Source organism: Ambystoma mexicanum, chromosome 7q (assembly GCF_040938575.1).
Source record: "Ambystoma mexicanum isolate Mex_15411 chromosome 7q, UKY_AmexF1_1, whole genome shotgun sequence".
In the NCBI taxonomy this organism is placed as follows: domain Eukaryota; kingdom Metazoa; phylum Chordata; class Amphibia; order Caudata; family Ambystomatidae; genus Ambystoma; species Ambystoma mexicanum.
The window spans coordinates 1054598558-1054742736 of record NC_090941.1 but is presented as its reverse complement, the minus strand read 5'-3'; the positions used below and the strand labels follow the sequence as shown (position 1 = coordinate 1054742736).

At 43.1% G+C, this 144179-nt stretch overlaps 2 protein-coding genes across 2 annotated transcripts; both read right to left on the bottom strand.

Moving 5' to 3' along the window:
• Positions 1-7245: 7245 nt before the first annotated feature.
• On the bottom strand, positions 7246-32073 carry LOC138528150 (olfactory receptor 52K1-like). The gene is made up of 3 exons (XM_069639602.1): positions 31831-32073; positions 11273-12202; positions 7246-7308 (listed from the first exon to the last, which is right to left on the bottom strand). The coding sequence occupies exons 1-3, from the start codon at positions 32071-32073 to the stop codon at positions 7246-7248; spliced, it is 1236 nt and encodes a 411-aa protein (XP_069495703.1).
• Positions 32074-35528: 3455 nt separating this feature from the next.
• LOC138528149 (olfactory receptor 52P1-like) lies at positions 35529-112374 on the bottom strand. The gene is made up of 4 exons (XM_069639601.1): positions 112348-112374; positions 95030-95258; positions 83345-84285; positions 35529-35633 (listed from the first exon to the last, which is right to left on the bottom strand). The coding sequence occupies exons 1-4, from the start codon at positions 112372-112374 to the stop codon at positions 35529-35531; spliced, it is 1302 nt and encodes a 433-aa protein (XP_069495702.1).
• Between the last annotated feature and the right edge of the window lie 31805 nt (positions 112375-144179).

The following is a 144179-nucleotide window of genomic DNA, read 5'->3' as shown; positions in this document are numbered from 1 at the left end:
TAGTGTATACTCAAACCTTATTATTTATTTTGAAATACTTAGCTAATTTCTATGCTATGAACCATATTGTAACATTTGTTATATTCCAGCCAAAAAGCTTTCGTGTAAATATTTTAAATGAAATAAGCAATTAAGACAACAAGAACCTATTAACAGAATCCCTTCAAAGGTCAAAGCAGGTATTTGATACTTTAAATTTAAAATTTGTAGGTATTTATTTACCAAGAAAAATGTATTTGAAAAGATTAAGAATGTATCAAGTAAAGTTATGTTTCTTTTACTCCTAAGAGAATCCACATAAAAATTCAGATCGGGTTGTCTAGTGAAAAATATCTATTCAAGTAGCTCCAAGAAAACACTGTGTGGTATATATAGGAATAAGCGACACAGACTGCTTTGCTCATCATGAAAAGTGCATTTAAACTGAGGGAGTACAATTGCCAGAAACTCTAGTAAATGTTTCAAACATGTGTTTTGACAATCAAATTCAGAAATAAGCTCTGAATAGTACTGTCAATGGTCGGGTTCGCTGAGGCCTCAGTCCGGGGACCCGGCCAAAGCACATCTCCACCTTCTTCCACACAAGGACCAGCCCAGAAACTGAGGTCAGGATTTGAAAGCTTTAATCAGAGCTACATCTAGTACTGCCCTATTGTACTACATGCCACAGTGGGCTGACCCCAATCTTAAGGCTTACAACATTTCCATATATATTAGCAATGTGTTTCTAAATGAACAAGGTCATTCTGAGCACATGACCCTGGGGGCTCCTGTACCAGTTTGTTCGTTCACTAGCGTTTAACTGGACAGAGTTGAGCCATTAGCCATGCAATGCACTGTACTTCCAAGGGCACCTGGGAGGGTACCAGTCACCTGAGGCATCATGTAGATACATTCCAGTGTCCCTGTAGTCGGACTGCATGCTGTCTCAGATAGACAGACAGCAGCATAAGAACAGAGTTATGTTATGATCATTTCAGTCAACATTAGAAAAACACAACAACTTGAGTAAAATAATTCTGAAACAGCAGTTTACTTTTATAAAGGAACTGTAAAACCAAGAAATATATGTATTGTTTGTGATATTAACTATAAGGGATGAACATGCAATATTGTACGATTGTGCAATTACATGTACATGTTGTTTTGGCTACTTGTTCAGCCTTGTTTTTTTCTTTTTTGTTTATTTGTTCATTTTAAAATGCATCTGTGCAAAATGTACAAGAACATATTATTTTCTTCTGTGCAGTGTATCGTGTGACCTCTTTATTTCTTCTTCTTGCCTTTACATTCTTCTTACAGTCTCATGTCACACTCTGGGGTTGTAACTTCTTCATTGATTAGTCCTGTTGGCCACCCATTCGCCCTGAACACCTCATTCATCTGAAAATTCATTCATCTGAAAATAATTTCAGAATGTTTTACCTGTGAGAGAGGGGCAGACAGTCTGGTTTAGTTTAAGGCATGGGAATAGGTTCTGCTACATGACTGCTCCAGGGACCAATTGTATAACTGTCTGATGGTTCAGGGGTGACATTCACCTAAGTATTTCCTATGCCAGCTGTTAATTTCTTCTCATTATTTTGAGTTATCTGGAATGTTTGTTTCATTTGTGATCTTCTACACACAATTATAGTAATCAGGTGTTTTGTGTCTAGAGTAACAGGGCCAAAGTTCCCATTTATCTAACATAAATGTTTTTGTACATAATCTTTTTGTAATTGTCTAACCAGTTTATCACAGTTAATGCTTCTTTCTTGAGTTAAACATACTTTTGAGAGAACCAGATCTGTATCTTTAATAACTTGAATGGGGAAGAATACTCTCTCTCTCTCTCCTTTGTTTAGTAGCTAGACTAATTGTGTTATCTGCTGAGTTATCTACTGGTTGATCTAAAGCTGGAGTTCTGCCATTGGTAGCACTTCCATTTGGACGTTTATGGACTCATTGACTCATGGTGCTTCACCCTTCTCAATTCTCATGCTGGACTTCCCCTGCATCTCATACTCGGGGTTGCCCTGAATCATGCCGTACCCATCTTTATCTTGAATCCTGGCCTGCATTGCTGTTCTTTTGCAACATTATGTGTTATTATTGACTTCTGCAACTGTATTCGCTCTCCTCTCTTACTTCTCCACTCTTTTTCTCTGCGTTTACTCTCTGTCTCTCCTCCTCTCCCTTTCTCCCTTCTTCCTCTCCCACCCTTACTTTTTTCAATGCACTTACTCTATCAGAACTTTCATTGGTCCTAGTATGATAGCAAGAATGTTTGTCTCCTCCCCCTTCCCTTACTTGTTTTCTCCCCCCCCACCCTTCCAGCACTATCTGAAATGTCGTCAGGCCTAGTACGATAGTTGCTTGTTTTGTTCCTCTCCTTCCTTCTCCTCCCTTCTCCCTCACCTCTTGTAAATCTGCAGCTCTACCAGAAATGTCATCAGGCCTAGTACGGTAGTTGCTTGTCTGTTCTCAATTCCTTCCCACCCCCTCCCTTTCTTAGTTGTGTCTATCTGAAATGTCGCAAGGCTGAGTACCATAGTTAATTTCACATTCTTATTGCTCATGGCCTATAAGACTGTCATTGTATTTTCCCTTGTTCCCTCCCTTGCCTTGAAGTGCTTTGAAACACATTGTGTATAGGCGCTATATGAATAAACTATCATATCATATCATGTGAGTACATCTAACGTGGAGAACCAATTACTATATGGTGGACAATATATTCTTAAAGGTTCAGTGACAGTCCCTTCAATGTCATCATGTTCTTCCACGGATATGATTGTGATGTCAGGAACTGGAGTATTATAAAAAAAAATAAAACAGTTAAATTGGTCTGGATGCTTTTCAATTAGATGACAAGTACCATACAAACAGATAAAATTGGCACTTATTTTTTAACTCCAGTGGGTGAGTGTGGGTCCAGAAATATTGTCCCTCATTAAAAAAGAGCTGCCCTAGTGATCTGCACATGTCCCAGGATGATTCGACTTTGACTTATGTTGAGTTCTTCTTTGGGAACTCTCTCTCTAATGAAACCTCCTTTCCAATAAAGTTGTGTAGATCCCCAAGGAGGAGTTGATGGTAACTCAATGTTTTTCACCTCTTCCCTTGTTCAAAGTCTGGATTACTTCCCAAGATATCAAGATAGTTTGAAACCATAGTTTGAAACAAGAGCCAATAATTCATTCTCTAACTGAACTCTCCCAGTTGCCAAAAACCTAACATCTTTTGATTCCAAATTACAGAGAAGTCTGAATTAGTGGGTACATTTTAATGTATCTTATTCATGCCTGGAGTTTCATGAACTTGACCTTAGGTTGCCACCATGTGGGTGTCATCTCTGAGTTCAAGTGCAGGTGGGTTGGTCAAAGGCTCTGTACGATTACCAATACATTTCAAAATCACAAACTCTCATCTCCTCATTTTCCAGGTGACTACTTTCGCTTGGAGTGAAACCTCTAGTATATTCTGGAGATTAAAAAAGATTCCCTTTTTCAGTTTTTCTGTCAAATGTATTTTATTTTCTTCTTTTGGGTTTTGTGCCTAGGGGTTTCTTGGTTGATCTCATGTTTTTCCTTGACATTATCTGTTACTCTTCTGTTTAGTTTGATCTTGTTCTTTTTGTGTAGGTAATCGATCTTTGAACGAGAAACCACTTGGCATTATCACCTTAAAGTTTTCTTCTTTCTTAGATATTATTGTCACCTCGTGCTCTTCAATGAACTTAACTTGATTTGTCTCAAGCATTGAATATATATCACTGGTGTCCTCTACCAGTTCCTCTACCAGTTCTTCAGCAAACTCCAGGGTAAATTAAACATACACTAAGGCTTTTTACAACTTTCTTACTAAATCCCCCTTTTTCTCTTCTCTATATTTTTATTTTTATTTGGACAATTTACTTCTGTACATGTCAACTCTGACCTGCTATTTGCGTTTAGGTGTTTATGTGAGCTGTAGAATTGAGTTTTCCTTCTTTGTATCTCATAATTTGACCAATGCTCCAATTGAGAGTTATTTCTCTGCCCTCTTGACTGCAGGTTTGCTTTGGACATTGAGCATGCCTCTGTTTCTCCTCTGGAACATATTTCTCTCTACTTGGATAGTAATTGTGGTAATGTGGATACATTAGTATTGTTTGGCTTCCACTCACTCTGATACTGGGGTCTGTTATCCTGTAGAGGCCTCTGATTATTTTTCTCTAGAGAAGCAATACATGTGTAGGTCTATGAACTAACGTAAGTCTTCAGAGTCTTAGGATATGTTCTTGGCATGCCAGGTAGAGGACTAGTCAGTTTGCTTTGAACAGAGGTATTTCTCACCAACAGTGACTGGCACAGGCATATGTCTGTGGTCCCTTTCTTATTTAAGGTGTGTTCTCTACCTCATAACTTAGTCACTATATATTTTAGAAGGGCGTGGAAGAAAGTAATTTCAAATTGTCTGCTTTCAATATTTGCATGTCCAGAAATTTGGGCAAATGAACATTTGAGTTCTTGAACAGACTCCCCAAGAGATTGACCCTCAACATACGTTAGGTTATCGGTTGCCTTGTGGTCTTCTTGGGGGTTTCTATGTGATATTTTAAAATGACCACCTTTTATGATGAACATTTATAGTGATTAAGGTCTTCCATGTTATGTATTAAATACAGTTTTTGACATGCCTCAGTGTGTTTGTCAAAGTTTAAATGCTCAAACATAAAGTCACACCATTTTATTATAAGGAGACAAAACGCTTTGTATAGCCTTAATATGTTATATTGGGTGTTTCACAACATGTGATTGTGATTTTCTTTGTACTTGCGTCCAATTTCCCTTATTAGAGTCACTATTTAAAATCCCACTCCCTATTTACAAATATATTCTTATGTTCATGATGACTTTAGGAAGATCTCCTCTGTGAATGGTCCTCTCTTTTCTCTTTTCTCCATTGCTCTTCTGGGTTATGGGTTCCACATTTTTTATGTGATTTTGGATAATATTCTGTTTCTACATGTTGCTGATGAAATTCTGGTGTAGGAAGGAGTATCTCCATATGCTTACCTCTTGTTCTCTCAACTCATTTTGATTATTTTGTTCACTTCTTTGCTGTGTGGCAATACTCCTATTTCCTCTCCTGTCCACTCCTGAGATTGGTGCCCCCATCTCTCACTTTAAGGTCTAGATGTGCCTTTGTATCTCACATGGAACTCAGCTCTTCTTGTCTCTGTGGTCGTGTTTGGGAAGGGAAAATGATATATCTGTCACTCTCTATGTCCTTGCTATCACCAGGTGTTTTATATCCAATAGCATTTCTCAGGGATGATCAGGATTGTATAGAGGTAGTCTCAGTTATACAATTAAGTCTTCCTTAACTTCCATGAAATGTATTTGTTCCTGAACATTGCAAAACTCAACATATGTTATTAAATTTCTTTTATTTAAGCATTATGACACGAGTGGCGGGGACATTACCGACTCAGGTAAAGACCCGGGGCCCATAGTTATAGGCCCCGGGGCATTACCTGAGTCGGTAATGCCTCCGCCGCAAGGGTCATATTGCTATTAGTACCCCGGCCCGCAATATCTGCGTGACTGGGGCACTAAAAGCATTTTTTTTCTGTCCTGAAACCCACAAAAAAAAAGAGAAACAACCAAGGAAATGGCTGCCGGGAAAGGGAAAACAGAGTCCATTTTCCCTTTCCATTGGGAGCGGACGCGCTGGGAACACAAAAACATACCTGCATCCCCAGTGAGGGATGAGGGAAGCCACCAGATGTGTGGAGGAGTGGAGCGGGGATGGCCCCGCTCTGAGTCTCCACACGGCTGGAGGCTGCCATTGTCCCCTACCGGGGACGCAGGAGCAAGAAGGTAAGTGTTGGTGGGGGGAGGAGGTTGGAAAGGGAATTTAAAAAAAAAGTTTTACCCGAGCCCCAGGTGGGGGGGCGAAGGCAGCCTCTCAGCCGCGGGGAGGCTCGCCCTCCTCATTGGATGAGGGGCTGCCACGCCCCCGGCGAGGACAAGGTGGTGCGATTCCCAGCCGAGAATTGAAGAATTCTCAGTCGGGTAAGGACCCGGCGAGAGCCAATCAGAATGCTTGTTGTATTCTGCTTGACTCTCGCCGGGTACTAATTAGCATTATTATCCTTTTCAATTGTCTTCTGTTGTTCACATTCGACTAGTTCCTCCCTAGATTTAGTCAGACTGGCCTGAATAGACTAAAAAAACTCATAAACTGGAGGCCGGTAGTTCCTGTGTGTATTGAAAATCATTGTAGAAGGTATCTTTTTGTTGCTGATAAGTATGGATTTCATTCACTGGGCCTCATTACGACCCAGGCGGTAAGTTACCGCCTGGGCCGTGACTTTACCACCATGGCGTAAACTACGTTTACGCCATGGTGGTTGGCGGACTTACCGCCCCATTCCGAGTTTGGCGGGGCGGTAAGTCCCCAATCCCCATTTACCCTTCCCCATTCCCATTTTTGCCCCATAGGGCATAATGGGAGTGGGGAAGGCGTTAATTACGCCACCGTAAATTACGGTGGCGTAATTAACTCCATGGTCCCTTAGCGCCATGGATTTTAACACCTGCTAAAAGCAGGTGTTAAATCCGCCATGGCGCTAAGGGACCTCGTACTCAGGCGGTAAGGGTCGGCGCTGTTTACGGCACCGTAAACCCCTTACCGCCTGAGTTGTAATGAGGCCCACTGTCTTTTAGTTTATAGACTGCTTACTGGCTACACATTCTTTGGTTGTTCCATTTGCAACCCTCCATCAGAAACATTCTTCATTATTTTATTTTTTATTTTTCTCTTAATGTCACATTCTTCTGTCAATGAAGTGAGTTTCTTTATTATGTGGATGGCACTGTCTTTACTGTGGGCTAGCTGTGTTCCCTGATGTTTGATTTAGTAGTATTCTGTTGTAAATTCCAATCCTTTTGGTATGGTTTGCAGCTGTTTCTTGACAATATTTGAGCTGCATTCGTATTCTCACAATGTCATGTAGTAAACACTTGATATCACTTAATGTACTATTAAATTTGCCATGTGCCTCCCAACACAACCACAGAGTGTCATTAATATCCATGATTTCCCTTACAAAGCATTGTTTGCCTTCTCTGCACACACCTTGCACTGCCCCAAAGAGACTGTGTTGTTTCTGTACTGATGCCTAGTTGCTATAAAGGGCCTCTTTCAATTGTTTGATTTCTTGTTCTTTCCGATCTCTAGCTTGTTGAATGAGTGCTAATATTCTGATATCGTTTAAGCAGTCCATGTAATTCTGTTCATCATCGTTTTTCTTTCGGATACGCGGTCTTCCACCATCTTGAGGATGAAAAAGCGATTGGTTGAAAGGTTCAGACGCTTATGTATATCATCAATATTAGTGGAAGTCATACAGCTTCTGCAATTATTGGTGTAATGGATTCTGTTATTCCAATATATTGACTCCTACTTTCAGAGCTCTTTCCCTAAAATTGTTTTCATGACTCAAATCCCTACATCATTCATTGCCCATTCAAAAAATATTGAGACATGGCATGGTCCTGGGCAATTTTTTAACTAACCACTACACCCCGAGACACATTTAGATAAAATATTTGATCACAAACACAAGCAATAATTATTTAAAAAATAATGAATTATGAAATAAGCAATCCAAATTATGTTTCTCATTTCCAATATTTCGCCAGAATATAACATACTTCTAAAATGTCTTATATCTGTTTCATTCGGAAAATAAATAAATAAATAAATAAATAAATAAATAAATAAATGTATTCAGCGTAAGATTATTCAGCTGGAACTATCAAATTTAGCACAACAATGACATTTCAAACATATCTATGACCATGGACACATCAGTGACATAATAACTTTCCCATCTGACAACTAACCTCCATTTGTGTAATGTCTAGATATGTTATTTTCATTTTAAAAATGGATTATTACACAGAGAAATATCCCATATCCAGTACCCCTAACAACTACAATCTCTGCCTCCGATAAGTGGAATGTCTGGTTTCAACCACAATATCCCAAGTAATTGCAGGTACCTTGTCTACAGAGGAAAACACACAACCTGCCTGTTGTTGTTTCAATTTGTTTGCATTCAATGCACGTACAAACATCCATACATATAAAAGCATGCATGAATTATTATTCTAGGCAAAATAATAGAATCCTCTACAATATAAACATGCACTGTCATTTACACTTTGTTTCAAATGGACAAAAATCTTTGTGTGGTATAACATTTGAAACAAAACAGTTCTCTGAAACCATTGAAGTGTTGGCATCAGAGAGAAATATTAGCTTCACATACAGTGTTTTTATTCTAGGAATGATTTAACTCTAAAACATTGGACTCTGTCTATGGCACAGTATTGTAATATAGGTTGGGAATACATAGAAGAAGGTTTTGTGGGGTTGACTTGGTTATATTTATTCTAAAGGCTTTGGTTCTGGAATTCTATTTCTTTTTGGATTGCTTGGACACTAACAACTAACTTCCTCACTATACTCTAGGAATCAATTCCACGCTCTCAGGAGTCCAATATTTTAATTAAGAAATAGATTCAAATAGGACACCTAAAACCTCCTGAGATCCCAGATTGATGAGGAAAATCCCTATAAAGGTGAATCTGTGTAGGGTTTAATTTTTAATTATCAATCTTATAGCACAGGTGCCTTATACTATATGGAGCTTTCAGTGGCCTACAAACAGGGCTCCCCAAAATACTCTTAATTGCTATCTCAGATTTAATTAATTCTTGGGACATATTTCCATGGATTAGTGTTGTGACTTCTGGTTTGTCTTTATAAGGCCCATGACAGATATGGGCAGTGAAGCTCATCATTTCTGTCTGTCCATCTGCTGACAATGCTCCTCTCAAGGCAATCTGGTCCTATTTTGGAAAATGCCTCTTCATTCTGTTCCTTCTCAGAAAGTCCTTCTAAAGGAGAATTTGCATCAGCCACTTCCAGACGGAGCCTCACGCAACTGTTGGGCAGGCGTTCTTCCTCTGCTGATTTCCCAAAGATTTTCCTCTCTTCCTGTGTGTTTGGGTTTCAATACCCATCAAACTCTACCCACGCAGCAACATCTGAAGCTGCAATTTTGGATTGGACACAGCCTCTGATAGGTTCTCTTCACTGAATCACTCACTGTTGAGTTGAACATTCTACTTCCATTGGTCCAATGTATTTGACCATGTCACTAGGGAATGCATTGTCTGTGACTTAGGCCTCCTCTAAGGAAGTATGATAACATTTTATTGGAATATGTATTTCCCTTATAATTCCCTGTATGTAAATGAGAACCTTTTAACATGTAACATTTATAGATTTGCGAGAACATTCTCAATTCAGAATCCTCCTTTATATGTGTCACTACACGTGTAGCAGAGTGACAAAAACATGTGAATTTATTATTTTATTTTCAGGTTTGGCAAACTAACAAAAGAAAGCCCATGGTACCACGATAACATGTCGATCAGCTTCATTAGTAGTTAGGATTCGCAGTAGGATTCACAGATAAATATACTGCATGGAGTAATTTACTTTACTGTGTGTGATCTTTTTGGAATCTGCATGTGTCCTTATTAAAATGAATGTTAATACATGTCCACCCTCTGAGGGAGCAGATGATACTATACTATGCAGTTTCTTTAAATGCACAAGAGTGAGTCTTGGGATAGATTTGTGCATTACTTGGCAAAGATGAGGAATTTGTGAAAACTGTTAATCTACACTGTGCATGTTTAATTTCAAAACCACTGTATTCTAATATGAAAGGTTTAAACATTCAAAATAGTATTTTTTGTAAACCCTTCAGCATTTTGTATCTCGCAATGCAGGGCCTAATCGTTTCCTATTCTCACACTTTGCTACGTTCATCCCAATTCCCACATCTCAGTTTCCAAGTTCTTCTTCTCTCACAATCTTTATTGTACGCATGTGTGTATGTTTCCCAGAAGGCAGTGCCTGAGCTCTCTTTCTCTCACATTGCTGTTTGGATGTTTTGTTACTTTCACTACATTTCTCAGACTGCAGCCTTACGGCTCTATTTCTCTCCCATTGGATGCTTTGGAGCTTTGAGTCAGTTTCCCATACATCAGTGGCAGAGCTCTCGTCCTCACCAAGTCATTTGTGAACTATTTTCACAGCAATTCACACAGACCATAACCTGAGCTTTCCTTTTCTCCTTTTCTCACAGCTTTTAAAGGACTGTCTTGTAATTTATGTATGATTCCCATAATTCCGTGCGGAAACATTTCTGCTGTCATAGTCTATATTGCTCACTTTGGCATTTTGGCTATAACTTCCAGAATGTAGTGCCAGAGCTTTTATTCACCTGCAATCTCTTGCTACACTTCCCAACAGGCAGAGTCTGATCTCCATTTGTGTGTGCCTCGTTGGAGGAAATTAAGCCTCTACTCCCTGCGACCCCCGTCTCTCTCTCCCTCTACCCTCCCACTTTCCATTTCTCACAGTCCCATTTTGCTGACTCTCTTGAGGTGACCTAAAGTTGTGAGTATGAATAAGAAATCCTGAGATCCAATGGGTGACTCTGGTGGAACAGTTGCCTACACCTTGGAATATGCCTCAGTCTTAGGACGTCAATAAGATTCCCAGGGAGAATTGGCTTGGATTTATGGATGTGGTAAATAATAATTAACAAATGCAGAAATCGCTAGATGAATAGTGTGTGCAACGTGCTGAAGGGATATAGCATTGCTTCCAATTTTTAGATTTCAATTTCATGCAGCATAATTGAGCTGATGTCACCACTTTTATGATCGGCTTTGTATGCAGCATAAACTTGCATATCTTGACTTGCTTTCCTTTGTAGGTAATCGCTGTTTCAATGGCTCTTTTTACTCCTCTTGTATTTTTAGGTGGTGGTTGGAGGAAATTGAATGACGTAGTTGACCTCTTAATCATGCCCTGCTTACCTCATGCAAATATTGGCTGTCCATCAACAGTGGGACATAAAAACTGCATTCATCCATCTGGCCACAGAATATGACCCCATGTTCAAGAGGGACATTTTACTGCATTTTACAGTGGTAAATTTTGGGCATGTAGATAGACGGTGTAGAATGAGGGGATGGGTAAAGGTTGAGAGATGGAGCTTCTAGAATGGGGAATGGTGGTGAACTGGCCCCCATAGAAATGCTGCACTAAAATGCTGTACAATTCCCTAGACATTCAGATATCTGACTCATAACGAGGGCCTTAGTCTCAGTTTAAACTTTTGAAATACTTGCCTCATTCCGATACTTACCTCCTTCATTGTAATGCCATAAATAATTGGATTCAATAAAGGAGGTAAGATGAGGTAAAGGTTCACCACAATGACATGTACATAGATCGGTACACTCTTACGTAATCTTGACACTACTACAGAAAAGAAAAACGGTATGTAGCCTGCAGCTAAAATGCAAATATGAGAGCTGCAGGATCTGATGGCTTTCAAGCTGTCTTTCGTGTGCTGAAAGTGTAGAGCAGTCTTGAGAATTAGAATATACGACAGGGCAATGCAGAGTATGTCCATCACTCCTATTAAAGTAGATGCTGCAAGGCCGTACATGCTGTTGGCAGTGGGGTCCGAACAGGAAAGACTGGAGACGGCCATGTTCTCACAGTATGTATGGGAAACATAGCTACCGCAAAATGGCAGCCTCATAGTGATGAACTGAAGTGGTGCACACAGAACAATGGCTCTGGTAACAGAGGCCATAGCTATTTTTGCAATGAGGGAATTTGTCATAATAGCAGAGTACCTCAGCGGGTTGCAAATGGCCACATACCGGTCAAAAGCCATGGCTGACAGAATGGCAGACTCTAATGCGGTAACAGCAGTGACACAGAACATCTGGATTAGACAAGCACTGAAATTAATTTTTCCAGACTTAAACCAGAAGATACTCAGCACTTTCGGTGCAATGCATGAGCTGACAGCCAGATCACAGAGAGCAAGTTGGGAAATGAAAAGGTACATGGGTCTGTGAAGAGAAGGCATTGTTTTAATGGCTAGTATAAGAGCACTGTTTCCCAGCAGTGTGACAATGTAGATGAAGCACAACGGGGGCTCAAACCAGCTGTGGTATGCCTCCAACCCTGGGATGCCGGTCAGGATGAATGATAACAGTGTGAATTCTGTATTGTTGACAGGTGACATCACGAGCGCATCATTTCTGTAAGGTGCTTCTGCCTGGAAACAAAAATAGAATGTTATTTGGAGGTGAACATATAATTTCTGCACCATTCACAGTTTTGTAAGTCTAAGTTTAACTCTGTTAGTGCTATTGTATCAGGTTGGCAAGAAAGAGTTTTCAAAGAGGAGGACTCCAATGCGGAGATCTGAGCATAGAATGTTAATGTCCAGCTTTGGTCCTCTCCCACCTGTTTAGTGACAATTCAGTATTGGAAAGCTTTGTAGCAACCACCATGACACCCTGGAGGTGTGTTCTACATACAGCAGCATGGCTCATCAAAGGACTTCACAAATTCAACCGCACCGCTCTAACGCTCATCAAACTACACTGGCTTCGGGTGTCAGTACATATCATGTTTAAATCTGGCTGTATCATCTTTAAAGCCATTAATCTCAAGTCCCCAAGCTCTAGCTCTGAGAAGATCAGTATCACAGTGTTAAACCATAATCATATATTGCCTCCTTATTGTGAATATTGGCCTAAGCCCATTCGCTTTATGCAGAAAACCACGTTGCAAAGTTCCAATTTTGGGTTAACTTCGCTGCCATTTTAAGACTCATCTGCCATTTTGATTTTGACTCATGTTCCATGTTCTAAAATGGTGGACTGTGTTTTTGACTTACAGTCGAGCCGAACAACCTTTGAGTTTCATTAATGTTTAGGTTGACCGAGAGCCGACTGTTTAACGTATGCAAAGAAACCTTCCGCTTCATACGAACTGCCATTCAAGTGTGTCTGCACTTACAAGCCTCATCCTTGTATAAACACCGAGCTGAACTGCATTGTAGCGACTCTTGGAATAAGGCTTACCGTGGATCAGAGAACCTACAGCATCATTGTAGTTTCATGGACATGTAAACGTATTTAATCCTTTGCATAACATTGTAACATTTGTCATGTGAACTAGGCACAAACTCTAGCCCACAAATTACTAACAACGAGAGAGGCTTGACAATATGCTAAAATGGTATAAATATGTCTGTGTTTAGACGTCCAGCACTCTCACTCCTCACTGTGTCTGCTGGTATATACTGTGAGGTGTTGGGAGCATGTTTGCTATCTGTTTTGCTTTGTAAAAAGTACAGCAATAAAAGATACTTGTATCTTTTCAGCCCGTGTTTGGTGTATTTTATTTGTGGTACTAAGCCTCGATATTTCTTTGGTCCTTCAGCAGGCGGCCTACATTACACCAGAAGATCATGTGCAGACTTAGAATAGTAATCATCATCATAATAATAATAATAATAATAATAATAATAATAATAATAATAATAATAATAATAATAATACTAACAATACTAATAATACATATCAGAGAATTATAGCATCATTCCTTTCCACATGTGCTTGTAATGGATGAGATCACCTTAATTCAAAACTGCACAAATATGTTTATGACCATAAAATGCATTTTTTCCTCTGAGTAATTAATGAACATGAACATTTATGATTGTAACACAAGGACTGTATGGACGCTGTATGACGATACATGAATACATGTATTGGCTGTACAGGACAAGATAAATAGGCTGATGACTATTTAATATACACTTCTTATTTATTCAAATAATATAGAGATGATATTGTGATCTACTGCTTATGACTGTACTGGGGATATCATATAATACCTAAGAGATTAGTGGACTATCCAACTATTTCATGACAAGATCCAGCCCTAACTGTAGGAAAAACCTTTATTGGCATATATGATGATTTACAACAATATGTGATAAAGGGATGTGCACAAATGTGACAGATAATACTTGAATGAATCAAGAAGCATGCTATGAACACATAATAATTCCAGAATATCCAGAAATGTTGCTTCATTGACCTAGATTGATCAAATTATATAAAAAGAAGGAATTCCTTGGACCCCTCACAATATTAACTCTGACATGACCACCTGTTAACATCAATGAAATGGAATCATATTCAACTTGAAAAATATCACACATATTAATACACTAACCAATGTTATCACTGGGCTGATATTGTCATAATTATATGAAATAGGACTTGTAACAAAAAAATACCTACCCATTAGAAATAATTAAAATGACTCACACAACACAAATTTATATTTAAGCTGTATTATCTAAAGAATTACCCGAATAAGTACAAGTGTTCATATTCTAATAAGGACCAGGTTCAGGAAGTTATTATGATGGACCGCCATTTACATTAATTCTTATCTACTCAATGCATTGCAACCCATGGCAAATGACATCACGGCTAACGTATTTAACTGGTTTACAAGATGGCAGTGTTCACAAGAACACATGGAAAGCTGCCATTTCGACTTAAAGGAAAATCAAAGGTCAGTACACCTCAAAGTGATAGAAATCACTGAATACATTTTATGATACAATAACATAGCTAGTCTAATGCAATATATGGAATGATAGTTACAAAGTTTAGATACCTACTCAAGAAAATGATACCTTAATCCAATACATACCAGTGTTTAAATGTTGGTTTTGTCTTGTCTTGTATTGAATAGTAATTCAGTAAATGACAATACAGATAGCTTTGTTCTTATATATACCAATGTTTAAAGGATATTTTATACTGGATGATTATCAGGCAATTAAAATAACCTGAAATAGATGGAAAAGTGAACCTAAAGAAAATATAAAGAGAACAAAAGCCCACTTTACAACTAAAGGGCATCCTTATAAATGTTCTCAGTTGGAATTCTAGGAATTAGTACCAATCTATTCAGAACCTTTCAAATTGGAAGGTAGATTATTATATGCCATTTATTTTCTCAGAGACTGGAATTGATCAAAAAAATAAAGGGAAGAATACAAATTAGAAATAGAATTTCCTGCACAGTGAGTAACCAATCTCTTTGATAAGTTATGACACTATCACTATATTGAACACTTCTATTCTAATGTTAATTTATTATATATGGCATTCTAAGACATTTCATCTATTTTTTCCTTTTGATTCCTTCCCTGTGAACCATCGGATCAACATTGGTCAAGTTTGATGTAGTTGCTAAAAGTTTTGTTCAACTGGGCTTCTCACATAAACATACTTATTATAAGGTGATCAAAGATGCCAAAAAACAGCTGCGTGATGACATTAGGAAAATAAACACATTTTAGAAGGGACAAAGAGACATGCTTCTGAGGAAAAGAAAACTAGGATATAGAAATTGGTTAATCCATCATAGAGCTCAAATGATGCAACACGATGTCAAAGTAATGTCAAAGGCTATTTGCAGTAGAAACACGGTTCAAATTTGGCAACTAATTAACAATAAAAGCACTCTAAAGTTAGCTGTTCAAATTAATGTCAGCAATGAAGGGTGGTGGGTAGAACACTTTGGAAATCAGTTTGCTCCTATTGATGCTATTAAGAAATCCCTTGGAAAAGAAGTTGCTAGTGCATAGTAAGTTACGTTTGACAAAGTCGATATTGAAGTACTAATCAAGAAGTCTAGTACTTTGAGAGCCATTGACCTGGATGGGTTTACTACATTTGCAGTGGGCAGAATTTATTACTAGTCTTTTTGAACAGGTGATAAAGCATGAGAAGTTCCAAGTTTGCAGAAATCGGCAATAATTGTGCCCATATTTAAGAGGGTCATTAGGGCAGACCATAATAATTACTGCCCTATTGCACTTTTGGATTTTCTGGGTACATTGTTTGCTTCATTGACTTTAGGACATCTGAGAAAATGGGTTAACCACGTAGGCCAATTTGATCCTAGACAAACAGGGCTTGTGAAGGGAGTTGGAACTAGTACAAACCTGTTCCTACTAAATGTCATATAATTGAAGGCAATTGTAAATAATACCAACATTTATAAGCCTTCGATAGTATTGACAGATACCTGTTGTGAAAGAAATTATGAGCTTGGAATTGGCCCGGAGTGTTATACTATAAAGGACTGATATTTAACCACCACAGATCAGGTCAGACTAGACTCTAGGGGTTTGTTGTCAAGGGAAATAAGAACTTACCAGGGCTTAATGCAGGGGTGCCCATGTGCCCCTGCCTTATTTCTTTTGTTCCTATTTGACCTTACTAGCTCTTTGGATGTAGCCTCTGCCTTTCCTCCTAAAATCAATGGCACTGACCTGGCTTGGATGTTATTTGCTGATGATTTGGTTCATATTGACCAAACTGCAATAGGTCTTCAGCGAAGACGAAACTCACTGCAGGACTACGTTGTGGGAAATGGTTTAGTGATTAATACAAACAAGACAAGGATATTGACCCTGCAGACCCTGAATGGAAGGCAGAGGGCCTCCTTTAAATGGCCTTTGGGGTTGGATGAGTTAAGGCAGGTGGACTCTATTACCTATTTGGGATCCTGCATAAAAGTGAGTATAAATGATAACCCTCGGGCCATAGAGTTACGAGTAAATGTAAAATGCTTAGCCGCTCACGGTTTGATAATACATAAGAGATATCATCCTCCCTGTTCTGACTTTCTATACATTGAAAGTAGTGTCAAGCCTTAAATATGGGGCAGAGGTCTCTTTAAGTCTTCCCTGGCAAATGTGGGTCACATTCGAGAGAGCTTTTTGGAGGAGAGTTTTACTGACACCAAAAGGAGTCACAATATTGACTATAAGATATGTACTTGGTTTACTATAAATGTACGCAGTGGTAATTTGCATGTCTCTTCCTCCCGTTTCGAATGGCCAAGGTTGTAATGACCAAGGTTTCTCCCCTCTTTGAGCTATTGAGGAAAGTTGAGGGAAAGGGCAGCTTTGGCCAATATAGCATGGAAATGGAAATGTATGACATTTTAGATAATTTGGAACCCACAATAGAGTTGTTGGAGATGACTCCAGTTGTAGTAAAATGTAAGCTTTGGCACCTGGATTGGATATAAACCAAATAGGCAAGGCTCACCTACAAGCTGTTCTCACAGCTAAATAATGAAGTAAGAGCTTGCAATGTGGTACCCAAATATCTACTTATATTTCCTAGCACCCACTACCATCATCAATTTATGACATTTCCATTCAAACTTATATCCAACAAGGATACCGCTCTAAAGAAAATGGAACGAGACTCCAGTTGTAGGTTCTGCTAAAAACAGGGTCTGGTGGAAACATTAAAGCACATTTTGTTGTATTGCCCCTGTTGTACGGCTATAAGAACACATGACTTGTGAAAATGTATTACAGCGAGGAATTCTCTTAATGCAGAGGAATGGTGGTAGATGTTTTTATCGGGGGTAACTTTTTTATGATTTTTGCTTTGATAAGATTTTTAAATTAAGTCTTTTGTAAAGCCGATTAATGGAAAGCATTTTTAACTGTGTATGATACTGATCATTTGTGAACAGTTTTTCTTAAATGAAGCTAAAGATTTTAGTGAGAGGAGATAATTATTATTGTTTTTTATTTGTTTTAATTAAATAATTGTTATCATTGGTGTTGTAATCGAAATAGGGAGGATGACATTGAACAATACAATTATTGTGTATGTATTTGGGATGGAAAAGGTGAAATGTTTGCAATAAACCAAGTATAATAAAATAAATAAATACATAAAATAAAATATTTCACAATGAGTAGGCAGTAATGATTATTTTGGAGTATTTGTATGGGCATTTTTAAATAAGACAACATAACGCCCCCTTCCCTTTCCTCTTAGCCTTCTCCCCCTCCAACCCCTGGGCAGTGTCCTGATACCATTTATCCACAGCACAGATACACACTGATTGTTCTTATTTACATAATATTCAATATTCTCAAGTTATGAGAAAACCATTGCTGTACAAAGCCACCTTTAAGAACGCCCAAGACCATTGCCCAGTCTCGTTGGAATCTCACATATTCCCCTTGCAAATTATACGTCATCCAATCCATTGCCATAAACCCCCACAATTTAAATAACCAGTGCCTTATCGTTGGTGGTCGTTTTTGTTTCCAGCCACTCGCTATGACCAGCCATGCCACTATCACCATTAACATAAAAGCTTTGCTATGTATCTTAGTTGGCAGACGGATCTCCGGATCAAACAAACCACACATCCATTCCCTAAGTGTCAAATTCACATCAGGGATTACCATCGTCTTTATCTGGGTCGTGACCTCCTCCCAAAATGTTCCCAAGCTTGGGCGGTTCCACCGGATGTGTCTCCAATCCCCTTTCTTACCACACCCCCTTCAGAATATCTCTGTAGTTGATGGATGCATTTTATACAATCTCTCGGGGGTATAGTGCCATTGGACCATGATATTATACCACGCTTCCCTGGCTTCGATCAACCTTGTAAGTTTAGAAATGTTTGCCCATAGATGTTTCCAGTGATCCCTTGGAAGATCCATCCTGAAGGTCTTCTCTCACTTGTGCATATATCCCCAGACCTGTCCCAATTCCCTTTCCATCAATATTGAGTATAACGTTGACACCGTTATCGATTTCCCGTATGTGTGGTGATATATGTTTCAAACGTTGTGAGCCCTCTCTCTGCTGCTGTTTTACCCCCTAAACTGGCTTTCCAATATCTTAACTGATAGCACTCCAGACTATCCTTCTCTGAGAGACCTACAAACTATTTACATTCCTCAAATGTGGAGATATTCGCTCCCTGCATCACATCTCCCACTTTCCGCCATTGTCTGAACGCTCCCTGTACCATCACTGGACGGAATTGCCGATTCCAAAATAATGGGGTAAACGGGGATGGACCCGTAGGTAGGTTTCCCTTTTCTAATAACTGTTCCCATATATCTCATATCACTGCCGGTACTTGGCTAATCTGTCTGTTTGGGAGCCTGCCTTGTCTATGTAGCCAGAGGACCCCTTCTAATGGTCATTCCGCCATCGCCCTATCCATCCTTACCCAGTGTTTCAAGATATCTCCCATAAACCATTCACAGAGTACACGTAATTGTGCTGCCTCTTAATATTTTACAAAATTCGGTGCAACTCTCGGGGTTTAATGTCGCCAAAGAAATCTGAAAAACACTTTATTCAGTGCCATAAAGAATGAACGTGGAACCGGTATTGGAAGAGCCTGGAACGTGTAAAGTAGTCTCGGGAGAGTCACCATATTAATAGTAGCTACCCTTCCTAACCATGAAATTCAAACCGGGGTCCAATTCCCCATATCTTCCTTTACCTTTTGTAGCACTTGTGGATAATTGCTATTGAACATCTGCAAAACCGCCTTAGTTATATTAACCCTAAAGTACTTGATGGAGCTGTCTTCCATAACAAACGGAGAATATGAAAGTAAAGCCTCCTTTTGTGTTGTAGAGAGGCAGAATTCTAGGAGCTCTGATTTCCCTATGTTAATCTTAAAGGTCACCACTCGCTCTATATCTGTCAATTCCAGCAGCAGTGCAGGTATTGATAGTTTGGGGTGTATTAATGTTACTAACATATCGTCTGAAAAGGCCACAACCTTATGTTCATCCCGTCCAAAAGGGAGGCCCTGTATCGCCAACCTCAATCAATGTTTGTGCAAGAAAGGCTCCAAATATATTGCATATAGAAGGGACGATAGTGGGCATCCCTGCCTTGTTCCCCAGCCAATTTCTATGTTACGTGACACTTGTTTATTAACCGAAAGACGTATTTTAGGGATCTCGGTATTTGCCCGTACCATCCGTATAAACGTAGTCCCCATTCTCATCTGCTCCATAGCAGCAAGTAAAAAAGGCCACTCCACCCTATCAAACACCTTTACGGCATCCAGTGACACAAACATTGAAAACATTGGGAATCCTTTAGTATTAGCTTACTCTATTACATGGAGCACCCTCCTAATATTATCAAAGTTCTGTCTCCCCATGATGATGATCAGCATTTATCAAGTCCGAAAGGAGAGGTGCTAATCTCGCTGCCAGAATGCCCGTATACAGTTTTGCATCAATGTTCATCAAATCGATGGGTCTATAAGAACTGCATTTCGTCAGGTCTTTACCTGGTTTCCCAAACACCACTACTTTCGCCTCTGTCATGGTCAGTGTTACCCCCCCACTTGCCACTACCTCATTAAACAACTCTACCAACCTTGGAACCATTGCCTAGCGTATTATTTATAGAAAGCAGCCAGCAACCAGTCCGGTCCCGCGCTTTATTTAGTGGCAATGCCCTTTTTTCTGCCTCCACTTCCTCCTCCCTAATATAGCCATCTAACTTTTCCTGCTCGACAGCTGGTATCCTTGGCAAAGATATATATAAAAAGTAGTGATGTATCTCCCAAGGATCAGGGTGGTTTGACACGTATAGTAATTTGTAAAACTGAGCAAAAGTCTCAGTTTTGCTACCAATTTGGTTGTGATTGATCCATCGGGCTGCCCAATCTTCTGGATCGTTATAGCTGCTACTGATCCCTTCAACTGGTGAGCCAACAGCTTATCTGCTTTGTTGGCTCGCACATAATACCTCTGTTTGGTCATCAACAGGTATCTCTCTGCCCTACGGGTCGGCAACACATTTATTTGGCTATGTAGTTCCTTTAACCTTTTTTTAAAGGGTCCACGTTCTACGTTTCACTATAGCATTTTGAGTGTCTTACAATTGAGCTTCAAGGCCCCCTTCCATTCTCACCCTCTGTTTCTCCTGCTGGGCTCGAAATGCAATAAGTTCTTTCCTCACATTACTGCCTTAAAGCCGTCCCAGGTTCCTTCTGGCGAGGCGGTTTGGTTGCCATAAACAGAAAAATATCCATCAATCTTGTCCCTTATCACCTCTACCGCCGTTCCATCACTCAGCAGTTCAACTGGAAACGTCCAGACCCACAACCCTATAAGTGGCCCCATATCTGTCACTAGTAAAGGGGCATGATCAGATAATGATATAGAGCCCAGACCTATTTTCCTTACCTCCCCGATTAAGCTTACCCACGCATAATCAATTCTTGACAGGGATTGGTATATGAGAAAAGCATGTGTATCCACTTTCATCTCCTCTCTTAGTCTGCCATACATCTCGTAGTGTTCGATTTTCAAATCTTTCCTTCAACGCCTGTGTGGGTAGTGCTGTTCCAGGCCCCAAACCCCCACTTCTATCTATAGTAGGGTCCCACACCAAATTAAAATCAGCTGTGAATATTATTTCACCTGCTACAAAGCCCTCCAACCTTGCTTCTACCTCTCATAAGAACCCAACCTGTCCTGTGTTAGGCGCATATACCGTTGCCAAGGTGATTTGTCTATATTCCAATTGCACTAATAGAAATATGTATCTCCCCTACATGCCCACCAGAGACTGCACAATCGTAGCCCTGAGTGTATGTTTGAGTCCTATCAGGACCCCTGAGGTTTTCCCCGCTGCATTGGATTTAACAATTCAGGACAAAGGCCGCAATTTCAAAACCGATTTATCTACCTTCTTAGTATGTGTCTCCTGTAACATGATGACATCCCCAGTCTCCTTTTTCATTAAAGCTTCCACCTTTTTTTTAATCCCCTGAGATTATAAAATACTATTTTGAATGCAAAACATAATTCTACTGTTCAATGCCATAATTGTATTGTTCCGCAGCCTCTGGCAGTAACCATTTCCTCACATCCTCTGCCCCCCAAACACCCCCCCATCTCCCAACCAAACCACCCCCAACAAACCCTTTCAATACCAGGCCGAAGACCCTATGATACCCTCGGGGACCCACCCCAAAGCTTTGGCCTAGAAAATTACCTGAGGTGAACCCCTCTGGGAAGTATCAAACAAGTCCCTTAGATTCCAAGACATCCTCCACCAGTCCACTGCTAGTGGCAGATGAAACCAATAACTAACAACCCAATTGTCTATCTACCACCCTACGCTCCCCCTTCCGCTCGACCCCTTGTGCTCTCCCCAACGGACATTTCAATTTTGCCACTCTGCCGCCCCTCTTCTCCTGCACCATAGACCAGTCCCATTGTCGCATCCCCGTTGGGAGGAGGGCCTTGTTCGTCTCTCTCCATGCCCTTCTTCATCCTCCAAGTTCAATAGTGCCAGACCTTTCGCACATGAATTATTTCAATGCTGTACGCCCTCCAGAGTAAAAAGCAACCCAAATGGAAATGTCCACTTATATGGAATCTGTTTTGTAATCAAAGCGCATGTCACTGGGACCATATCTCTTCGCTTTTGCAGTGTTAATACCGCCAAGTCCTCGAACAACTGCAGCTTTGCCCCATTCATTGAGATATTCCCATCTGTTCTTGCTGCATGCAGAATGTTCTCTTTTAAGCCATATGATGTTATGGCAACCACAACATCTCTTGGTCTAGCACCGGTTCCATTCTCCTTGGTCCCACTCTATGCACTTGGTGTTAGGGAGAATTCTCATTTCTGTGCTAATTCCCTTCAACCTTAGAGGACTCTGCTCTTTTGCTGGTTTTAGGACTTTTTAATTTTCACCTGGAGTGAGCGAGATCTTTTTCACACTGTATCATATGTTTTAACTTGATTTGGATTATGTGTTTTCACTGTTTTTGGAGTCTGACAAACTCCAGAGGCAACTACGTTTTGTATAGTGACGCACAGCACCTTCAGTACAGTGCCACTGAGAAATCCTTTAGATTTCTCATAAGGTTTAAATACCTTTTCTTTTGTGAACTGTAGTTCCCAAAATTAGTAAAGTGAAATTGACTTTACTTACCTTTTCTCTTTGTAGGTCCAGCACACACCATCCTACGTGGAGTGATGGGGGGTTCGCTAGTAGGGAGTTCCTTATACAACATTCTCATGTAACATTTTTATGTTACTCTCACTACTTTAAATGACTGGTGGCAGTGGTTTTATTTTTCCTACCATTGTGCTTTTCTACCGCAGGCTGAACCCTCAGATGCAGTACAGCATCCATGTGTACCATGTTGTCAAAATGGCCCTTTGTCTTTTTTTTTGCACTTTTCTATTTGTGAAGTCTTTCTTGGGTTTTACTCTGTGCGTTGAGACAGATTTGAGCCCTTTGTGTGTCTTTCCTTTGGCGGGCTACAGCCCTAAAGCCTGCCTCTGGCGCAAGTGTGTCTGGAAGGGCACGATGTGAGGGAGGTAACCGAAACTTTTCTGTCCTTTGTCTCGAGGAATGCCTGAATGCAACCAGTCCTGATTGGCTGGCTGGCTGTCACCCTGCTGTTTGATTGACAGCCTAGGTGGTGCATGAATGGGAGAAACCTGCTTAAAAGGTGAGGGTTTGGAACTAGAGGCAGAGTCAGCCACTGGGAGAAACACCCAACGATGAAACCATGAACGAAGCTTGCTGCATCCTCCTGGGCCTTTGAATTTTCCAGTGAAGCCATGCTGCTGTGCTGAAACTCCTTTTTCATTTCGACAGAGAAGCTCTGGACGGAACAGCTTCTCCCCTTGGGTTAGTGGGACCAACTAGCCCTAAGACAAGCTCCACTGGACCATCGTTTCTGACTGGCTGTACTTCTTCGTTGCTGCAAGAACCGAATACCAGCGGTCGAGTAATCCATAGTTGAGCATATAATCGTAAATTTCTATATATTTACAATGTTACATAATTTGCCTTTTTAAAGAACGCTTATTTAAATATGTATGTTAATTAAATAAATAACTATGCATAACAGACACCTTGTGTGTAAGTGTTACTTGGCTACTTGTATTTATGGATTTCATTTGTACAGCTCCACAGCTCACATTTAACTCCTCTTGAGATAGGCCTGGCTGCTCAGTCACACAACCCACTTGTGTAGTACAGACTGATACCAAAAGGTGGGTTACCTAATACCAAGCTGATAAGGGTTATGTAGTCTCACACAGTGTGACTGCTTTAATTATTACCTAACAATCAGCCAGACAGGAGGGGTCGGCAGAAGGCTTTTTGAGGAGAGGGCACACAAAGGAGTGCTTGAGGAGTAACAGAAAGGTTCCAATGGCAAAGGAGTGATTGAAGAAATCAGCCAATGTTGGAGCAAGGAGACCATGTTGTCCTTGATTATTCTGGAGGAGCAGGGGAGCACCTGTTTGGTTGAGACTTTCATAGAGCGTACTTGTCTAGAGACCTCATCAGGTGTTGTGGGAGAGAAAGAGGCAAGTAGGTGGGAAAGGGAGAGAGGGGCCAAGGGAGGCATGAGAGTGGGTTAGGTCAATGGGAGTGGTGTAGAGGAGTGTGGGGACAGGATGTCCTGAGTTTTAGTAATGAGGTTAGAGGCCAGTGCAGTGCAGAGGGCCAGGGAAGGCAGAGGGAAAATGGAGACTGCAGTCAGATTCATGTTCTTAGTGGCCCCAGAGATGTGGGCTTGCCTTGGATAGATGTAGGCCCTCTTCTTTGATCTGATGGAATATCTGTATTGTCTCTGGAGCAGGCAGCATGCCAGTTTGTCAGAGGATGTGCACAAAGTCTGCCACTTCCGCTCGAAGCCCGCCAATGTCACTAATTAATGATATCATCAGTGATGTCATCAGTGATGTCATAAGTGATGACATCATCGTGGTCGTTTGCACTGCAAAAGAGGGTGCATAGTGGACTTACTCAAAATGTGAGTACTGAATTCCAGGGGTCGCATTGCGTTAAGTCCTTTTTGTTGCTCAAGCACGCATCCCAAACCACTTGATGGAATTGGACTAGGTATGAAAAAAAATGGGCACAAAGTGTTGATTAGATTTTTTGGGGGGGGGTATGGGTTTATTGCATCTAGTCGTTTTTTAAAATATTTGACAGAAAAGGGGATGTCCCCTTCTCTCAAAATTATAGCAATATTTCCCATGGTGCTTTGCAGCAGAGTGGATTTTCAGAAATAGAAACCTGCCATTTTGTTTTGTTCACTGTGAAAGATAGCCACAGTTATAACAGGAAATAACAGTGGCTAGCCAAAGACCAAAGTGAACAAAAAGCCATTTGAAGGGGGGGGAAGCATGGAATGATGTCAGAGTAGATGTGGGGAGGGGGAAAGAGGACATAATGTGAAATTGTGAAGTCTAGGATGCCAGGACAATGGGCCTCATTACACGGACGGCGGTAAGGGTTTACCGGTACCGGTAAGGGCACTGGTACCAGTAAACCCTTACTGCCTTCCTACGAGGTCCCTTTGCGGGTAGGTTCTTTAACGCCTGCTGTTTAACAGGCGTTGAAAAACAACCCGCAAAGGGATCAGGGTGCTAATCACGGTACCGCAATTTGCAGCCCCGTAATTAGCGCCTTCTCCATTCCCATTATGCCCTATGGGGCAAAAATGGGAATGGGGAAGGGCAATGTTGGAAGGGGGAATTACCGCCTTGCCAACCTTGGAATAGGGCGGTAATTCCCCTTTCCACCAAGGCGGTGCCGGTATAGGACCTTGGTCCTCCGCCTACCGTGTAATGAGGCCCAATGTAAGATTGACACAAAATAATTGTCAATATCCACAGCTAGGGTAGGAAATGTGAATAACTGAGGCTACAGAAGGAATTCCCAATAACTGAATAACCACAGCTATACAGGCCATAAGAAGCCGTAAAAAAAGGTTGAAAAGTCATTTGAAGGGTGGGAAGCATGAAATGACATCAGACTAGAGGTAGGGAGGGTGGACGCGGAAACCATGTGTAACTGGGATATTTAGAACACAAGAAATAATGAGATTGCCAAGAAGAGATTATCAATAACCGTGGCTATAGAATGAATTTAAAGCAACTGAATAACCGCAGCTATATGCATCCTACATATCTATAATCACGTTAATCCATTAATAAAAAGTTGGGAAAAGTCTTTGGGGGGGGGCAGTTGAAATGACATCAGGCTAGAGGTGTGGAGGTGGAAACAGTACACTATGTGTAATTGTGGAGTCTAGAATGCAAGAAAAAAGAGATTGATTTATAGGAATTCTCCAATAACCTCTCTAAATAATCTCATTCTGACCACAGCTATTCTATACACTTATAATACCAAATACACAAAATGTAAGTGCATCACATAAAACATCACTATACAGGAAGAGGATCATAAGACGTCATAAGGAGGGAGGGAGAGTGAATATGTGTGTTTGGAGGGACACTAGGTGTTCAAACACTGAAAATGGCACCATCTCAATTTTCATCAAATAACCGTGATTATGAAAAAGGAGCACGTTAGTGCATTTTGGTGCATTTCCATAACCGTGGTTATCGGAACATAATTATAAAGAAAGGGCTCTCTACTGACACATAGGAACTCATTACAAGTTTCCCATAACAATGCTGGTGATTCTGCCAATCCTGTAGCACCGTTGCTGGCTACCAGCATGGCGGAATCACTAGCAAATTACAACTCTGCGGGCGCACGCAGCTAGCTTATCCATAAACGGTCACACTGGCATAATAGTAATAGCCAAAACAATTAGAAATGACAGTGCTACCATATTAAAAAGTGCAGGTAACAGCAGATCTGTCTCCATGATGACAGAATAACTGGCACCAGTAACACCAGTACTGGGAACAGCATCATTGCAGGGACTGGAAGTTGTCTGGTGGGCATTTTGGAAAGACCAATCCAATTTAAAATATCCACACCCGGAAACACTGCCATGATGTGAGTGGAGGCACGTGATAATGTCATATGAAGAGATTGCAAACCTTACTGAACTACAAGCAACAACACTCGGCTTTACTGCAGATGAAGAAAATGAATCCTAGGCTTGATCAAAGAAACATCCTTGACCATATTAACCCTCAAAAAAGGATCAAACAGTTAGAGTATACCATCCGGAGGTTAATCAGTAGAAAACTACACGTGGTGACTTAAGGCAGATACTACAAAGCTCAAAGAATGCTACGCCGACTTCTCATTGCACTCAGACCAACATTGTGCAAGATTGTGCAAGGAAAATAAAGAGTTTGTTAGGAAGTGGGAACACATATTGAATACATGCTCATTTTATTTAATATTGCTAAACATTAAAGTGCTTTCCGTGAACCTAACAATATTGCAAATTAAATTGATGAACTAACAGTTGAAATCACAGCATTAAATGATGCCGAAACTTTCACAGACATCCTAGCCAATATCAACAAATGGCTAGAGGGATACACAGCAGATCTGGAATTAAGGAGGATACACATGTACCGTCGGAGGCATACGACTATTTGAATGATGAGGTTTATAAATGGGCGGATGAATATCAACCACAACCCACATGACCTAGCAATCCCTCTTCAGACAACAGCAGTTCTGACAATGACTCCACCAGAGGAGAAACAACTACAGCACGCTCAGAACAAAAGGCAGGACCATCAGGTGTAGCGATAGCCTCTTTGAACAAAGAGAGAGCTTGAAATATCCCACAGAAAGATTTGTTAGGAGCAAGACAAAAGGGAAGAGAACCCTGAGGGGGAAGAGGAAAAGGACAGGGAATGACGACTAGGTTCCAGGCACATCAGACCTAGTAGTCAATCTGTCACACCGGACGCTAACCGTGCAAGAAAATCGCACACTGCAAAAAGGACTTAAATTTGTACCAAACTACTGTACCAAACTAGTTAACATCAAAGTTGAGCTACATAAATTGGTACGTAAACTGAAATAATTTAAGGTTTTCTTTGAGGAACTTCCGACTCAAGACAAAACAGACAATACACGCTGAATTTGTCAATTTCAAACTCCTGAGTACATTTGTAGCACCGATCAACGTACCTGCTATCAATGTACCTGCTATAGATATATTTGAAAAGATGGCACTGGCAGACCTCAACAAGGTCCACTTTGGTAGACCATGGAACAATAACTTGAGCCGAGGTGAACTATCAATTATCAAAACACTGTACACAGACACAAGCATTACTATTAGACCTGCTCGTAAAGGAGGAGCCCTGTTCTTATTGAACATGGAGGCCTATAGACAAGAATGTAAAAGACAATTGGATGATCATACAGTATATGCTAGAATCGATCACAAGCCTTTCAGCAACATTGTAAACAATCTGGACAAACTATTGACTAGAGCAGAAGAAATGGGATTTATCACACAGAAAGCGAAAGTATACTTACAAACAAAACAACCACAGATTCCCCAGTTTTACCATCTTCCTAAGATACATAAGAGCTTCATCAACCGACCCGGAAGACTGATTGTCGATGCTACAGGAGGAAAATTGCATCCATTAGGTACATATATCGATAACTTTTTGCAACCGATTATCCAAAAGACTACCACTAAAGTCAAGGATAGCACCCACTTCTTGAATATTCTCGAACACATCACTTTGACCAAAGATGACATTCTTTTTACCTTTGATGTCAGCAGCCTCTGTACGAGTATACCACACAACCTGGGACAGGAGACCATTGAATGGCTATTACTCTAAGAAGAAGATATCGGAGCATAATGACATTATTAGCATTCATTGCAACCAGCTCATACTTCCAATATGCAGATGATTGTTATCTACAAACCTCCGGGACAGCAATGGGTGCCACCATAGACTTGCATATGCATATTGCTTTATGCACCAATTTGAGAACCCTGCATGGAAAGACAAAATCAAAATATGGGTCAGGTATATTGATGATATTTTTTGAATCTGGCATGGGGATAAAGAGACACTCACACAGTTCCTCACAGACATTAATGGTATAAAACAGAGAATTCAGTTTACGACTGAAATAGGAGATCTCGGCATCCACTATCTGGACGTTAACATGAATGTGGGGAATCTGCAGATCAGCACATCATTGTATACCAAATCGACAGCTAGGAATACAACTGGACAAACGTTAAGGTTAAAAAAGGATCATCAGTGATCCAGAGGAGTGTAAGGTTGAACTGGGCAAACTAAGGAGGAAGCTTCAAGAGAGAGAGGGTATCTGGATGAAGATTTGCAGACAGCAATGGAGAAAGTGCATACACAGTCACGTGAAGACCTTCTACAGACCAAGGCTAAACCACCAGCACCCACAGTAGTATATGTTTCACGTTTTTCCACCCAAAGCGCACAAATCCAAAAATACATTACTAAGCATTGATCATTCTGACTAGTGACAATCTAATGAAGGAACTATTCACAACTAACCAGTCTTCGCTTACCAAAGAAGCAGCAATTTGAGAGATCTATTGATCAGTACAAGAGACACAAAAAGAAACACCATCAAGACCAACAGGCAACGAACTTTCCTGTGCTTGAACTGCAGCAACTGCCACATATAATTAAAGGGAACACAGTTTCACATCCCAGTACAGGGGACAAATCTAACTGAGAGACGTTGCTACCTGCAACAGGGAAAATGCTGTATACTGTATCAAGTGCCCATATGGCCTATGTTATGTTGGCGAAACGGCGAGGAAAGTCAGGATTCATATGAAGGAACATAAATCTTGTATAAGGAATAAAAACCCACATCATCAGTAGCAAGACATCTTACTGAACAGAATCACAATGCTGCACAACTAACATTTCAAGTGCTGGAGATAATAAGCAAGGACAGCATCAAGACACAAAGAAAAAAATACAGTAACGTGAAGCATTCTGGACCAGTTGAATAGTATGGGTACCCCATGGTATGAATGGGGAGTGGAACCTCAACTGCTTTCTGTAACTACTTTCTAGAGTGGATACCCACAGCTTCGACTTTAGTCACTTAACGGACCTGCGATTTATGAGATACCACCACTACACATCACAAGATTACTAACGATGGAAGACACTCCTGATGCATGGGGTTGGTGGTGCATGTGCCATGGGAGTGAAATTTTATCTCAACACATTTTAAATACTTATGGTAGATGTTTTTCTAAACATTTTTTTCTCACTGTCTTTTTTTGACTCTTCTGATGCTAATGTCTATGAACTACAAAAATCATGCACACTGTATATTCAGTGTAGTTTATGTATACATGAGAGGGTATACACTAGACATGCCACACCTAATCAGTTGTGACACACAAACAGAAACACTAGTATGAGTGCAGACTAAGTGGACCATCAGAGTATGAGAAGACAGAGGACACCATGAATGTCATAGGTCAAGTCAGATTCCTCTGACATGACACTCCCAATTAGGGGATAGAATAATGACAGACTCATCCATGAGAACATAAACATGATCGCACAACACTATCATGATAGTGCTCGAGTTCACATAATTATCATTTTTCATTTTTATTATTACTCATTTTTTTTAAATCACAATTGTATCACAATATGCGGCATGACTGCTATTGGTTTTACATAACTGAGCCTGTCTCACATAGCAGAACTTGCTTTATTGTAGTCAGGACATACGAAAAATGAGAAATAACATCAAACTATCTCAAGATGGCCGCCGCTGTGACAGCCTTACGGCCATCTTGTCAGGCAAAGCTATGGTTACCATGGCAACATAGCCGTCCAAGCAAAGACAGGCACAACAGCTCTGGCTTTTGCTGTTGCTGCCGTGCATCTCACCACGCTGATTGAGTAGAACGGTAAGGGCTGCCCACCACGGATGACAATCGTGGCGTTCTACATTTTTCCAACAAGTATTGTAATTTGTATACGTTGTTTCGCAGATCACGCTGCACGAAGCAGTCAATCGCGGGCATTATTCACTGTCCTACACTGGTCAGTAGACAGCCTAATCAGGGCCCACCACGCTTCATACTTACTAGCACACGCTCTTAGCAGTGATACACCAACAATATCTGTGAATCAAGTATCATGATGTTACCGTTAAGATGAATTGCACTGTCACCTTTAATATAGTACCAGGGCACGGGTGACCGCACAGATTTTCACACTATTAAGAGACCCAGGTGGAGGCAGATTAATCACTTGTGCAGTTCTTTTACTCAATAACTAAAACAATAGGGTGGAACTATCTTGGCCAATAACTGTCAACCACACGATTTCGATTTTCTACAATTTGATATTACTTTAGTTCACAAAATTCTATTGATTGTGCTATGAATATTGAATGGAGAACGCTAAATTGATTTTTTAAAAATCTTGTTCATGTTATCTCTTGTCACATATGTTCTTCCTGTTATCTCTTGTCCTATATGTTTTTTGTGACTGTGTGTCTTGTACCAGGTTGTGGGCGACCTGCCAATGTAACGTGAATATGCAATAATGGATCGGTGATTGGTTTTTTGTCATTATGATGGTATTGACTGATTGACTTCTTTGATTGTACATTACAAGTATTATTTCTTACAAGCTAGGGCATGAGGCCCCGATGAAGGACCAATGGTCCGAAATGCATAAGCCTCATCCCGCTCTTTGCTACAAATTTTAGAACCATTTTCTCGTTAACTCTATTGGATTAAATATTAACTATCTGTCGCAACATTGGATGATCTAATTTTCATTTTTACCACATAACCATAGATTAAACTACACAAATTCTGGAAACAGATTAACCCTTGGTGGGCATTAGGGTGTGCGGCCAAACCAATGGCTAATAAGACTTGGTCTCTTCCTCCCGCATTACTGAACCGTTAGCACATCCCCAATGTACACACAACAACAAGCCAGCATGCCAAGAGTCCAACCAAATTGGACAGACCCCATACATGCATGCATGCACGCACGCACGCATCAATGCACAATCCCCCCACACATCTTGACCAGGCCAGGGAACATGCAATGTTCAAATCGTTTAATGCAAGTGCATCAATGTCATACACAGGCATCTAACTGATATGTTTTCTCACCCTAACAGGCTCATCCACTGACAGCAACAGTGACAGTTCGTCTGCAGACCATGCAAGACCCAGTCAGGCTGCCCAACAGCCCACACGTGCCACATCCATAGCTATACCTGCTCCACAGGTCCAGGCCGCTGCCCAGGAACAGCAGCCATAACCTCAGGGCCAACCAGCTGGCCAGGAAAAGCAGCCACCACCTCAAGGCCAGGAACAGCAGCCACTACCTCAAGGCCAGATGGCTGCCCAGGTGCAGTAGTCCATACCCCTAGCCTAGCCAGCTCCCCAAGCCCTCCCAGCTGCCCAGGAAGAGCAGCCTGCTCCACAGTTCCAGGCAGTGTGACCACATTTTCAGCCATCTAGAGGGCCCATCTGCAGGCCCCCATATCCCAAGGTACCACCTCCAATGAGGATAAGGCAGTAGATGGTGGGCCAGATACAGATGACACTCCACAGTGCTTCACATATCCCTCTCCCACCTTCAGTCCCTCCACCCTCCACAGCCCACCACGACCACCAATGCTGACCATCAGAGAGATGGATAAGTGCATTCACCAGATGGAGGCCCGACATGAGGAGATGGTTGGTGAGGTCCAGCTAATTCATGGGGAAATACAGTTGACTGTCCAGCACTGTGCCTTTGCCCTGGTCCGTCAGTGGCACTATCCCTGTGGGCAAACCAGGAGAGAATGGGTGCTCAGGGATTAGAGCACACCTCTAGCACAACCACCCCTGTGAGCTCGGTTCAGAGCAGCCCTAGGTGCCGCTCACAAAGACACACAGTTACGCCTGCCTGTGGCAAGGTTCCTTCTAAGAGAAGGCACAGGCAGTGACACTATGGACTCAGACAAGTGGAACTTCATTGTTTTGTTGTGTGGGGAGTGGCTGGTGGGTGTGTGGGGAGGGTGTTTGATCAGTAGTTTGGAGAGCTATTCAATAAGTTAATCTAGTTGCTTTCAACAATGTGTGGACAGTCAGTATTCGTGTGTACAAATTTTATTGAGTGAGCACATCCAATACAGTGACATATCATGGGTGGTGAACGATGAGGGTGTTTTAGAAGAAGTTGTCTATGATTTCTTGTTGGACAAAACGCCTGTCCCTGGCATCCATGTGCACGTGCCTATGCTTGGCTGGTGCTGCGTCATCAGCATCATCACCATAATCATCTCTGCCCTCTGGTGGTGGCATGTCCAATTCTGGGGCAGGGGTATGTTTCGTCGAAAGCAGATGTTATGCAACATTGCACAGACCAGGACTATATGCCCATCTTCTCTGATCTGCACATAAGTGCACCCTTTGACCGGTTTAGGCATCTAAAAGGTGCCTTTAGGATTTCAAACATCTGCTCAATGGTTGTCCTTGTTTGCACATGGGCACAATTGTATGCCATGCCCTCTGGTAACTGTGGATCCCTCAATGGGGTCATTAGCCAGGGCTCTAGTGGATATCCAGAATCACCTGGGGGTGCAAGGTGAGCCATGACATTCATGTGGCAGGACTGACATTGTAATGGCACATGATTCTATACCATGATACTCCATGCATCCGGTACCATGGCAAATATGTGAGTCATGCACTGTGAGCCACCCTGCAATGGCAATTGTGTTTCATCTGTACCGAGATGTGTTGTACTCCCTGGGGTGCATTGATGCGGGTGGGACTGCACTAGCCACCAACAGGCCCTGCCTGCATATCTCCATGGTGTGGTGTGGTAATCACTATGTTACCACCCGACAGTGTCAGTACATGCTACATGACGCCCACACTGCAGTCTGGACATATACTGACATGAATCAATGCAGCATGAGAGCTCACATACTCAGTAGGCACAGTATACACATTACTTCTTTGTCATCAAAATAGCTGGCAACAGCACTCCATGGACATGTTGTCAATCTCCCATCCTATCTCACTGGACTTGCACCCCTGTGCTTGTTGGATAGCAGTCACAATTTTCCAGTGACATTCACACAAGTGGCAATTGTGCACTGGATGGAGCAGTTTGATATTTGTATTGAATGTGTAAATGCATGGCAGGAGGCTCATGGCTTTGGTGTTGCCTGTGACTGAGGGTTCTGCACAGTCAGTGGATACATGCGCCTTGCTAGGACATGCTTTCATTGGCCTGGGTGGGACATTGAACTGCGGGTATAGATTTGTTGGAGTGGCAGTGTTGCACTCTGGTACCAGCATTGTGTTGCCGGTTTACTTCCTCAGGTTTCATGCATGTACTTGACACTGATTGACACAGCAAGAATCTGTTGTTACACCCGTGCTTCGTGAATTGACTTTTGGGCGTGCACTGGTTGTACCCTCGTATGCATGGTGGTTGTGGGTCTTGCATTTGTGTCATGCCCTCCCCCTTTGGCCTGTGAACCAGGCCGCAATGTGTGTGTACTTATCCATGTACTCACCCAACATCCAGGTCCTTTGTCCGCTTTGACATTTCATCTATGCTGGCAGGGTGCTGTTCCGTAGGACCGTAGATTCATGGGTTGACCCTGGGAACCGGGCGCTGCAGTGCGTAATGGTGAGGTCTGCTTCATAGGTCATCTGAACATTGAGGGAATGGTACTGCCTGCGGTTCCTGTACTTCTCCTCTGTGGCGTGTGAGGGCACCAATTCAACATGTGTGCAGTCCAAAGCTCTGAGCATGTGCGGCATGCCTGCAAGCATGTAGATGCGGGCCTTGGTGGCATTTACCTGTACCAGGGTGGTTGGGAGGGTGATGTGCTGACCCACATGGTGCAGGAGGGCCTCCAGTACCTGCACCAGCACTCTGGTCCACAATGCTGGCATGTGTCAGGCATGATTTTTCGGTATCACTACATATTATGCCAACCAGAAATATTGCTGTATATTTGGTCGCCTGGAAAGTCCATAGGTGATATTTTTTGGGGGATCATTTTTGGGTTTTTTGGAAGCGGGTGTTGTGGGGGTGTCCCCCGCTCCTTTCAAAATAATGCAAGGGCTGCAGGGGTGTCCCCCGCAGGTTCCATGCCTTAAAAGCACCGCAAAAATAAGGCGCTATTTTTGTATGGCAATATTTTTGCGGGGATATTAACACATGAAACCGATTTTTCCAGTAGTAGAAGTATTTTATCTGCTGGTAGTACTGGAAAAACCATGTTCTTAATCGGACAATGGTTTCATAGTGCCGGTGTTCTGGCAGTTGTCTGGGGGATGCCAGTTCTTCCAATGTCTGTGTCTCCATCATTGATAGTAGAGGGTGTGGCGTTGCCGGAGTTACCAGCATATTCACTCGGTATTGGCCGATCCTGTAACAGTGCTGGTACACAGTGCTACCGACATGTTATTACCAGACCGGTAATGAGGGCCATGCTGTACCAAATGGATCATAAAAGGGTTGTGGAACCATTTAAACAGTCTGTGGGCCTCATTTTTTAAGCTTACCGGCACCCTTGTTTCCAGACCGCCACAGTAAGAGTTTGCCTGCAGTGGCCATTGTACCCGGTAGGCAGGACCACCAGCATTGTACCCGGTAGGGTTAGACATGCTGGGTGCAACGGCCCCTGCAGGCAGACTTTTCATGGAAGCACCAGCACCGTTAGCAGTGGTGCTGGTGCTTCCGTCTCCCCACTCCCGTGGAGTCCTATAGGACTCCACGGGAGTGGGGAGTTACCAAATCTGCCGCCTGAATTCCCACAATGTCCGTAATGTCCCGGCAGCACCGGGAAGTCAGGCGGCGGATTCAGTGTTTCCAGGTCAGCGGCAACCCACCAGTGGCACCGGCGGGTTACCGCCAACCTCAAAATGAGGCCCAAGTGTGTTGTTATTTTTTCTATTTTTATCACTTGAAGGGTGGTTCTAAAAGAATCATTTGCAGGGTGAAAGGGGATACGAAGTATGGGGTTCTGCTCTTGAAAAAGCTCTTCGTAGCACTAGACACAACTGTCTACAAGTAAGATAAAAAAGCAATGAGAGAATCATACATGTTTCTTGTTGGCATGGTAGAATAACCATGGTTATCCCAGAGGCCACGTTGGGCATAATCACATTTATGTGGTGGGCATGGCTATATAACGCGGTTACAGAAAGATCATAAAAATACTCAAACTATACCATTTTTAATGTTTTCACAGTGTTAACAGGGCTGAAATAAATGTAGCGTAGCATATGGTTGTTGTACTAATAAATGCTTTTTAAGTGTTGTCTTAAAACTGCCATGTAGGCACGGTTAGCGCACATGCGGCTGTGCAGGTGCGATTATACCCACGGTTATTTGGTCAGTCAATGGCCATTGAATGATTTTGACATGCATTTGTAACCTCAGCTATACAACAGCATTATAACTCTGCTTACAATACCGGCCAATAGGGATTTGCCTTTTATCGTCACAATTATGGGCTGTGGAAACCGAACAATGTACATGGCTAATAGTGAAAGAAATCATTTTTTATACCATTCCAATGACTTGGATATGTTTGATTGTGATGTGTCAGGTGATAAATGTGATTGTTCAGAATATTGTGGAGGAAAATATAATTTTTTAAATGGAACAAAAGGTGATGTGGAATGTAAAGGTGACATATATAAAAATAATTGGCTAACTACATTTTTTTTTTGGGGGGGGTTTACAACATCACTGTAGAGTATATGAAAAAAGAGGTAAGTGGTCAAGCTGTAGACAGATATTTTTGACTGGAAGCACAGGATATTCTATTTTTGGGGAAAAGAAAATGAATAAACCATCCAAGGGCCATCCAAGGGCTATGTTGCAAGTTTTTTTTTTTTAATTCTATGAAGGTATGTAGTAGTGGAATCGGAAAAGTAGAGAGGTTCTTGCAATAAAAGTACATTTTTTGGTATAATTTTGAAACAAAAATACAATTTTAAGAGGCAACTGTAGAAGGTATTTAAGCATATTTAAAATGTAATGTGTGTTGTGCAAATTTGTTTTTTAAAACCGTAGAATAGTAGAAAAAAATCATTGCTTTTTAAATGTATTTATGTGTGTGTGTGTGTGTGTGTGTGTGATAGGTAGTCTTTAAAAGGACTATTATTCAGTACAATGATTGTACTTTTGCAACCAAGTTGGATTGCTGATTTAATGTTGTCAAGGAAGAGAGCTTGTCCTTGATCAGTTAGATGTTCTTCATCATGTCTATAAAGATTAAACGTGATGTTGTTGTTGGATATCCAGATATGTGTGTGATCTCTCATGAAAGCAGAAACTACTTCATTCACATTTTTCCAAGATTTCTCTATTCTGGAATTGCATCTGGTGGTCCACTTCCATTTTTGTCACTGAGTTATGTTGGAAGAAATTAAGGTGGTGTGAGGAAAAAGTTCCCTGGGTTTATCCAAATCTTCTTTTATAATCAAAGACAGAGACATGCCTCATACATTCCCCAAATCATTGCCTCCACAATGAATGAGAATGACATCTGACAGTTCTGTGCTTCTCAGATGCAACAATTTAGGAACATTTTATCACTGCTGCATTCATCACAATCCAAACCATTTAATTCTAAAATAAGGTAAACCCAGGGTGATGTCAATATGTTTCCATTCACCCTTCCGCCTCCAAGACTGGCCACTAGTGCAGATTGAGCCCTAGGCCCGTTGGTGTTTCCACAAGGATGTAGAACCTCGTTTTGCAGCATCTATGCAACTTCTGCCCACCATCGTGGTAAGTTTGCTTCCACTGTTGTACCGTGGCTAGTGTGCCGGGGGCTGGTTTCGCAGCGGGTCAAAGTCAGATGGGTTCTTAAGTATGAGTTAGGGGAAGTGCCAAGTCTTATGAGCTTTTCAGAATGTCATGTATTCTTGCATGTGTCAAATGACAGGGGGCGGAGAGTTCCAGATTGTTGACACGTGGTTTGGGAAGTCTGACCGCCAGACCTGGCTGACTAAGAGGGGGGCCACAAGGAGGAGGGCAGTGCTTGACCTCAGGTTGTGGGTAGGAAGACAGGGCGTAATCTTCCCATGTAGTAATTTGGGCCGGTCGTGTGCACGGCTCAGTGAGTAATGCACAAGATTTTGAAGGTGGCTCGTCGTCCAATCAGGAGCCAGTGCAGTTTGTGGAGTACATGTGTGATGTGGTCCCTTCAGCCGAGGGCAAGGAGGAGCCTGGCTGTTCTGGATTCTTTGGAGTGTGTACAGTTGGTAGGCTCGTGCACCCAGGTATAGGGAGTTTGCATAGTCAAGTCGAGACATGACAATGGAGATAATTGCTTTCAGTCTGTGAGGGTAGGTATGAAGGAAAATAAATGGAAGTTTATCTGGTATCTAATTACTCTGCTATAAATGAATGAACATTACAGAACCACCTCACCATGTCAGCACTATCCATTTAGGGATTCTGGATTGTGCCTTCTGTGAAGGCCAGATTATTTTACTGACAGCTGGATGGCAGTTTCTCTGAGACCTTATACTGATCAAAACTGAAGCCACAATTCTCTTGTGTGATGTGTACAGGCGATCAATGTGTACTGATTTACTAATTCAGCCAAATGCAGTCAGACACTGTTCTCTGAACTATGTATGCAATCTGTCATTTCTGTGCTAATTAGGTAAAATGGAGTCTGCCATCGCTGTGCTAAATGGATTTCATGGACGACGGAACTTATTTGCATATTCTTCATAATGAAAAATAGCACTTCTTTGCTAAATGTAATTGTGTACTGATATAAACAAGGCACGCTACTATTTGCGCCCAAACTTTTTCAAAGCATTTTACAAATGTAGGAAATGGGAAAGAGGAAAAAGGAGTTACACGATTTGACCAAGATCACACATCTGTCGTTGTGTGATGATGGATGCCAAGAGTAGCATTGGAATTTGGACGAATTCCGAAATGTGACAGTGATTGCACCCAATAAAGGCATTTGTTTTTTTTTAAATCAGATATCGAGTTGGGAGTCGACCCGACTGACAATTGCTTTGGTAAAACTGTTATCCAGTGCTGGGGTGTTGAGAATGATAGTGTTGGTCACTTTCTTTTAAAGTGGTAGTAGCCCCCTGGTTCAGCATTGACTAGAGAGCCCGTTGAGTACCAGAAACATTGGATTGTAGCATAATTGCGGCGCCTTCTAGCTCATCAATAAACAAGACATTCTAATCCGAGTATAAATGATCGAGATTGTATTTGATTCATGTGATGCCAACTGCAAACTGTTATTTTAATTTGAAATGCTTAGCATAGATGTTTAAGATGACTGCTTTGTTGTACTTGGGTAAGGTTACCAAATAACAAACAATAAGACAATACAAACTAAAATGTGGGCTTCAAAGTGTACAATATTAGCAACTAGAAGGAGATTCAACGCTACCGAGCACATTATGTAGACAGAGGCCATAAGTCACCATTCAGAAAACACTTGATGGCCACTGTGTTTTTATCACAACTTGAATGAACACAACATAGAGGCGCCACATCCAAAGCACGTATGCTTCTAATCACCAAATACACACTAAAACATTCTTGGGGAATAACGCTGTCTTAATGCAGGCAACTGTGACAAGTTGACGTCTGCCCTGCAGGAGTGCAAGGATGAGTAGAGCCTAAGGCACCCACTCAGCCCTCACATGTCACAAACCAAGAGTCAATACAATCATAAAGTCAAACGAGGTGCAGTTAAGAGATATACCTCCTTCACCTTTTGTGGTAAATTGGGCACAGGGGAGCCTATGCTCTCAATATCAGGGACATCATTTTACCAAAATGTTAGGTGTAGCGGTAGTGACATCACACTATCCTTGACCTCTGATGACATCACAATATGTGATGTCATTTGACCCCACCCCCAAGTGACATCGTGGCAAGTGATGGCACACAACCTTTCACCCCTTGACAAAACTGGAAGTGGTATCATTTTTAGTCAGTACACTATGAAAAATAAGGTTATGATATCACTGTAATTCGATATACATTTCATAGATATACCATTACTACTAACCTCGCTCATCAAACCTAAGACAAAATGTATTGTCCTTTGTGATTTGAATCTCGGATTCAATGACAGACTAGACCACGAAGCAGAAGCCCTACATAATGTTCCTAAAGGTATGCTGCTCACACAACTTGTGAACGTGCCCACCCACATTAAAGGGAGAACATTGGACTGGGTACTATCTCTTAATACCCCAGTCTCCATAGAAACGATTACCCCACTACATTGGACAGATCACCATAGCATTACATTTACTATTGTGTGTAATGAACTGGAAACACCTAAGCCCATCACATTAAATTCCTATGGAACTAAGAATATTCACAAACTCTCAGCTGAAAACCTGAACCCAATTGTAAAAAACACCCTCACAGATAAACTGATTACCAACGAGAACCCATGTTCCCTGCCAGATACTTATCGTAGCTGTCTCACAAACACAATAGATATCTTAGCACCCTGTGTCCCTAAAATCAGAGGATCTGATTAAAAAAAAAACTCTTTCTGGTTTAATGAGGAAATAGTATCATTCAGGCGGACCAAACGCTCACTTGAACACCTCTACAACAAATCTCATTCTCCCGAGGCAGCTGACACCTTCAACTCTGCAAACAAAATGTATAAAGCATCTATCATTGCACACAAAGCAAACACGCTTAATACCAGGATTAGTAATGCTTCTTGTGACTCAAAATAACTATTCCCTATCCTCAAAGAGCTGGAAAACCCCATCCCAATTATCAATCCTGTTCAACATAGCAAAGAATGGTGCACTACCATCCAAGATGCCCTGGCCAACAAAATCAAACTATTACTAAATAAATTCACCACTAAAAGAACAATATTAGCGGAAAACAACATACCATGATGGACTCAACCATGAATTCCATAGTATGTAACACCCCTACCTTCCATTTCTCATCAGTCTCCCAAGAAGCAGTGCTTAACACTATAAGTAAATTGAAAGCATCAAACTGTAAAGGGGATATCTTCCCTGCCCATTTAGTTAAACTATGTACCCCCACTCTTACCCCTATCATCACTAACTTTGTTAATGCATCGTTCAATTCTAACTTAGTCCCAGCAAGTATTAAATAAGCCTGGGGAAATGCCACTATTAAAAAAACCTATGCTAGACCCCTTAATTCCAACCAACTATAGGCCCATAACTACGGTCCCATTCCTTCTCAAAATGATTGATAAAATAGCATATAACCAAATACAATCCTATCTCGAACAGAATAAACTCCTTGGAGCTAGACAATCTGGGTTCAGGCCCAACCATAGTACAGAAACTGCGCTTACTGACGTGAGAATTCAAATAGACACCATAAAAGACTCAGGAAAAATGGCCATATTAATGTTGTTAGACCTATCGGCAGCGTTCGACCTCATAGACCATGACGAACTTTGCGAGACATTAGCTAAAGACTTCAGTTTCTCTAATAATGCCACTCTCTGGATCAAATAATTTCTAACTGAACGTACATCCAGAGTCGCCATTGGAAAAGATGAAGCAGGCCCCATTGCTGTCCCCATTGGAGTACCCCAAGGATCATGCCTCTCCCCCACCCTTGACAACCCATATACTAAACTTCTATTTTCAGCACTAGACGATATGGGTGTCATCTACACAAATTTTGCAGCTGACACCCAGATCCGTATTCCCATTATTGGAAACTACGCCCAAGATACCCAGACCATTAACAAAATATATGCCATCATTCAAAATTGGATGGCAATAAACAGCCTCTGTCACAATGATGAGAAGACAGAGGTTCTCATTGTAGGATCCCAATCCAGAATAGGCTCACTCCATCCAAATTACACGGATATCAATATCGACGGCGACATGATACCAGTTCTCAAGCAAGTTAAAAGCACTGGTGTCTATCTAGATGCCAATCTCATCATGATAAAAAAACACATCTCAGCCCTCTCATCTTCCACAGCTTTCACAGCTAAACTCATTGCTCAAAGCCGTCAATTCCTTACTCCCTCCAATTGTATAACGTTAGCTAGAGCACTGATATTAACTAAGCTTGACTATTGTAACGTGCTATTACTACGAACCTCCAGTACCCATATAAGTAAACTACAACTGCTACAGAATAAAGCCCTTAGAGTGGCACTAGGTATAAAGAAATCAGACTGCATCTCTAACATCAGGCGAGGAAACCATTGGTTGCCCATCAAAGCCAGGATCATTTTCAAAACTCTATGTACTGTACATAAATGCCTCACTAACAAAATGGCCCTATTAGAAATTCTGGGCTATAAAAGCACCAAAGCAGGAGGGAGTAGTTTCAGAGTCCTCGCCCCTACCTTATGGAACTCCCTTCCACTCAGAATTAAACATGAGGAAACCATTGTGAGATTCAAAAAATGGTTCAACCAATACTGATGGACTAAGATATCCTGTCTGTACCTAGTAAATATAGGCCCACACTATATCTACGAACAATGCAGGACCTCCTATAAGCTCTCTTTTCTTGCTAATTTATGTAACTATTTCGTTTTCAGAGCCACTTGGCCAAATGTCATTTTACCTGTTTCATTGTAATATTTTATAGGTAAATATTAAGCTCTCTGTAACCTTGCTGTGATATCTAAGGGTCTGGGCATGTAACAAATGAAATAAATAAAACAAATAAAATAAATAATCCAAAAGTGTATCACCATATGTAGCATTAATATGACTGTGTGTATATGCCCATTTTAAGAAATGACTGGGAATGTGAGCAGTATATAGACAACTGATCAGGGCGACCCCGGTTGTACAAAAAGACTCACACAATTGGAACACTATTTATAACATCAACTATTATTGTGCACAAATATTCATAAACAGTCAACACGTCTGTGTTTCGGCCTATAGCAGTTCATATAGCTATTGATAACAATGGCCTTCATCAGGACCGGGAATTGTGACCCGCACTCTTCACAACACTTCCTTGTGGTGTGGCTTGTGCGTCAATATTGTCACACGGCATATCGCAAAAAGGCCACGCTTTTGGTTGCAGCCACGTTATCCTTATGGAATGTGTATTCTAAGACTTCAGGTTTCCTATTTGTGTGCCAAAGGTGAATTTGTACTTGCACTTGTAGTCTTAATTGTGTGTGGTGTTCCCAAATGGTACTGCATATGATTCTGCCTAACAGACTTGAGGTGTCCTATTTGTGCCCCAATTTTGTGATCTGTTAAATCATGTGGGTTTGGTGGCAGAAGGGTCCTCTCTTGTCTGTAAGATTAATTAGCGGGTTTTGGGAGCACAGAGCGCAGCACCACTGCACAGGATCAATGTATAGCATGTTTTTTTTTTTAAGTGCAGCGCCACTGCATGGATTTGGTACATTGATATAATGTGGTACAGCAAGACATGTGTTATTGAGCATTTGTATGCAGCGCCACTGCATGGGTTTAATGCAATTGCTTCAAGCTGTGTGTTGCCAGTGCAACATATGGATATGTAAATGAAGACAGCCTACACAGATTAAAAACGAACCATTTTCTCATTTAAAAGCGCATTTTATTTTTCATATTCAAAATGCACACCATTTTTTCTTTTCATCTGAAATGCCTATGTTGCAAGAGACACATTTGAAGATTAATGAACTAATATAATTAACCCTATTAACATGATTCTACATTCTTAATAATATAATGTGTTCTCCACTGCAAAATGAGGCAGGCTGAAACTCATTTCAGACTGTGTGCAGATTTATTTTTTCTCTCTTCTGGTTTTTCTGTGCTGCTTTGTCCATAGTAGTTCCAGGAAACAAGGATTCGAATAGCAGGGAAGTCGTTTTGTTACAGTTGCTTACTGTAAAACATTTCTATTGTGTGCAGAGGGTGGATAGGGCATGATAGAATTTTATTGGTTAGGATCCTTTGGTAGGCGGTAACCAGAGCTTTCTTGTATAATCTCGGGGAAGAAGCTGGGGAGAGGACATCTTGACACAGCTCGGAGAAGGACTGGGTTGATAGCTGGGGATGCCTGAATCCTAAAGCAGATTCAACTTGGTTGCAGAGACTGGGATTTCCAGTCAACAAGTCCCAGTTTGAGTGACAGCAAATGCTTGTCCTTGCTGGGTGAACACATCCAGAAGGCGGCCAGCCGAAGAATTTCACATGCTGAACAGATTAGGTAATTATACATTGCAAAGTACGGGGGCAGAGTGTGTGAATGCAAAACTATTCAGTCAGTGTAGAAGAAAGAATTCAAGTGTCTTATCAACAGGTTTAATGTTGCAAATTAGACTATTCTCGCCGCTCACAGATAATGTTGTTACTGTGCTATTTCATTTATTTCTGTAAAAAGGGTGAGATTGTGTTTAAATGCAACTTTTATAATACACAAAAATATCTGAAAGCAGACGGGTAGTGTGTTTTATTTTCTCCTTCCTTTGTGCATTTACCAATACAGTGCTGATGATGTGGGGAGATGTTTAGACAGTGCAATTGTCATTTTTAAGGTAGCTAAAAATAAGACTTGGCTGCCGCTGTGTGCACAATTTCATTCAGTATGAGCAATTATAACTAACTGTGTGTGTTATAGCCGGCTGCCGGAGGTCTATGAGTTGGCAGTAAGAGAGGCCCTGGACATAACTCACCAAACGTAAATAAGTTGGTGATAAATACCACATGTTAGCTCGCTGTTGTAAATAATTCAGTGAGAAATTGCCCATGGTGGCACACTAAAAATGAAAATGTGGTGTTCCTGAAATGCAAGCCTGAGGTCTCTCTAGTGATCACACGAACAACCTAAACAAAAATAAGGGATTCTGTATATTGGGGCCACAAATAAAACAAAGGAATTATGCTCACCAAAAATACCACCGACCACGCATACCAACCACGCATGTCTGTGTACTGAAATAATGCATATCCACTGTATTATTATTATACGTAACCCAATCTGAATACAAGGGGTGATTGTTGCTAAATTATTTTTCGGCGGTAAGAAAATACCGCCAGGCCCCAAATCTACACAAAATACCCAACATGTCCCTGGACATGCGTTTGGTAGTCCTGTGTACTTCTAAGTCAAGATGTTCCTCTCTCCTACTCTGTGTCTATGGAACAGGAGAGGGAAACATCTTGACTACCCAACAGTACACAGGACTGCCAAGCGCATGTCCAGAGAATTCTCCCTGACACAGTCTTAGAATACACAGTCCAATTTTAACGACAATTCATCAAAGCAACTCGCCTACATGGTCCGCTGTTTGGCAGTGATGATATGGTCAGTGTGCATTTGCAGGAGACTGCTGTGAGTTGTTTTCTGGATGGTGAAAAACGGCATCACTTGAGGGCAAGCACATCAAAATCGGGTGGTGGATGAAATCTGGCCCAAAAGAAATAAGTTTATATATGTGATGGAGAGTCCAACTTTAGATATGCCAAGGACTTTTAAAAGGACATTTTTAAATGTTCAAATAATTAAATTGCCAAATCTTTGAAGCAGAAAATAAAACTAAGCAATCATGTGTAGTGAAAGCCACATAAATATTTGATTTATCAGCTCTGTTGCATGCATCAGTGATCGGGTAGAACAATGGCCTTTGGAAGTTTTAAAAACCTTGTTGGGAGGAGTCTGGAAAACATGCATTCATAGACATTTTACTATTTATTCCAGTGTAAATTCGATTTGACCTAAATGGATGGACATTCAACGCAATGTCATGCCTTTGATACCCATGATTTATAACAATAATAATAATTTAGCATCTATATAGCGCTACAAACCCTCAGGTATCTGAGCGCTGCTTATTATTAACCACGGTCTGTGGTGCTCATTTATCGACCTCGGAAGGATGAAAGGCTGACTTTGGCCTTGCAGAGATTCGAACCTGTGTCAACAGGCTCTGCACAGATGTCAAAGCGCTCTACTCGCTGTGCTAACGGACCATCTTTACATTAAATTAGTCCCACGTCAGAGGCGGTGGGACAGCTCTGTGGCTAGATGTGACTTTAAAAGCATCTTCGTTTTTCTCTGGCAACTATACCCCAATGTAAGGTATTATGGGCCTGATTCATGGAATGTTTAGCATGGTGCAAAGTGACTTTGCACCGCCAACAAACCCCCTGATTCACAGAGCGGTGCAAAGTGTATGTTTGCAGTGCAATGTGAGTAGACACCGACTTTGCACTTCAAAAATACACTTTGCACCACTCTATGAATCAGGGTGTTTGTTGGCAGTGCATGGTCACTTTGCTCAGGCCCTAAATGTACCCTAAACCCCACTTATTATTTTCAAGTTGTTATTTATCGTCCTCGACATTGAAAAATTAACTTCGCTAATTGCCCACTCGAAGCTGCGTTACCCTTATCCCTTATGGAACCCAACTGCCCTTAATTCACCTATCTGGACTCAGTCTTGATTTTAATGATTACATAAATCTAATGGAAGCCCACATGAAAGATTCATCTACTAATCTTGGTCTCAAATGTATGATAACAGAGGCCCCTGCAATAGGGACTGTTCCCTTAATTGGATAATCACTTGCACTATTTCTATTGATCATACCCTGCAAAACCTAATTTGGTCTGAGCAGCTATAGTTCTTAAAGTGCCTAGGCCAGCTTCCTCTCTGTTGCAGCAAAAGATGAAAACATATGGATATCTTATAGAAATGAACGTTGGCTTACACCGAACCACTTGGCAGTACAGTTAATCAATCTTATAGAGTCATTATCAGTTCTGGATCCTATTGTTACCACTTCTCACCATTGCTTGTCTAACATCATAGAAGCTATTGCTCTTCTACAACTAAGCCTGTTAACCCCGTCATAAACACCCATACACTCTCTATTCATTCATGCACATACACACGCACACTGTACTGGTCGCTCCCTCTCTCGCTCTCTATCTCTCACAAGCACACCCCTTAACATCTATGCATCCATTCCTCTGCAAATATCTTCAACATGTATCCACCCATGCCCTCACACACAAACGCAACCACCCTCACACAAGGTCAATCACCCACACACAAAGCCACCCTAATTCCACACGCTCATAATCTCACCAATCCAGAAATCCATCTTTCTTCAGAAAACCCAATTCACACAACACACACACACTCACCCATCCACAAACATACCATCACAGTTACCATTCTATGTATTTACTAACCCTTTCACACAAACACAGTCACACATCTGTTGTAACTTAAGCCTGTCCTGGTCTTGTGCTGTAAAACGTGCTGTGCACATGCAAACACCACTTGATGCCTGTTAGGGAGAAATCTCATTCTATGGCTAATTTCCCTTACTTATAGAGTCCCCCAGCAGCTTTGCTGGATATGAACGGTTTCTTTTTTTTTCCTGCTAAGAGTGTGACCCTTTTTCCCCAGTCTTAGGTATATTTGCTACGTTGTTCTAGGCTATTTATTGTGTTTAATGTCTATGGGGTTTATCTCACCCTCAAGGGAACCATCTTTATACACATGTGTTACACAGCACCTTCAGTGCAGTGCCACAGGGGTGTTGTAGCGACCCCCAAACATAGACTCCATACCCTGGGACTGACTACTGTCTCCCAGGGCATGTAAAGTCCCCATTTACTTTATTAGTCAATTTTTATGACTAAACCAGTACAACCCATCTTACTATGGAGGTACTGGGAAGGGTTAATAGTTTTTCCCTGGTGTTCATTTTCGAGAGGGTACTGTACAGTCCCTCTCTCAAATGTTTCTGTCTGGTGGCAGTGGTTACTACTGAAAACATTCAACTGCAAATATTTCCTTACGGGATTTTCCCATTGCTCGAGGCTACCACTTTTTCTGACAGCCTCTAACATACCGCCGGTTTATTTTATTATTAACTTTACTCCGGTAGGTTTTATTTGCCAGAACTTTAATAAAAATTCTTTCTTCTGTCTTTCTCTAAACTCCTAACCCAGGTCTCGAATCCTTTGTTCGTCCTTTGGCGGGCTTCTGCCAAGAAGCCCTCCTTTCGGCGCCACTGAGTCTGCGGTGGGTCCATTGTGTGGGAGGGGGAGTAGGACCCCTGGCCAGGGTTGCCGCAGCAACCCATGCCGCACTGTAACCTAATAGGCTGGTGGGTCTCCCGCCAAGATTACCACTCCACTGTGTGAGTGACAGCTAGGCTGTATGAATGGGGATCTTTTTGCATAAAAGCAGGGTCCCGAGGACTGGAAGAGCCAGACGTCACCACTGGAACCGAGGAACCAAAGAGGAGAGAAGCCAAAGACATCTGCAATGACTGAACCACCGGTGAAGCCCTGCTGCAGCGTCTCACCACTTTTCTCCACACGACGAGAGGAGCTCTTCATCTGAAAGAGCCTTCTTCCCTTGAGCTGGTGGGGCCAACCAGCTTGCCAATCGCCTTCTTGGACCTGCCCTGGTCGAATCACCAGTGCCCAGCACTTGGAGGCCGGATAGCCAGGCAGCCATCCACCCGGACCGTGATTTAAAGGAGCGTACCTTTTATTCATTGGGCAGCACCGCGGCTGGTTTCATCCCTGGGTAGTGCAGTCACTTGAACCTTCCTCCACGACGAGAGTCCCTCTTCCTCTGCTGGATCACCCGAACTGCAGGAACTACCAGGAACAACCGCCACCACAGGAGCCTCTTCTTCATTTTAAGGTACTTTGTTCCGCTAGGCCTCCCTTTTCGTGTGGTAGCGCTAAAGGTGTTTTAAATCCTTTAGCTACCTGTTGGGTTGGCTGCCCCTTTCATCTAACATTGAATTTCACCTTCTGCACCCACCTTTTCGAATCGTTAACCAAAGACGTTGACTGCAGCTACAAGAACATTTTGCTCCTGGGCCCTTGCCCTGTACCATTGACTCTGGCTTCAGAGCAGCCAGAGGCACGGAAACTGCTCTCCTGAACACCTGTGAAGACCTGCTCACTAATCTTGACTCTAGCCTTCCTTCTGTCCTCATGCTCCTGGATCTTTCCTCTGCTTTCGATGCAGTCAATCATGCCATCCTGATCAAATGTCTCCATGAAAACCTGGGCATCAGGCCCCTGCATGGTAGACCTCTTTCCTCCTGGACCATCCCTCTCAGGTCCACTGGGGTCCTTTCTCTCCACCACCTCTCCCTTCACATGTGGTGTTCCCTAGGGCTCCAACCTCTCACTCTGGCTTTTCAATGTCTATGTGGCCCCTTTGGCCCACCTCATCTCCACCTACTCCTCCAACTTTCAGTGTTATGCGGATGACACTCAGGTCTCCTTCAGGCTCACCTTTGCCTCCTCTTATCTCTCGCTCATTCCTGATTGTCTATCCGCGATTCAGGAATGATGTGCCTCCAAAGATCTCTTCCTCAATGTCAGCAAGCCGGAGATCCTATTCATTGGCACACCCTGCTCCCACTTTCCCTCTTTCACTCTGGCCGCCATCCTTGGGCCCTCTCCCTGCGCCTTACTGTGAGGCAAAAAACGTTGGGGGTCATCTTTGACTCCACTCTCTCCTTCTCTCCTCACATCACAGACCTTTTGAAGAAGTGTCACTATCTGCTGCACGTCCTCAGAGGTATTCTTCCTTTTCCCACTTTCCCCCAGAAGATCAACATCTCCAGAGTCCTGTTTCTCCCTAGGCTGGACTACTGCAACAGCCTTTTGTCAACCTGCCTTCCTCTACTCTCTGCACTTCGCAACTAATCCAGAACAGGACTGCAAGACTTGTCCTTGGTCTCAAGCCCAGCGATCGTATCTCTACAGCCCCGATATTTTTCCACTACCTCCCGTTGGCTGCAAGGATGAAGTTCAAGACACTCTCCATTGTCCACACGGTTTTTTGGGGCTGAGTCCCAGACAACATCCAACTCTCTCTTCCTTAACATCTTCCTTCTCTAGCCATTCACTCAGCTACCTATAACTTTCTGATGGTCAGATGCTTCTCCAGGCAGAGAGTGGGAGGGAGATTTCTCTTCTCTGCAGGGGCCTCCCTCTGGCATGGCCTCCCTGCCCCTCTCGAACTCATGCAGGACCACCTCAGTATCCGGAATTAGCTCAAGACCTTCTTTTTTGCTTCTGCTCTCTCTCCTTCTCCAGCTTGCTGACCCACGTGTCTGCTGCGCTGATGGGTACCCTCAGAACTCTATGGGAACCAGACTTCCCTATGAACTGCAAGCACCTGCACTGCCTCCGCGCTTCTGCGTAGTTATAGGTTGTTTCTGTAATACAACAGTCCCCTTCCTCCTTACACTACCCTGAGCTGGCTTCCCCAGCTGCACTTACTCAGAGCAATGCTGCCCTGACCACACTTAAGTCCACACAGGCCCATACCAAGTAGCTGCAATGCAGACACACGCCCGTCCATCCATTCATCCATTCATCTATTAAACCAACCACATATGCAGCATTCATAGCTCACATCCACTAAAACAGCAACAAACACATTCAACCATAAACTCCCCTATTCAACCCTCAAACCAAGCACATTCGCATGTGAATGCTTGTTTTTCTAATTGTGGTTTCTATTTTAATTATGCCTACGGTGCTTTATAATATTAAAAATAGGACACAGGTTTGTACTTTCTTAATTTTACTGAGATTTATAATCCTTTAATAGCTATAGGTGTTTATACTGTATGCGTCAATAATTATCTATTAAACACATTTTTAGAAAACATGAAATTGTTGCTATCCTTTTTTTGTAAATGACTAGGATTTTCAAGGCACTTGGCGGCAAAAGATATATGGGCCCCCACTAATTTGCATAACTAGTGACATCAGATATATCACAGAATGAGTCTTTGGTAGGCGCATGTATCATGGGAAGTTAAATTAGGTACATGTTGCCATAAGTAAGGTAGTAGACAAATACACTGTGACGACCAGTATATGAGTTGTCAATATTAATATTTACCTATGTGGCAATATCAGGAGTGAGGCATTTATTTTTTGAAGTAGCAGAAAAGTGAATACTTAGTACAAACTTCAGATTTTGGCAGATAAGGCATAGAGTGATAAAATGATTTACCCAAGCACTCACTTTGGTTTAGTGAAGAAGCCTGGGTTTGAGAGCAGTCTGCTTTCAGGAACTTGAGCACATCTCTTCCCAGATGTAATTGATGGAAATACTGTTTGCAGAAGGTCTTTTTGAAAGTGTGGTTTGAAAACACTATCTGTGGAAGGCATTGCAAAAATATGGTGATTGTGTTTTGCTAACTGAAACAAACTGCTGTTTCACGATTGTTTTTATTTTTATTGTGTGTATATATGGGCAATACTATCGCCTGGATTTTATTATGTGTATATATGGGCAATGCTATTGCCTGGATTTTATTATGTGTATATATGGGCAATGCTATTGCCTGGATTTTATTATGTGTATATATGAGCAATGCTATCGCCTGGATTTTATTATGTGTATATATGAGCAATGCTATTGCCTGGATTTTATTGTGTGTATATATGGGCAATGCTATTGCCTGGATTTTATTGTGTGTATATATGGGCAATGCTATTGCCTGGATTTTATTATGTGTATATATGGGCAATGCTATTGCCTGGATTTTATTGTGTGTATATATGGGCAATGCTATTGCCTGGATTTTATTATGTGTATATATGGGGAATACTATCGCCTGGATGCCTAGGGGCATAGTGCCCTTTACACATGTAAACATAAATACATAAAAGATACATATTGTCCAAATTAGCAATATGCTTTTATTTCAGAAACTACAGATAAGGATTATTTTGACTGCCAAAAAAACAAAAAGCAAATAATAACTATGTTTATCAAGTTTTGCTCATTACAAAATGAGATGGGGAACCTCATTAATGTAATAAATGTACCACCCGAGCCTTGATTGGACAGGGTGCGCAGGCCAAAACTGTATGTCGCTGTAGAAACACAATGGACTCTTTGAAACAACATTTCTTGATGTATATGCGCCTTACAAATGCACAACAAATAAATAAATACATAGAATAGCAGAAAACTGCAAAGGCAACTGATCGGGTTAGGAGACTGTTGATGAGACGTTTTGATCTTCCTGCAAATCATTTTTCCTCTTTTCCATTCCTGCGGCAACATGTGCTGTAAAATCTTGTGTTTTGACACGGGGATGAGTATGGCTCCCTCGCTTCACTGAGTGTAGAAACATTTGCCCCCAATAACCACCAATAGCGAATATCATTACCTGGCACCAAAGAATATACACACAGTAAATACAGTGAATGATACCGATTTAGTTCATTTGACCATTTTACCATACAAAGCTGCCTTTTCCCTCTATCTCTCACTCTTTCATATTTCTGGCCCTCTTCATCTGTCCCTCACCTCAAATGATCACATTCTCCAACTATGCCTCAATATGTTTCCCTCTCTATCCGTGTCCCTCTGCAACTCTCTCTCCCTCTGTCCATATGTCTAACTGTCTGTCTCTCTACGTGAGATTATCATTGTTTCACTCTGTTCATAGTTGCTGCCCTCTTCCTGTGTGTCCTGCTCTATTTTACTCTACGGGCTTAATTATGAGTATGACGGTCTGGAAAAAGGGGCCAGTAACACTGTGTAACAGCACCTTTTCTGCCCTTGCCTACACTGAGTCTGGTAGGAGCAGTGAACTACCGGAAGGCCCGACCTGCCGGTAGTTCAGGGCTCTAGTGACAGATAATTTACTGAAGCAGCAACACCATTAAAAGCAGTGCCTGTGATTCAGCGGTTATCATCCCATGGAGTCCTATGTACTCCATGGGATTGACTTACCTTTACTTACCAGTACTTACAGGGATATCAGACAGCAGAAACAGTAAGCCGAGGTTTCCGGTAAGCTGCTGGTTGCACCGGTGGCTTACTGGCAACCTTGTAATGACCCCCTTTGTCTCTTTGTATTCTCTCGCTTTCTATTTTGTCTCTATATTTGCTTTGTTAGTGTCTGTCACTTTTATTATGTTTTTCCCTTCTCTTCCTAGTTACTTCCACCCTCCTGTTCTCTCGTTCTCTGTCTCTCTCTGTTTGTCTCTCTATCTCTCTCTAGACAGGCATATGTCACTTGAGTGTAACCCTGTCCATTCTAAACATTAGCTGTGGGTATTATGCTTCACAGAAAGTCTACGGGAAAGCATTGAGAAAGCCTAATCTCAGCGCTCTTTATTCATAGAAGGTGTGAAGTAGGAGTGTGTGCCATTTGTTAGGTTAGCAAACAATGGCTCTAAGAGGCAACAATTCCATGGCTCTCCTTTTATTATGCAGTGTTCTAAGCAAGAGAATACAACTTCACAAAAGGCTGTAAGAGCTATGCATACATTCAGCAGCATCTAGGCTAGCTTTAATCCAATGATCTGTGGACCTTTACCTTTAAAATACAGCATCTCATACCACTTCTTGGAATCATCTTAAATCATCCTTTGGATGCCAATCCTGAAAGAAGATTTTGTTTGGCCTTGCTGGGAGAGCAGTCCTTTCCAAAGTCCTCCAGTTATGAGGTGAAGGCAGGTAGTTCAAGGCAGAGGCAAGCCCGGTCGCCTAACCATCCACAGGGAGCAAAGGGAGTGAATTCATGCTACGGAAATCAGATCTGCATGCCTACCAGCCAAGCTGTTGCCCAGGACCTCACTATGCTGCAGGCCCCCTGATGGTGTGTGCCAGCCTCCACCGTGTTTGGTCTTAGAAATGTGCTCAACCTGGACATTGAGACTCTGGAGTGGAACTCACAGCCATTGCAAGCCAAAACAGCCAAGATCCTTGTTGTTGACGTCGGCCCGCTGCGAGCCGTGATTCGAGCATGTTTTACTTATAATCTCTTGCTTTCGTTCTCTCTGTGTGGATCCCTCACTCTTCTCTGAATCTCTCCTGAACAAATGCTGTCGGTATGTCCCTCACTCTTCCCTGTAAAGCTCCCTCCAGTCCCCACTTTCTCTCTCTTTTGTTTCCTTTTTATGCTTTGGTTTCCACTTATAAGGCTGCCCTTTCCCTCTATTCCTCACTCTCATATTTCTGCATCTCTTCATCTGTCCCTCCCCTCAAATGCTCACATTCTCCATATATGTCTCAATGTGTTTCCCTCGCTATCCGTCTCCCTCTGCACCTCTCTCTCCCTCTGTCCATTTGTCTGTCTGGCTATCTAATTGTGATCCCCATTGTTTCACTCTGTTCATATTTGTTTCCCTCTTCTTGTGTGTCCTGCTCTACTGTTCTCACTCTATCTCTGTATGTAACTCTCTCCCCATTTCTATTTTCTCACTATAAATGTGCTTTGTCAGTGTCTGCCAATTTCCATTGTTTTGTCGCTTCCTAGTTACTTCCACCTTTTTGTTTGTTCTCTCTCTCTCTCTCTCTCTCTCTCTCTCTCTCTCTCTTTCTCTCTCTCTCTCTCTCTCTCTCTCTCTCTCTCTCCAGACATATATAACCCTGTCCATTCTAAACATCATCTCTGAAGATTATTTTAGCAGAAAGTCTACACAAAATCATTCAGAAAGCCTAGACCCATCCTTCTTCATTCATAGAAGGTGTGACGTGGGGTGTGGGGGGAATAAGGGGGGGTGGGTGCGTTGATTAGGTTAGCCAACACTTGATCTGGCAGATAATTGAGTGTTGGAGGGAAGAGAAAGAAGTTTCACAAAAGGCTGTAAGAGCTTTGCTTGCATTCGGCAACATCTAATACAGTGTTCAGATCTTGCTCACTGCCATAGCTGGGTTCCGATACTGACTTTCAGATGGGAGAAGCCCCAGTCCTCTGTCTTGACACAAATATGTCATTTAAAGCACTGCGGACATGATACACTTTTGGTAATTGGAACAACAACAACCCACCTTCGTAATGCACAGAAACCACAACTGCAATCGATCTCCAGAACCTCCGTTGCACCGCAGTGTTACCTGCAAATGAGGAGCCTGGGATATTTATACTGGACATTAGCACACGGCCACAGGGTCCTTGACCTGCCTGGCTAGCCCCAGGGAGCACCTGGCCTGCAGAAGCTCATTAGCATCCACAGCATGTGCCCCACCTCCCCTGAGTATGCAATTTGCGATTTCCGTGTTAATCACAGCAAACACCTTGTTCACTGCAGGGGGGGGGGTTTGACTTGCCATACTTGCCCTAGGAGTCTCTGGAGCTTGAACAGTTTCCATGATTAAAGAGACCAGTGTTACAGTAGAAGCATGCACATGCATCACTCCCATACAAGCAGCCAAAGAACAGGAAGTGATAGGCAGCCAATGTATGGGTGGCAGTTGACAGCACAAATCAAGAAAATGATACCGAGACAGTGAGCGTGCGCAGTCCACTCTCTATGCCCGTTCCCAAAGCAGGCCACACATTTCCCTGCATCCAGGGAGGGTGTCAGAGCGGGTCAACCTTTTCAAATGAAAGGGGCCTCGAGTCTCAAGGAGGGAGCAGCAACTGCCCCCATGCTGCCAGTCATCAGCCTTGTAACATGACACTATATTAACTTCTCTATTTTCAAAACGGTTGGAGACCTCAAGCAATCTAAAACGAAGCCTTTCTTAATACTCAGTACCCATTTTGTGTATAATTATAATGCCCATGTCAAAATCGGGTGTTGCATCAAAAGGCAATAGTAAAATGCAGGGCTAAATTGACTATTTTTTTTAGCACAGGTGTGCGTGTTCTCTTACGGATCAGGTTACACACTACAAGAAAGAAGAGAAAACGCAATAATTATTCTAAATACTTCAGGTAAAAAGGGCAGGTGCAACACTCAACCCCTAACCCCACCCACTTTATCACTACTGAGTTTTATTTCATCTGATTCAATATTAATCGCACCAAGTTTATGTGTTGGCCAAAATGTAAACACTGTTCAAGTTAGGGTTCCAACATCCCTGCAAATGAAATCCCCAATTGGTCGCTATTGGAGGCTTTTTCAAGGTGACCATTTTCTCTGTGTGTCAATGATCATTTGTATGAGAGGGCCTTAGCCTTCACTTTACACGCTCTATTGATCTGCTTGGGCTGTTCAAACCAGTGACTAGCAGTCATTGACATAAGTGTTGCTTTAAGATGCCTAATCCACCAGATGTTAATAACACAGGTACATGACATAATATCTAGAATGATGTCTTTGGGCAAGGTAGCATGTGGGTTCAGTGTGATGATGATTTGTATTTATGTATTTGTTTATTTACTTATTTATTTGGTACCTAAGTGATCTAGGCACTTTCACTCAAGGATATGGTTACATACAGTGCCAGCATCTTACAATTATATGGTTACAGACCAAGCAGATATAGTACCTGGAGAAGTGCATAAAATACGCACTTGGGAGCACTGGCCTCTTGCTACAGGGGACAACATCTGGTGCATAAAATACATGCTTAGGAAAGTTCACCTCTTGTTACGGGGAACTGCATCAGGGTACATATAAAGAGCAAATCAGGTGTATAATACATACTTAAGAAAGTTCACCTCTTGTTACGGGGAACTGCATTAGGGTACATATAAAGAGCAAATCAGGTATATACTACATACTTAGGAAAGTTCACCTCTTGTTACGGGGAACTGCATTGGGGTACATATAAAGAGAAAATCAGTTAGGAAAGTTCACCTCTTGTTACGGGGAACTGCATTGGGGTACATATAAAGAGCAAATCAGGTGTATAATACATACTTAGGAAAGTTCACCTCTTGTTACGGGGAACTGCATTGGGGTACATATAAAGAGAAAATCAGGTGTATAATACATACTTAGGAAAGTTCACCTCTTGTTACGGGGAACTGCATTGGGGTACATATAAAGAGCAAATCAGGTGTACAATACATACTTAGGAAAGTTCACCTCTTGTTACGGGGAACTGCATTAGGATATATACAAAGAGCAAATGAGGTTTATAATACATACTTAGGAAAGTTCACCTCTTGTTACGGGGAACTGCATTGGGATACATATAAAGAGAAAATCAGGTGTATAATACATACTTAGGAAAGTTCACCTCTTGTTACGGGGAACTGCATTGGGGTACATATAAGAGCAAATGAGGTGTATAATACATACTTAGGAAAGTTCACCTCTTGTTACGGGGAACTGCATTGGGGTACATATAAAGAGCAAATCAGGTTTATAATACATACTTAGGAAAGTTCACCTCTTGTTACGGGGAACTGCATTGGGGTACATATAAAGAGCAAATCAGGTGTATAATACATACTTAGGAAAGTTCACCTCTTCTTACAGGGAACTGCATTACGGTACATACAAAGAACAAATGAGGTGTATAATACATACTTAGGAAAGTTCACCTCTTGTTACGGGGAACTGCATCAGGGTACATATAAGGAGCAAATCAGGTGTGTATAATACACATTTAGTTCACCTCTTGTTACGGGGAACTGCATCGGGGTAAGTATGAGTTGCAAGGAATACATAATAAAGAGAGCTCGCCTCTTGACATGGGGAACTAAATCAACGTACATATAAAAAGACATAGCATCAGAGAACAGTAATGTGGCAAATGACATGATGTGGCTCGGCTATGAAAGTCGGGTAGTGTAAGGATATTTGGCGTGTTACAGCACAGAGTACAGCACTACTGCACAGGTAGCAATTTTCTTTTTGATGCAGCACCACCACATGGGTGTGGTGCATTGCTATATGTGTTGCCAGAGTAACATGGACATATAAGTAAAGACAGGCTATTCAGTCAAAAACGATTTTTACATATAAGATGCAAATCTATTTTTACAGTTAAAAGCACACATGTGCACATTCAAAAATGCACACTATTTTTCACCTGAAATGCCTATGTTGCAAGAGACACATTTGAAAATTAATAACTAACCTTATTAATAGCTAACCTGACTAATAAAACTTCATTTAACATAACCCACTAATAAAAATGTGTCTCCACTGCAGAATTAGGCCTACTCTGAAAGTGAACTTTTAAACGCACATTCATTTTTTTCTCTGCTGCCCTGTCCACATAACTACAGGAAGCAAAGAGCTCGAAGGAACAGGAAATCAGTTTGTTACAATTTTTACTGTAGAAATGAGCCATTGTGTAGTGAGGGAGGAGATGACATGATTGATTCTGATTGGAGCAGCGTCATAGCAAGTATCATGCTAGAGGCTGTGATTAGAGTTTTGCTGGGGAAGCTTGAGGAGAGGGGGAGGACAATCGAGATCTTGCAGAGCTGGGAGAAGGACCTGTTTCCTGGCTGAAGCATTCCTGCTGCAAAAGCTGAGAATTCCAGGCAATAACCCCGGTTTGAGAACGGCAGAAGCTTGTTTTCACTGGGGTTAATCTTCAAGGGAGCCAAATTCAGAAAGAGAATAGCCGGAGAAAACTCATGCTGAACAGATATGGTAATTACAGAAGTGTGGGAGCTGTGCGAAAGTGTGGGAAACTGTTCAGTCAGTGTATTCGAGGGAGTCCCAGTCCCTTATCAGCATATTTAATGTTACCAATTGAATATATTCTCGCAGTTCTCTCTTCATTTTATCACAAATAATGTTGTACCATTTCATTTATTTCTGTAAAAAAGGGTTAAACTGTGTTTAAAGGAAATTTCTATAATACAAAAATATCTGAAAACAGATAGCTAGTGTGTATTATTTCTCTCTTTCATTTTGCATGGGAAAAGGTTTAAACGTGGGTAGATTTTTAAACAGTGCAATTGTCATTTTAAAACAGATGTGTGCATGATTCTATTCAGTATGGACAGTTGTGAGTGACTGTTTGTAGCATAGCCTGTTGGAGGTACATGAGCCAACGGGAAGAGAGACTCTCTGGACATAGTTCCATACCGTATATAAGGTAGTGGAAATTACCACAAAAATACCACAATAGCCCATGGTGGCACACAACACTAACACTGAAAATGTGGTATCCCTAAAATGTAGGCCTGAGGTCTCTCTAGTGATCAAGAACAATCTAGATAAAAAACAAGGGATGTTGGATATTGGGGCCACAAATAAACCAACCACGCAAATTATTGCGCACATTATCTAAATAGGTCTGAATTCTGAAATAATGCAATGTATTATTGTTATGTGTGATCCAATATGAATACAGAGAGTGATTATTGCTAAAGGTATTTTGGCGGTAAGAAAATACCGCAAAGCCCCAAATATCCACAAAATACCCAAAAGGAGGCAGAGTGACGGTAGGTATATAAGTAGACAATGGCAGTATACTATAACTTGAGTACCATGTAGCATGGGGCGATAAAGTTTAAGATTAGGGCAAACAGTAAATATGACAAGCTCAAACTGCAATAGGCAGGTAAGCGAACCGGGGCAATGGTAGAGCAATTGGTTGTACAGAGTGAAAAGTTTCGGCAATGGGGGGGGGTCGAGCAATTGGTCAAAGCTCAACAGCATGGTTGACTATGAGATTAATCGCCACCTGAATAAACCAGTGTGGAAAGAGATAGCCAATGGGTCAGGAAGTAAAAGTCTTGATATGTAAAAAGGTCTCGGGAGATGGGGGGCTATATTACATAATGGAAATCAGAGTAGCTGAGATATGACACACAATGACAGGCAATGCAGGGTACGATACATGTTGGCATATCGACCAGCGTTAGTTGAGTGTTGGAGGAATGTTCAGTGCTTCCAGTGTATCCGAACAGATCCAAACGACTGCTTTGACGGCGGCAGATAGCGGGCATCTCGGTGGTCCCAGGACAAAGCGAGGTGTGAGAGGAACTCACGGGGAATCAGGAGGGAACTGGGTGAAAACCCTCACAGGAGAGTTATGTATACAGCAGGCAAGTAGTAGCAGAATGAGATACCCAGAGTATAGACTGGGTTTGGAGTATGTACGCCTCTTACCTTGGGGGAAGCATAAGCGCCATAATGCGAGTGCAGGAAGGCGAACGATCACCATCGGGTAAGACGAGGCAATTCCAGGTAAGGACAGGGAAAGACAGGACCCTTATACACGGCCCTTAGCCAAAGGCCCGACTTCACCTCCCGGCTCTGTGATCTTTACCCATTACCAGTATGGATTACTTTGCTACATTTATTTTTAATTTCATGCAGGACATGAACCCTGCATAATCATTCAATAGTTTTTCCAAGGCTCTAGGAGTCCATGTAAGGAGCACAACATCATCAGCATATGCCAATCAAGGCAGACTTCTTGTCCCCATCCGCATAACATCAGGGATAGACAACTCCAAAAATGTTTGCATTCGTTTATATACAAGTTGACCAAAATAGGTGCCAGGATGTATCCCTGACATAGGCACCTCAATTTAGTTATTGCTTTATGTATTTATTGCTTGTTAGGAGCTTATACAGCAAGTACATTCTGTTTCAAAGTGCCCTCAGGGTAATATGGAGGGAACATGGGAATGAGACACATTACAAGACATAGAAATATTAAATACAGTGGAGGGGAACAAAAGGAGGAACCCACTATGCCTTGCAAATATTCAGAACGTGCAAGTGCAGTAAGGAGGGGGAATTATGGGTAGGTGCAGGGCTGCCCGTGGGTGAGCAGCAGATGATATGATATATGATATGGCATTTATAATGCGTCTATACACAAGTGTTTCAAGGCGCAACGAGGCAAGGGAGGGGGAACAGAGGGAAGACACGGACAACGGTCTTACTAGGCCAGGTGACAGTGAGATCGCACAAGTGCAGGAGAGGCGGGAAAGGGAAAGTGTGGGGGGATAGGAGGGGCAGTGCAAAACATAGGAATAACAGTAAAGAATAAATAAAATAAATAAAGCTATAGGTAAGTGCAGGGGTAAGTGCAGACATCAAGTGTCAGCAGCTGGGGGACTGTAGGGATACAGAAAGAGCATCGAAGTGCAGGGGTTGCCCGGGAGGCAGTGCAGGTGTGCAGCTGGCGGGGATGGAATCTGGGCCCCAAGTGCAAGGTATGGTAAGTGCGAGCCTCCAGGACAGAGGGTGTGCCTAGGCAAGTGCTGAGGATGGACAGAAGCTGGGGGCATTTCAGTGTGGGAGGTCAGGGCCCCGAAGGATGAATAAGGGCCCTGGACACCAATCAAGCAACTTTGACGTTAATAGAGGAGAAAAGGGGGAAGTAGGAGGTAATAAGGAAAGTCTTGAGGAGCTTCCAGAATTTAAGAAAGTCCTGCTCAAGATGCAGAGTGAGGGGGAGGCTGTTCAATAGAAGGGAGCCCGGTGAGGAAAGCAATCAACCTCCTGCCTTCTGTTTAGCGAAACGTTTTAAACACAACAAGCTGGTGTCTGAGGAATGCAGAGGTCTAGAGGGAGAAGATTTAGTCAGGGAGAGTTACATATAGCGTGGTCCCCGGTCCCGGATGGCCTTGTGGATGATACAGAGGGATTTGAATTCAATCTGTGATGCAACCGGGAGCCAGTGAAGACTTTTTAGGGTAGGGGAGATGCAGTACTTGGCCTTTAGGACAAGGAAAAGTCTTGCTACCCTATTCTGGATTAGCTGGAGGAGTGGCAGAGAGGAAGAAGGAAAATTCAGGAGGAGGCTATTGCAATAACCAAGACTTGAGAGAACCAAGGCTTGGGTAACATTGAGCTTCTGGGGAAAGGTGGGAACAGGTAGAATTCCTTTGAGAAGGAAGAGCTGGAATATGGACTTCTTGGCAATGTCCTAAGTGTGAGTGAAGAAGGAGAGAGAGGAGTCGAAGACAACACCAAGGTTTCTGGCTTCAGGTGAAGGAGCAGGGGGAGAGCCCATGTAGGAAGGCCGGAGTGAAGGGAAGAAAGCGGAGACAGGAGTCGCAGTAGGAAAGATCTCCGTTTTGCTGGCATTGAGGACGAGGTCATGCGAACTGGACCAGGCCTGTATGTCAGATAGGCAGTCCCAAATGGCATTGTGCACTTCCTTACAGGCTCATATTTCAATACACATTCTGTTTCAGAATGTAGTAAGATTGTAGGCTTCAAAAGATGTTCATGTCTAAGTGGACAAACCATAGCAATTCTCACTGCACCATATCAACAGATGGGTCCAAATCCATTAAAGCTAAGTATATACTAACTTCTTTAACCATTGTGTATTTTCTGTTCATCATCTGAAAATGCAATGTCTGGTTCATTGTACAAAACCCTTCTCTGAACCCCAACTCTATATACCCAAAGTATTACACAATGCCACCTAGTCCAATAAGTGATCTCCAATCATACTTTCCAAAATCTTAGAGGAAGTGTCCAAAAGTGAGATTGCGACATACGATTTAGGGGGAATAAATGGTTCTGTGAAATTGGTTAAAAAATGTACATTGACTAGGGGCCCATAGGTCAATATTGGACTCATATAGGTCAAATAGTATCAAATCTGGGCCTGGAGACAAAATAGGTATTTTTCAAAGTGATCGCCTTACTGACATGTGAGTAAAGAAAAATGAAAAAATGTACCCCCATCTGGCCTATACAATTTTGAAGTTTCCCCTTGTCCTCGAATATTAAAAAGAAGTCATTCTTCTCCACCACCTCCACAAGATCCTCCTTAGCTTCTTGTGCCAATTCTTGCTACCTTTTTAAAGATACCACTTCCTAATCACTATTTCTAGGCAGCAACCTTAGGGCTTTCCAGAGATGTTTCCTTGATTCTTAACATTCCTAAACAAAACAATCCGTTGCCCGATGTAGCCCCCTGAAACAGACCCTTCTTTGTCACCCTTAGGGAGATGATCCAAGTAATTTCCAAGAAAAAGGAAATTTGACAGACTTCCATCTTTTAAGCAGTCCCACATATAGAGTAAGGCCACCGAAGGAAAGTCCCTGAACGCTCACACCAGAGAGAAAACAACCCACTAGGGAAGAAAGCCCCAAGTTGATCTTGTAAGGATAAGAAGTTTTAATCTCACATGCAGATGAGAGCAACAGAAAAGAACTCTGCTGCTAAGAACATTCTGCCGAAAAGTAGTACAAGCAGAATCTTATAAAGAAAAACATTGTCATAAATGAAATGATACATATAGCAAAATCCTGTGCAGCTGGTTGGTGGGCACCTATACATGATCCGCCTGCTCCATAAGAGATGCCAGGCCATTGGTTCCAGCCCAATCCGTCTGTCTTCCATCACGTGGATGCTTCAGTGATCATCTTCTTCTAACGACGAAGGTCAAAGAACAAATTAAATGCACTTCTGACATAATGCAGTTTTATCACTATACTGTGCACCTCACAGGCATCAAGACAGGCTCAAAGGAAGTTCTGGGACACTTTAACCTTCACAGACCCATTTCACTCACTCCCTTCCGTGCCATCCTGCTCCAAGGTCTCCACCCTCATTTTGAACAATAATGTATCCCACCCAGCACCTCACAATAAAAATCACACAATTGTTGCTTCAATGATGTGCCATCTCTGTCCTCTTTGAACATTTCAGGACTTGTTTCTTTGGGATGGGTGGTCAAAGGGCAGCTGGTGCCATGGAATTCAGGAGTCTTAAGGTTTAGTCAGTTATATGGGCTGTAACTCCTGGTTGCCTGGGGATGAGCCCGGAAATGATTTGGCCAGTGTGAGATAACATGCTCACGAGGCACCGGTCTGTGATCACTGCCTTGTAGGGCACATTCCTCTTGAGTAAAAAACACATCTTTGCCAAACTGTTAGAAGAATGAATAGGCGTTGTCGCTGACTCCCAGCATGACACAGCCCTCTCCATGCTCCACTCTGCTATATCTGATACTCTTGATATCCTTGCCCCCGTCATGAGAATCCGCCTGAATCCCAAAGCCAAATGTAACTCCTGGTATGACTCGGATCTCGTCACCCTAAAACGCAAGTGCAGGGTGGCAGAGAAGAAATGGCGTGCTTCATGTTCATCCTCTAACAAACTGGCCTGCCGCCTGCTCCAAAGGCAATACCGTCTCTCCATTCTCACCAAGAAGAGAGCCCTTATCCAAGCCCGCATCTCTGCGGCATCTAACAACTCGGCCGAACTCTTTAAAATCTGTAAGGAGCTTGCTAACCCTGCTGCAGTTTCTACCTCTTCTGTCCCCTCCCAGGTCCTCTGCACTGCACTGGGCTCTCACTTCATCTCTAAAACTCAGAACATCCTGTCCTCACTCTCCTCCTATTACCTCCCTCCCTCTCTTCCCGGCTCTTCCTCTAGCCCTTCTGCAGCCACCCCTCCTCCCTCCTTCTCTGCCTTTCCCCTTTTTTCTGCTGACGAGGTTTCCAGACAAGTCCGATCTATGAAAGTCTCGTCTAAACAGGTTCACCCCTGTTCCTCCAAAACTATCAAGGACCACATCGACTCCCTGGCTCCTGCCCTGACTGACTTTTACAACCACTCCTTCGCCTCTGGAGTCTTCCCACCCCCCTTAAGCACTCCCTTGTGTACCCCCTTCTTAAGAAACCCTCTTCCAACCCCTCCTGCCCAGCTAACTATCGCCCAATCTCCATCACTCCCTTCCTGGGCAAGCTCCTGGAGAAACTGGCCATCTCCCAGCTTAACCTCCATGCTGAATCTGTTGGTAGTCTTCATGACCATCAATCTGGCTTCAGAGCTGCCAGAAGCACGGAAACTGCTCTCCTGAACATCTGTGAGGACCTGCTCTTGAACCTCGACTCCAACACTCCGTGTGTGCTCATTCTGCTCGATCTCTCTTCTGCCTTTGACACTGTCAACCATGCCATCCTGCTCAACCGTCTCCGTGTCAACCTGGGTATCACTGGTCAGGCTCTGGCGTGGCTGACCTCTTTCCTTTCCAATCGACCCTCCCAGGTCCAACTGGGGTCCTTCCTCTCTGACATCTTTTTCTCCACCTGTGGTGTCCCCCAGGGATCTAATCTCTCTCCCTGGCTGTTCAACCAGTATCTGGCACTCCTTGCCCACCGCATCGCCGCTCTCTGCCCCAACTTTCAGTGCTATGCAGACGATACCCAGCTCATTTTCAGGCTACCCTCGGCCTCCTCCTCTCCTTCCCTCATCTCTGACTGTCTGTCTGCTATCCAGGAATGGTGTGCCGCCAATGACCTCTGCCTTAATGCCAGTATGACTGAGATTCTACTCATCGGCTCACCCACTCCCTCCTTCCCTGCAGCTCTCTGGCCAGCCTCTCTTGGCCCTCTTCCTGCTCCTACATGCAAGGCAAAAAACCTCGGGGTCATCTTCAACTCCACACTCTCCTTCTCTCCTCATATATCGGATCGTCTCCAAGAAGTCACACTACCAGCTGCACCTCCTCAGAGGTAATCTTCCCTTCCTCTCCTTCCCCCAGAAGCTCAGTGTCTCCCGAGCCCTGGTTCTCTCGAAGCTGGACTACTGTAACAGCCTCTATCTTAATCTGCCTGCCTCCACTCTCCGCCCTCTGCAACTCATCCAGACAGAACTGCAAGACTTGTCCTTGGCCTCAAGCCCAGGGACCGTATCTCTCCAGGACTGAAATCTCTACACTGGCTCCCAGTGGCTGCGAGGATTAGGTTCAAAACCCTCTGCATTGTCCACAAGGCCTTCTGGGGCCTGGGGCCTAAATACCTTCAACTCTCTCTTCTTAAATATCTTCCTTCCCGAGCCCTTCGCTCATCTGTCTCCAACTCCCTCAGGGTCAGCCGCTTCTCGAAGCAACAAGCAGGGGGTAGATCTCTCTCCGCGGCAGGGGCCTCCCTCTGGAACAGCCTTCCTGCCTCCCTGAAACTTGAGGAGAACCATCTCCGGTGCCGGAAGCACATCAAAACCTTCCTCTTTGCTTCTGCTTTCTCTCTCCCTTTCCCCTGCTAAATTCTTCACTGAAACTGCACTGAATCTGCAACTGCGCCACTCTCACCGACCTCGGTCCTAGGCCCAGCCCTCTCCACTTGCACTGCCTCCCTGGCAACCCCTGCACTGCGGGACTGTCTCTGTATCCCTACAGCCCCCCCTTCCCAGCACTTGCCTGCACTTACCTTGTACTTGCCACCAGCTGGCCCTATTTATTTATTTTATTCTACTTACCTTGTACTGCACTTCCCCCCTCCCCTTCCCCTTGCACTTTTTCCCTTCCCCCTACCCCTGCACTTGCACGATCTAAATGACACCTGGCCTAGTACGATCGTTGTCTGTCTTCCCCTTGTTCCCCCCTCCCTGCCTCGTCGCGCCTTGAAACACTTGTGTATAGGCGCGTTACAAATGCCATATCATATCATATCATATCATTCACAATATAAATCAAATGTTAAAAACATTTTAGAACACAATGATGACAGACAACAAAAATAACCATAAGGTTATGTGAAAAAAGCCACGTCAAATGTGTAAAGTAGCGCAAAACGTGCAAACCAGTGCTGACCAGGATTAGTATCAAAAGGACTTTAGTGCAATACACTATAACCTCCAATATGTACTAATATCCTTCTAAATACGACTCTTTTATAGGGGGAACGCAGTCACTGTTCCAACAGAATATTAATCAAAATACACAGATATTGTTTGCCACACATCTCTTTCGAACTTCATTGCTGAATAAGACACGCATCCCTCTTTAAAAAGTTGGATTGGTGTAACCACCTCAACCCCATGCTAATTTCTATGGCTATTGAAACATATTGTAACATTTGTTATGTTTCAGCCAAAATGCTATCATGTAATTACTTTAAAGAAATAACCAACTAAGACAACAAGAACCTCTTAGCAGAATCCATTCAGTGGTCAAAACAGGTATTTGATACTTGAAATGTAAATCTTGTCGGCATTTATTTACCAAGAAAAATACAACTTAACATATTAAGAATGTATGAAGAAAAGGTATGTTAGTTTTATTCATAAGAGAGTACATTCAGATCAGATTGTCTATTCAAGTATCTCCAAGAGAATACTATGTATTATAAATAGGAGTAAGCAACACCAACGGCAACACCATCTGCATTTCTCATTATGAAAAGTGCATCTTAATCTGAGATACTAAGATTGCCAGAAACACTAGAAAATGTTCCAAAATATGTTTGGCAAACATTTAGAAATAAGGTCTGAATATTACTGTCAATGATTGGGTACGCTGAATCCTCAGTCCGGGGACCAGACCAAAGCACACCTGCACAAGGACCACCACAGCCTCTGATGTCAGGATTTGAAAGCTTTAATCAGCGCTTCATCTAGTACTGCCCTATTGTACAACATGTCTCAGTGGGCTGACCCAGTCCGAGGCTTACAACATGTCCATATATATTAACATTGTGTTTCTGAACGAACAAAGGAATTCTTAGCAAATGACCCCGTAGGGTTGTGTAACAGGTTCTTCCTTCACTGGTGTATAACTGGACAGAGTTCAGCCATTAGCCATGGGCTGCAGTGTACTTCCAAGGGCACCTGGTAGGGTACCAGTCACCTGAGGCATCATGAAGATACATTCCACTGTCCATGTAGTCAGACTGCACACTGTGTCACCTCAACAGATAGACAGACAGCAGCATAAGAACAGAGTTATGTTATGATCATTTCAGTCAACAAGAACAAAAACACAACTTGAGCAGAATCGTTCTGAAACAGTCCAGTTTATTCCTTTTAAAAAAAAAAAAAATGAAAGGACAATAAATATATGTATTCAATTTACAAGTTGTTTGAGGCTACTTGTTTAGCCTTGGTTTATTCAAGTTTGTTTATTTATTCATTCTAAAGAGTGTCTGTGCAAAATGGACTGGATCGTATCCGTCTCGCCTGTGCAGTGTATCTTAGCTTCTCTTTATTTCTCCTTGCCTTTAAGTTCTCCTTAACGTCTCATGTCACACTCCTGGGTTGCAGCATCATCATTTGATTTGTCCTGGGTTTCCACCCATTCCTCCTGTATAGCTCATTCATCTTCATCATTCATCTCACTGCCCTCTGGCATTTAACTCAAGCTGCCGGGACGTTACCACCCGTTCCAGCCCTTGCAATTGGTGTTAATTCCATTTTATTATTTCGTGTTATATGGAGGGACCCTCCATCCACATAAACTATAAGCATTCCATAACAAGTGTTTTCTCGCTACAACTTGGGAGGCGAAGCCAGATAGAGATACGTATTAACTTGGTAGCATCTGATCTGTAAGGTTGTCTTGGACAGACATAATTTAAGACGTGATCCTTGAATTAGATTTATTTCCAGTCCATATTTGTTCATGCTGCAAATACTGCATAGAAGGGCGGGGGATAGCAACTACAACGTGTAGGTCAACAGATGGTAGTTTGTCAATGTCCTTTCACTTGTCAGGAGGAATTTTTCACATTTCGACAGATGATAATGTCTTACTTGCTTATGAACATACCTTATTAAACTGGTGATGCTCATGATACAAGACTGCAGTTTACAAGTGTTACAAAATACTGTTTCAAGTAAAACATGTTTTAATGTGATAAGCCAAGCTGGGATCTAGGAGAGACCTCTTTTCATTTGTTTGGCAGCCTCTGTTTGAGAGTCTCCCATATCGACTTCGCTCCTGCCTTTAATAGATGGATAAGGGCTGAGGGATCTCTGTGTAGTTCTCTATGAATTATTGACTTTAATTAGTCAATACTAAGAGCTTTCATGCCTCACATATATTTGCAGGGTTGTTCAACTTCAGTAAAGTCACAATCTGAAGGATTAATTCCTTCAGCTGTGATTTAACTAGTGCAGATGGATGTAGTCCATGTGTGGGAAAATATTATTCAATACAGGTTTCTCCATTAAATAAGGTTTGTCCTTTTCCGATATATATTTGCAAAGTATATTTTCAGGTACTTCTAGGAATAGTGGATTTGTCTTTGTTTGGAACTTCAGCAGCATAAGGTAGAAATTATGCTGATTCACATGCAGTCTCAATATCTTAGAACTTGGGCGTCCTCCAATTCTGGATCAGAGTAACAAGGCCAAATTCCCATGCATACCACATTACATGTGGGAATTCTCTCATTATTTTGTAATTGTCTAACCAGTTTGTCACTGATAAAGCTTCTTTCTTGAGTTAAACATACTTTTGAGAGAACCAAATCCTTCCCTCTTTTAATTTGAATGGGGAAGAATATGAACTTGCTTTCTTTTTTTAGTAGCTATGCTAATCATTTTATCTCCTAAGTTATCTACTGGTTGACCTAAATCTTTGCTGTGCCGGAGTTATGCCATTGATAGCACTTCAATGTGTTTCCATCTACAGTGGAGAGACACTTATTATAGGTTGGATGATTTATATTTAACGGTTTGGTGACAGTCTCTTCACTGTCATCATGTTCCTTCACAGATATGATTCTGATTTCAGGAACTGGATATTAAGAAAATAAATGTTCATTTGGTCTGGATGCTTTTCAGTTAGATGACAAGTGCAATTCAAACTGACATAATTGGCAAGTGTGGTTACCTGAATCACATATTTATCAAAGGTGAAATACATTGAAGAATATTCTCCTCCATTAAAAAAAGAGCTGCCCTGATGATCTGCAAACGTCACAGGATGATTCAATGTTGACTTATTTTGAGTTATTGTTTGGTAACTCTCTCTACTGAAACCTCCTTTCCATCATAGTTGTGCAGGTCCCCAAAGAGGGGTTGATGGTAACCTCTTCCATGGTTCAAACTCTGGATTACTTCTCGAGATGAAAGGATAAAATAAAACCATGTATCTACGAGAGACAATAATTCACACTGTCACCGAACTTGGATAGTTGGTAAAACCTAACATCTTTTGATTCCAAATTACAGAGAATGTCTGAATTAGTGGACACATTTGAATGTATCGTACTCATGTCTGATGTTTCATGAACTTGACCTTAGGCCGCCACTGTGTGGGTGTCACCTCTGAGTACAAGTTCGGGTGGGTTGGTCAAGGGATCTGTAGGATTAAGAGTACATTTCAAAATCACAAACAGAACAGGGTCTTCTATCTCCTCATTTTCCAGGTGACTGCTTTCGCTTGGAGTGTATCCTCTACAAATATCCAAAGGTGAAGAAAGATCCACTTTTTCAGTTTTTCTATCAAATGTATTTTCTTTTCTTCTTTTGAGTCTTGTAGTCTACGGGTTTCTTGGTTTATCTAATTATTTGCCTTTATATTGTCTGTTACTCTTCTGTTTAGTTTGATTTGTTATTCTTTTGGAATAGGTAAATCATCTGTGACAGTGGAACCCCTTGGCGTTATCACCATCAAGTTTTCTTCTTTCTTCAATGTTATTGTCACGTTTTGCTCTTCACTTAACTTATCTTTCTTGTATTTACTTGATTTTGTCTCAAGGATTTAATAGATATCACTAGTGTCCTCTACCAGTTTGTCAGCAAACTCAATGTTTTTTTTTCCCCATGAAGTGTAAAATGAACTTCCTCTAAGGCTTCTCAGAACTTTCACCTCTAAATCCCCCATTTTCTCCTCTCCATAGGCATTATTATTTGGACTATTTACTTCTGTGCATGTCAACTCTGACCTGTGAGTTGACTTTGGGCAGTGTTTCTGGCAGCAGTAGAATTACGAGTTCCTTTTGCGGATCTCATCATTTGACCAATGATTCAACTGAGAGATTTCTCTCTGCCCTCTGTACTGTAGTTTTGCTTTGGGCATTGAGCATGCCCCGGTTTCTCCTCTGGAACATATTTCTCTCTACTTGGATAGAAATTCTGGTAATTTGGATAACTGAGTATCACTTGGCTTCCATTCACTCTGATACTGGGATCTGTTATCCTGTAGAGGTTTGGAAAGCTATCTTGGTTAACCTAGTCCTGGGGTTTTCTTACCCATCTCTAGAGAAACAATAAGTTTGTAGGTCTATGGACTAATGCAAGTCTCTTAGGATCTGTGCTTGGCATGCCAGATAGAGGACTAGTCAGTTTGCTTTGAACAGAGGTATTCCTCACCTCAGCTACCCTAACAGGTACTGTGAAAGGCATCTATTGGGGTTCCTTTCTTATTTCAGGTGCATTCTGTACATCATAGATCCTTGAACATGGATGATAATCCTCTCTAAATATCTTGAGTCATCACAATTGGGGACTATCTCAGTCACTATATATTTTAGAATGGCGTGGAATAAAGTAATTTCAAACTCTCTGCTTTCAATATTCACATGTCTTGAAATGTGGGCAAATGTACATTTGAGTTCTTGAGAAAAGTATCCAAGAGATTGTTAGGCGGAAACCTGTGCAGTTCCCTCTGGGACCACTGCAAAAGATTTAGGGCTACAGGTGTTTGGCAGTAAACCCACTTGGTAGCAGTCTTTACCACACAGATTCACTTGGTAGCTGTGGCTGAGCAGTCAGACTTCCCTCAAGAAGAGTTAGGCAGTCTGTGGAGTATACAATATAGGGCAATTCTACACAGTAAGACAAGCAAACACGCAACAAGGCTTCGGTGTAAAGATATAAAGGTATTTATTTATAACGACACATCTATAGAAAACACGCTGGCACTAACACGGCAAAACAACTTCAATCACAATACTATACGAAGAAACAGATCAATCCCCCTAACAATAGTTCGACAAGTCTAGGTTTACCGGCATCACTTATTTGCAGACAGAGGTGTATGCTTTAACCTAGATGGCACTCTAGTATTCGTTAGGTAGGGAGAGAAAAAGTAAGACAGGTTATGAAGTCAACTCGGTACCATTACTTTACGGACAAATGCAAGGCAAGTAAGGCAGGGTCTACTGTAGATCACAAAGTTCAGAGGCCAGGCCCACTCGAAGAGAGGCAAGGCGATATGTCCCAAAAGTGTCTCAGTGGAAATGCGCTTCGAGTCTTTATCGCAAAGTGTTATGGAAAGTTTGGAACCAGTTCAGAACCACACGTTAAAGAAAGCTTGGAGGCGACCCAATGGAAAGGCGAGGATTAAGACACCTCACTCGATCCGGCAGAAAGGGAAGCCAGGTGGAAAAAGTACCTTGTTTGTGGAGAGAGAGATCCGGCGGGGGCAGTTGTTCCTGGTGGTGGATGCACGTCAGGTCTTTTCCAAGAGTAGAGATGATCTCGTCGTCGAAGAAAAGTGAAGTCCGGTGCACCACCAGGGAAGAGACCAGCCGCGTGTTAAGATGAGAATCACGGGAATGCTGCGTACCTGTATTTCTGGATGGTCTCGACGGGGCAGCCAGACTGACGAGAAGACTTGGTAACACAAGCAACCAGCCCTTCCTCCACCCTGAATGGGAACTGGGTGGAAGATGGACCGATTCCCACTGCCACAACCAGGTTCCAGAGATGGCAGTTCTGCACAGCGTTGACAGAAGAAGTGGTTGGAGGGAATCCTTGAAGAGGAGTTAAGAGTCCCAAGGTGTGGGAGGCCACACCCGTAGCTGGCAATGGGTGCCGAGGAGTTGAGAGTCCAAAGGTGTGGGAGGCCACACTTGTAGCAGGCAATGGGTGCTGAGGAGTAGAGAGTCCAAAGGTGTGGGAGGCCACACCCGTAGCTGGCAATGGGTGCTGAGAAGTAGAGAGTCCAAAGGTGTGGGAGGCCACTCCCGTAGCTGGCAATGGGTGCTGAGAACTAGAATCAACGGTGTGGGAGGCCGCATCCGTAGCAAGCAGTGGGTGCTGAGGAGTAGAGTCCAATGGTGTGGGAGGCCACACCCGTAGCAGGCAGTGGGTGTGGAGGAGTAGAGTCCAATGGTGTGGAAGGCCACACCCGTAGCAGGCAATGGAAGCTGAGAGGTTGTGAATCCAAAATGGCTCAGGAGAAAACTTAGGAAGTTGGGCAGGCCAAAGGAGGGAGAAAGGATGCAGGCAGAGAACCAAGGCAGACAAGAAGGAGGACCAGGAGGAATGAAGCAGGACCAGAGAATAATGCCAGGAAGGACCCAGGCAACAGGAGGGAAGACCGGCAACGGAGAAGGTAAGGTCTAGAGGAACAAGGGACAAGGTAAGCACTAACTAGTAGCGCGGGAGCAGGCGAGGACACGATCCAGAACAGAACGCGTTGAGACGCGATCTGCTCCCGACCGCGTCTCTCCCTTTATGGGCCGCCGGCGCCTGCGAGGCCTGGAGCGCAAGCCTGATGGTTGCCAGGCGCCGGCGGCCCCAGAATGAGGCTTGAGCAGCAAGCTGCTCCACGCCTCGGCTGCCGCCCCCACGGCGCATGCGCGGAACCGTAATCGCGGTTCCCGACGCAAGCGCCGCGGAGCTGGCACCCCTGTCCCTGGAGCTCTTCCCCCGGTGCCTCCTCAAATGCGGAAACGCGGGTAGAGGCGCCAGGGAGGGGGAGCGCGAACAGTGAACCCCGGTCTCCTGGTAAGCGTGACACCGCGGAGTGCTCTGTCACAAGGCACCACCTTTTTGGTCGCGGTACAGGGGTAGTGGCTATCCGGTTGCTGAGGTGCCCTGCACGGGCAATCGACCACTGCTTCCTGGAGCGAAGAAAAAAAAGCAAAGGGGACTGGTTGTTCCCACCAGTCAGGGGAAGGGACTCTCCGGCAGGGAGATCTCCTCTGTCGTCGGGAAGTGGTGAGTCGGTTCCGCAGGGCTCCACTGGAGGTGTCGTCGTGCAGGTCAGCTCGGCGTTACCCTCGTCGGATTCTTAGGTCCTGTGGCGACTTCTGAAGATCCAGTCCCAAAAGCCCTGCTTTTATGCAGAAAACCCCCATTCATTCAGCCTAGCTGTCAATCAAAACACGCTAAGTAGTGAGCGGGGAGGCTCACCACTTGGGCCAATCACACCAGAGTGCCACCGGAGTTGGCAAGGCAACTCGGTCCAGGGTGCCTAAACCCCCTCCCACACCCCTGTGGTAACCCAGACAGAATGGCACCACTTTGGAGGGTCTCTGTACAGAAGCCCGCCAAAAGTGGAACAAAGGGCTCAACCTTTGGTTTAGGAGTCACAGAGGCGAACACAGACGCCATTTTAAAAACCGAGTTCTGGCAGAAAATACCATCCGGTAAACTTATTTAAGATAAGTAAACTTTTGGTATGTTAGAGATTAACGAGGAAAAGTATCAATCTCCAACAATGGGAAGAATCCCATAGGGTTATGTTCGGGGTCGAACATAACAAGTAGGTTCCTCTGCCACCAGCCAAAACTCGATGAGGGGGGATGGGACAGTGCCCCCTCGAGTAACAGACCTAGGAGTAATTGAATTACCCCTACTAGCACGTCCACAATAAGATGGTGTGTACTAGTTCTGTTAGTAAATTTAGGTCTAGTAAAGCCAATGGTGACTTTACATGCCCGGGGAGACAGTAGTCAGTCCCCGGGTATGGAGTCTATGGTGGAGGTCCTCTAGGACACCCAGTGTTACGGCACGTAGGGTGCGGTGTAACACACATAGCAAAACATATGAGACCCTATGGAGTAAAAGACCCCATAGCCCATAGAACACATTGACATTCAAAGGAATTACACACATTCATGTCCAAGAGTGGGAGGAAAAGAGTCCCACTCTTGGCAGGATGGAAAAAAACAAACTCCAGAAATCCAGCAAAGCCGCTTGGGGACTCACTAGGTTAGGAAATTCAGCCTAAACAGAGAATTCTCCCAAACAGAGATTGATCCTCAACACACGTTAGGCTATTGCTTGCCTTGTGTTCTTCATGGGGGTTTCTATGTGTTGAAAGTAGTTTAAGATGACCACCTTTTATGATTAACATTTATAGTGATTAAGGTCTTCCATGTTATGTATTAAATATAGTTTTTGACATTTTTCAGTCTGCTTGTTAAAGTTTAAATGCTCCCAAACAGAACATTTTGCACATTTATTATAAGGAGATAAAATGCTTTTAATGGCCTTAATATGTTTTATTGGGTCTTTTAGAAAATGTGATTGTGATTTTCTTTGTACATGAGTCCAATTTCCCTTATCAGAGTCAAAGTCATTACTTCAAATCCAACTCCTTATTTACATATCTGCTCTTCCGTTCATGATGACTGTAGAAATATTTCCTTCCTTGAACAGTACAAGAGGTCCTCTCTTTTCAGTTTTTTCCATTGTTCTTCTTCTTCTGGGTTGTGGACTCCACATCTTTTAAGAAATGTTGGATAATATTGTGTTTCTACGTGTTGCAGCTCAAATTCAGGATTTGCCCATTTAACAGTGTGCTCTGAGCTTCATCCCTGGTGTAAGAAGGGGTCTCTCCAAATTATTATTAATATTTTTTTTATAACATGCTTAATACCCGAGTTCGGTTTCTAAGCACAGATGTGGGATTTGAGCCTCTGTTGCAATGCATGGTCTTGCTTTTAAGACCAGCACGTTGCCCTTGTGCTATCCTTTTTCTCTCAATTAATTTTGATTCATTTCTTCACTGATTCACTGATTTCCTCTACTGTCTACTCATGACATTCTAAGTAGACTGGTGCCCCCATCTCTCACCTGAAGGTCTAGATATGCCTCTGTATCTGAGATGGAACTCAGCTTTTCTTGTCTCCCTGGGTATGTTTGGGAAGGGAAAATGTGATGTGTCATTCTCTGTGTCCTCGCCATGACCAGGTGTTCTAGATCCAATAGCATTTCTCAGGGATGATCAGGACAGTAGAGAGATAGTCTCAGGAATACAGTTATTGTATAGTAGTTCAACATAAACTGAACATAAACAATTAAGTATTCCTTCTTCCATGAAATGTATTTGTCTCTGAACTTTACAAAACTCAACATATATTATTTAATGTCTTGCCTTAATCTAGCATTATTATCCTTTTCAATTGTTGTTTGTTGTTCACATTCTACTAGTTGATCCCTAGATTCAGTCAGACTAGCTTGAATAGACTCAGAGGTCCACATTCCGAGTTGGGTGCAAAGGGATTACCGGCACCGGTAAGGAAACCGGTGCCGGTAAACCCTTTGTGCCCTATTCTGAGGTCCCTTAGCGGGTCCCTCCTTTAATGCCTGGTCTGACCAGGTGTTATGGACGGGACCCATTAAGGGACTTCAGAGCTAATAACGGTACCGCAAATTGCGGTACCGTTATTAGCTACTTCCCTATTCCCATTGAGCCCAACGGGGCATAAAAGGAGAATGGGGAATGGATTTTTCAGTGGGGACTTACCGGTCCCGCAAAGGTCAGACTACACTGGTAAGTCCCCATTGAACCAAGTCGGAGTCGGTACCGGTATGCGAGGTAGTCTTGGCTCAAATAGCAACATGACTACCACCATACTCGGAATGAGGCCCAAACACTTTAAATCTGGAGGCCAGTAATTCATGTGTGAATTGTAAATCATTGCATAAGGAATCATTTTCTTGCTGACAAGCATGGATTTCATTCACTAGGCCTCATCAGGAGTCTGGCGGTATCCTGGCAATAATACCACCTGGATACTCCCAGCACAAATAGCGTTACTACTACTCGGTCCAGTGCTATTAGCACCGGATCACAAGTAGCTTTAAAGTGGTAAATTCCCATTCCTCATTGGGTCTACTGGGGTTGGGGCGCTATTACTGCCGGCGGTAAATATGTCAGTGGTATCAGCACCAAATACAGGTGATAAGGGGACATTTCTGGAGGTAAAACTTACTGCCTGACTCATGATTGTGTCAACCCTTAAATGTGGCGGTAATAGCATTACTGACACATTTAAGATCTAAGGCCCAACCCAGTTTATAGACTGCCAACTAGCTAACATCCTCTTTGATTGTTCCGTTTGCAAAACTCTATATGTTATTAGTTTTTCTGATGTTTCTCTCAATGTCACATTATCTTCTTCTCTTTTCACTAGCTCTTGTATATAGGTTGTGCCATCATCATGCTGTGTGTCAGGGCTGGGCAGGTTAGCAGCATTTTATGTGGCAAGCTAATGTCCCACAGTCATCCTGACCCTGTAAATCCCTTGCTAAAAACCTACATGCGGTACATAAGGAGGCTTTTCCACCCTTACTGCAGGCAGAGCATGCAGGGACAGAGAACCATCAAGAGACTACACTACCCAGCAGGCCGTGTGCTCCACATGCCTGCCGGGAGGAAAAGACCCACACGAGAGCCGCGCCCAACAAACTGCGCATGCGCAATCCACGCCCATGCGCTCGCACTTGCTATTCAGGCTTGTGAGAGGAACGGACGTTATATTCCACGAGAGGAGAGAAAGACTTAACTCAGTTTCGGGGGCATGATTATGAGACGGCTGAGGCTGTAGTGCATGCAGACATAGTTACTTGGCGGTAGAGACCGCAACGCATGGCAGAACATTAACCCGCATGCTGGGTGCATTGTTGGGGTGACTGAGTGTTAGGACGCTCAAACAACATTCCGGGTGAAGCAACCCGACACATACAGTTTCCGATCACTTAACAGAGGTTTTGCAGAAAGCACGTGTGTTGAGCCACGGGTGAAAGCAACCCGACTTGCACACATCATTGGTTCACGATTGCCTGTTGTTTGGGGTACAAGCATAGTGCAAGAACGCTAGGTTTAGCCCAGCTCCCGCTCATTGTTGTTTTGGTATTTTCCAGCTGAGCTCGTCACAGAACATTAGGGGACTTCCGTGCAGCACTTAAGGAGAACACAACCACGAGCCGCAGCTAAGTGCCTTTCTGGTTCAATTTACAAGGTGTACAGTGTAATGTCATAAGGTGGTATGTAAACACACATGGTACTATGTAATGACACAAGGTGCTATGTAAATGCGTATGTTATCACAATCCTTTATAACTGCATGAAGGTAATGCAGTGAGGAATGTAAGGTCCATGCTAACTCTGCCCTGGTGAAGCAGGCTGTGGTTAGAGCTCCAAGAAAAAGCTCATAAGGCATGGTCCCAAGCTCCACAACAAAGTCTTCAATCTGCTGGGTAAAGGTGTGAATGTGTATGGTATGCAAGGGCGGAGAACAGTGGATGAGGCGGCAGGAGCTGAGGAGCATCTTTTCCCTACTTCCCCTTCCCCATCCATAACCTCTCCCTAATCCTTTTCCCGGTGATCATACAACCCTCTACCCATCCACTCCACAGACCCTAACCCTCTTTCCCTGGCGGGTCGCGGTAACCTGTTGTTCTTACCAGGTCCAGGTGCCAAGACCTTACGGGGAGGCAGGTGTTCCTGCTACCACTGCGCCAGACAAGATTGAACACATATTGACACTGTGCCTGTTCTTCTGTCAATTGAAAGGTGAGTTTATTTTGTGATGTCTTGATCTTGGGCTGGCTGGGTTACCTGGTGTTTGATTATGTTTGTATTCTGTTGTAACCACTCAAGCACAGCTTGCAAATTCACATCCTTTATGATGTGTTTTGCAGCTGTTTCTTGACGTTCTTTGAGCTGCATTTGAATTCTCACAATGACTTCTAGTTAACAATTGATCACTTAATTAATTCTTAAATTTGTCATGTGCCTGCCAACACATCCAATGAGTGTCATTAATACACATGATTTCCCTTTCTAACTTGTGTTTGGCTTCTCTGCACACCCCGTGTACTGACACAAAGAGATTGTTGTTTTTGTTCTGACGCCTAGTTACTTCCTCGTTTCCCTTTCAGCTACTCAGTCTTCCACCATCGTGAGGTGGAAAAAGAGATCAGTTTAAAGGTTCACAAGCTTATGCATATCATCTTTAATAGTGGAGTTCATACAGCTTCTGCAATTACTAGTCTAGTGGATTCTGTCCTTCCAAAATATTGACTCCTACTTTCAGAGCTCTTTTCCTACATTTGTGTTTTCATGACTCAAACCCCTACATTATTCAGTGGCCAATCAAAAAATATTGAGACAGGGCATAGTCCTGGGCCATTTCTAAATGAACCACTACGTCCTGAGACATTTACAGACTAAATATTGTATCACAAACCACAAACAATAATTACTTATCAATATTTATTAATCAAACAAATCATCATAATTATATTTCTCACTTACAAAATGATACCAGAATATACAACAGTTCCAAAATTGCTTATATCTGTCTCCTTACAAAACAAAACGTTATTCTGCACACAAACTATCAAATTCAGCACACCAATAACATTTCAAACATATCTGTGACCATGGACACAAGTTGTACTGCGAAATGCATCTATGTGTTGACATCAGTGAGATTATAACTTTCAAACAAGGCAACTAGCCTCCATTTTTGTAATGTCTAGAGAATGTATTTTCATTTTAATAATTGATTATTTTACAGAGAAATTTCCTTGATCCAATAGCCCTCACAATAACAATCCTGCCTCTTATAAGTGGCATGTCTGTTTTTTACTCTAAATGTACACTTTTATTTAAAATAATCAAATAAGAAACTGAAGGTGGTCCCATAACATTCAATCCTGTGGATGTCAACCAGAATATCCCACATAATTACTGACGAAATGAGCCTCATTAGGACCCTGGAAGTGACGGTATGAACTGTGCTGGTAAGGCACCGGCACCGTTCATACCGTCCCGCCGCATTACGAGTTCTGCTCGTGGGTTCCTGACAGCCTGCCAGGTCATACCTGGTGGGCTGTGCGGCACCCGCGAGTATAACTCGGAATGTCGCTGGCACCGTTATCAACGGTGCCAGCGCATCCATGCTCCCCACCCCTATTCTGCCCTATGGTGCAGAATGGCGATCGGGAGCTTGGTATTACCGCCACCCGCAAATGGGCAATTACTGGCCCATACTTCTCATAATGGGCCGGTTATTGCCCAATTGCGGCAGGCGGTGCCGGTAGCTAGCATGGCGGTAGCCATGTCTGCCATACAGGCATGGCTACCGCCATGCTCGTAATGAGGCCCATTGTCTACAGAAATAAACACACAACCTGCCCGATATTGTTTTAATTTTTTTTACATTCAAAGTACATACCAGCATGCATAAAGATAAAAGCATATTCATTATTATTCCAGGCAAAATTAGATAATCCTTTACAATATAAACATGCAAATGGGCATTTATCATTTACACTTTGATTCAAACAGGCAAAATCTTTGTGTGGCATAACATTTGGAACAAAACCGTTCACTGAAACCTTTGCCAAGTGTTGGCATCAGAGAGAAATATTAGCCTCACATATGAAGTTCGTATTGTTGGACTGATTCATCTCTAAAACATTGGACACTGTCTATGGCACAGTATTGTAATCTAGCTTGGGAATACATACAAGAATGTTTTGTGGGGTTGACTTGGTTACATTTATTCTAAAGGCTTTGGCTCTGGAATTCTATTTCTTTTTGGATTGCTTGGACACTAACAACTAACTTCCTCACTATTCTCTAAGAATCAATTCCACGCTCCACGCAGTCCAATATTTCCATTAAGGAATAGATTCAAATAGCATTATTGACTATGGCAAACAACAATAACAAATGATTATCCTTTCTTGTGGGACACCTAAATCCTCCCGAGATCACAAATTGATGAGGAAAATCCTTATTAAGGTGAATCTACCTTGAGTTTAATTTGTAATCATATCAATCTTAAAGCACAGGTGCATCATACTATATTCCCCAAAATACTCTTAATTGCTATCTCAGATTTAATTAATTCTTGGGACATATTTCCATGGATTATTGTAGTGACTTCTGGTTTGTTGTTATAAGGCATTTGACAGATAGGGGCATCAACCAGCTCTAGGCAAATATGCCAGGCAAGCTCCTTCTTTCAGTCTGTACATCTGCTGCCAATATTCGTCTCAAGACAATCTGGTTCTATTTTGGAAAATCCATGTTCATTCAGTTCCTTCTGAGAAAGTCATTCTAAAGGAGAATTTGCACCAGCCACTTCCAGTCGGAGCCTCACTCAATGGCTGGGCAGGCTTCCTTTGCTGATTTCCCAAAGATTGTCCTCTCTTCCTGTGTGTTTGGGTTTGAATACCCATCAAACTCTCCCCATGCAGCATCACTTGAAACTTGCAATTTTGGATTGGACACAGCCTCTGATAGGTTATCTTCACTGAATCACCCCCTGTTTAGTTCAACTTTTTACTTCCATTTGTCAAATGTATTTTACCATGTCATTAGGTGATGTATTAGCTGTGAGTTAGCCCTCCTCTAAGCAGTTATGATTACATTGGATTGAAATATGTATTTCCCCTCATAATTCCCTGCATGTACCTGTGCCCATTTTAATCATTAAATATTCAGATGTGCAAGAACATTCTGGGTTCAGAAACCTCCTTTGTATGTGTGCCACTACATGCATAAGGGAGTGACAAAAATATGTGAATTTATTCTTAATTTTCAGGGTGGGTAAAACTACTAAAAGAAGAGTCCATGATACCACGATAACAGGTTGATCAGCTTTATGAGTTGGCAGGATTCACAGATGAATATACTGCATAGTAATTACTTTACCACATGTGATTCTTTTTTTAAATCTGCATGTATCCTTATTAAGATGTATTTTAACAGGTATCACTACATATTATCCCCACCAAAAATATTGCTGTATATATGGTCGTCTGGAATGGCCATAGGTGATATTTTTGGGGGGGATAATATTGGGGGTTTTTGGGAGCAGGGGTTGCGGGGTCCCCTGCTCCTTTAAAAATAATTACGGGGGTCACAGGATGTCCCTCACAGGTTCCATGCCTTAATATTGCCGCAAAAATTAGGCAATATTTTAATATGTTTGAATGGCGATATCTTTGCGGGGATATTAACACATGGAACCTTTTAATACATGTCCAGACTCATTGTGTAAGGTAGCAGATATACCAGTATGATGCAGAATTTTTAAATTCACAAGAGTGAATATTGGGATAGTTTTGTGCATTACTTGATAAAGCTGGGGAGATGGTAGAGTGAGGCATTTTTGAAAGCTGTTCATCTGCACTGTACACGTTTAATTTCAAAACCATTGTATTCTATGATGAAAGGTTTAGGCTTTAGACTCGGTCTGTTTCATAAAGTTTTTGTAAACCCTTCTGCGGCCTTCGCATTGCCGAAGCTGAACCATCAGAAGCTTATGTACTATTCGGTACAAGTGCAGGTTTTTTCACCGAAATAGTCCTTGATTTTCTGCCCTGCAATGGGGGTGAAAAGAGCAGTTTGTTTTGAAATATGTTTTTTTCAGTGAAATGTTAGGCTTCATGGTTTTATATACGGCCCCTTGAGTTCACCTATATCCTCTAACATAGCTTACAGATGTACCATTAAGAAGTGTTGATTGTGTCAATATCTTTGGTGGGGTCTTACCCTTAGGTGTTTTATGAACCTGCTCATCAATAAACATATCACAGGCAGTGCCTTCCTCTCCTTGTGCACCAGATCCTGCCAACGTAGAATTCTCATCTCCTAGATTATGAGTTAATGCTGCCACTATTCGGTCTTCTTGATGGCCAATACTTAGTTCCTTATCCATTCCATTGTCAATTACGTTAACATGTATGTACCCATCCGCCCCTGAAAGGTCCAGGGATTGAGAAGTAGGTGTATCTTCCTCTGATTAAAGGATGGTTACAGACCGGCTAGAACAGGCCTCTCCTGCATTATGAATTTGGGCTATAATTATGCATTCTTCTTTACAGTTAAAACATGGGTCTTCTGCAGCCTGCAACTCGACCAAGGCACTCACATTCACTAATCATTCAGTGGCCACGAGAGGATTAGATGTAGACTCAGTAACCTCTACAGTTTTCCTGAGCTCTACAGAATCATTATTGATCAGTTGATTGTTAATCCCCTTTTGTGTCTTTTTAAGATGGAAGGGGAACAGCTCAGATAGGGAAAAAAGCATAGAAACAATATCCTATCTATAAGAATACAATCACTCAATTTCCCAATTTCAATAAATGTGTAGAAAAAACTAAAAGAGATATTAAAAAGTCATACAATTCCAAAAAAGACACAGGTTCACACAAATTCATGAATTCTAAAAAGTTCAAAATAGAAAAATGGTAAGATCCCTTAGCAAACATGTATATCAGCCCTCGATTATTTAGGCAGTGTTAAACACAGGCGCGCAGAGGAGCTCACAAAGAAGTGTCCCACAATCACTCCTCTAGCAGCCTGCCAACAAGATATGAATAACTTGAGAGCTGTTCACACAAGTACGTAGGTTCTAAACATACAAGACATAAAATCCAACTCCTTATTTAATATGGAGTAAAACAAATAAGTATTAATTAAACCTGGACGTAAGGTGGAGCTCAAAGGAAATGTGCCGCAGTCACTCCTCCAGCAATTTACCAAACGTGCAGAGTCATAAAATCAGTAGCACATAATCAGTTAAATGATATCACAAATGATGCAGTGGAGCTCAAAGGAGAGCTCCCACAGTCACACCCCCTCTGAAATCACAAGTAAACAAGGACTGAAAATAGTTGCCCTCAGCGGTCGGTCGCGGTTGAGGCAGCAAGCGAGAAATAAATATGCTACTCCTCCTCCATGTGTAAAGTGGATCAGCATCAAAGAAAAGTCTGGCATTTGCACCGACAATTAAATTGAATTGGATAATGTCCACACGTTACTTGTAAGACTGGCTGTGCACGCTCACCACCCGCGAACCACTGCAATCCACTTTTCAACATTGCTTCCAATTTTTTATTTCAATTTCCAAGGCAGCAAAATTGAGCTGATGTCACCCCTTTGATGCTTGGTTTTGCTTGCAGCATAAACTTGCATATCTCGGATTCCTTTATTTTAGACTTGCAGGTAACTGCAGCCTCAATGGCTCTTTTCACTGCTCTTGTGTTTTTAGGTGGTGTTTGGAGGAATTTGACTGACGTATTTGACCTCTTAATCATACCCTGCTTACCTCATGCACATATTGCCAGGCTCATGAACAAGTGGACCATAAAAATGGCATCCATCCATCTGGCCACAGAATATGACCCACTTTTCAAGAGGGACATTTTACTGCATTTGACTGTGGTAAATGCTGGGCAGGTAGATGAACGGGTGTACAATGGAGGAAGGGGTAATGGTTGAGGGATGGAGCTTCTAGAACTGGGTATTGTGGACTGGCCCCCATAGAAATGCTGCAGTAAAATGCTATAAAATGCCCTAGAAAACCAGAGCCAAGAAAACAAGTAAGTACCTTCTGACTTATAATGAGGGCCTTAGTCTCAGTTTAAACTTTTGAAATACTTGCCTCATTCCCATTCTTACCTCCTTCATTGTCATGCCATAAATAATAGGATTCAATAAAGGAGGTAAAATGAGGTAAAGGTTCACCACAATGACATGAACATAGATCGGTAAACTCTTACGTAATCTTGACACTACTACAGAAAAGAAAAATGGAATGTAGGATGCAGCTATAATGCAGATATGGGCGCTGCAGGTGCTGATGGCTTTCACACTGTCTTTCGTGTGCTGAAAGTGTAGAACCGTCTTGAGAATTAGAATATACGACAGGGCAATGCAGAGTATGTCCATCGCACCTATTAAAGTAGACGCTGCAAGGCCGTACATACTGTTGGCAGTGGGGTCTGAACAGGAAAGACCTGAGACGGCCATGTTCTCACAGTATGTATGGGAAACATGGCTACTGCAAAATGGCAGCCTCGTAGTGATGAACTGAAGTGGCGCACACAGGACAATGGCTCTGGTAACAGAGGCCACAGCTATTTTTGCAATGAGGGAATTTGTCATAATAGCAGAGTACCTCAGCGGGTTGCAAATGGCTGCATACCGGTCAAAAGCCATGGCTGACAGAATGGCAGACTCTAATGCGGTAACAGCTGTGACACAGAACATCTGGATTAGACAAGCAGTGAAATTAATTTCTCCAGATTTAAACCAGAAGATACTCAGCATTTTGGGTACAATGCATGAGCTGGCAGCCAGATCACAGAGGGCAAGTTGGGAAATGAAAAGGTACATGGGTCTGTGAAGAGAAGGCGTCGTTTTAATGGCCAGTATAAGAACACTGTTTCCCAGCAGTGTGACATTGTAGATGAAGCACAACGGGGGCGCAAACCAGATGTGGTATGCCTCCAACCCTGGGATGCCGGTCAGGATGAACGATAACGGTGTGATTTCTGTATTGTTGACAGGTGACATCACAAGTGCATCATTCCTGTAAGGTGCTGCTGCTCTTTCACTGCCTGGAAACAAAAATAGAATGTTATTTGGAGGTGAACATATAATAAGTAGCACCATTCACAGTTTTGTAAGTCTAAGTTTAACTCGGTTAGTGCTATACTATCAAGTTGGCAGGAGAAGAGTTTTCAAAAAGGAGGACACCAATGGAGATCTGAGCGTTAATTAATTAATAGAGCATTTCTCACGTGAAAACTCGTTTTGGTATTCATTTATACAGTATACTATCAATGATGTCACAGGTCTCTGAGTCACTTTATTATTCAATCACAATGAGCAGATATGAGCTGCAGTGCAACCCCAAATACGTCGACACTGTGGGGAACAGCCGTGGGTGCTGACAGCAGTTGTGTGGAACCCCCAGTGTCACAGGAGTGCTCGAAAATATTTGGGCCCTGGCACTTATTCTTTTTACAAATTAAGCACTGCGGCAAGCCATTCATCACAGCAAACAACTTCAGATCTGCTGTCCAAGCTTTGGTCCATTCCCACCTGTTTAGTGGCATCGGAAAGCTTTCCAGAAACCACCCTAACACCATGGAGATGTGTCCTACTTGATGCAGCATAACTCATTAAAGGACTTCACAAATTCAACCACTCCACTCTGACCCTCAACAATCCTGCTACACATCTATAAAGCCATTGCCCTCAAGTCCCCAAGCTACATATCTGATTAGCTAAGGATCACAAGAGGCCTACATTACACCAGAAGATCATGGGCAGACTTAGAATCCACTGGTGCTGGAAGGAATGAACCAGGAGACAGGACTTCTCTGTCTGTGCCTACAGACCCTGTCTCCCCATCAACACCAGACTCATCCCCTCTTGTCAGGAAGTAGCGCAAGATCCTACTCTTCACTTTATGATAACTTAAGACTGGCTGATCTGCATCATTCTGTTTTCTCTGCAGATCGCGTTCTGCCAAATTTCCCACCCTCCCCTTCCTCTGCTGTTAGCTCCCCACTCTCTTGTGCTAATCCCATGTGATCTGCTTCCCTCACCATTTACTTCCCCCTATGACTTGTAAAGTGAGCTGTTGCTCCTCGAGGTCTGTGCTCAATACATACTCGAAGAGCAAAAGTATTAATGGTAAGAATAATATTAATAAATATCAACAATTTTAACATTATTTCTTTTCACATATGCTTATAATGGATTAGATCACCATAATTCAAAACTGCACATATATGTTTAATATCTAGTTCTAAATGAATCAGTTAATTCATACAAAATACCTTTAACCATACCCCTTTCCAGCCTTCACATATGCACCTTTAACAATGTGTTCATCAATTAATTCAATCACATAACATTCATTTAAATCATTACAAATAAAGTAAAAAGAGGAGATGTAAAAGACATATACAATTATTAAAACAATCAGTTAAAGCAATGAGATCATGTTAATCAATAGCAACATTCAAATATGTTGTAAAACCCACTATAAAATAAAACAAATTCCATCCTTACGTACCCAAACTCGACAATCCCAGTAAAACATATTGTTAACGAAGCATCACTTTTTTTATTTAAACATCTAAATTTATGTCAACTATACATATTGTCCAAAGTGGTCAATAATACAATCCACACTTTACACCCAGGTTATCCAAAGAAGAATACCATCACCCATACAACCTAAACGGAAATGGTCGCTTCACCCCTCTAATGGTCCACAGTACGTTGTGCAATTAATGTGCCTATATCGGGAAGTAACGAAGTAGGGCAGAGATTCCATCGGAGATTCAATTTTACACAGGTACAGAAATATGGTACTTCATACTATTCAACATAACTTTTCAAATAAGTAGAATGCTCACATCCGATGACAGCAGGTAAAAATGTAAAGCCAAGGATATAGTAATTGTATCTTAATGTCAGCATTGCACAGTTATATCACATATGTTACACTGCTGACAGGCACACCTCCAATTGAAGAGAGTCCAGAAAGCCTATACAAGCTAATAACATTGCAGTGGTTCTTCCTGACAGACAACACTGCCACATGGTCTGGTTATCTCCAGCAGAAAACAATTCATCATATTTTCAAGCTATCCCATTGTTTCCCTTCAGTCGTCTCACAGAGCGTTACAACACAGTATAATGTTTGCTGATATTGTTTCTCTTTACAAAATCGACAACTTCCGTTATCTTGGGCCAATAGCCCATATCGGTTCAATACCTCCTTAGACAGCGTAGGATTTCAGCGAAAGTGTAGAAACCTTTTTCTTACCTGAAGGTCTGGATATATTGATAGGTAAGGCACTAAGATTCCGACCTCTTGTGATCCGCATTCAGGTGGCTTAAGGATCTATAGGAGTGCATTGTGTCTACAGTAATGAACAATCATGTTGGTATAACAACCGTTTCACTTTGCTTGGGTTGGTGACAAGCTTCAAAATTGATGACCAACCATTGCAAGCAGTGCCAAACAGTAAGATGAGAAGTTATTGCTAAAGCTGTCCTCCTTCATGTCCTGAATAGTGTAAGTATTTCCAGCACGCTCTGACCTTTAAGGAAAGACTTTCAGGCTTGTGCCGGATGGCAGAAATTGGCACCTGAAGGGTCTTTGTCTACATTGTTCCCTCAATGATAGGTAAGTAAGCTAGAACCCAAGCATCCATAAATGCCATCCCATCAAGAAGTTTGGGAATTATCTTACCCTCAACGAATCTTAATACAGGGAGCAATGCCTATTTACCATCTTTCGTGGCAATTGGTTTAACAAGGTGTCAAATGTGTTCTTGTCTGCTCTTTAGTCATCTGTTTTAATGGTTTAATTTGTATGGGAAAGCGCAAGTAAGTGAAATGGTCAACCAACTCAATAAAGATCTCCATCTAAACTTCATGTTACGTTTCTCAATGTACAATGCGTAACCTTCATTTTCGATGGATTCACTTGGAGAATGTGAGTAAAAAGCAGTAATCAAGCTCTGGAGGCTTGTTTGGGTGTAATCAAACAAAATAAAATTATACTCCAGCCAAGTTACTTTTAAGTTACCCATTTGTGGGCTGGCCAAAGCTGCAGGGAGAAGGTGGTCACCTATATCAGACATCAGACATGTAGAAGTTAAATAGGCAGGGTTTTAAAATGCAAGACTTGTGTTTCAAGTATATTCAATTGTTTGAACAATCATACAGGCCAATTATGACCCGTAGCAGCCCATCTGGATCCCCCCATCTGTGCAATATAGCCCGCAGAAGAGATCTGTCGACTGCATTCAATGTGGCCGACAGGTCAATGCTAGCCAAAAATAAGGAGTCATATCTGGCCATCTAAACCTGACTCATTGTGTCTACTTTCAAGCCTTCTTCTGCTTACACACATCCCATGTCTATGGCTTCATAAGTATTCATTGGTAATCCAAACTGCATTCTAGCTACATAAATGCATAGAATGCAATAACACATACTACAAGTGAATTCCATTTTAAATGTGAGTTCCAACAAAGTAGTCAATGTATATGTTTGTAGTCAATGTATATGTTTGTAGTCAATGTATATGTTTCATCTTGCACAGTTCGTAAGACTTCATAAGGACCAAGTTTCAAGTGTCACATGTATTATGCGCATCACTGAATAAACAACTCCTTTGGCCAATGGACAATAATCAAGATGCCCAATGATGTTATCAGGAAAAGCAATCTAAGTATATGTTATTACAACTAGGTCAAAGATACACATGTAGTAGCAACTATCTTACAAGACATCAATTATGTAAAGTTAAAATGCATAACTCAGATCATCCTTCCTCATAAATGTCCTTTCTTACCTGGCATTCCCCCCAATTGCCAAAGCTAAATACAAACATATAACACAATATGTTTAACCCTAGCCCCTCCCGTTTTCTGAGAGAGGCCATAAAGAGCCACCTCAAGTACCACAAGCCTATAGCACTAACCAAATGCATAAGGTCTGGAGAAAATGCATCCATCAATTACAAGTAAGTAATCAAGGTTTTGCATCATTATCATTTCCTTTCTTACTCCAGTTGCTACTTGCATGAGGATACAGCAAGAAGTATGTATTTGTTTCTGTCAGTTTAAATCAAATAAAGCACACCAAACCGTTTTTCTAAAAACACTGACTAAATGCAAACAAAACGCCACAAAACAATGTTATTAACTAGCAGCAATGAAGACAATATGATTGACCAGAAACACCAAGAAACCCCCACCTTCCGCCCCAGGTGAAAGTGGGTACTAAAACCTACCGGCATGCAGTATTGACCACTACTGAACATGCAGAAGGGAGACACTCCTTTCTGCCACAGAACAAAGAAGTCTGGGCTCGGGCGTATGACACCTGAAATATCTAGGGAAGCAACACTAATGACAAGTAGTGGCCAAAGTCAATAGGTTATAGCAGGTTTAAGTGTGTGTGTTTGTGTGTGCATTAAAGTGCATAGGTGGGTGTTTTAGTGCACATTGGATGAATTTGAAGCTAGGATCAGTGTGTGTGTCCATGTTTGTGTTTTTTGGGTCTATCATCTTTGCATGTGTGGTTGTATGCATGCAATATACATGGTTGCAATGTTTTATGCACACCTGTATTCATTTTCTTCGCTTTCTCCTACAAAACCCTTGCTAACTGCAATTCAAGTGAACCTGTGAAAAGGACCTCCTTGTATTCCTCTCAACCTGTTTATCCTACTAATAATGCGAGGCCAAAGGTCAGTGGAGAATATATAAAGTCAAGGGTGATTAACAGTTTTTGAAAGGTGGTCAAGGTTTTGGTGGATGAAATGCATAATTAAATCTATTGGACTCTTGTTCTTGTTTGTGTCTGACAATGAGTGCAGAGAGGGTGGCAAACTGCACATGAAGAGGACCTGAGCATTTTGCAAATATCCCTCACAAACTGCATCAGAGTTCGCACAGCAGCAGGAGAAATCTGGCAGCAGCATTGTCTTTTTGTTTGTGGCATAAATACTGATATGCAAATGGATATTTCTCCTCTGTTGGGGGTGCAGTGAGCTAAAACGTGGTTCTAGACTTTCCTTAGTGGAAGAAGTTCCATAGAGCAGGGTATTTGGCCCATGTTCGTTATCAGTAGATGGGCTCCCACACTCCTTTTCTGATAGTGTTTGTTTTGTTTGCAAAGAACGTTTTCTTAAACTTCATTTAATAAAGAAATGATGTCCAGATATTAAAAAATAGGGCCTGATTAATTTCTGCATGAATGCTTGTGATGAGCTGGCACAGGAGCCAGTTAGGATATGGTGCTAAGCAGTCTTATGCTATTATCTAGGATAGAAATGGTGAATTACTATGACTTGGGGAAATCAACTAGTTTCTTGGTCGGACAATTTCTTCAACTTGCAGCACAAGTCCAAGTGGCTTAATGCAGCATTCAGCTAGCTGCTCCTACACTGGTAGACATTTTGCTTCCTCCAGTTCCCTCGCTGACAGTGAAAGGTCTTGTAAGTTAACTATTTATTCTGTTTCGAGCAAGTCCACCTTAACTATGAACCCCCTGTTGTGCAGCGTATGACCACAATGATGACATTACAGATGAGTTCACAAATTGCATCACTGATGACATCACTGGTGAAATCACTACTCACAGCATGCATTACATCACTGATGAGATCAATAATTACATCACATGTCACATTGTTGATTAAATAAGTTAGAATATTTGTGTGGACCTCTTTTGATACACATTCTATTTAATTACACTTAACAATAATGATATGGAACACTATACTGATAGAGAAGTATATAAACACAGTTGGAACATTCATTTGTAGTACTTATCAATTTATAAACTTTAAAATAAAAATATGTAACATACAAATGTTTTGAATTTCATATATTAGTAAACAATTGCAACTTCATTGTAGGGAAAGAACGTGTTTCTGATCAACCTATTCCAGGTATTTCAAACATAATATAATACATATAATAAGGATATTTATATGTATATGTAGTAAAACAATTATAAGAATAGATAGAAGTAGAAGCACGTTTAATAGTAAGTGTTATGAAAATAGTTAATGTTCAAATTTAAATGTACTATTCTCCTTACTGTAATGACATTACATTAACACATTATTTTCTAAATTACAATTTAAAAAAAAGATCACATATAAAAGTAAGTACATGCCTGTGTGCATTGTGATAATATAGAATTTAAGAATGTTATAGAAAAGAAGTAAAGATTAGAATGCAAATATTTAATTATAGACATAGAAATGATATTGGTAATATTTTCAGTAATTTCTTTTGAAAATAAATTAAGAATTTGTATTCCAATATAACAGATTACCTTCCAAAGTACGTAAATGCTTACTTACTATTCTTCTTTGTAATAACATCTGTATGTACTTACAATTGTATACCGCACATTACTTTTATGGAACCAAGGGCAGAATATATTGTACTGTGCAAGTATGAAATATGTACATATATGTTATGTTAAAAAACAGAGTTGTCATATTTCTAAATGTAATTAATCAACAGTGACATCAGTGATGATATGTATGATGTCATTACTGATATCATCAATTATGTCATATGCAATGTCATCATTGTAGTCATATACTGTTTAACAGAGGGTGCATAGTTATGGTGGACTTTGCTCGAAACATGATTACTGAATTTCAGGGGTTTCATTGCATTAAGTCTAATTTTTGCTCAAGCACACAGCCCAATCTGCTGGATGGAATTGGACCAGGTATGAAAAAACTAGGGCACAAAGCGCTGACTCGATTTCTGGGGGCGGTCTGGGCTTATTGGCGGGGAGGGGGGAAGAGGTCATCACGTGAAATTGTGAAGTCTAGGACGCAGAAAATAATAAGATTGCCACAAAGAAATTGTCAATAACTATGGCTATGGTAGAAAATGGGAATAACTGTGGCTATGGAAGGATTTCCCAATAACCGAATAACCACGGCTATACAGGCCAGGTAATACTGTAGCTAGGCGTAAATAAAAAAGTTTGAAAAAGTAATTTGGAGGGTGGAAAGCATGAATTGACATAAGGATAGAGGTATGGAGGAGGGGCAAGGACACCATGTGCAATTGGGGAGTTTAGAACGCAAGAAATAATGAGATTGCCATGAGGAAAGTGTCAATAACCGTGCCTGTAGAATGCATTTAAAGCAATGGAATAACAGCTGCCATATGCGACCTACCCATCTATAGTCACGTTTAGCAATAAATAAAAAGTTGGGAAACGTGTTTTGGAGGGGAGGGGAGAGTTGAAATGACATCAGGCTAGAGGTGTGGAGAAGGAAGCGTACACTATGTGTAATTGTGGATTCTAGGAAACAGCAAATAAAGAGATTACTATGAAGGAATTCTCCGATAACAGCGACTATAATCTCATTTAAACCGTGGCTATCCACCCACAATGCCAAATATGAAAAATGTAAGTGCACTCACTATACATGAACAGCTGAGGGCATCATATGGTGGGAGGCATAGTGGATATGTACGTGGGGAGGGTCAGTAGGTGTATTGTGGGGTAAATGAAGTGCTCAAATACTGACAAGGTCACCTTCTCAATTTTGTCAAATAAGTGAGGTTATGAAAAAGGAGCACCTCAGTGCACTTTGGTGCATTTCGATAACCGCAGAACTTGATATTGTAAAATGGCAACTGTTCACTCGTCTAGGGTGGCACATCCTGTGGGAATCCTATTGCAGCAAACAAGACTCTGAATCATGCATTCGCTTAGGTTCACCGCTGGCTGAATGACAACAAGTTGGGTCGCTGATGGTACTGCCGTTGTTGCCCCGTGACAGGAAGGTGCTGCAACTGTGGCCCTGCCAAACGGTGCTGCAGGTGACGTGGCCAGTGTTGATGCTGCTATAGTTGAGGAGGTGGGTGCAGCACTGGTGTGACATTGTGCCACTAGAGGTCCATGGGTCTATACCTTCTGCCTGTAGTGTGCCTGCTACCACCAAATCCCAGGGTATCCTCATGAAATGTTGTATTAGCACTGAGGTGCTAAGGCTTTGGGATGGGGCATTGGACAGCCCCTATTGCAGGACTTTCTCAACAGAAAGTACACCAGACCCACCCCAGCTCCATCAGGAGCACTGCTCCAGAACCAGTAAAAGAACCTCCAGCTATCAGAGGCCATTATAATGCTGCTTCTCTGCATATGGTGAGTTGAGGCATTGGCGACCCAGACAACATTTTTGGTTTGTTCAGTGATGATAACTTCCTCAATGTTGTCGCTGCTGTCAATATTGTGTCCAGACATGGTGGTATAAGTCGGACTGGAAGGAAAATGTATAAAGTAATGAAAAAAAACAAAAAGACCATGCCACGTAAAAAAGAAATAGTTTTAAAAAAAGAAAGCAAAAAGCTAAAATAAAGACGTTCCAATACTTGCACCAGACAAGACAAGGGAGAGAGCTTTAGGAGTAATGGAAGGTTAAAAAGAATAGGAACAATGGGTTTTGCTCTTGAAAAATCTCTTATTAGCAGTAGACACAACTGTCTTCAAGTAAGACAAAACAACAATGAAAGAATCAAACAAGTTTCCTGTGGGGGCGGTGGAATAACCACAGTTATCTCAGAGAACCAATCAGAAGCCACGTTGGGCATCATCGTATTTACGTTGTAGACATGTCTACATAACAACGTTACAGAAAGAAGAAATCATAGAAAAAATACCTGAAATTGTAGGATTGTGACTGTTTTCACAGTGTTAACAGAGCTGAAATTAATGATTGTTGTCTAGCATATGGCTGTTGTACTAAAAAATGCCTTTTTTAAGTTTTGTCTCAAATTGGCCATGTAGCCTTGGTAAAACCACTGCTACTGAAGCAAGCCCACCCAGATAGCCACGGTTATCGCATATAAAGCTGTGCAGACACGGTTATACCTGTGTTTTTTGGGTCAGCCAATGGCCCTTGTGTGATTTTGGCATGCCTTTGTAACTGAAGCCATACAACATCATTATATACATTCCGTTTCAAAGAGGGAGGGAACATGGGATTGCAGTACAAGATAGAGTGGGGGAAGGGACGGCCGAACCTTCTATGCCTTGTCAGTATTCAGAACGTGCACGTTCAGCAAAGAAGAAGGCAGGGGTAGGTGCTGGGGTGTCGGTGCTCGAGGGAGAGCCACAGAAGAAGTGCAAGGTATGATAAGTGCTATGCGGGCAGGAGCCACGTTGGGTGGAAAAGTGGGAGTCTAGAGTGCAGAGGGTGTGCCGAGGCAAGTGCTGTAGTTAGACAGAAGCTGGGGGGATTGGTTGTGAGTGGTCACGGGCCCAGAGGATGCATAAGGGTCCAAGAAACTGATCACAGCAACTGCGAGATTAGCAGATGAGGGAAGAAGGGAAGGAGGAGGTAAAGAGGAAAGCCTTGAGGTGCTTTCAGAACTAAAGAAGGTCCTGCTCAAGATGCAGAGGGAAGGGGAGGCTGTTACAAAGGAGGGATCAAGCTGAGGAACACAAACAACCTCCTGCTCTCTGTTTAGCGAAACGCTTTACACACAGGGAGTTGGTGCCAGAGGAACGTAAAGGTCTAGAAGGAGACTATTTTGTAAGAGAGAATTGCAGATAGTGTGGTCCCTGGCCCCAGATAGCCTTGTGGATGAATCAGAGGGATTTGAATTTGATCTGTGCAGCAACCGGGAGCCAGTGGAGAGTTTTTAGGGCAGGAGAGATGGGGTACATGGGGTTAAGGTCAAGGATACATCTTGCTGCTCTATTCTGGATTAGCTGAAGGGGTTGCATAGTGGAATAAGGTAGATTGAGGAGGACACTTTTGCGATAGTGAAGCCTAGAGAGAACCAGGGCTCGGGAAACATTGTGCTTCTTGGGGAAAGTGAGAAAAGGGGGAAGTGTGACCCTTCCTTGCTGATCACCCTAGAGTTCCCCCAGTAAAACTAATCTCCTGTCGTTATATATCCTACCCTAAACCAACACATATCAATCCATCCCCTCTCGCTCTGAAGTGCCAGACCCAACAACTGTTAATTCCCCCCCCAGCAAGTCACCTGGGGGGCAAGACCCCCACACCCTTCACCTCTCCAATGATCTGAGGCGGGGTCATGTTTGTTTGTTTGTTTGTTTTATTAATTTGTATAGCGCTCCAGACCCGTAGGTAGAAGAGCACTTAAGGAAGCGGTTACAGGCATGAGATAAACATTTACATGGTACAGCAATTTACATAGATCACAAGGTATAGGCAGCAGTTACATACAATTTAGGAAAGGTGGCGCCCTTAGGGAGGTGAAGGTCTTCGAGGTGAGGGTAAAGGCTATTCTTTGTTCAGTAACCAGTCAATAACCTATTTCCTAAATATTGGAAAGGACTCAATAGTTTTAATGTTGAATGGAATGGTGTTCCAAAGTTGGGAGGCAAGCACTGTGAAACTAGCGCCACCTGCTCTTTTTAGGGCAAATCTAGGCACTGACAGGCATAGGGAGTTGGAAGATCTGGTGGTTCTGGCGGCGGTTTTTAAGGTAAATTTATTGGTGAGGTACGGTGGGGCTAAGTGGTTAAGGGACTTTTCAGTGAAGCAGATAGTTTTGAGGTCAATTTTTTGCTGTATCGACAGCCATTTACACGCTTTCCTGGTTGTGGAGATGTGCTCTCGCTTAGAGATGTTAAGGGCTGCGCCTAGGGCATTGTTTTGGAGAACCTGGAGTTTGTTGATTATGGATTGGTTGGCTCCTAGGTACAGGCTATTGCAGTAGTCCAGTTTGGACTGAATGAGGGCTCTGGCAAAAGTGAGGCAACTGTTGGGGGATAGGAAGGGTCTGCTATCCCTGATAAGCTTACCCGTGTAGGCAGTGGCTGAGGCGGTTGCGTTGATTTGTTTAGAGAGGTTGGTATTGGCGTCTAGGTGGAAGCCTAGGGTTTTCACACTCTTAACAATGGGGATCGTATTACCATCTATGATAATGTTATTGTAGCAAGGACTGAGTTTTGACAGGTTGTTGGGGGAGCCGACTAGAAGAAGCTCTGTCTTCTCATCGTTCAGGCACAGACCGTGGGTGGCCATCCAAGCCTGAATGATGGAGAAGATTTTGTTAATCCGGGTGACGTCCGCATTGTAGTTGCCTGAGATGGTGAGGAGGATCTGGGTGTCATCTGCATAATTCGTGTAGGTGACACCCAGATGGTCCAATTTGACGAATAGCGGCTTTGTACATATATTATACAAAGTGGGGGAGACACAGGAGCCTTATGGAACTCTGCAAGTGATGGGGATAGGGTCCGCTGCTGCTTTTGTGGAGAAGACACGCATGGTTCTGTTCGACAGGAAGGATTGTATCCATGAGGAGGCAGAGGAGGAGAAGTGGGCTGCGCTAGGGAGGTGGCTGCAGAGGATTTCGTGGTCGACTAAATCGAAAGCTGTTGAGAGGTCTAAGAGAAGAAGGATTGTGGCATTACCTTTGTCTTTGATTTCATCAATCTGGCTTTTGAGGTCAACCAGAGCGGTTTCTGTTCCATGTTGAGGTCTGAAGCCAGATTGACGTAAGCCTAGCAGTTGGTTCGATTCTAGGTACTTCTGAATCTGGATGTAGGCGACTCTGTCCAGAATTTTCAGCAGGAAAGGGACAGTGGTGATGGGTCTATACTTAGTCGGTATGGCTGGGTCTAGTGATTGTTTTTTTTAATAGAGGGAGGACCCAGGATTGTTTTAGGTTGCTGGGTACAAAGTTATTAGTGAATGAGAGGTTAATTAGCTTGGTGATAAAAGGGGAGAGGTCTCTGGCTGCATCTTTTATTATCTGGGCAGGACAGCTCTCCCCTTTGCAGTTAGATGGTTTTAGGGAGGTGATGATTTTTTAGACTTCTAATATAGTTGCTTTTTTGAAGGAGAAGGCTATATTATCTTTGATAGGAGTTGATGAGCTAAGAATTGGGTTGGTGGTCTTGATGTTATGTTAATAAGTGTGTAAAATTTATAGGCCTCTCTTAATACCAAAGTTATAGTTTATGGGTCATTATTTACTGTATGTCCTGTGATAGCATGTAGATTAGTTAGACAGTACCATCCGCCTCTCCCGGAACTGACCTGACCTTCACCTCGCACGGACCAGCCCAGCTGAAACATGTGATGTCAACTAAACCGTCAAGCTGCCAGCCAACCCCAAGGAGTCCCTATAGTACTATAGTACATTTCAAGGGACATCCGCACCATTCCCACACCAATCCAAATGTAACTTGTAGACTGTATGGAAAACATCATGTATGACACTGTAACCCTTCAAAATGTATTGTATCTGTATTGTTTGCCAGAGCGATCTCAAGGCAGCGGAGTCCCCTGGATGCTGAATTTTATATAAAGCCTTTGTTGTCTCTTACAACCAATCTCCTGGTCTCATTCCCTACTGGGATGCGTCCTTTATTCTGAGTTTCTAATTGCAATGTGGGGCGTGACCACCTTCACCAGCCACTAGATTCTTGGGTGCACCCAAGAGTCTGCCCACTGGTTGCAAGTACTGCAATAGTATGTATACAGAAGTGGACAGGGCCTCTACCTGCTGGCTTTTATGTGTGGGTTGTGGGCACTGGCCAGATTCTTGGGTGCATGGCTGTATTATGCTGTGATGGTTGTGGCCTGCCCTAGACTCTTGGGTGCATGAGAGTCTGCCCACTGGTTGCAAGAACTGTAATAGTGTGTGTGTGGGTTGTGGTCACCAGCCAGATTCTTGGGTGCACGGCTGTATTATGCTGTGGTGGTTGTGGCCAGCCATTAGACTCTTGGGTGCATGGCCGGAGGCTATGAACCCAAGAGTCTGACGACTGTTTGGAAGTATTACAATAGTATGTGTACAGAAGTGGGCAGGGCCTCTGGTGTGGGGATTGTGGGCATGGCCAGATTCTTGGGTGCATGGCTGTATTATGCTGTGATAGTTGTGGACTGCACCTAGCCTCTTGGGTGCATGAGAGTCTGCCCACTGGTTGCAAGAAGTTCTTTGCCTGTGTCATGTTGGAGAATGTGATTTAAATACTCCAGTTCTAAAGCAGGACTGTTTGCATAGTACAGTCTCTGGATGAGATGTCGTAAAGTCGAATGGTCTGTTGCTAACATTGTGATGTGGTGTAAGGTGCTTCTGCAAGTTCTGCAAGCAGGCCTGTAAATGCAGGCGAATGAATGTCCTTGCAGTTCTGTGTATTCGCGCGTTGGACAGTAGTCCATGGTTTGCAACATTTTCATTCTCATTTTCCCTTTCTCTTTCATATATTGATTGAGGAATTGCTGTAAAGATTTGAAGGATTGTTTTTGTATGTTACACATTCAGGTGCAGGGCCATTTGCAGATGGGACAGATTGCTTCAGTGGAATGGAGAGTTGATTGTAAGTTTGTTGGGGATATTCTTTCAATGAGCAGTTCTTCTGCCATAATGGTGTTCTCTACCATTTCATACTCTTGGCCACTGCTATGCATGGCAATTGTGTTTCTCCCTCCTGTTTGTATGCCTCTTCATTGAAATATGGCTCTGTGCTGGTTGTGTGTGTCCACTCACCTGCACACATGTTTGCAAAGGTTTCTACATTGATATTGTGCATGTTGTGAAGTACTTTTTGTAGTTTCTTAATTAATTTTGTTAGCGGTTTCATTCTGTTTAAAATTAATATAAACAATTTTGTTTTGAGCAGCATTGTACTGTCTATGAGAGCTTTCAGCATCAGTTTCTATGGTAGTTTTAAGGGTTGAGTGTGATTTCTCTGCTGTTTTTATAAGGTTCTGAAGGACTTCATGGTGGAATATTTTTTGTAAAATTAATATTTTGGAATGTTTACCTGTGGCTAAGTTAAAACTGGTAGATGCACTGCTAGCATTGCTGGTAGTTGTATTCTTCCTAATACATGTCTTCTTAGTTTTTCATTTTGAAAGAGGGGTCACACTTTTTTTCCTGTTATCTGATTCAGATGTGCTTAGTGACTGTATTAGCTGTTTTTTTAACATTTTGTACAAAATCTGCTAGAGGCGGGTGACTATTTTGCATGCTTTTAGTTTTATCTGCTCTATTTCTCCGTTGTTTTCTATGGAGTTGCTTTTTGGTAGGCATTCTCTTGTGTCTGTTAGAGAAAAAAGGAAAGTGTGGTTTTTTTAAAGTAGTGCACTGTATTTGTGTGCACTGTGCATGAGTGTCTGAATATGAAGGTAGGCATTAATAGAGGGGTGTGTGATTGTGCAATGGGCCCGTTACTTCTGGTTGGGAATGTGTTTGGCTGGAATCGGTGTGTGTTGATGTGTGAAAGGTTTGCTTCAGTGTGTATGTCAGTGTACTGTGCATGAATAGGTAAGACAATAACAATGTTTTCACAAAACGTGTGGGTGTTACCATACTGGTGTTCAGATGAGAATACACAGAGTGGACCTTCTGAGGTGCAATGAGTAAGAGTGAAGCAAATGCTGTTGGGCTGGATATAATTTAGTAGGCTACAATACAACAACCCTACACTGTCTGAGTAACAGGAAGAATACTATTACAGTACTCCACTTACTTTGTTGGATGTGAAGAGCAGGTTTCTTAGGGGTTTTATCTTCCAGTAGAGACATTCTTCACTGCAATTGCAAAAGAAGGAAGTTAGTGGGTGTTAATGGCACAACAATTGCACTAGGAAAACACATTAATTTAAATTGTAGGAGGATTTGTTTAAAGGAAGAGTTAGTATGTGTGTGTGATTGTAAAGAACCTTATAGGAATGGGGACTTGGGAGCATCAGCATTGCTGCTATGGGGGCCAATGGTGCAGTGATAAGTATGACCTATGGGGCTGCACTTTTCCAAGTGTGTGAGTTGTCATTGCACTACTTGCATTGGAAATGGAGTAGTGCAACTTTTAGTAGGGTCAGATGCTTGCTACAGGAGTGCAGAAATCCTTTCCTGTTGCTTTCATTTATTTATCCATATTTATAGATAGCACTGTTGCCAATGTACACATGCATGTGTTTGCTTTCCTTCCAATGGTGCATTTTGTTAATGGTGCAATGTATGTTCTTGCCATGCTTTGGTAACATACAAGCAGTCTCATTTCTGTGTGCATTCTGGGCATTTTACACCTGGTCTGTAAGTGGGAGAAGTAGTTATAAAAGTAACAGAAGCAAAGAAGAAAATAACAGTTTGCACATTAGAATGGGTAATATGGGCACACATGCATGTGGTGGTAATATATTGAAGTTTAACATAGGATCTGGCGCTTGAACTTGCTGTGCAAATGTTCCCAATGTGGTCGTCTTTTTTTTTATCAAAGAAATCACTACTAAAATTGAAATATGTGTTTTGGAACTGTTATGCAAGTGGGCATTAAAAGAAAACTTTGAAAGCACACAGCATTTAAGTAACTGCCACTTGATGTCAGGAGATGGGACACATGAGAGTATGATTATTAAGTGGTTATGCAGGGTAAGTGGCAGGCACCCTGTTCACACGCATTTGTAAAAGAGTTGCAAATGTACTCTACAAAATATTTGCATACCTGTAGTTTGTGTTGATGGATGTAGATATCGATTAATCTGGAACTAGAAGTCTTGGAGAGTTGTACAGTAGTTTCAGATGCAGGTGCTTTGGAAGAACAGGAGACCTGTACTCTGAGTGTTGTACAGTACACCTGAAGTGTTGAACTGAGTTTACAGAGTTAGATGCAGAGTTCTTGGCTGTGATTGGTGGATGGGTGTGTGACTGCTTAACTGTAGTGAATGAGGGAGTGCTGCAAAGAGTGAAGTGGAAAGGGAAGAAGGGCTTCCCCTGTGTTACGGAGTCCGTGGACACCGCAGTAGTTCACGGACAGGGTGTACCACATCCAGGGCTTCTCAGCCTGCCTGCCATGAAATGGGACTGTGGGGATTAGCCAATCAGGTGTTCAGGTTGTACTTTACAGGCAGAGAGGGTAAAACCTTTTTATTGCTGTGTTGGTTGTGTAGTGAAGATGACTGGTGGTTGAGAGATGCACAGATTTCCTGTATAGATAGTGGGAGATTGCTTTGTATGTGACCTGGAGAGGTATGCGGAGGGAAGAGAAATTTCTGATGATCTTGGTTTTCCAGGCCTGCACTCTTTGTTGTACAGTGTGGCTGACAGTAGTTTGCAAGGAGTGCTTGCACTTTACAGAGACATGGCTAGTTTTGGTATTATATGATATGATATGATAGTTTATTTATATAGCACCTAAACACAATGGGCCTCATTACACATTAGGTGGTAAGGGTTTACCGGTACCGGTAAGGGCACTGGTACCGGTAAACCCTTACCGCCTTACAATGAGTTCCATTTGCGGGACCCGACCTTAACGGCTGGTTTTACCAGCCATTAAAGTAGGGTGCCGCAAAGGGACCTTGGTGCTAATTACGGTACCGCAATTTGCGGTACCGTAATTAGCGCCTTCCCCATTCCCATTATGCCCTATGGGGGCAAAAATGGGAATGGGGAAGTGCCTTGGTGAATGGGGAATTACCGCCCCCGCTCACCTTGGAGTAGGGCGGTAATTCCGCCATCCACCAAGGCGGACACGGTAAAATACCAGCGGCAACCACCTACCGTGTCATGAGGCCCAATGTGTTTCAAAGTGCTTCAAGGCAAGGGTGGGGAACAAGGGAAAAGAGAATGACATTCTTACAGGCCATGAACATCAAGGATGTGAAATTAACTATCGTAATCGGCCTGATGACATTTCAGATAGTGCAAGAGCTAAGACATAGATAAGGAAGGACGGGGGAGAGTGGGAAGGAAATGGAAACAGACAGGCAACTACCATACTAGGCCTGATGACATTTCTGGTAGAGCCGGAGAAAAACAAAAGGTGAGGGAGAGGGGTGCAGAAAGGGAGGGGAGGAACAAAACAAGCAACTATTGTACTAGGCCTGACAACATTTCAGATAGTGCTGGTTGGGGGGTGGGTGGACAGTAAGGGGAGGTGGGAGGAAACAGACAAGGTTGCTATCGTACTAGGACCAGGGACAATTCTGATAGAGTAAGTGCATAGAAGAAAGTAATGGGAGGAGGGGAGGGGACAGGAGAAGGGAGAGGAGGGGAGAACAGAGAGTAAGCTGTCAAAAACAGTGGAGAAGCAAGAGGGCAGAGCAAATACAATTGCAGAAGTCAGTAGTAACACATCATGTTGCATGCCATTACATTTCGTAGCACCAACATTTTTTGCAGAGAATCCATCTTACTAATGCTGGCAATCAACATACTTTGCAGCCCTTTTTGCACATATAGTATGCACTTTATAGTAGGTGTTGCTTACTTTTTCTCAAAATGTTGAAAAAACCTTCCACAATCATAAAAAAGTCTCTTTTCAGAGCCACCACTTCCTCCCACAAAAGAGTGCAATGGTTTACCACCACCTACATGTTTTGGAGGTCTGCGGACTTGCGCGCTGTCCGTGCACTTTGCTGACAGCGCAGGGGCCTGCACCATTTCTTTGGTACTTCTATTTTTAAACTGGGAAAGGTGGCTCTGAAAAGAGTCTGCATCGCAGTACATACACAGTACAGTGACCTTAGAAAGGTAAGGGTCCACTGTGGTGCATAAGGCCTGCAAGGCCAGCTCAGGGATCCGCTGCCCCACAGGAGTGTCCCTTGTGGTGACAAGAGCAGATGCAGGGGGTGCAATAGAGGAACTCAACCTGCTACCTTGTTCGAACCAGATGACCCCCCGAACTGCTGCCTTGTGGATCGACCTCAGGTGTCGCCGCCTGGAGGTGGTCCCGTAGCTGTACAGCCCAGGCTTGCCATGACTGAGTACCATGCACTCAGTGCAGCAAACCTTGGCTACACGCACCTTAGGTACCCCCCAACAGTAGTAAAAAGCCTCCACACCCAAGACTCACGTTAGAAGCTGGTAGTGGGGACTTCCACTTCCTCATTCTCTTCCTCTTTTTGTTCCCCCTCTGCATCACCACGCCTTTTCCCCTCCCCAGGCCCTCCAGAATATTGTGATGGTGGTGGTGGGGGCGGCGCTGAGGAGTCAGCAGCAGCAGAAGTAGCAATGGATGCCATTATTGAGGAAATGAGCAATTCAACAAACTAGGTAACCATTCAAGCAGCAATCTGGATCTGTGCTCTATCCATGGTATCCAAAAACAGAATGAATAGAAAAAGTGGGGTGTGGCCATTTATAGGGGATTCAGGGGAGCGCGCTGCAAACAGTCACGCATACGCTTCAAACCCCAAGCTGAGCTCAAAAAGTTGATAAAAGTCTCGAGATCGACTAGTGTATGGTCTGGGACATCTGCAAGGGTGAAGTATCAAATCAAAACACTGTTTATTGGGCAGCAAATACTTTTTTACTATTCGAGGGCCTGGACCGTGTTTGCGAATAGTGACAGACACGCAGCGCAGTTGCCGTCACATGGTAACACCGCGAACGTCCGCGAATGGGACGGTTGTCCGTAGGACACCTAGGTGCACGCGCACACTGAATCAAGCGCAATAGGTGTCCTACGGATAGGGTTGGGCTCCCTGAACTAATTAAAAGTCTGACACACACTTCTGAACAGTGTTCGTAGGACATAGGGGACGAGATACGCATGTGTGTGTACGTATGTGATAGGTAGTCCTTAAAAGGACTGTTTCTCATTCATTCATTGTACTTTTTAAACAAAGTTGGATTTCTGATTTATTGTTATTCACTAAGAGTTATTTTGCTTGATCAGTTAGATGTACTCCATCATGTCTATAAATATTAGAAATGTAAAACTTGATTTTGTTGGATATCCAGATATATGTGTGATCTCTCATGAAAGCAGAGACTACTGTATTCACATTTCTGTAAACCGTCTCTATTTTCGAACTACATGGGGTGGTCCACTTCCATTTTTGCAACTGAGTTATGTAGGGAAAAATGAAGATGGTGTGAGGTAAACGTTGCATGAGTTTTTCCGAATCTTATATTCAGAGACAGAGATTTGCCTTGTACAGTCACCAAATTATTGCCTCCTCAATTAATGAGTATGACAGCTGGCTACTCTGTGCTTCTCAGACTCAACAATTTAGGAAACATCTAGCACTGCCGCATTCCTCGTAATCCAAACCATTTAATTCTAAAAAAAGGTAAACCCAGGTTGATGTCAATATGTAGGTTTCTACAAAAGAACATTAACCAAAACAACCAGTAGTCTCCTACCAAACCACACAGTTTTTGCACTCTGTCACTGTTTTCTTGAAAATGCGAAAATGCTGGGTTATGTGTGTTTGAAGTAGTACTTGCTGTGGAGCATGGATGATGTCAGAATTTCTCTGTTTGCAATTGGTAGGTTTGATTGTTTTCATTGGGTTCTCGTGTGTGATAGGTTGAAATAAAAATGTGTTGGCCATTTTGGTAGTTTGGGAAGTTCAGTCCTCTTTCATTGCCATACAGCTTTTTAAATGTTTAATAGTCACCATTTTGTATTGAAATCTCATTTTGAATGCAGAAAGTGTTCTGTGTTGATGGTGTATGCTTGGCTCATGTGAAGGTCAATGGGTCTGTTGGATCTTTTGGAGGAGTAGACAGTGAGTGTTATGTCTTACAGCCTGATTCATGGAATTATTTGCGTGAAAAGCACAGATTTGCGCCCCTTTCTGCCCGAAAATCCCCATACTTCAAACAGGGATTTTCGGGCAGAAAGGCGCACAAATCTGTGTTTTTCACGCAAATAATTCCATGAATCAGGCTGTTTGTTTTTTGATTAGTTACATATTTCAAAAGTTTCCTTAATTAAGTTGGGTGAAAGGACCATACATTAGCTTACACTATTTGGGGATTGTTTCTGAGAAAGGTTGTACTGTGCAGTATGTGTGCTTCTACAAAGAGTCTTTCTGTACTAATGTATATGGTCAGTAATGATGTGAAATTAGACTCAGAAGTGCATTTGCCATGATTAAAGATAAATGAAACCTGGTGTAAATGGAAAAACGTGTTGTATGTTAGTGCTAGGTTACTATCATCAGCACACTTTCTCTCTTCACTTATAACTCGAGCAGCATTGAAAACAATTACAACCATATAAAAATTGCAAAATAAAAAAAATACACTTCACACATAAAGGCCCTCATTATGAGAATGACGGTCTGGGAGGTACGGTACTGGTAAGCATGCCGGTACTGTACTTCCTGGACCGCCATACTACGGGCTCTGCTCGCGGGAACTGTTTCACCAGCCACGTTTTTCCTGGCGGGTGTAACGGCACTCGCGAGCAGAGCACGTCGGATTCACCGGCAAATGCAGAGTTGTGCCGGTGTATCCGACGTCCTCATCCCCATTCAGCCCTATGGGGAAGAATGGGGATGAGGAGGCCCTTGATTCCGCAACCGAAAATGGGCAAGTACCAGGTCTGCCTAACTCGGCATGACCCGGTTCTTGCCCATTCACAGGCGGCGGAAAAAATGCAACTCTGGAGGTAGCCGTGCCGTTTTTAACAGCGGCACGGCTACCGCCAGAGTTGTAATGAGGCCCATAGTCTTTTTGTGTGCAGTCCATTTTTGATATGTCAACTATACCACGTAACCTACACATCTTCATACAGAAGCCAAATGCACCTACTAACACCACTTGCATAGTGATGTTGGGCACCCGAAGCTGCAAAAAGTACAAACTTCCTAAGAACATTTCAAGGGAAATCCGCACCATCATCACTGACCACTTTTGCCCACAGGAGAGAGTTCAGAGTTGCTGAGTGCCGAGGAAGGTCAGGCTGCGTGTTTCCGAATGATCTAACAGAAATACTAGTGTACTAGTCCTAACTGGATTTCTCCTAGTATACTTGCATGGAGTGTTGCAGTAGCGACCATACTAAGGCAGGGAGACAAAGAAAAGGAAGCAGACAGGGCAAGCAAACTTACTAGACCTAGTTCATTCAGGTCATGCATGCATACAGCCAGAGGTGCGAGGATGGGGCAAGGGGAACAAGTGCGTCCACTTCACAAGAGCCCGGGGTTAAGTGCAGCAAGGTTTCTGCACTCATGGAATTTATGCAGAAAGTGCAGTAATGTTGAATATAGTGCAGTGGCCCGGAGGCAAGTGTAAACGACTGGCAGGGGAGCCTGGGACCTGTAAGGCCCTGGAGGTGAACCAGACAACCAGTCAGCAGAGACTGACAGAGTTTGGGAGAGAAGGAGGAAGGAGGCAGGAGAGAAAAGAAAGTAGGTTAGCAGGGGAGAGGGAGAGAGAAGGAGGAGAGAAGAGGACGGTCTTGAGGAGCTTCAGGAACTTAAGGGTCTTAAAACAGAGAGAGGCAGAGAGGCTGTTCCAGAGGTAGGCACCTGCAGAGGATAAAGATCTACCCCCATATCCCTTCTTGGAAAAATGACTCAGCCTCAAAGAGTTGGAAGAGGATGAGCGGAAGGTTCTAGAGGCAGAGTATTTAGGAAGAAAGCATTTTAGATAGTGTGGGCCCCGGAGCCCAGAAAGCCCTGTGGACTATGCAGAGGGTCTTAATCTTGATACATGCAACCACGGGGAACCAGTGGAGGGATTTCAGCACTGGAGAGGTGCGGTCCCTGAGCTTGAGGCCAAGGATAAGTCTTGCAGTTCGGTTCTGGATGAGTTGTAGAGGACAGAGAGTAGAAGCAGGAAGATTGAGAAAGAGGCTGTTACAATAGTACAGCCTAGAGAGAACCAGGGCTCTGGAGATGTTGAGCCTCTGCAGGAAGGTGAGAAAGGATAGAATACAACTGAGGAGGTACAGCTGATAATGGGATGTTTTAGAGATGTTCGAGATGTGAGAAGAGGAGAGAGTGGAGTTGAAAATGACCCCTAGATTTTTTGCCTCAATATTAGGTGAGGGCGCAGGGTCAAGAGAGGCCAGTCAGAGTGAAAGTGTAAAAGTGGGAGCTGGGGTCTCAATGAGGACGATCTCTGCCTTACTTGCATTCGGGCAAATATCGTTAGCAGAACACCAAGACTGGATTGCACGACAGACAATCAGGGATGAGCGAGGAGGAGAAGGGGGCCGAGGGTAGACTGAAAGAGAGCTGTGTGTCATTCGCATAACACTGAAAGTTAGAGGTAAAGGTAGAGATTGTGTGGGCCAAGGGGGTCATGTAGATATTGAATAACCAGGGGGATAGGTTAGATCCCTGGGGGGGCACCACAAGTAAAGAGGATGATAGAGGAGAGGAAGGACCCAAGTTCCACCTGGGAAGGATGGTCAGAGACAAAGGAGGCGGGCCACGCCAGGGCCAGATCTCTGATGCCCAGGGTATCATGGAGATGGGAGATCAGGATGTTGTGGCTTATTGTATCGAAAGCAGAAGAGAGGCCCAGAAGAATGAGTGCAGAAGGAGAGTTGGAGTCAAGATTTGAGAGAAGGTCTTCACCGGTGATCAGAAGAGCAGTTTCTGTGCCTCTGGATTCTCTAAAGCCAGACTGATGGTTGTGGAGACAGCCAAATATTCAGTATGGAAGGTAAGATGGGTGAAAGCTACCTTCTGCAGTAGTTTGCCCAGGAAAGGAGTGATGGAGATTTGGTGATAGTTTGCCGGAATCGTCGGGACGACATAGGGTTTTTTGAGCAGAGGGTGCACAACAAAGTGCTTGAGAGGAGTGGGGAAAACTCCAGTGGTGAAAGAGAGGTTGCAGAGGTCAGCCAAGGATGGAGCGAGAGAGTCAATATTGTCCTTGATGGTTTTGGAGGGGGAGGAGTTAACCTGTTTGGAGGAGGCTTTCATAGACTGGACTTGTCTAGAGCCCTCATCAGGCGTGACAAGGGAGAGGGAGGAGAGAAGAAGAGGGGAAGGGAAAGGGGCGCCCGATGGGGGCCCAAGAGATGTTGGTGCAGGAGGGGGTGCAGAAGAGAGAGAAGACAAGATGTCCTGTGTTCGGTAGTGAAGTGTGCAGCCAGTGCTGAGCAAAGGGCCTGGGCGTCTGCCGTTGAGGATGCGACTGCAGTAGAGTTGGCCAGTTCCTTGCAGACTTTGAAACATTCAGCCATGTTGTTAGATGCCATGGAGAATCAGGCTTGAATATAGACTATTTTTTGGTGCAGATGCAGAGCCTATATTGCCTTTGAAGAAGGCTGCAGGCCAGTTTGTCAGAGGGTACACCTGAAGATCCCCAAGTCTGCGATATTCCCGAAACCTGACAGTAAAGTAACCTATGCACCCATCTTCACAGGACTTCTACAGTCAGAGAAATCAACAACCATAGGAGAGCACTGCGAAAAGTACAACTGATGCACTTCAAAAAGGCTTTGGATCCATTTTATCCTTGGACTCAGCATCCCAGTGGCTCCTTCTTCTAAAGGGGGTCAATCATTGGAGGGAATCGACGAGCCAAGGCACCAAAGGCACAGTGACGAGGAACACAATCTTCTAGCCTCAGAAGTCGTCCAGTGGTCCCAGATTTGTCTTGAATCTTGTTCTCCTGTGGCGTCTCAGGTACTCTGGGGTGGTTGAACCTTTTTAAAGAAAGCAAAAGGTTATTGAACATTATTGGACTGGGCAGTAAAAGACAATGGCCCTCATTACGACCCTGGCGGAAATCGCGGTGCTAAAAGCACCGCGGAGCACGGCGGAAAGCTGCCGATAGCGCCATGGAGGTAGGCGGATTTTCCGCCCCATGCCGACCTTGGCGGGGCGGTAAATCCCCATTCCCCATTTTACCCTTCCCCATTCCCATTTTTGCCCCATAGGGTATAATGGGAGTGGGGAAGGCGTTAATTGCGCCACCGCAAAATACGGTGGCGTAATTAACATCAAGGTCCCGTAGCGCCATGGATTTCTCCGCCCGGAAAAACCAGGCGGAAAGCGTTCCATGGCGCTACGGGAACTCGTAGTAGGGCGGACGGGTCCGCCGCGATTAACGCTGGCGTAAACCCACTCCGCCAGGGTCGTAATGAGGGCCAATATAAGTTACTCCCTATCTTTTCTCTTACAGGTTGCCCATGTGGGGGGAGTCTTACTCAGAATTATCTATCTAAGCTAGAGAAAGTATCCTGCGACTGTTCACAACTAACCTGCCTTTCTTCCCTATTCTATGCTGTGCTTTTCTATGCTGTTACACCTGAAATTAATAATTCACACGCCTATTTGAAACTGTCTGCACTTAGTGCATCTATTAATGGATTTAAGTCATGTGTGGTACCACATAGAATGTATTTATTTACTATTCTTTGAATAAGTATTCCAAGCACAAGGTGCTATTATTTATATGTTTATATATTCCTGAACCCTTATTTTATATAAAGAAGCTGTGTTATCACCTAACATAGTGTGTGGACATTCCTTTGTGGGGGAAACACTGTACTTAGGAACCAGCCTGCATCACCTTGTGAAAGCTTAAGCCTGGCTGCTTATCCATTGCTCCCAAACTGAGAGCCTTGCTGGGGTGCTCTGTGCCTTTACCCTACCATATAGAGGGCAGAAGTACAGATACCCCCTCCAATCTTTACAGTTGGAATGTTAGAGATGTAACAGAATCCAATGATGTGAAGGGTTCCACCAGGGACAGTTGAAGGGACTTGCAGTATGGGAGCCAACTGGAATGGATGTTAACCCACTGCTCTCCTGTTCCCCTGTTTATGCTTAAGTGTAACTTAATAAAAGACGTTTCCTTTTGTACCCTTCATCTCACTCCTCATCATTGCCGGCTGCCTGACTTACCTGATGATAGCGGTGACTTCACGCACCAATATCAAATACATTTTTCACTTACTGTAAGAAAGTGAATTTTCAACACTGTGCTATTCTTTTGCTCATACACTTCAAACGGGAACTCGATTTCTAAATGTTTCTGAAAATAAGGTCTTGCAACAGGTAACACCAAAGAATTAAGTCTATGGGCCTCATCATGAGTTGGGCAGTGTCCCGACTGTAGTACGCCGGCATACCGCCCAACGCTAATAGCACTACCGCAACTCGGTTCGGCACAATTTGCACCGGATCACAAGTTGCAGGGGGGCAGGGAGGGTCATAAATCCCCATTCCCCATTGAGTTCATAGGACCCAATGGGGTTGTGGAGCGCTATATTTTTGCCGGTGGTAATAGTGGCAAAAACAGCAGAAAACAGCCTGAACATTGTCATTTTCACCCGTCCAGCAAAAAGCTGGATGTAAAAATGCCATTTTCCACCCAACTCCTGATTTGGCGAGCCCTTAAGTGCAGCAGTAATACCATTACCACTGCATTTAAGGGCTCAGGACAAACACATGATGAGGCATTAGAAGGGAACATTAACAAAATCCTTGCCACTTTATAGGAACTAAAACATATTATTATAGAAGACATTCTGAGTTTATATGTATGCTCTGAAACCTGGTCCTCCAACTTGGTTTATGATTTTAAATTGGGCTGAGTGTGGCTGGGATGATCTTGCAGAGTGGATTCGAGAAAGTAATCCAACTAAATAAGGTACAGTCACATGACGCCAGCAGAGATGTATACCATGGACCATGTTGGTATATCTAGATTTTTTCATCACCGATTTTTAGCAATGTTAATCTTTATATATGTAGTAAAGAAAATGGTCCACTGTGGAAACATTACTTTTGGAGGACAGAGTATCAAGCATGTGGAGTTCCACATATACAAAAGCTAATGTGGATCAAAGATGCTCCATAGTTTGGTAAAGATAGTGATAGCGGTGTAATGCAATTTATTGAAAAGTGTGTTACTTGTTCAATCCCTACTTAGCATGTCAATGCTTATATATGGAACAAGGCAGAAATGTTTCAAATGATGGAAAGTACTGCCAAGGAAAATTTTAAAGTATAGATAACTACTACACTAAATGCAGATTTGGATTCCTACCCTTGTGTAACACTTACCTGCCAGGGACTTGTGGTGGGCAGCTAGGCTTGTTTTGTCTTCTTGGTGCACAGAGCCAGCTGGGGTTGCATGATGGCCGCCTCGCAGTCTCGTGCCAGGACAGGCCAGCCTAAATAGGTGTGTGATAACCTAATGCCCCATTAGGTCCCTTATAAGGTATTTTACCCATAGCCTGGTCCTGCCACCTGTTTTGCCCCACTGGGGTAATGGCAACCTGTTTCTCCAGTTGGTCAAACAAATAGAGTTTTTCTATCTATTGAACACTATGTAAATGGTAAGTAGCCTCAGCATACATATCATTTAAAAAGATATATGGAATGCCCATATGTAAATGATTACAATTGTGTCATTGCTCAGCCATGCAATGCTCATACTGATGTACAGTATATTGCTGATAACACAACTGCTGTTGCTTGCTATTTTATGGCATACTTGACAACAACTGAAAAGAGCAATCAGCTGAAATGCAGGCTGACTTATCAGCAGACAAAAGTCTTAGTCAGAAACAACTGAGCTTTGGTATCAAAATGCTCTCACACAGAGACTGTGTAAGCTATGAAGTTGTAGATCGATTGACTAGTTTGCCTCTGTATGGGCATAACATCAACGTATTTTGGCTAAGTCTTGGTTGGGCAATTAGTAGAAAACAGATACTAAAGATTATTGCTGAAATTGAACAGTTAGCTTAAAGAGTATCTGATAAAACAGACATTTTTAAAACCAAAGTAATTGATACCTATTATCCAAATAGGTCTTTACATTTAGAAAACCTTTGCTTGTATGAAGTAGTCAAATGTTACTCGTATTGAAATGTGGAAGCAAACAATGACATATTACTATTTAAAGTACATGAATGTACTGGTTGCATGGCTATACTTGACAAGTTAACTCTCATCAACCACATGAAACTTTCCTGCCAAATTGTGGAGAAAAAGGAATTAATTTATTTTTACCTTTTGCAGTTGTTCTTGCCATGGCGTGCAGAGACAGATCTGCTTGGACGTTTAGAAACTTTTGAACAGTAATTTGTTGAAAATAAAATATGTATCATGTCCCCAATGTTTGAACAACACCTAAAATTATTGCAAAAAGAAATGTGCCAAGAACAACTTTTGGCAGCTGAATTGACAAAAGAGACTCCTGAAGGCAGTCAAGAATCTGCTGAAAATAGTGAAAATGCGTTAGATCCAATTATTCAAACACATGTTGAGCTTGACATGGAAGAAGTGGAGAGTGCAATGGACTAATAAAAATGTCAGAGAAAAGGAAATGTGTGACAAAATCAAAGATAGGTTCTTACATGGTCTTAAACGAGGTACACATGAATGTTCCTGTGTCCACTACAACCCTTTATTGATATATGTTAGTGGACAGGCTACTACAGGAACACCTTTTCTAATGTATGCATTTAGAGCAATGATACTACACCTGGCCTATTGCTCTTATCCTATATTGTGACTGCACCCATAGGTGAAACCACATTCAATATATGTGGTGTTACTTTACTTCGGTTATTAATTCTACCAGTGGAGCATGGCAATGAACTGGAATATCAAAAACGTGCATCAAAGAAGTAGGGAGAGCTCTGGGAAAACTAAATACCATGATTGTGTATTGAGTGAGTATGGTGTCTAACGTGATGTTAGCTTCCATGATCTTGTGAATGCAAGAGGTCTTGAAAACTCATTATGATGTTTTGTTTAGAGGCAACCATCTCCTTGTTTATGGAGATTCGTTACAGTTAACTCTTGTGAAATGTCAAACAGTGTTCAAGATTCTTCAATCAAAAGATAGTCTAAAAAGTATTTTTAAAAGTATAGGTAGCATTGGTAATGTGAACCTTTGGAGTTATTTTGAATACAATGAGCTTACCATTAATATGAGGCAGACTGCATATTTTAAGTATGCACACATGTTCAAAAAACATTTGTATAGGTTTGCTTGAGGGCGATAAGAAAACAGTCTTAAAAGGTAGACTGATTTCTCACATGTTTCATGCAGGTTGCACTGGACCTGATGTCATGTTGAATCTCCAAGAAAAGAACAATATTTGTGTTGTTCTGAGGTATAGACTTTGTTTGTGTCTTGAGACTAATATGTATACAGAAAGAACTTTTTATGTGAGAAGGATGCAATGTATTTTTTCAATTTCAGAATCTTTTAGTTGAGATTAAAATCATGAAATTCCTTAATAGTCACGTCTAATTCATCCACTTTCTTCTTAAAGGCATCCTGAATCATTTGAATTTTCAATGAGTCCAATTTCTTTTTGCGCATAAGTTTAATGGACACTTATTTGGCTGTATTGCTGATAAGGATTAGACAGTCACTGTACACTTTTTGGAAATAAAGCTCCAGTCTTTCCTTAATTGTATCTGATTGTTACACTCACCTGGTCTCTGCGGAGGCATTCGGGCATGGTTGCAGCCCTCCCTGAACTTGATTAACTCTTCAGGCCTCTCCCTCATTAGAAAAGCTGTGAGCAGTGGTACGTGGTGATACTGCTCCTGAGTGGAGATAAGAGTGTGTGAGTGTGCCAATCTGTGATGGTTGTACCTCTCGAACCCTTCTCCCCAAAGTACGGTTTCTGTGAGCATACACCGGCCCATAAAGCTCACCTGTGAATTATGGAAGATAAGCTCTCCATCCTGCTACTTCTGGCAGGGGTGCGTCGAATGGGATCTAGTTCCTTCACTGATCCCTGATAAGGATTAGTCCAGTCCAGCCGCAACTATGCTTCTCCTCATGATTGGTAAATCTTTCTCGAGCTCTTGTGATTCTGTTCGTTCTGTTCAATGTCTTCATATGTTGCTCCTATTTATGCCCGCAATAATGCCTCCCTTCTGTTTTCTACCCTTAGATGGAAATGCAGCCTCAATGCAGCTGTGAGACGCGGACGGATGGAAGATGGCTGCTATCGCAATGCTCGACAGCAGGTAAGTGATGGTTTAAGGAAAAGCGCGAAGTATGGTGAAGCGCAACCTTAAACTGACTGTTTTTTCGATGTCTAACCTTGTCTTCTGTTTTTCCTTACAGGCGCTGCTGTCGACGATGGAGCATGTAGTGCTGCGGTGCCAAGATGAAGATTTCGGCGTTCCAGAAAGTGTTAAGATGAATACTCAGTTCACCGAAGAGATTCAAAGGTAAGTCTGACCTCAGGCAACGGTGAGCGTTATGCTGCTTGAAAGAGCAGAATAACTTGAAGCGTCTGTCTTGAGGATCGGGGCAACTTATAAGCTGTGATTGTGGGCACGCTAATTAGGGCCGGCTTACCCGCCACACCCTGCCACTCCTAGAGAGTGAGCATGTGCAAAGGCAATCGATTAGCTACCACACCCAAGAATACACTTGGTGCTGCTTAATAGATGGAATGTTCAAGGTTAATGAATCTTTAATGGATGGAATGTTCAAGGTTAATGCATCTGAAGTGCTATGTCCATAATAAAAGCTTTTTGGTATTAAATGGAGGTTCTTGTTTACTTTTGTTCATGAGCCTGGTGCCAAAGGCGCCAGGACAGTGTCCACCCAGGTCTCCTGTGCATGCGACCCCTGCATGCCTCTGCCCCTGACTTCATGACCATGACACTGATCAAGTAATTATATCGGGTTCTATGTGGATGATCAATCCATTTGGTGCCATGTGGGATCTAAGGAATTCAGTCATAATTGCTCTGTGTCTTTCGGCCCAAATCAGTTTCTTTCTCAGTCCCTCTACCTCATTCCATTCATTTGGGGCTTGATCTCCGGCTAGTCTAGGGGTGTCACCGATCAACCCGATAGTCGATGTGCTAGCTAAAATGCCTTCAACCAATTCTTCAGCAATTGCTAGAACATTTAATTCCGCCATATCAGAGATTTGTCTTGAATCACGTCTATTCACACAGGCTTAAAAAGGACCCCCAACTGATTTATTCAAATATTGATGTCTCTAAGTGTACCCACACAGTGGAGTGGTTGTTAGCAACAGTTGTATATTTGAGTTACCTGGGACTCAGAAATAGAGCTGCACTGGTCCAACTGCACTGGTCCAACTGATGCCGGAATAACTTGGCTAAGGTCCACAGCGTGTCATGCTGTCAGAAGGAGCAAACAACAACCATGGGTACCTAGTTGTATGCACTGTGTGGTCTGTCAATTGCACTTATTATAACACCCAAATGGGTCAGACCCATCTACACAACATTCAAATATTACAAAGACTTGGTACTCTCTTCACTCATGTATCGGACCAGGACTGCCAGTCCCAGAAGGAGGTATTTGACCAACAGAAAGGGACAGCACACACCTCTTTCTGTCCCTGCACCCACACCCCTATTCCTAGGAGATGCTGGTGCGTTGCTTATCTATGAAAAGATATACTACGAAGGTTAAGCGGCCCTGTTGTTCAAGGAGATCACACCAAGAAATTAACATGTCCTGGTCCGTACCAGAAAAAGTCACAGATAACTAAACGTTCAAGGTGTTATACAATGTAACTGGCTAAGCCCCAAAATCAAGGCCAAAGAACAGACAAAACATTTTTTTTAAGTGAAGTAACCACATGTGTGAATGTCTCAGGACTGATTACGACAATTGTATTCCTCCTTGATCATTTCACACTTAAAAAAAAAGAAAATTGTACCACCAACGGGGTATTAGATTGAGTGCACAGTTTTCACATGAAGACACAACAAAGGGAGAGAACACTTTCACTCCAAAGAAACAGCCTGGTTAAGGTTATTTAGCAGCTGGTTCCACAGACTGTAAATGTCAACCAGTTTCAATGGCCTATCCACATAGTGCCCATCTTCATCAGGACAGTTTTCTAGGCTATTAGTGTTAAATTATCAGTAGGGTCAAGTTCAGCCAAATTAATTAAATACCAGTATGCTTGCATGCTGCCGTATTCACTGGTATGGAATAGTCAAAAGTGCTTAGGCTACAACTAAAACAATGTTAAAACAACACCTTTCAGTGTCTGTGTAAATCAAGTCTTTAGGACACACTAATAAAATCATGTTTTTAACGCCAACACAGCGTACTTACAATGGGCAACTGTTGCCGGAACTCATTTCCACGTAGGGTACAGAGATTCTGCCTGAGACAATAGAAACAACAACGAAGGTTCACCATCATATCCTGATTAGGATCAACCAAACGGAGCAAAGCACTGGAAAAAAACTCATACTGCTTAGTTACACAATTATAGTAGACCACCACAGGAGAGGTGCATGCCCACGCGTGGTGCAATTAGCAGGAAACTTCTGCCTATTCCTAACATACCAGGCACAGTGATACTAAACACTAAACCACTGTTTCTATGTGAGGTGGGTTGACAATAGGTAAACAATCCTATGCGATGTGCGCAGGCTCGTAGATATGGCAAAGCCTATCACGGGGTGTAAACTTACAAACATGGAATAAACGCGCGGCTTAAGAGTGGAAGGCAGAAAAGATGTGGCAAGAGAACGGGTATACAAGCTCACCGTGGCACTCAAGACGACTGATTCTCAAGCTCTGCCGGATTTCCAGGCATTTGACTATTACAACTAGAGAACAGACTATGTGCCAGAGCGACAGCCATCTTGGTATGGTACAATAGTTAGCACCCCACGTTTCTGGGCGTTTTTCTAATGGAACTGGGTGCCACGCCTAGCGTCAGAGCGGGGCCATCTAGATATGGAGGCATTGTGTGTATCTGTATAGATAGCATGGTCCAGATGGTTAATTCCATGTCCTTCCAACACCAGATGGCCACCTGTCCCATCTGGCCCAGCAGGAGTTGCGATACATTCTGATCTGTTAGTGATTCACTGCCAGGGTTTGCCAGCAGATGCTGTTGTTTAGGCCAGTGCGATCTGACATTAGTCTGAAAATCCACTGCTGTTCTCTATTGAGGAGGAGTTTAAATCAAACACACCATATACAGTAATAATGAACTAGAAAACAATGTAAACACCCATACCTGTAAAACAAATTCACAATATGGAAAGATGGAATATATGCAGCACTCTGGGTAATGAGGCATGGGGAGAAAAGGTAATTAAAAGACCACAATACTCAAAAAGGATATTTCTTAGGCCTGCAAAAGGGTTTAGATCACCTATACAATCTCTAGGGCCCAAAGAGGTACCAGCAGGGCAGGTAACAGTCAGTAATACCTTTTCAAATGTCTTGGTTGTTCGATGGCTTCGAACCCGGCTTCTAGGGTGTCATTCATGGGTTCTCATTGGTTTAAGGATGTGGCAGTCTGGATGGTCCAGTGGCAAACTGGCACCAAATCAGCGTGAAACGGAAGGTAGCTGCAGTCACAAAGCGTCTACTCGAGTGGTGCGGATTGGGTGGTCACCAAGTTTGGCTGGGGCTCGAAGTTATAACTACGATGAACAGGTGAGTCAATATGATGCAGAGGCTCAGAGGTCACTGTTCATGGAATACCAGGTTCAGGTCGTTCTATTTACAGGAGCGGCAGGGGTTGAAAAAGCTAGGGCATCGAACAGTGACTCGAGCAAGGCAATGCAGTACTTTAATGGTTCGTGCTGAGACAACAACATACTCATTGGTGAATGGAGTCGAATAGCAAACAGCATTTCTGAGAACAACTATTACTAAGGGCATGCTTTTCAGCTGATCAGCATCAAAAACACTGGGATCTTGGCTGTTTGGGCTTTGGGAAGCTGTGAGTCCCACTCCTGATTCTCAAGGGCCAGGGTTAGTCTTTTATCTTGGGCTCCCAATCAAAGTTCAGACTGGCACACACCTTCAGGGATACTGCAACACGGTGAGGTTCTAGGCAACATGGTGGCTGGCAGAGATGAAGGTCTTGGTGCAGCAGCAGGATTTGCCCCCAATGGACCCTGTAGATGATTATGCGACAGGGATTGCCACTGTCTTGCAACACCCTCTAACATCTCCCAACTGGAGGACTTTGGAAAGGACTGTTCTCTCAGCAGGGTCTATTGAAACCTTCTTCCATGGTTGGATTCCAGAGATGATTCAAAGAAGCGGAGGGAAACAGCTTATTTTAAAGGTAAACATCTGAAAGGTGATTGGACTAGAGCTAGCCTGCCTTAGTGGTCCAATCCCTGTTCTTGAAAGAAGTTGATTTTGCCTTTCTGACCTCACACCAAAAGTGCTTTGCTCCAGATGAAGTGGAAGGGACTGGAAGCAGAAAGAGAGGCAGGAGAAACAAGATAGTGGAATTCTTCGTCCACAGTACAGAGCCCGACTGTCTCCTCTATAACCACGCCCTTGCCTTCTCACTAGGAAAAAAGGCTATTAAAATTCAGCACCTGGTGTGAGGCTACTCCATTTGAATGGGTGTTCTTCTTTGATGCGTGAGCCCAGGACTATTTCCGTTTGTGTGGTTGTCTCTGGCAGAGGGTGTTACTAGCCCTCACAAAGAGATCACAGAAACAACATGGTTATTCAGGTTCCTGTCCTGTCATATGGCATGCTCAGCCTGCCTGGCCAGAATACACATCACCTTCTAAGGGTGAGCTTGGCTCACAGGAGGAGACACATCTGTGATATCAAACTGGATGTGGCTGCAACAATCATAAGTAGTGCCATGCTCCATGCCTTAACTCAGGCATACATTAGCCCTAGAGTTTACTCTGCCATCCGCCTGGGCTACTTATGATCATCATAGTTTTGGTACAGGGGTGCACATTGTAAACAGAGGCCCTGTGCTGCAGAACCTTGGTTGACATTGCAGCTGTCAAATCGACAGCTGTGACCCTTGAACCTGCTCTGTGCCACTGGTGTAGCAGGTGCTGCAAATGGGGACATTAATGCAGCAGCACAAAGATACACACTATGCATTTGACATGGAGGTTATGAAAGAGGAATCTGATCAGCAGATTACCCTTTCAGGGAAGGAATTACCTGCTTCATTTCATTATTTAATACAAATAAAAATAAAAAAAATGCCAGGGCTGTCACACCCTTGCCAGATGGCAGTTCATCACAGCAACTCACCTACATGATTCCTCTGGGTCTGCTGTTTGGCAGTGATGATGTGGCCAGTGTGCATCTGCAGGAGACTCCTGGGAGTTGTAGCCCGGGTGGTGAAGAACTGCAGCATTTGAGGACAAGCAGTTGAAAATCGTGTGGTGGAGGAAATCTGCCCCAACAAAAATCACACATTTATATAAGTAATCGCTGTCCAATTTTAGATATGCCAAGGACTTTTAAAAGGACATTTTTAGATGTTCAAATAATTGAGTCACAAAATCTCTGAAGCAGAATATACAACTAAACTATTGTGTGTATTTAAAGCCAGCTAAACATTTATTTTCTCAGCTTCCCTAATCGGGTGATAATAGCCTGTGGTAAATTGGGTGGAGTCTGAAAAACATGCATGTAGGGGCATTTCGCTATTTCTTCAAGTCTTGGGTGGATAGCTCAGTGGCAACACACTCTCCTTGGAAGCAAAACAACGCAGAACAACAAAGGTGTGTCTGAGCTTAGAAACTTCTGGGTATTAAGTATTAAGCATGTTATAAATAACCAATTTTAGAATAATTTCGATTTTACCTAAGGGGGCAGGTTTGGCAATTTTGTTACAACATTTAAATGGCCATTCTGTGCCCAGTCATGCCATGACATCAATGATTTCATACTGGGACCACACATCTCTGAAACCTGTCAGTCAATGACGTGTCCAGCTCATTCATTACTACCAACCTCCCTGAAGAGTTTACCATCTTTAGATTACATAGATCCCCCGGCAGAGGTGGTGGAAGAGCTGTGGTGGCTAGATGTGTCTTTGGTAACTATTTCCCCATGTTGTTTGTTCAAGATCAGAAGGCTGCAGAGAAACGCAACCATGGCCTTCCTATTGCTAATTGATTCCCTTCCCCTTGGTTAATGCAGAGGCATATCCCTGCTTTTCCAATTTTATGAGTTATTCTTGCTGTGTGTGAGAGTTCTCTGACTTGCCCACAGCCAGGAAGCATGCCCAGCATTAATGCATGTCTGCCGCCTACAAGGGATCTGCAGAGTCATTCAGTTGTGCCAATGAGGCGGTGGCCAGGAGTAGAAAATGCAGAGGGTGATCCACCATTCACCCACACCCCAGCTACAGGTGTGACACGATACAATAGGTGGCCCCTCTTGTAGAAAGCTATCTGCCTGCCCGAGCCGAGGGTGTGAATGAAATGACAACACAAAACATGGCCTATGTCTACAAACTAGCCAGCTGATGAGTAACACGTCGACTGGCTCTTCCATTTTATGATGTGTACTTGCCCTCTGAACCCCCTCAGGCCCCAACTGATATAGTATCAGTGGGACACACACCCACACAGGGCCAAGTAGCTGCAATGCAGACACACACCCTTCCATCCTTGGTCGATAGTTCTGCTAAATGGAAGCCCTGATAGGTAGTTCTACTAAAATATTCCCAGATGTTTGGGATTAGCAAAGAATATGTGCTAGAGCGGTCCTGGTATATAGTTCATCTCATGGTTTTCCAGATATGTGGGAGTAGCATCCAAGGGCATTTCCTGGACTAATAGTGTAGTGCATATTTGCAGGGCAATGATACATTTCATAAGTGCTATTAGTGCTTGGGTTGGTAATTCTGCTAAATAGATTCACTGATGGGTGTGAATAGCAAAATAAATGCTAGACGGCCCCCCGGTATCTGTTCTGCTCTTTGATTTCCGATAAGCAGTATTAGCAGGCATGTGCCGTCTAGGACTGATAGCATAGTGCATAATTACATGAATTTGATCAAGCTCATGAGTGCAATTAGTGCTAGGGTTGCGAGTCTAGCACAGTTATTCCAGATTATTGGCGATAGATAACTCTAGGCCTCAGAGCGTACGGTATTCCTGCGGATTAAGGTAGTGAATAATTGGTACATGGGTGCCACTACTATTCGGGTTTCAAGTCTGGGGCAAAGGCTCCAGGTAATGGAGGGAAGATATCGTCTGGCATGAGAGTCTATGAAAGGGTTCGTATTGAGTGGGGTATCATGCCAATTTAGTGCTCAGGGTGGTAAGTCGAGTGATTCACAGCATTCCCTTATGTGTTTTTAGATGAAGAGCCAGGTTTCGAGTGCCTTCTGGAAAGCCTTGCAGTATTCAGTGTCTAATGCAGGGAGGCAGTGAGTTCCACAACTTTGGCACCAGGGTTGAGTAGGTGGACCCTACTATCCTGGCCGAATTGGAGGTGGGGACTACTATAAGGAGGGTAGTGCTTGAATTTATGGTGCGAGTTGCGTGGTAAAGCATAATCTTTTCTTGTAGGAATTTGGGGCCTGCGTTGTGCACTGCTCATTGGGTAATGCATAGGAATTTGAAGGGGGCCCTTGGTCCAATTGGGAGCCAGTGTAGGGTGCAGATGGCAGGTGAGATCTGGTCCATAAATCCTAATGCATAAGAAACCATAATTACTCATCATATAAAGCATATATAACAACATACACAAGAAAACATTATTTAGTGAACTATAATCCGAAGCAATACAATGTGTTAAGTTCTTGTTTAAGATTTCAACTCGCCTACGTCTTGGGAAATATCCACTCTCAGATGTCTAATGCAGCTTCTACTATAACCAGAGATTCGACCGAGAAAATGGTGGCCCAAAACTGGTCAGTGCAAATACTCTCAAGTGTATAGTAGAATTGACCATAACCCTTTATATAATATTCATTATAGCATAAGCAATTAGCACGTATGTGTCTACTTGTCTCCACCGCCCCTTGCAAAACCGACAAAGTCTTTGCTGACTTGGTATTTTGGCCCATGCGCCAGTGTACTCTGAAACCGGGTGCAGATTCAGAAGGTGGCATAATATAAATCGTCTCAAGACCATACTACAGATTTTGGTTAAGTAACTATGTAGCTGCAGGGGGCAAAATCCCTACCTGGTATAGTATGAGAAGCATATGATATGATCTGATAGGTTATTTATAATGCACTTAATACCCACAGGTTTCTAAGCGCGGATCCGGGGATCGAACCTGAGATGTTCCCGGTCGTCTTGCTTCCAAGGCGAGCACGTTGCCACTGAGCTATCCTCCCGAGACATATCTTTGCCGATAGTATATCTATTGACCCTGCACAGTCCCAGTTTACTGATTTGATTTGTAACTTATGTTTCCAAAGCCCTACATATCACTAAAGTGTAACCCAATGGTGCCCACATGAGTTTGGACCGTATTAACAAAAATTTGTGTGATAGGTTTTGCCAATCCCACAGCACTGGTGTTCTGCAGAGTGAGCCAATATGGTGCCGTAGTGGCACCTGCTTGAAGAATCTTTGCGAAACGTTTACAGCAAACCATCTTCAGCAGGGAGGTCACCCCAGCTCCAACCTAAGGGTTTCTACCAGACCCAATAAGGAGAGCCCAAGGAGAGATCTTAGTAGCTTGCCCCCAAAGTTACTTAACCATCCTCCTGCACTGTTGATAAAACATTTAATCACTTGCCAATTACATATGGCTTTAAGAGATATGTAGGTCTTGTAGTGTAAGGAGGTAGGTGCACACAGGAAGGGCATTCCCAGATACAAATATTGGTCTACAATGTGAAGCCTAGCGCCCCCCCATGTGCCAACAGAAGGTGGAGGAATGTGCCTTCTTCCATGTATCTGCATGATCTTAGTTTTGCTCTGATTAACTCTGAGCCCGTTCCCTGTCGCCTACTGGTGAAGGGCATCCGTAGAGCACTGGAGCCCCAGAGGGATCTGGAGCGGCAGAACTGTATTATCTGCATATGGTATCCAAGCAGTACTGACTCCTCCTCTGCTCGGTGGAAAGTTACGGCACTTGTTGAGGGTGGCATCCATATCAGCCACACAAAGGTTAAATAAGAGGGGGCCTGAGTTATTTATTTGTTGCCATTGGTGCAGTCATAGTACTGTACTGAGAAGGTCTGACCATAGCAGAGGTGTCGGTGTACAGTAGCTTGATGTAGAATAGCAAGTGTGAATTAATGCCCCAAAGTTCTAGTTTTTCCCAAAGTAGGGCATGTGATACACAGCCAGAAGCTGCTGAATAGTCTATAAAACAAAGATGTAGACCACCATCACCACCGCAGTCAACGTCAGCAGACAATGGTTGAAGAGCATTCATGAAATAGACTGTGTAGAATCCCCTTCTGAACCCAAGTTGTTGAGGCTTAAGTAACTTCTCATTCTCGGCCCAGCGACCGAGAAGCTGCAATTATATGGTTGAGACAATCTTGCTGCTCGAATCCAGCATAGCTAATAGCCGAAAAAATGATCTGTTGAACCCATTTTTAGAAACACAGAAATTGATGCTATCCATTTTTTGTAACTGATCGGGTTACGAGGAGCCTAAACCAATAGTGTTCTAAAATGATCTAGCTAGGATTTGGTGCAGTGGGCTCTATAGCTGGCTGTAAGATTCTGGGTCCCCCACAGATGACTCTGACCTCAGGTGAAGTTCCAGCAACTTCTTTAATTAAGTTCCAGTACATTGTGATAATAATATAAGGTCAAGTACATCTGGGTTCAGGGCAACATAAACCTGCCTCCTCCCAGGTAGCCTTACATCTCTCAACTGACCGACCTAGAACCCTTCATCATACATCAACATTCTCACAACCCAGATTCTGTGGCACTTACTTAGCATTCCGCTCCTTCTGCACAAGCAATAAAGAAACCTAATCACTACACTGGCCTTGTTATGACCTCTTTATTTTTTAAAGTATCCATTATATATTTCAGTGTCCATTTGTGTCCCTTTTTAAATGCTGGAGGAGCAGAGACATTCATTGCTAACCATAAAGCATTCTGTAACCTGTACAATACCTTTGGGTGCTTATAACGTTTTAATGTCTATTATGTTCAAGGAATACACATACTTTTCATACATTTTTGCATAGAAAAAAGACACATTTTTGTCAACAGACATGCTATTAGTTGCTCACTGATGAGGACCTGCATTCTTTGCCCACATCACAGTTTCCCTGATGCATAAATCCTTTGCGGACACCCCTCCCCTCTTTCCCGTATAGATTCTGGAGTGCCATGCGTCACATTTGGGTAGAATTGTGAAGATTAGCGAAGGTGGTCTCTGATCAAGGCATGCTACCCTGGGAAGTGAAGTATGCTAGGAAGGTCAAGCAATTCCTGAACTCCTCAGACATATGCTCCAGCATAACCCACAATTGTGCCTCCTTAAAATACAAGACAGGGTCTAGTACCCAAACCCACTTGCCCTTTCGGTAGACAGAGAACATTCTGTGCAATCCTCACCTTCCCCTTCCCCCAGACGAACCTGAAAAATATGTTCTCCACCTCTTTAAGGAAGCCCTCAGGGGTCTGGGGGGGTAACCAGAATTATCTGCAAGAGGAAAAGCAGTCATGGGAGCACATTCATTTTGACCACAGTCACCCTCTCGGTCCATGACAGCATCAGGTCTTTCCTCACTTCATAAATTATGTGTTCATAGTTCAGCAGATGCAAATTTGGCAAGATTAGAAGGTAAAATGACCCCCAAATAGGTAATCACACTCACCACTGTCTGAAGCTCCTCCTGGGCACCTCTGCCCTCATTCCCCTACAACCTCTCCAACCCGTTTCCCAGTGGGAGAAGAAAGGACTTAGAATAATTGATTTTCAATCCTGCCCATCTCCCATAGTCTCTTAACACCCCAACAATATTTCCAGAGTAATTCCCCCATCCATCAGGTAGCACAATACATTGTCCACAAACATTGACACCTTGAGCACAACTCCATCTACATCTCTCCTTCTAATCCCCTGAGTCACCCTCATAACCACCGCCAGTGGCTCAATAACCAGGGCAAAGAGGAGGGCGGAAAGGAGGCAACCCTGCCTCATACCCCTAGATAACGAGAACTCTTCTGAAGTCACCCCGTTAAGAGATACCTGAGCAGTAGTGTCTGTATACAAGGCCCATTCCCGAAAGTTGGTCCCAAACCCCATTTTCGCCAGCAACCCCTGGAGAAAGCCCCACTCCACCCTGTCAAAAGCATTCTTTGAGTCAAAGGAGATGATACAGCCAGGGGTATCCTCCTCCTGTCACCAATATATAAGGATAAGTGTATTATGGACATTATGTACCCCCTGCCTCCCTCTGACAAACCCCACCTGATCCCAATAAATCAGTGATGGGAGGAGCCTATCCAATCTATTCCCCAGATGTGATACCAATATCTTTACATCATTATTGAGAAGGGAAATAGGCCCATGGAGGGCACATTTACCAGGGGTGATTCCCATACTTGGGAAACCAGAAATCAATGCCCTAAGCATTGTCTTTGGAAGAGAGTTACCCAGAAGCACCTCATTAAACACGCTTGCCAATATCAGGGCCAGAGTGGACCTAAACATCTACAAGTGCTTCGAGAATCCATCCTCCCCTGAGGACTTTCCACTTTTCATCCCTTTAATAGTGGCTATGACTTCTTCCATGGAGATTTGAGTCTCCAACGCCGTTGCCTCTTCCGCCAGAAGCCTGGGCAACCCCACCCACTCAAAATATCCCCAGACTCAATATGGGGCGTCCCTACCTCAAAAGTACAGAGGGCGGCATAACATTCTGCAAAGCATTTCACGATTCTCTCATTACTGTGCATCAACTTCCCCTCTGCATCCTGTACCACATTAACCATCCTGGCCTTCCATTGGGCATTCACCCTCCATGCCAGAAGCTTGTCCACTCTCTCACCCTTTCCGTAATAGGTTTGTTTAAGCCGTTTGAGCGCCCTGTCTGTTTTGTAGTATTGCCTGCAGCTCAGCTCTACAGGTTTTCAGTTCTTTCCATCGTTCTGTGCTCAGCCACCTGTCCATCCCTCCCAATGGCATTACCTCATCAATCTTATCCCAGACTCTTTTTTCCTTTTCCTCCTGTTGTTTCTTAGCCCTAGCCCGCATTTCTATCATGACCCCCTCTAAGAGTGGCTTTAAACCCTTCCCATAGCACATCGATAGTAACCTCCCCAGTATCATTGAACCGGAAGCATTTGTTTATCTTCTGGAGAAAAGTTTGCCCGACCGCCTTCTCTTAAAAGAGGAAACAGTTGAAAAAACATCACCTGTCTACACCCCCTATCCCTCATATGCATTCTGCTAGCGCCAATTCATGTTCTGACCATGTGCCTGCCACCATTGAAGTCTTCCGAACCTCTGGTAAGGTGTTTACATCCACCAACAGCCACTCAATCATGGAAAAGGATCCATGGGCAGCTGAGAAAAATGTGGAGGGGGCCTGTTTGTCATTTCCAGTAACCTCCCACACATCAACAAAACCCAGGCTCTTGTTAGTATCTCGTAACTTGTCTGACTTCCCCTTCCTAACAACCTCCGCCCTTCCCCTCCTCGTGTACACCCTGTCAGTCACCGCTTCCAGGACCATATTAAAATTGCCACCCACCACGCGGATTCCCTCTGCAAAATACTGGAGGTGCCGCACCACTGTCTCCCAAAAAGTCCCTTGCCCTGTGTTAGATCAATAAATGAATTACAGTGTCATTCTAATATCTTTCATCAGACCCTTCACAAAGAGGAAATGTCCCTCCTTATCTCATTCAATGTCAGTTTTCTGAAACTTACACCCTCATCGCAACAGAACTGCAACACCCGCCTTTTTCCCCTCAACCCCTGAGAAGTAGGATTCCGCTACCACCCCTCTGTTACTCAACCTCTCCTCCCCTCTTATAATGTTGGTCTCCTGTACACAGAAGACCCCTGCACCCTGTCTCATGGACTCCCTTATCAACAGACACCGTTTGTAAGGAGAGTTGACACCCCTAACATTCAGGAAGCATACAGTTACCACAATACTGTCACTCCTCATCCCTGTGCTTTTGGAAGAACACTTGGCCTTAGCCCCCTCCCCCAACCTACCCATGTACGCAAGACAGCACTGACACCAAACCAAATCCCTCCCCACATGACATACCAAGAGAAACAAAACAACAACATACCAAATCAAACACCCCCCTAACCCGTTTAAATCAAAACCCTGCATGCTCCCTCCCTGCCCAAGAGGCATCCCAATTCCCCCCCCCGCCAACCATGAGAATCAAACCACAAGGAACTCCCCTCCCCCATTTCTTCCACCCCACAACCAACCCCATAACTCCAACCTGACTAAACTCAACCCACAACAAACAAATCCCTCGTCCCACCATCCCAACCACAACCTGCCATATTGTGAAAACACCATAGTCCACCTCTAACTATAGAGCCTTGGCCAAGTCGTAAACAATGAACCAATCCCCCAAATGTCCCAAATAAGTGCACAGCCGCTCCCTGAACCACCTCCCTAGTCCCCTCCGATCAGTACCCCCCTCTGGAGGTGCTGTCCACCACTGGTAACCCCCCTTTATCCAACTAAGATAGAACCTGAGTGAATATTCTCTACGAGTGTCCCCATTCACTTTGACATTCCCACCACTTCACCCCAAGTCTCTGAATTTGGATAGGGCAGCCCTGGGCCCCATTTGTAGTCATCTCCAGCCTCTTAGCCATGGAAGAGGCCCTTACCACATATCCCCTCCCCTATTCTCCTCCCCCACAGAAGAGCATGACAATAATGTCCTCTAACCATTTAAAAGCACGTCCCCAGTCCACAAGGGTCTGGCATCTTCTCAGGGACCTTTCAACCTTGGTGACAGTGCATTCGGTCTGCAGTATTTCCGGGCTCCTTGAACTCTCCTCCTATATCACGACTTATTGTAGGTGTTTCTCAGAGTTTTATCAGGAGATGAGTGCTCCCCCTGCGTCCCCACTTCCACCTGTAGTTCTTCCGTGACCCTCAGGATGTCATCTACGAAACCAACTGGCACTTCATACATTCCCATTCAAAGATGAGGGTGAAGGGGTAGCTCCATCTGTATCAAGCCCCTTTCTCTATCAACCATTGGGTCAGGGGGGCACACTTCTTCAATATCTTCAGGGTGTAAGTTAAGAGGTCCTGATAAATAGCAAACTTTGATCCATCAAACTGGAATGAGTGCATAGCTTTGGCTTTCTCCAGTATCTGGGCTTTATCCGTGTAATAATGGAATTTTACCAAAACTGATCACAGGCCCCTTCCATCTCCACCAGCTTTGTGCGCTCGATCAGTAACTGTGGGTGTCCCCTTGTTTGTGCTCAAGACCCAAGCCAAGATCACCTGAAAGTTTACCATCAGTGCAGCCGGAGATTCCCCACCCGGTTCTCCTATCCCCATTATTCGAAGGTTGCACATCTTCTCCCTGTTCTCAATCTCATCACTTTTGAGGCGCAGTTCATCCTCCCTTTGTTCCACTTCAGAGAGGCGCATGTCCAGCTGAGTCTCCACAACATCCACTGAAGTCTAATTGGTCTGTAGCCCTGAAAGTTCCACCACTTAAGTGACTATGGGGGTCATTCCAAGTAAGGAGGTAAACATAATGTTATTAGCGGCATGGCTACCCCCATACCGGGTAATGAGTCCGGGTTCCTTGAATGAGGAATTACCGGGCCATTCCGACCTTGGAGGGCCCGGTAATTCCGCATTCAAGGAACCCATCCCCATTTGAGCCATAGGGCTCAATGGGAATCGGGAGGATGCTAACAACAGCCCATTAATAAAGGGCTTGTTAGCATCCTGGTCTGCTCGCGGGACCCGCTAAGGATGCCTGGTTTTACCAGGCGTCCTTAGCGGGATCCCGCGAGCAGACTCATAATAGAGCGGTAAGGTGTTGACGCTCTGGCACCTTTACCGGCTCTGTTAAACCCTTACCGCCAAGGTCGTAATGACCTCCTATGTCCTCCTATGTCTGAGCACATCTCTCTGATCTTCTCCAGAATAACCTGAATACTACATTTAATCATTCTAATTTCTGTGTCTGGGGTTCCCGCTGAGTGGGCCCCTCCATGAGTCACCATATCTCCCCTCCCCGCAAAGCGGTATGCCTCCAAGGTGTGTCTCCAGCTCCTGCGGTGGCACAGGCCTCCCAGTCAATGTCACCAATTGCCCCCACTTCTCCTCTGGGGGTACCTCAGCTTGCATAACCGCTGTCACCCAGACACCAGACTGGGGCCCTAATTACAACGCTGCCACTTGAGACAAACAGGGCCTAATCCGCCTCCACAGAATGCAGCAGCCGGATCTCATGGCGGCCGCACTCCCCTTGCTCCCCTTCACCACTCTATCTCGCTTAAGGCACACTCCACCACTTGCAGGGCTCTCCTGTGCTCTGAATATTTAGCTGCAGCCCCTCCCCCAACTGACTCTATCCAGGAAAGTGCACCCAAGCTCCACGCCTCACCTTTTCCTTATTGGGGGTTCTCCAAGCCTTGCGCCAACTCCGCTTGCGGGGGACACTACTTGTGCAGGATCATCGGGACCTTTAGTGACTTTCCTCAACTCCTGTTCACTTAGTGCCTCAAAGATGATCGCACTCACCTGCAGAGCTGGCAAGAATCACCTATGTACCTCCATGCCAAGCCCCTGTCCCGCGAGGGGCCTGGGTGAGCCTGCCTCCCCTTAGAAGGGATCCACACACACCTTAGGAGGGGTTGTCTGTGAGCCGGGCCCTCCACGTACTGCTGACCCCCTCAGCTGATCCTGAAATTCTCTGCAGTTCTCAGCGCAGCCTGTCAGTTATGGACTCGCCACAGGCCCACCCCACCACTGTCTCCACAGACGGAGATCCTCCTCAGGGTCTTAAAACCCGTTGTGCCGATCGTCCACGGGGGCACCCTGCCAGCAGCAGCCACTTTGTTCCCGTCTCCTAACGGAAACCGAGGGCCCCACCACCTCAGGTCCCCACAATATATTCATAATTTCAAGCCTCCCTGATTCTAACCACTTCCAGGAGGGGTGGTACTCAAACCCTGCACCCACCAGGGCACCCTGCCTGCGCAAACACCCCTGTGCTGCACCCAGCCGCAGCAGGCCGATTCATTGCATGTGTTCTCTGCCGCCAGAGCACTCACTGTTTGCAGGTCTCTCCTGCCTTCTCCCGATCTAACTTCACTGCTGCCGTCGGACCACTTATGCTGCCCCCATCGCGCTATCTGAGGGTGGCGAAATTGCCCCTTAAGGGTTCTTGTTGCCACATTGCTGGGGGGGGGGGTACGCAGAGCCTTGTTAGCAGACAGCCATCTTGCCTGCGCCTCTGGAGCCCTCCCCGCCCCCTTTTTGATATTGTGTGGCACCATGAAACACCACTTGTTGTATAGGACCATTAAAAACGCAGAGTGCTTATAAAAATTGAATGGCCAGAGGCAGGCCTGGTAAGACATTTTTATTACACCAGTAGCGCATTTACAACTCCAATTAAGTCATTTTCTCTCAGAAGACTGCCTAATAGCCCACATTAAAACGTGATACATCAAAAGTGCAACAAAAAAAAACACAAGTTCACGAGTTGTAGTTCCTAACACAATCACAACTATGCCAATGACATGACCTGTTTTGTAATTGTAAGAGACCTGGAAAATAAAAACGTTATAGTTAATTTGTGCTTTTTTGTTGGTCCTTACACTTTAAAGTGATCTTGTCTAGTGTGGGATACCATTATTGTTTAGGCATTTTTGTTACTCATGAATATTAACTGGGAGTGAGCATGTCACTTGCACTGGTATACTGTATGTGCATCAGGAGCTGAGCATGTCAGTGGCATAGTCATGGTGGCTTTAGGAACCACACATGGTGAATTTGTGTGATTTTTAAATTTTGCACTGCAACCATAACATCCCTTGAACCATACTATAATGTATATCACAGCTGCTACTCCCACTGCCCAGGACAGGGCCTTGAGCCCCCCGGATGGCTCATGCTCCAGCCTGAAGTGACCACTCTGTTCAACAATCAGCCGTGGGCCGGGCCAAGCCCATGTCACCTTGAACAGAGACTGCATTCATGACCAGTGACCACTTTGCTCACATTAGAGGTCTGCAGGCAACTGGCCACAACATGTGGGCACGACGCCTGGCACCTGGCCTTCAGGTATGGCCCAATCTCTGCCAAGCAGTGCAAAGAGGGATTTAGGCATAGCGTGTGCCCGGATCCAGAAGCCAATCCTCCCATTGCACGTGTGCAGGCTAACAGTAGCCCCACAGACTGGGTGCACGGGCCTTCAAGCAAGAGGGCATGCATTCATTTTGTTTTCTTTTAGTGCCAACTTCCATCACTCTGCAACCAGTACCCATTCCCATGCACCCTAGGCATTTCCTATGGTTTCATGATCCAGGTCTGTGGGGAGATGAGGAACCTTTTTGTGCCATACTCCACCCCCTAGACTCCGACTAACCCTCAAAATGGTTGGAGAGCCCAGAGAGCAGCAATTGTGTCTCATTAACAAATTATTGCTGAACTTACACAAATAACAATGGCTGTTTTTAGTCATCTTTCCAACTAGCTAAATAAGTTGCCCAATATTAAAAACAAACATTGGCAATGCCAACAGTTTGGACTTTGAGGGCAAAGTATGATGGTAAAGCGAGAATAAAGGGAGACCAAAGAGTTTCCTTGAAGAGAGGTTTCGGGGGTGGAGAGGCAGGAATGGGTGGGAATGGCCATAGGGATTAGCATGGCCATGACTATGTAATAACAGTGCAAGTTCAACTCAGTATTAAGGAGCTCACTTATCAACTGTGAGAGTAGCACTGTAAAAGGGGAGGGGCTCTTCCTTTCTATATGTGGCAAAAAATTCTTAATAAAACGAATCCATAAATATATTGACACATGTAAGTATAAGCAAACTTAGTGGTAGAACTAAAAATTGGTAAATAGGCTTTAAAAGCTTGCTTTGCAGGAAATGTGTGTTAGCATTTTGTGTGTGGCAAAGGCTGCAGTAGCTGGTGATCTAGTGCAGAGTCTGTCATCACAGCCCAGTGCTGATAGAAGTATACGTTTGTTCATTTTTGAGGTCACAGATTAGAGCTCACAGTTTCCACCAACTAGTAATAAATAAATGACCATTTTATAAGTCAAAATCATTTATGAAATACGATTTTCTAATGGAGCCCAAAAGAATCACCACAGTTTCAAATTGCCCCATAGAACATTTTCCCAGGGAAAAGGGTTAGAGTGTCCCCAATATGAAAAATGTGTGTAACAGTAAGTCTGTGGTTCAAGGCTCTAGCGGTGGCATGGTGGAGTGTTCTGTTCTCATGAGAATCTCGGGAGGATAGCTCAGGGGGAACGTGCTCGCCTTGGAAGCAAGATGACGCGGAGCACCACAGGTTTGATCCCCAGGTCCGCGCTTATAAACCTGTATTAAGTGTGTTACTGACTAAACCAATCAACATGCAGCAACCAGTAGACTTTAATCCCGAGGCCATCTCTCTGCACTACCATACCTGCCTAAAGACAGACATAGATGAAATGGCCCCACTCAAACCTAAACAACCAAAACCCAAAAGAAGCAAAACCTGGTTTAACGATAACCTTAAAGAATAATGTAAAATGAAAGGAGCACAAGAACACCTCTACAGAAAAGAAAAACACCAGCGACACCAAAAATGAAGTGCAGCATATCTCTAAATTATACAAGGATGAAGTATACACTCAGAAAGCACATTCCTTAAACACGCGCATCACTAAGGTCGCTTCAAATAGTAAAGAATTATTTGCCATCATCAAGGAACTAGAAACCCTCACCCCCCCTCCGAGCATAGCCAAACTTAATAGAGAATGGTGTACCAACATCCAGGAGGTCCTGGCCTCCAAAACAACCACCCTGCAAAATAAAATCAACTCACAAAAAGAAATACTAGCCACCACTGTAAAGTCAGCTGCCCTGCCCACAGCCAACACCAACTCGGACACTCCCAAATTCCACTTCACCATTGTCACCACAGAGCAAATACTAAAAAACTATAGCCAGAATAAAACCGTCTAATTGTAAAGGAGACTCATTCCCCTTCCTTCTCAAAATCTCAAAATCATAGACATAATTGCATATTCTCAAGTAAAATCCCACCTTGAAAATAATGATTTGCTAGGAGAAAGACAGTTGGGCTTCCGGCCAGGGCATATCACTGAGAGAGCATTACTAGACCTCAGAAATCAGATGGACACTGTCAGGGAATCTGGTCAACAATGAATAATGCTACTACTTGTCGTGTCTGCAGCATTTGATTTAGTAGACCATCAAAAACTCTGCCAAACGCTTGCAAGAAATTTCAGTTTTTCCAAGGATGCCACTACCTGGATCAACTCATTCCTCTCGGACCGTACTTCCAGAGTTGCCATAGGTGACGTAGCAGCAGACCTTATCTCAGTCCCACTCAGAATTTTCCTCAAGGCTCTTGCCTCTCCCCAAAACTATATAATGCATACACTAAACTACTCTTTGCAGCATTAGACACAATGGGAGTAATTTATACAAATGTTGACGATGATACACAAATACTCATTCACATATCAGGAAACCTTGAACAGGATACCATTGAGGTAAATAAAATGTACTTCATCACCCAGAACTGGATGGCAGCAAACAGCCTTTGCTTAAATGAAGAAACATGGAGAGCCTTATTGTAGGCTCTCCAACCCAACTAGCTCTCTCCACAATACACTGAAATAAAAATTGATGGTACCCCCAGTCTATCTGGATTCCAGCCTCGCCCTTGCTTCCTCCTCAGCATACACAGCTAACCTTATCACTCTAAGCAGACCATGGGCCTCATTACACGGATGGCGGTAAGGATTTACTGGTACCGGTAAAATACCGGTACCGGTAAATTCTTACCGCCTTACTACGAGGTCCCTTTGCGGGTTGGGGGATTTAACACCTGCTTTTTGCAGGCGTTAAAAACCAACCCGCAAAGGGACCCAGGGAGCTAATTACGGTACCGCAATTTGCGGTACCGTAATTAGCGCCTTCCCCATTCCCATTGAGCCCTATGGGGCAAAAATGGGAATGGGGAAGGGCAATGGTGGAAGGGGGAATTACTGCCCCGCCAACCTTGGAATGGGGCGGTAATTCCCCTTTCCGCCAAGGCGGTGCCAGTATTTTACCGGCATGAACCATGGCGCTAATAGCGCCATGGTTCTCCGCCATCCGTGTAATGAGGCCCCATTTCTTACACAACAAAACTGTATCACTCTTGCGAGAGCCCTTATACTATCTAAGATAGATTATTGTAACATACTGCTACTAGGCACCTCAAAACAAAACCTAAATAAAATGCAACTGATCCAAAATAAAGCCCTAAGAGCAGCACGTGGCATAAAGAAAAGAGATCATATATCACAGCATAGAAGAGAAGCACATTGGCTTCCCATTGAATCAAGAATCATTCACAAAACTCTCACCCTAACACATAAATGTGTCTCAGGCGCTGCACCTAGCTACCACAACCAAATTCTAAGCCAGAAAAGTACAACTAGAACACTTAGATCAAATGCCTTCTACACCTGTTCATCCCACGATTCAAGAACCCTAGATTAGGCAGATCCAGCTTCCCCATAGCAGCCCCCAGAATCTGGAACACGCTCCCAGCCAACATCACAAACGAACCCTCACTAAATAAATAAATAAAACAACTCCTCAAAATCTGGATTTTTGACAAATACTAACCATATGCTTGACCCTTGTCCAGTTTTGCAATAACTACAGCTGCTAATGGACCCACTGCTCCCAACCCTTTTACCTGCCTTGTGTAACTCTAACTACTATATCTGCCTGTAAGCCTGCTATGCATATCTCTCTTATTGTCATAGGTGTAATTCATAAAGCAACTTCAATCCGTACTGTTTAATGATGTAAATGTAACGACCAAGACTAAGGGCCTCATTACGACCCTGGCGTTAAGGGTTTAACGGCGCCGTAAAAGGTGTCGGCGCCGTTAAACCCTTAACGCCTGATTACGAGGTCCCTTTGCGGGACCCGACCTTAACGGCTGGTTTTTCCAGCCGTTAAAGTAGGGACCCGCAAAGGGACTTTGGTGCTAATAACGGTACCGCAATTTGCGGTACCATTATTAGCGCCTTCCCCATTCCTATTGAGCCCTATGGGGCAAAAATGGGAATGGGGAAGGGCCATGGCGGCATGGGGAATTACCGCCCCACCAACCTCGGAATGGGGTGGTAAATCCCCATTCCGCCATGGCGGACACCGGCATGGACCATGGTGCTTATAGCACCATGGTCCTCCGCCTGGGTCATAATGAGGGCCTAAGTATTCTGTAATTTACGCCGTGGTACCTTTGGGTTTGGGTGAAAAATAAATGCAATAAAGAAATAAAAATAAATAAATAACCTATCATATCATAACAATCAGGATGAGGCAACCCGGACAGTTGATTAATGTTACTCTGGTCGTCTCAAATGTTTCAGTGATTTAACTTTGTGCTTTGGGAATTGGGGGTGGATTGTGATGTCACAAGTGTAATTAAGGGAACTGTGGGAAGGTTTCTGGATCCAATTATTGAACGCAATGTAGGTTTTTCTGTAAGGGTTCAAAGTAAAAAGTCCAATCAGATTTGTGTGCGGCGATTTTTTCACGTTGCATGATCACGAATGCTAATTACTTTGCATTGTATAAAGGTTCTGCCTTTAGGGGCGTTTCTTAGAGAGCGCCTTTTCACGCAGTTCTGTTCTGCGATCTGTTTAATTTAGCTGTCCCAGCTGCGTTTGGGGCTCTGAATAAAACAGTGTTACTTCTTGCACTGGCGTACACTCCTTTTTTACTCCTTTTGTAATATTTTGTTGAAGGCGACCCGTGACACAGGTAGTTAATGGCTGGTCTCATAACCAGACAACAGAAATAGATTGTGTGTCCCTCCTCATGTGTCATTCCTCTGTGTTCCTCCTCCTATGCCATTCTTCCCTATCTGTACTCGAATTCAATAGTTTAGGCTTATAGGTGTCGCAAACAACACTTGATAGCCAAAACTAAAAAAGGAAAACCTTTTAGAATCACACACTTAAACAGACCTAAATAAACACTTGTACACTGGAAAATAAACCTGTAAACTATAAAAAAAAATCCTAGTTAAGTGAGGTTAAATCAAAATGCATGTCCGAAATGTCGGGTGATTTTAGGTCAAAATTAGTGGTTTACAAAAGAATTACTAAAATGAGAGTATACAAATGAATACAGTTAGTATTTATGCACAAGCCAAAACTGTTGCCTTTGCCAATGCGTGTGTTTAACAGGAATTCAGACGGCACATGCAGCATACTTATAAATCAAGTGGCTGAAGGCAAAGCTGGTAACACCTAATGGCACAAACAAATCATGGTGTAGCAGTGTAAAAAGGGCGTTTCGCCTAGTGGATGTACAACTTGAGGCAACTACTTCCATTGCTGTATGTGTTTAAATGTGGGCACAGTATAGCATGCTCCTTGGAGCCCCATACACAAAACGTTCCAGTGTGCCATGGGGACACATCATACAAAAACAGGCATGTGTGCAGTTACATAGAGGAGCGCCACATAAATGCTATTAAACAGCAGGGTGGTGGCTTGTGCAGCGTACAAATCATTGATACACACATATCACAACATTGATTTTCCATGGAGTACTGTCTGCATTGTGACACACAACAAACTCTGCCTTCCTAAACAAGGTGCCAAGTCACAATGAGGTGCAATCTGGTGTTAAGAAAATGGAAATAGCTTTGATCCAGGACAGATGCATTTAGTCCATGTCCCAAAGCAGCCACTAGAATAACTAACAATTAATACACACAAAAAGTGATTGGTATGTCAGATTAAAAGACATGAAAATAAAGAACATAGTTTACAACTTGTTCTGTGTGGCATATTATTTCTCTTGGAAGAATATGTTTGTTTGTTTGTTTGTTTATTTATTTGTTTGGTAATGCGTGCCAAACCCATTAGGTAGCCGGGCGCAGTAGAGGTCAAGACAGCTTAAACTTGGTTACAAATGAGTACATAGAAGCATATAATATACAAAAAACAGTTTGAAAATAGGCTGCCAGGGTAGCTACAGTGGCATACAGAAGGAAGCAAGTTAAGAGAACATGCAGCAGAGACAGGAATGCGAGGTACAGAGAGGGTAAGCTAACAGTCATTCATTCGTAGCCATTTAATTATATTGAGTCTAAATTTAGGATATGGTTGTTCCTTTCTGAGGTTGTGCGGTAGTGCATTCCAGGTTTGTGCTGCAATAACTGGGAAGCTAGATCCTCCAGCTGTGACACGTTTGAATTTAGGTGTTTCCAGGGTATGGGCATTGGCTGTTCTCGTTGGACGTGTGGACGATCTTCTATTTATCCTTTCAGCAAGGTAGGGAGGGGCCAGGTTGTTTAAGCATTTGAAGGTAAGGGAAGCTATTCTTAGAAGTATCCTGTCAGCTATTTTGAGCCAGTGAGCCTCTCTCCTAACATCAGAGATGTGTTCTCTCATGGGGATATTCAGGGCTGCTCTTAGGGCATTATTTTGCATTCTTTGTATTTTGTCGATGATATTTTTGTTGGCACCTGAGTAGAGAGCATTACAGTAGTCTAATTTCGACATTACAAGGGCATTGGCGAGGGTGATGCAACTCGAGGTAGAAAGGAATGGTCTGCAAGCTCGGATAAGCTTACAGGTGTAGGCTGTGGAGGATGCAAGTGAGTTGACTTGTTTCTTAAGCGAGAGAGTGTCATCAAGATAGAAGCCTAGTGTTTTGACCACTGGCATCACCTTGATAAGATTGTTGTCAATATTGAAGGTGGTATAGTTAGGGCTAAGTTTTTTTTATGTTGGTTTCAGAGCCTAGGATTAGTATCTCAGTTTTATCGTCGTTCAGGCAGAGGCCGTGAGATGCCATCCATGCCTGAATGAGGAGGTATATTCTGTTCACTAAAGCTGTGTCCTCCAAAAAGTTGCCCGAAAGGGGAATGAGGATCTGGGTGTCATCTGCATAATTAGTGTAGGTGATACCCAGTCTGTCCAATTTGTCGAACAAAAGCTTAGTGAAGATATTATACATAGTGGGTGAGACACAGGATCCCTGGGGTACTCCACAGAAGATTTGAGTTGGGTCAGCAGCTGTTAGTGGGGAAAAGACTCTCATTGGACTGGACCCAGGCTATGGCTTCCCCTGAGAAGAGCGACGCCGACCTAAGATGGTTACAAGCAGTGGCGGCCGGCCATTATTAGAGAGGCAGAACCTAAAACTGCAAATTGATCTAGACCTGCGGGCGGGGGCATCCATAATCCATAATCCATACTTGTAATCCAGACTTGCTGATTCACTTTATCAGCTGTACTGAGGTTTTATGTCAGATTCTGCTTTCACACGCTTGGTAATGTACACCGTGAAGACAAACGGACTCAAAACTGCTGATCCCGCCCCTGAGGCATGCACGTTTGCCTTTTGAATAAAACCACCTCCCCCAGCGCACCCGCGCGCGCACCCAGCAAGTACACCAAGTACTGTTTACTGGGAGGGAGGACTCCGAGGGACTCGCGCTGCTGCCTGTGGAATCAACTTCACTTACTGAGTTGTGGTTCGTCCATAGGGAGGACGTACTTCACTTCAACACTGGACTGTCTGGCCCTCTAACATAGTAAAAGGACTCAAAACTGCTGATCCCGCCCCTGAGGCGTGCACGTTTGCCTTTTGAATAAAACCACCTCTCCAGCACACCCGCGCGTGCACCCAGCAAGTACACCAAGTACTGTTTACTGGGAGGGAGGACTCCGTGGGACTCGCGCTGCTGCCTGTGGAATCAACTTCACTTACTGAGTTGCGGTTCGTCCATAGGGAGGACGTACTTCACTGCAACACTGGACTGCCTGGCCCTCTAATATAGTAAAAGGTGACTGAATGTGCATATTGTCAAACACGGGCTGTTAAATTGTGTTGAGCAAGTTGCCAACACAGACTGTTAAATTGTGTTGAGCAAGTTACCAACCACGGGTTGTAAAGGGGGGGGCTTCACATATTGCACTGGCTAGAGATTAATCTTTCTTTTCTTTCTCTCTTTTTTTTCTCCTCTTTGTCACTCAAAGGACTCAAAACTACTGATCCTGCCTCTAAGGTGTGCACGTTTGCCTTTTGAATAAAACCACCTCCCCCAGCGCACCCGCGCGCGCACCCAGCAAGTACACCAAGTACTGTTTACTGTTCGGGGTGCGGGGCGCGGGGGCTCTTTGTAAAAAGCCTATACACTGAACTTCTCAGGTAATTGTTTTTGATAACATTACTTGAGAAACTGGAAAAACTAAAATTTGTTAAAATACCCTATTAGTTTCTAGTGGGGAGGTATGTTGCGTGGGTGGAAAAGTGGATAAAAGTCCAATCACGAAATCTATACATACTGTCAGGATACCAATTTACAGGCTGTTTCTGCACGGCACGTAGAAGACTTGTCGTGGGTAGTTGGCTCCTACCTTAATGCTGATATACTGCAAAACTCCTTATCCTGTCATATCCTCACCCAGTTATAACTAGGTTTTCTGTGGTGACTGGCTGTCAGCGGTAGCATTGAAAATTATTGGTGTCACACCTTCACAGTGTTATAGCTGCAAAACTTGTAACTGGGACGAGTAAAAGGGAGGTATGTGTTGATGCTGAGACTGTTAACCTGGTATTAACTTTATGGGCAAAAGAATAACATATTTAATACTCTAGAGGTATCAGGTCACCTTGTACTGCCCACCCCAGAGCATGATAGGAATCCTACGGAGTGGGACAATACCTATGCTGGGTGGGCACTCAGAAAAAGTAATAAACAAGGGAAAAACCCCACCCCAATTGCCTGTGGAAGCTTTGTATTTCCAAACCCATCAGACATTCTTAACTCCTCGACAACTGTATCATTTGATGGGAAAATGAGTACAAGTGAATTAAAAGAAAAACTGAGAGAGAAGGCGGCAGCAAAATGGGATTTGAGTAGCATCGATTTCCCCCTGCTTCCGAATCCAGGGGGAACTTCCCCAAGAGCTTATATGGAAAATTCGAACAGTATAGTCGATCCCGAGGCCTACAATTACAATAACCAGAATGATCCTGACCCCCCAGTAAGACCGTCTGTTCTAAATCTGGACAATTCACCACCAGTTACATTACATCAGGACACATCCCTCCTTGCCCCCGTGATCCCAGCGGAACTGGATAGAAGGGTAAGACTGTCAATTGCCCCCTCAACACCAGTAAGGGTAGGGGGGATTGGCCTTGACAATGTTCACCTTCACAAACCTCTGATGGACAGACCGGATGAGAAAGTGTGCCCAGAGGTGCATCCACTGAAGGGAGCAAGTGGTATGTTTAGTCCTATTAACATGGGAGCACCCTGTGCAGGATCCCATTCATGTTCAAGCCCTACCATACCTGTCATCCCCCAAAAACATGATTTTAGGGAACCATCACCCAATGAGTTGGAAGTCGGTGGAGGAGTATGAATCAAAAATAGAATAATTTCCTGTCCTTACCAGGATTCTGAACCTCTTGGATAAAGGGCATGAAAGAACTCATGGGGACATTCAAGAACTGAGACATATGTTGTCTGAGTGCTCTGAAAAACTTAGTAGATTGGAGGGATTTGTACATGCCCAAAGCATCTACTCTACACCACAATGTCCAAAAGAACAAATGCTGAAAAATGAAGTAGGGTCTCAAACAGAAGAGGTAGTAATAAACGGCATGAATGAGGAAATGTGTAACCCCACAAAGCCCTGGCTAAATTGCAAACCGCCTAGCGGAAACTTAGATTTGAATAAAACTGCCTCTGGTTTTGGGGAAATCCACCCTTCACTAGAAAACAAGGCGGGAGAAATACAGGAATTGTTGAGACTCATATTAATTAACTCCGAAAAAATCAAACTGATGGAAGTCTCCAGGGATAACATCCCGCAACCTAATGGAAATCCAGACATAAACACTCTTGATTCAAGCATTGGGAACAAACCTGATAGCCCTTCCACATTACTGAAAGTAATGGAGGAGGAGGCGGTCATAAATATTGACCTAAATCATTCCCAGAACAAAGATCTAAACCAGGAGGCAGACCCCCCTTATGTGCATGTTATATCCCGTAGAGAAAACAAAATTAGAGCAAGGGCACTTAAAAGAAGGGCAAAGAGTGAGGGTGTTGCTAAAGAAATGAAAATAAAGAAAACACAAAACCAACCGGCTACAAAAATAAAAAACTCTACTGCAAACATCAAAGACATCTGTGCCCTCTCAGGGGAAGTGGGAACCTTTGATTTTACTCAATTAAATGAGGAAGGCAAGTTGGCTCTTAAGGTAAAGGTAGCCTTAGGCACACCAGTAAAGGGGATGGAGGATAACCAGTCGAAATCGGTTGTGGTAGACCCCCTGACGCCTGAGTTTGGGAAAGCCCCAAATACTTTATCAGAGGCCATGAATCATAAAGGTACTATTCCAAATTCCCAAAAAAAAATCAAAAAAATTAAACATGTAAAAAAACCAAAATTGAACCAAAAACATCAAACTTGATTGAAAGTGAAGCAATTAAAGATAAGCGAAGCATCCAACAATTTTTTAATACTAAAAATAAAGAAAGTACCCTGAGTGTAAATGGAAAAATAGACAAAGCCTCCTTGAGCAAGCAGACAGAGACTCCCTGTACTACTGATCTGAAAGAGGGGGTGAAGAAGCAAGAGTAAGTGATGAGAGAGAGACAAATGTAAAGGTGCATTCCCTGGTCCCTACTGTGGACATAAAAAACCTGGTCCAGGAAGCTCTCCTTAAACTCCTCCAACATCCACCCAAACATGGCACCTATTTATCGATCCTGATGCCTCAGTTGGACCGCGAGCATGAGGTAAATAAACAGGGGAGGGTAATTTCTGCCATGGATACAGAAGTAATCAAATCTCAAACCCCCCAGGAAGAAAAGGCTCCTGGGATGGAAAATCGGACTAAGGCGATTGATATTGTAACAAATCAGGAAGTTGAGCCAGTAAGGACGCCGGTGACTGTTCGCAAGCCGGTTAACATTGGTGAAGGGGGCGGTAACCTGGGTTTTGGAGATAAGGAATTTGAAGACAAAATCAGAGAAAAATTTGACTTGTTTAAGCAGGACAAAGACAGGGAAAGAATAAGAGACCCTAATAATGAGCCCGCCATCCCGCCTATAACCCGAGGGGGGGACGGGAATAAGTGGGAATCTGATAAACAAATAAAGTGGGAAGAACCTAATATTATGTCTCAAGGGGTTTGGCCCAAAGATAATAGACACTGGAGGGAACCAAAGTTCATTGAAGATCCTAGCGTAATGCTGAATTTTTCCTTACAATAGGAGGGCCGGCATCATTACAGCGAGGGGGAATTCATTCCCTGTTCAATGAAATTCCACGCCTCTCCCTAATAACATCGGGGGACATCAAGCTCGTTGATTTTATCCACCCCACAAGATACGATTGTGTGAGAATCGTTTTCTACTCAAGGACAACTTATGAACTTGTGATGGTAGAAAGGGCAGCCCTACAAAGATTCGGGTACGATATAGTGGATTTCAGTAAAGGTATAGAACATCATGGGGCCGTGGAAAAACTGGGACATCCCTTAAGGCCATATGAGAACAATATAGAGGGGTATAACACTCTTCCTGGGAAAGTCCTAAATGAAGTGGCAGAACTCCAAATGCTGGCAGAGTCTCTAAAGGAATCCTTGGGAAAGATACAGGCATTGAAAAATTCCAACTAAAGCATTGCTAGGCTGGACTTGTTGTCATGGAACTCAAGAGGATCTCGCCCCCTACTAAACTCAAGTAAGGTTTGCTCGGATTTGCTCAACCACTCCATATTAGCCATCCAGGAAACATGGGCAGTAAATGTCATATCCTTAGATGGCTATACCACCTTTGAAGAATTAGCCCTAAAACAATCATTAGGTAGACCTGCGGGGGGCCTACTAATTGCCATTAAGAACAATGTTAATATTAACATCATAAAGAATTTTTGAATAAATAGTGGCTGCATAGGGGTACTTGTAAAGGTGGATGGGAAGGGCGCCGGGAAGCATTTACTAATTATCAACGTATACTGGCAACCAGGAAGGGACCTAAAGTCTTCTATTGAGTCGATTGGCTTTACTATCGACGAATGCCTTGAATTGGACAATGAGCTCTATTACATACTATGCAGAGATTTCAATTCAGAAATCTGCATTGAAGAGGAACTCGGGAGCCTGTCCAAAAATAAAGGGTGGGACTCGAGAAAACTTGCTCAAGGGAACCTATGGGCCCAGTTTCTTGGATGCTGGGGATGAGATGTGCAAATGATTTAATGGAGGGATTAGGAGATACTACAACATGGTCAAGCGGGAAGTGGAAATCCACTATAGATTATATTTTCGTCTGTACAAAAACATTGGCACTTATTGATAGATTCTCTCCGATTGACTCTATGGAAAGTGATCACAAGATGTTAACTGTCTCAATTGCGATGTTGGAAAGCGTGGGTGAGGACCTTATTTATGATGTACCAGTACTCCTTAATGCCCAACATAATAGAGTTGTGTGGCACAAATCTAATATAACCAAAATAAATAGATACTTTCAGGAGGATTTTGACAGTTCCATATTCTGTCACAAAAAATTGTTGTATACCCAGAACTCCTTTGCGGGGTACGTCTCTTCCGCAATCTATCTATAACTTGGGAAAAAAAAATAATAAAACAGGTGTGAGGCGACAAGAGCCTCACAAACATGTTTTCTCGGAAGAGATGCAGCGTCTTAAAAAAACCTGAAATCGCAAAATACGCGGTTTGCTAAGCCAACATAAACAAGGCCTAGTAAAGATTGACGGGAGGGACCTAAACCGTGTAAAAAATAACTGGAAAACAAAAGCTAGGTGCTTGCGTGCTCAATTATACCAGGAGGACGCTACAGAGATGTTGACATCACTGAAGGAAGTGAACTCCCGCAGGTTCTGGACATTAATCAATAAGCCTGGATACATACAGAACAAAGCATTAACTACCTGTGTAAGTGCAGAGAAATGGAAAGGACATTTTGGAGCACTATATTCCACCCCAATTGGAAGTTGGAATCCTCCATCATACATTGTAAATACCCCATGGAACATCACATTTGGTGTTAAAGATGTTGAAAATCGAATCATTAGATGCTCATCCTCCAGGGCCCCGGGGCCCAACCGGCCTAGTAATAATGTCATGAAGGACAACCCTACATTATGGGCCAAAATGTTATTTCTTTTATTTAAAGATGTTTTACTTACGAGGACACCTCCAAATAGTTGGAAAATGGCTTATATCGTGCCCATTTATAAAAAAGGGGACAGGACTGCTCCAGCTAGCTATAGGCCCATAGCTCTTTTAGATGTCGATTCGAAAATCTTTGCAGGAATTGTCCTTGAACACATTCAGGCTTGGATTGATAAATTTAAAATCCTTTCACCTTTGCAATTCGGTTTCAGGAACAACGTAGGAACTTATGCAGGAGGCCTAATAATTAACATCTTACAAAACACTGCATGGACTCCTGGCAATACTCCCATTTATGTCGCATCTATCGACCTGACTGCTGCATTCGACCTCGTACACAGGTCAATTTTGTGGGCCAAATTGGACCATTTGGGAATGCCCCTTTCATTGTTATCTATTCTCTATTACATGCACGAGAATACTAAACTGAAAGTACGACTCAGCGCTGAGGGAATCCTAACCCAGGAGATTCAGGTCACAAACGACCTTAGGCAAGGGTGGTTATATGCCCCTACCCTATTCAATCTGTATTTTTCGGACCTGGGTAACAATTTTGTAAATCTTAACGTTTTCTCACCCAAAATTGAAGGCTGTAAGCTAATGTGGACGGCATATGCCGACGATGTTACCTTATATGACCATACTCCGATTGGCCTCAAGCGACTTCTATCAGCTTTCTATAAATATACGCACCAAAACGCCCTCAAAATCAATTTCACCAAGATGGTAATAATATGTCTTTCTAACAAGAAAAATTCCAAACATTTCTCGTGGTTTTTAAACAACGAAAAGCTTTCACGGTGCTCCTCCCTCAAATACCTTGGGTATCCTATATTTGGAAACAAAAAAAAAAGCAAATTTAAGGGATTACTTGGAGGTCAAAACTAGAAACATGATTGTTCAACTCCGCAAAATTGATTTGAAATTTCCCTTTTACCCATCATTCGGCTATACAACAATAAAATTGTAGCACAGTTCTGCTATGGACTGGAGCTGATACCGTCTTGGTGTAGATATGAGGTCGTAAAATATGAATCCAAGATAATTAGATCCATGGTAAGCTGTCTTCCTAAATGTATCCCTATAGGGGCAATTAAGTATGAGCTAGGTCTTCACTCCTTAAAGAGTGTGCTTGAATGGAGAAGACTATGCTTATACGTAAATTGATGA

Coding starts and splice junctions, on each gene's coding strand:
- LOC138528149 (XM_069639601.1), bottom strand. CDS start 112,374: ATGCCCGAATGCCTCCGCAGAGACCAG. Junction 95,259..112,347: donor AATGCCTCCGCAGAGACCAG/GTGAGTGTAACA, acceptor TCCATCATTCAG/GCTTGGATGGCCACCCACGG. Junction 84,286..95,029: donor CTCAGCCACTGCCTACACGG/GTAAGCTTATCA, acceptor TTTTGTTTCCAG/GCAGTGAAAGAGCAGCAGCA.
- LOC138528150 (XM_069639602.1), bottom strand. CDS start 32,073: ATGGCTGAAAATGTGGTCACACTGCCTGGAACTGTGGAGCAGGCTGCT. Junction 12,203..31,830: donor GGCCTGGACCTGTGGAGCAG/GTATAGCTATGG, acceptor TTTTGTTTCCAG/GCAGAAGCACCTTACAGAAA. Junction 7,309..11,272: donor ATGGCATTACAATGAAGGAG/GTAAGTATCGGA, acceptor TTCATCCTCAAG/ATGGTGGAAGACCGCGTATC.